The following is a 144,179-nucleotide window of genomic DNA, read 5'->3' on the forward strand; positions in this document are numbered from 1 at the left end:
GAATTAAAGTTCTCACATACAACTGGCTCTTTAAAAATGGCCGAATGCAGACCAGGCGCTGTACTGGACATGTGCGCCCATAGCAATCACATCAAAAACATCCTTTTTTTTTCCTGCGCATGCGCAAAAGGGGGGAGGGGCATTGTTTTTTCGGCGCAGACATTAGGCTCCATCCCCCGACGCTGAAGGACATGCTGCGCGTCGCCAATTTCAAAAAATAGAAAGGGGAAACTTGCTAATTTTGTTTTTGCAGTAGTCGGGACCAAAAAAAGGGCGTAACTGTGGCAATATGCCAAAAAATGGCATTGAGGAAAATTGAGCCCCATGAAACTCCCGAATTGTCGTAAAAATCCATCTGGTTCACTAATGTCCTTTAGGGAAGGAAATCTGCCGTCCTTACCCGGTCTAGCCGATATGTGACTCCAGACTCACAACAATGTGGTTGACTCTTAAATGCCCCTCTGAAATGTCCGAGCAAGTCATTCAGTTGTACAAAAATGGTGACAAATGTATTTTTGCAAGTGTATAACAAGTGCAGGCAATACACCCTCACCAGTATCTCTGAAGACTGAAACAGCCTTGTAGAGCACTTCTCCCACAGCTCTGGTTAATATTGCCCTTAACCACTTTAAAAATTGTGTTGAAAAGACCACTGTTTATAATCCTGCTGTTGAATTCTTGCCTGCTGGTTACTTGGATTAGAGGTGGGTGTTTTTCATGAAAGGTTTTATGTAATGAGTACAAGAAACATTGTGCTTGTGTAAGCATATTGTTAACATGAGGATTATATTAAAACCAGTTTGTTTCTGTTGATGCCAGTTACTGTGAAAAGGCTTTAAGAAAACAACCCAAGTGCCTTTCGGACAGCAGTTCTTGATGATAATTCTGCTTTTCCCATTTCATCATCATCATCATCATAGGCCGTCCCTCGAAATCGAGGAAGACTTGCTTCCACTCTCAAAGTGAGTTCTTAGGTGGCCGTACAGTCCAATGCAGGAATTTCAGTCTCTGTCACAGGTGGGACAGACAGTGGTTGAAGGAAAGGGTGGGTGGAGAGTCTGGTTTTCCGCACGCTCCTTCCGCTGCCTGCGCTTGGTTTCTGCATGCTCTTGGCGACGAGACTCGAGGTGCTCAGCACCCTCCCGGATGCTCTTTCTCCACTTAAGGTGGTCTTTGGCCAGAGACTCCCAGGTATCGGTGGGATGTTGTATTTTATCAAGGACGTTTTGAGGGTGTCCTTGAAACGTTTCCTCTGCCCACCTTGGGCTCGCTTGCCGTGTAGGAGTTCCGAGTAGAGCGCTTGCTTTGGGAGTCTTGTGTCTGGCATGCGAACAATGTGGCCCGCCCAGCGGAGCTGGTTGTGTGTGGTCAGTGCTTTGATGCTGGGGATGTTGGCCTGATCGAGGACACTAACGTCTTTACACCTTCTCGAGACCCAAATTCTGTTTCTTTACCTGTCCCATTAACATCTCCTTTTGCCTTGCATCATCATCCCTTTTGTCATTTAATCTCTCCTGCCTGCCACCTCATCACAGACCTTCCCTTTTGTCCTTTCCTCCCCTCCCACCCCCTTTCCCTGCCCCTGCACTTGCTTAAAACCTGTCACATCTCAAACTTCTTCCAATTCTGATGAAAGGTCATCGACCTGAATCGTTAACTCTGTTTCTCTCTCCACAGATGCTGCCCGACCTGTTTCCAGCATTTTCTGTTTTTTATGCTTTGGCTGTGTGCTGCTCCTGGGTCATATGTCAGGATTCAATCTTTAAAAATCACCAGATCTCTTCCATTTTAGCTACTTAAGGGAAAATTCAGAAGATAATAATCTTCTAAACCACAACAAATATGCTCCAGCCATTATCTATGTGATGTATATAGCACACAAATCACTGACTCCACACGGTCTGGTGTTGATCTAACTGCTGTGACCTTAGTCCTTTATTGAACAGCTCCAGAATGGCCTCCAGGTGTGGTGGGCAGCCTTTTATACTGCCTCGTGCAGGTACTTTCAGGTCTCCCACCACAGCGCCCTCTGTGATACACCATTGTACTTATCATACATTTAATGCACCAGAGCAATACACAACAATCTACTTTAACCCTTTTGAGGATGGCTTACAGATCATGACCCAACAAAACACCTGATTATAGATTTACAGTATCTTCCCGTGAGACACGTGTCTAAACCCAACGATTGCTATAACTCTGTGGACTGTTAATAAAGTGAAATTATAAAAAGAAACAATAAATCTTTTCCATGCTGAACTCCAGTCAGCAAAAGATGGGATGTTCTATTCAAGTAAGCTGGTAAAACAATTATAATTTTGATGCTGGTCACTTTATACTATAAAAGTTCTCAAAGACCCAGTTTAAACCAAAGCCGCCTGGTGGGGTTTGGGTCATGTGCCCGGTTTACACCCCGTTAAATTTAATGAAGCTGTGTATTGTCAGTGTCTCGTTGGAAATGGCTGAAAGCCAAGTGATCACCTTGGAGAGACGAAAAAACAGATAAAAACCCTGGCCCATCGGGGGTGGGGGGGAAATCAGAAAAATTCCTCTCCGTCCCCCTGTTGAAAGGAGTCTGGGAGACCAATCTGGTCCTGCCTCATGTCACACAGTACCTACCTTTTGTACGAAGTAATGTCCACCCCAGCCAGAAACAGGCCCGGCTCTTGCTTGAAGGAATTCGGAGAATCGGTGTCCACGATTGTCTGGGAAAAGAACCACCTAGCCTAGTTCTGGCCTTACATAACTTGTGTTTGTGACTCCTGGTCCTCCTGAACCAACTTAGTTGAAATAAACCGTGATCAGGTGACCTCTAAGTCTACGCTTCTCTAAAGTGCAGCATTCCAGGTCTTTGAAACTATCTTGGTAACTAAGATGTTTCAAACTGGCAATTAATCTTGTAATAAAAGTTAAACCCCATATTTTCAGGATTTTCCCAGTAGGATTTGTAGTTTGAAAGAAACCGCTGCGGTTTACCTCTGAGACACAAAGCTCCATCTAGCTCACACAGAGGAGCTTAAAGTTTTGTATCTCTAAGAGGTGAGATGAGGAGAATTTTTTTATGCAGCGAGTTGTTGTGATCTGGTATTTGTGGCCTGAAAGGGCGGTGAGAGCAGATTCAATCGTAACCTTTAAAAGGGATTTGGATAAATTGCAGGGATATGAAAGAAAGACTTACATTTATATATTGCCTTTCACGACCACTGGACGTCACCAAGACAATGAAGTACTTTTGGAATGTAGTCACTGTTGTAATGTGGGAAATGCGGCAGCCAATTTGCACACAGCAAGCTCCCACAAACAGCAATGTGATAATGACCAGATAATCTGTTTTTGTGATGTTGATTGAGGGATAAAAATTGGCCAGGACACCAGGGATAGCTCCCCTGCTCTTCTTCGAAATGGTGCCATGGGATCTTTAACATCCTGAGAGAGCAGACGGGCCTCAGTTTAAGTTCTCATCCCAAAGACGGCATCTCCGACAGTGCAGCATTCCCTCAGCACTGCCCTGGAGTGTCAGCCTAGATTTATGCGCTCGAGTCTCGGGAGTGGGAGTTGAACCCACAACCTTCGGACTCGGAGGCGAGTAAGCTACCCACTGAGCCACTGCCTAACACTCTTGTGGGGAAAAAAGCAGAGGACTGGGACTAATTGGACAGCTCTTTCAAAGAGCCGGCACGGACACGATGGGCCGAATGCCCTCCTTCTGTACTGTATCATTCTGTGATTCTCGTGGCTGAGGGCAGGGGGGAGAGTTTTTGTGGCGTTTTCTCGATTGCCTGCTGCTATGTTGGCCTTTTTGCCGTTGCTCCAGAGTTTCCGCTGATCTTCTTCCAACGTTACGGTGGGAGAGCCAGAGAACCCCTGCGGAAATTCCGGGTGATATCTTGATCCCATCTACCTCGCTGCATTTTAATCCAGGCAGTACAGGTTTGTTTAATTTGTTAAACTGTTTCGTTCTGAAAATGTTGGCGATCCTTTCAGGCTCGTCAAGATCAGAATGATGATGCTGAAGATTTAAATATTTTCTTCTGGTTTTGCATCCGCTGAAAGTATGAGTAGGTCGAGTATAAGAGCTAAATACAGAGCAAAGCTCCCTCCACTCTGCTCCAAGAAGCTGTCTTAATCCCAGCCTCAGAATGGCACCCTGCTATTTCATTTCAATGCTACAATTCTTGTGGTCTCACTGCCAATTTAGTGCCAAACTACAGGAATTTCTATGCTGTGGACTCATGCCTACTAGGAACTGGTTGAACCTCCCCAAAATATATCAGCCAACACAGAGAGAGCGAGAGACATTCCTCTTGTTAGTTTAGGGTTTAATCCAGGGTTGAAAGGGTATTGTTTAAACTCATTGTGCTACTTTTTTTTGCCAACACTGCTTTAAATAGTTTTCAAAACAATAATTTCAGGTAGCCTTCGAGCTAAAATGAACATGACCTTCAAGCTGATTACCATGTGCAGTTCCAGTCACACACTCAATAGCCTTTTACTGGTCTTTTAGGACCTAAAAATTCCGAACACCTCGAGGCTCTTCCACCAATTCCTGTTACGTGTGGAATCTGGAGTCAAAAGAGGGCAGAAATAACTGTGCATAAATTACAAGCTGTAAAACATGGCGTAAAGGTCGCACTTGTTCCGGGCAGCGAAATAGTCTTGCAAGCTGCAATCTCGCTGGATTTGCTGGCCCTAACAATCGATACAAATCATAGAACAGTACAGCACAGCAGGGGGCCATTCGGCCCATCGAAGCCTGTGCCGGCTCTTTCGAAGAGCAATTCCGTCAATCCCACTCCCCCGCTCTTTCCCCACATCCCTTGCAATTTTTTCTCCTTTAGGTATTTGTCCAATTCCCTTTTGAAGGCTGCTATTGAATCTATTTCCACCACCCTTTCACGCAGTGCATTCCAAATCCGAATCACTCGCTGCGTTAAAAAGGTTTTTTTCCTCATGTCGCCTCTGGTTCTTTTGTCAATCATGTTAAATCTGTGCCTTCTGGTTATGGATCCTTCAGCCAAAGGAAACAGTTTCTCTATCTGAACCCTTCGTGATTTTAAACAAAGATGTGACTTATATGCCAAATTCGAGGCTATTTTAAAACCTTTATATTTATAGTGTGCATCGCACTTTGCAATTTTAGCCTGTTAGCATAATCTTAAAATTATAACTGAATGCAGATGTAGGTTTGGGTCCCAAGGACTGTTACACCATCAATATCCAACTGTCCGCTGTGGCTTAGTGGGTAGCACACTCGCCTCTGAGTCAGAAGGTTGTGAATTCAATTCCAGGGACATGAGCATAAAAATCTAGGCTGACACTTCAGTACAGTGCTGAGGGAGTGCTGCATTGTTCGAGGTGACGTCTTTCAGACGTTAAACCAAGGAGCTGTCTGCGCTCTCCAGTGAATGTAAAAGATCCCATGGCACTATTTCGAAGAAGAGCAGTGGAGTTATCCCCAGTGTCCTGCGGCCAATAATTATCCCCCAATCAACATCACAGAAACAGATTATCTGGTCCTTATCACATTGCTGTTTGTGGGAGCTTGCTGTGTGCAAATTGGCTGCCACATTACAACAGTGACTACACTCCAAAAGTCATTGGCTGTAAAGCGCTTTGGGGCATCTGGTGGTTGTGAAAGGCACTATAGAAAAAATGCCAATCTCTCTTTTCTTCTTCTTTCTATTGCTAGTTTATAGCTTTTTCAGTTCTCACTTGCTGGATGTGAGGCATCTTATTTTGCTGGAGAAGGGTGCACCAGTTTCTTTCTAATTTTATACTTATTGCCATTTTATTTCCAACTTCACAATATTTTCAGACTTGTGGCCATTTAGTGAGGGTGACTTTGGTTTTGGGTGCTGGTGCAAAACGGGCGATAGGGCAGCCTGTCCCGAATGGAAAAGAAAATCAGATGGAATGTAAAACAGGTTGCCAATTTGTGATCACCATTTTGCGATACAAAGATGGGAGGAAAAGCAATGTGTGAGGAGACACAAAAAATCTGCAAAAGGACATAGACAGGCTAAGTGCATGGGAAAAAATTTAGCAGATGGAGTATAATGTTGGAAAGTGTGAGGTTATGCTCTTTGGCAGAAAAAAAATCAAAGAGCAAGTTATTATTTAAATGGAGAAAAATTGCAAAGTGCTGCAGTACAGCGGGACCTGGGGGTACTTGTGTATGAAACACAAAAGGTTAGTATGCAGGTATAGCAAGTGATCAGGAAGGCCAATGGAATCTTGGCCTTTATTACAAAGGGGATGGAGTATAAAAGCAGGGAAGTCTTGCTACAGCTATACAGGGTATTGTTGAGGCCACACCTGGAATACTGCGTGCAGTTTTGGTTTCCATATTTATGAAAGGATATACTTGCTTTGGAGGCAGTTCAGAGAAGGTTCACAAGGTTGATTCTGGAGATGAGGGGGTTGACATGAGGAAAGGTTGAGTAGGTCTACTCATTGGAATTCAGAAGAATGAGAGGTGATCTTATCAAAACGTATAAGATTATGAGGGGGCTTGACAAGGTGGGTGCAGAGAGAATGTTTTCACTGATGGGGAGACTAGAATTAGGAGGCATAATCCTAGAATAAGGGGCCGCCCATTTAAAACTGAGATGAGGAGGACTTTCTTCTCTGAGGGTTGTAAATCTGTGGAATTTGCTGCCTCAGAGAGCTGTGGAAGCTGGGACATTGAATAAATTTAAGACAGAGATAAACAGTTTCTTAAACGATAAGGGAATAAGGGGTTATGGTGAGCGGGCAGGGAAGTGGAGCTGAGTCCATGATCAGATCAGCCATGATCGTATTAAATGGCGGAGCAGGCTCGAGGGGTCGTGTGGCCTACTCCTCCTATTTCTTATGTTCTACTTCCCGAGACTAGTTTCACCCCCAGTAATTCTACCTAGTTAATGTCAATTGAAGCAAGCGAACTATATTTAAGGTCCACCCCTGTAACTGAAGTTGAAACCAGCATTTTGAACTCTTGTCTCTCAGGAGATAGGCCAATGCCCCAGTCATGTGACTTCTGAGATGCTTTCACCAACCTTCTGTACAGCCTCAAACCCAGGATAGGGAAATTGGCAAGACTATTTGATGTTTGTTTGGCTGCAATATTTATCCTTCAGCTAACACCTAAAAACTTAATCTTTTTTGTTTTAATTCATTCATGGGGTGAGGACATCGTCGGCAAGGCCAGCATTTATTGCCCATCTCTAATTCGAGAAGGTGGTGATGAGCCAGCTTCCTAAATACAACTGACTGGCTTACTAGGCCATTTCAGGGGGCAGTTGAGAGTCAACCACATTGCTGTGGGTCTGGAGTCACACATAGGCCAGACCGGGTAAGGACGGCAGATTTCCTTCCCTAAAAGACATTAGTGAACCAGACGGGTTTTTTACAACAATCCAGTAGTTTCATTGTCACCACTACTGACACTAGCTTTAATTCCAGATTTTATTTAATTATTTTGAATTTAAATTCCCCCTGATGTCGTGGTGGGATTTGAACTCATGTCTCCGGCTCATTAGTCCTGGCCTCTGGATTACCATTCCAGTAACATAGTCACTCTGCTACAGTACCTCTATCTGGTCATTATCATGTTGCTGTTTGTGGGAGCTTGCTGTGCACAAATTGGCTGCCACACTTGCTGCATTACAACAGTGACTACACTCCAAATGTACTTCATTGGCTGTAAAGCGCTTTGGGATGTCCTGAGGTCGTGAAAAGGCGCTGTATAAATGCACGTCTTTCTCGCTTTCTTGATACTGCAGTTAGAAGCACAAATTCCAGTTGTCACACTTTAATGTTGACTAATCTGCACACTCCTCATTGCCCAAAAATATCTCAATATTGCCGTAGAAGTTGGCCTCAGCAGTTTGTTTGTTTGTTTTGACATGATTTACAAATGGATAAGGTTGCAAGGCTTTACGGGGAAACCAGTGCAGAGGTTTTAAAACAAATTAATGTTTCACATATTCAGAAAAAGAAACATCAGCTTTTTCCTAATCATGTCTAGACTACAAATCCTGCTTCCAGTAACACAGCACCAAATCAACACATCACCTTAACTGCTTTGTATTCTACTTGATAATGAATTTTTATGAATACTAGCCTCCTCTGTGTCGGTCCTATTTCAGAAACCAATCTGTAATGAAAATAGCCTTATTTCCTTTGCTTTCATTTTTATTATCTCTAGCTCTGTCATTCTCCATCTCCATGATCTATGGGCCTTGAGTGAGCACGGCAACATGAGTTATGATGTTACTGTGCGAGTTTTTCCCTGTGTGTTCGGTGTAACAAAGTGATAAATCTGTTCTTGATGCACTACATCTACGGCAAAGAGGAATATTCTCCCTCACCAATATAGTCCTGCTTTATGTAGATTTTAAATATTTCTCATCTATTTGGCTTCCTTACCATTCTTCCCTGCATGTGGTCATTTATGTCTGGGGGTCGCTCCACAGTTGGGGTAGCCACATTATAAAAGTGACTACACTCCAAAAGTACCTCATTGGCTGTAAAGTGCTATGAGATGTCCGGTGGTCGTGAAAGGCGCTATATAAATCCAAGTCTTTCTTTCTTCTTTTTTTTCCCTTTCTTTTTCTTTCTTTCTTCACCCAGTTGGCCATTCTCTATTCCCGAGTGGAAAACCCTGCCTGCTTTTTACCCTCCCCAGCATGGAGACCTTGAGGCCAATCTTAGTAGCCCCTCTGCTGGCCCCATGCTGAAACTGGCTAAGTCGGCACAGGTAAGGAATTAAAGCTGGGATCTTGCTGATCTGAATGGAAAGTAGAGTTGAGGTTGGAGATCAGCCATGATCTTACTGAATGGCTGAGCAGACTGGAGAGGCCTTGTGGCCTCCTCCTGCTCCTAATTCTTATGACCACAAATTATATTTACTCAGTCATCAGAAAAGTTCTATTACACGTCATGGTAATTGTTCTATTCGTCCCTGAGCTGAGCTTCCAACCCCATATCCTCAAAGGTGGCCTATTTCCATCTCCATAACATCCTCCACCTCTGCCCCCATCTCAGCCTTTCCGCCAGACTCGACTATTATCAATGGAGATGTTTAATCCACCAGCCTCCTTAAAGTTATGCTCATCAGAAACTCATCAAATCCCACTCACACATCCTTGTTGACTTATCCTTGGGTCCTTGTTCCCCCAACTCCTCAAATTTAAAATTCTCACCCTTGTGTTTAAATCTCTATCTGTGTAACCTATTGCCTCATTGTATCTCTGTGACCTTTCCAGCACTACACAACCTCTCTGTTCCTCAGACCCCGGCCTCTTGTGCACTGCCTTCTATCTGACCTTCCATTGGCCAACCAGGTCCCATAATCTTTGAAATCCCTCCCACAATACCATCCACTTCCACCTTCTCTATTAAGACCGTCCTTCAAAGCCATCTCTTTGACCAAGCTTTTATCATCCTTCCACAAATCTCTTTATTTGGCTTGATGTCCAGTTTTTTTCTTATACCACTGTAAAGCACTGTGGGAAAATGTTCTATATTTAAGGTGCTATATGAATGCAAGTTTTTGGAACTGACAATCTCCAACGGCAATACATTTTTTTGATGCTTTACCCAGGGGCTCTGAGGAAGGGCCATTGACCTGAAACATTAACCAAACCTTTTTCCTTTCCCCACAGATGCTGCCTGACTTGCTGAGTGTTTCCAGCGTTTTCAGTTTTTAGTTAAGATTTACGGCATCTGCAGTATTCTGCTTTCTGACTTTGTGTGATTTGCAAACCAGTTTTTTTTTATGGAGACAATGAAAAAAGGATAAATATTAGCTTGAGTTTCAGCCAGCCGCCGATAAAATAGAAGTAAAAATATATTCTAACCATTACCTCTTTCAACTGACAATTCTGATGCCCAAACACACCAGGCATTTTATAAGTCAATAATATATTCCAATAACGTACTCCAATTAAATTGGGCTAGAATATGCACTAGCAGCACCACAGCATTATACAGCAGAGAACATCACATTAAAATAGAATACATTATAGGCTTTAAAGAACAGATTGATTCTCTGTCCCTTTATCGACAGTGTGCAGCAGACTAAAATATGCTTCTATTGCTGGCAATGTTTCATACAGTAAGCATTGTATCTCTTCATTTAATTAGAGTTATTAAAATCTATAATTTTAGTTGTTGCGATGGTAACCTGCTACCGCTATACCCGGTTCAGTATTCAGATTAGCTTTAGCTTCCACGATTTTGTTGTTGTCTCTTGGCCCTTCCACTTGAACTTTAGTCAGATTGGATATGCTGGGGTTGTTTGGAACAGAGGAGGCTGAGGGAAGATCTTATTAAGGTGTATAAAATTATGAGGAGCCTGGATAGAGTGGATTAGAAGGACCTGTTTTGCTTAGCAGAGGGGTCAACAACCAGGGGGCATAGATTTAAAGTAATTGGTAGGAGGTTTAGGGGATTTTTGTTCACCCAGAAGGTGCTGGAGTTCTGGAACTCACTGCCTGAAAGGGTGGTAGAGGCAGAAACCCTCACCACATTTAAAAAGTACCCGGATATGCACTTGAAGTGCCGTAACCTACAGGGTTACAGACCAAGAGCTTGAAAGTGGGATTAGGCTGGGTAGCTCATTGTAGGCCGGTGCGGACACGATGGGCCGAAATGGCCTCCTTCCGTGCTGTAAATTTCTGAGATTCAATGGGAATCACAGGCCGATACAGGCTGCAGTTACACTGGCTCTTTTGCATTGCTGTGAAGCGACTTCGATATCAGGTTCGTGATCGTCAAGAGGCTGGTTCATCCAGTTGCACATTTGGTTAGAAATGAAACGCCTGCCGGCCCAGGATTTCAAAGCTGAGGTTCAGGCCTCGGGCTGTAGTACAAGTCTGATTGCCCGTCGGTAGGTCACACCGAAGGATGTGTGTTGAGTGTGATGACTTGGGACTGCTAGAAGCATCGCCCAGTAAGGTACAGCTGGTTGTTTTCCCCTCACATGTCAATTGTAGGCACACACATCTTGGGGCTCAAAAATAACTCAGCATCTCGAGAAAGAAAATTAGAGTCAGCAGAGCGGCGGTATAACTCCAGTCCATGCAACACCCGTGCACTCAAAAACAATCTCACATAGTTATATACAGTATAACTGCACCAGTAAAGAACCTTCCTGTGCTAGGGGATGTACAGATTATAATATACTGGAACCCAACTTCTGCAACAGAACTTTTTGAAACAGCATCTTCTTACTTATGAACTTGTCGAACAACAAGGACAACACTGGCCTATTGAGGACTCATTTTTAGAGTGGAAGCAAGTCTTCCTCGATTCCGAGATACTGCCGATGATGATGATGATGATTGGGGTAATCCACATTCTTCATATCCTTAACAACAAAAACAACTTGCCTTTATATAGCACTTTAAATTCTCTACCCCAGAGGGCCGTGGAAGTTCAGTCTGTGACTATGTTCAAGACAGAGATCAATAGATTTTTGGATATTAAGTGAATCAAGGGATACAGGGATGGTGCAGGAAAGTAGAGTTGAGGCAGATCAGCCATGATCTTATTGAATGGCGGAGCAGGCTCGAGGGGCCAAATGGCCTGCTCCTGCTCCTAATTCTTATGTTTTTAAAGCAGTAAAATGTTTCAAGGCACCTCACAGGAGTGTTGTCAAACAAAAGTTTGACACCTAGACACATAAGGAGATATTAGGACAGATGACCAAAAAGAGAGAGGTTTTAAGGAACGTCTTGAAAGAGAGGTGGAGAGGTTTAGGGAGGGTATTCCAGAACTTAGGGCCCAGGCGTCAATGGTGGAGTGATGCAAGATGTCATGAGGATCCTATCATAATAAAACCGGGCAATTATTTAGACAGATGACTGAGCATTTCTGCATATTTAATTTGGTTTTATATGTGAAATTACAGTATGGTATTCAACAGAAAGTAAGCGTAAATGCGATTCAGCTCACCATTGTTTTGTAATGTGCACATTCACATTTTATAATCAGCTTTAGCGTGCAAGTGATACTGTATTTAGCCACTAGAGTGCGGTATAAGGTAGTAATATTGTGGAAAAGAGCCACTTTAGGCCCGAGGCTTTCAAACATTTCTAAGTGGGGGAATACGTTGAAAATAGTGATACACTCTCAGGGACTGCAGATTGAAAACCGATACCGTACATTATCGGTGTCAGAAAAAGAGTTCAACTCCACAAATGCCAATATAGGAAAAAAATTAAATTAAATGAATTCATCCTGCCAATTCTGATTGAACGTATGCCTGGAGGTTTCATCATGTGATCTCCCGCCTCCAAACCTCGCACCCCGTCAAACAGCCTTCCCACCGCCCCCCCCCACCCCCAATCACCATTATTTTTTATAGCTAATAAATGGAAGTGTTCAACGAAAATTGAAGAGCGCACCATTTATTTTAATGGCCCCAATGATTTTTCTCACAGATTGCTCGAGATTATTCTTTAATTCCTGGAGTCACCAGGCCAATCCTGGAGGTTTGGAACCCCACTGCCAACACTCATTGTCTAGGCACATGAAGAACGGCCAATTGAGAGAAGTACTGGAGGGCCGTATTCCAGCAAGGGCTCCGGCTTCAGAGAAGTGGCCCAGACCGATGGACACACCCCCAGTGCCTGGCCCAGACCGAGGGACACACCCCAAGTGCCTGGCCCAGACCGAGGGACACACCCCAAGTGCCTGGCCCAGAAAGAGGGACACACCCCCGGTGCCTGGTCCAGACCGAGAGACACACCCCCGGTGCCTGGCCCAGACCGAGGGACACACCCCCAGTGCCTGGCCCAGACCGAGGGACACACCCCCGGTGCCTGGCCCAGACCGAGGGACACACCCCGGTGCCTGGTCCAGACCGAGGGACACACCCCGGTGCCTGGCCCAGACCGAGAGACACACTCCCAGTGCCTGGCCCAGACCGAGAGACACACCCCCAGTGCTTGGCCCAGACCGAGGGACACACCCCCAGTGCCTTGCCCAGACCGAGGGACACACCCCCAGTGCCTGGCCCAGACCGAGAGACACATCCCCGGTGCCTGGCCCAGACAGAGGGACACACCCCCAGTGCCTGGCCCAGACAGAGGGACACACCCCCAGTGCCTGGCCCAGACCGAGAGACACAGCCCCCAGTGCCTGGCCCAGACTGAGAGACACACCCCCGGTGCCTGGCCCAGACTGAGAGACACACCCCCAGTGCTTGGCCCAGACCGAGGGACACACCCCCGGTGCTTGGCCCAGACCGAGAGACACACCCCCGGTGCCTGGCCCAGACCGAGAGACACACCCCCAGTGCTTGGCCCAGACCGAGGGACACACCCCCAGTGCTTGGCCCAGACCGAGGGACACACCCCCAGTGCCTGGTCCAGACTGAGGGACACAGCCCCGGTGCTTGGCCCAGACCGAGAGACACAGCCCCCAGTGCCTGGCCCAGACCGAGAGACACAGCCCCCAGTGCCTGGCCCAGACCGAGAGACACACCCCCGGTGCCTGGCCCAGACCGAGAGACACACCCCCGGTGCTTGGCCCAGACCGAGAGACACACCCCCGGTGCCTGGCCCAGACCGAGAGACACAGCCCCCAGTGCCTGGCCCAGACCGAGAGACACACCCCCAGTGCCTGGCCCAGACCGAGGGACACACCCCGGTGCCTGGCCCAGACCGAGGGACACACCCCAAGTGCCTGGCCCAGACCGAGGGACACACCCCGGTGCCTGGCCCAGACCGAGAGACACACCCCCGGTGCCTGGCCCAGACCGAGAGACACACCCCCGGTGCCTGGCCCAGACCGAGGGACACACTCCCAGTGCCAGGCTCAGACCGAGAGACACACCCCCAGTGCCTGGCTCAAACCGAGGGACACATCCCCAGTGCCTGGCCCAGACCGAGAGACACACCCCCGGTGCTTGGCCCAGACCGAGGGACACACTCCCAGTGCCTGGCCCAGACCGAGGGACACACTCCCAGTGCCAGGCTCAGACCAAGAGAGACAACACCCAGTGCCTGGCTCAAACCGAGGGACACAGCCCCCAGTGCCAGGCTCAGACCGAGCGACACAGCACCCAGTGCCTGGCCCAGACCGAGAGACACAGCCCCCAGTGCCAGGCTCAGACCGAGCGACACAGCACCCAGTGCCTGGCCCAGACCGAGGGACACAGCCCCCAGTGCCTGGCCCAGACCGAGGGACACAGCCCCCAGTGCCTGGCTCAGACCAAGGGACACATCCTGGAAAGGTTGCTGTTGCAGTCGCACTCCTGCTCCCCACTTAATCATCTTCCACATCCGATCTGACAGCCCGATCCTTAGGACTGTCGCCCAGGCTGTCACAGGATCCGCTGTCTAATTCATCACAGTGAGCAGAAGGTTATGGCAGAATGTCACTGAAGAAATAAATCTATGGTGGTTCCAATATCACGCGGTGACTGAATAAAAGGATGCAAGCAAAGTGCAAATTTAATTGGCCAGAATTTTCACAGGAAAGAACTGGTGCGGGGGGCGGGCAGTAAAAGTGCACAACCCGCCCACTTTCATCTTTCACTCAGTCGGGGGGCTGGCGGGGGCACGGGGCAGCCAATCCGCTGCCAGGAGGTGGGCTGGCAATTTAAATATTATAATGAGGCCCTGAAGCCTCTGCTTCAACCTGCTGCACCTATTTTACTGCAGGCGGCCAGGGATCCCAGGGCTCAGGTAGTTGCAACGAGGTGGCCACAGCCTCCAGGACCAATCCTTCGGGCCGGGAGGAGCAGGACTGCTTCCTCCCAGCCCCCCCACCATCAGCTTGGCCCACCCTGGGGTCGGGAATCGGACCCCTCCCCTCCCACCCCCACCATCAGCTTGGCCCACCCTGGGGTCGGGAATCGGACCCCTCCCCTCCCACCCCCACCATCAGCTTGGCCCACCTTGGGGTCGGGGATCAGACCCCACCCCCCCCCAGAGCTCACGACTCAGCCCCGGACCCCACCCCATCCCCCTGCCAGCTTGGAAACGCCCCCTCCACCCAACATCCTGGGCCCAGCACCTACCTGGTCCTACAGCCTCCTGGTTTGCGTTGCCCAGACGACTGGAAGCCAGCCCATCAATCAGGAACCCTTTCCGAGTTACCCACCCTTTTCCAGGTCCCCCCGCAACACACACTGTGCAGATGGGAAACTGGAAAATCCAGCCCATTATTTCTCAATGGTGGAAGATTCAGATTTATTGCTATTTCTATAGCGTTGCAATCAAACCACTGAATGAAGCAATCTTTTGCCAGTCTGGCATTTCGCAGACATCGCTCAAGGAGCATTTGCATAAAATTAAACACAAAAAACGTTATAAACAGCACCATATTATTTTGTGGGAATTTAATAAGCATATATTTTTTTATCATATATTTTGAGGCACTGCAGAAGTCAAATATCAGACCATCAAACGTCCAATATAATCTGTATTGATACCATGATGGATTGATCTCATGATGGATTGGAATGTATTTGGTTGTCTTATTACTTCGATACTGTTCTGTGTCCGATGGTTGACCAATCACAGCTGCCAGAACGGTCAATCACGTGGGCTACTCATGACTGCAAATTACATTCCTCATTGCTCAGTGAGTTGCAGGATGCATTGTTTTATATTGACAGGAGCATTATGCAATATAAAAGATATAGCGTTAAGGTATTAGCCATAACTCATTTGGTAATAATCTATGAGTCAGAAGGTTGTGGTTCAAGTCCCACTCCAGAGACTTGAGCGCATAAATCCAGACTGACACTCCAGTGCCGTGCTGAGGGAGCGCTGCACGGTCGGAGGTGCCGTCTTTCGGATGAGGCGTTAAACCGAGGCCCCGTCTGCCCTCGCAGGTGGACGTAAAAGATCTTTTGAAGAGCAGGGGAGTTATCCCCGGTGTCCTGGCAAATATTTATCCCTCAATCAACATCACTAAAAACAGACTATCTGGTCGTTATCACATTGCTGCTTGTGGGAGCTTGCTGTGCACAAATTGGCTGTAGCGGTTGCCGCGTTATAACAGTGACTACACTTCAAAAAGTACTTGAAAAGTGCTTTGGGATGTCCTGAAAAGTACTGTATAAATCTAAGTTCTTTCTTTTCAACACCGACCAAAATAAATTTATTCCTCCTCCTGTAACTTTCTCATTGCTTTTTCTCCCCAATTCTTTCTGTGTTGTTCTTGCTCATTTCCTGTTCCTCGTCCAACATTTTTCATTCCGTGGATTTTTCCCTTGGGGTTGTTTGCGTTTCTACATGTTCAGGGAGTAGGCGAGAAGTAGGATGAAGTGGGTAAGAGGCATGCAGAGAATGTTGTGACGATTATTTTACATGGCAAGCAGGCCAGAGGCATTGGAAGAGAGTGACTTAAGCCGGTAAAGTGCTAATGTGAAAGATAAGTCGTCGTGTGTGACGCTTTTAAATGTGACAAGCAACTTTCAACACACACATACACACACATGAAAAACATAGGCTGGCTGCAGGACAGATAGCTAGATAGATGGGCGTGTGTAACATATGCACCTGTGAGTATGCTCAGAGGTTTGTAGAGCTGTTGATCTCCCAGATCAGGGGACACTTGATTTAATGTTAATTATGTTTTACTCCAAAAGAGTTGTAGAGCTGTTGAGTTGTGATGTTCACAAGACTCAATAAAACCCCAGCCAGTTGGGTTGAGGGGATCCACGATGAGGCAGGTGCTTGTGAGCCTGGTGCATGAACTGTAATGTGTAGTGTGATTTATTAGCAAAGGTTTAACAACCAACTAGTTCTTAATATGAATTCTTCAGCAAAGAATCCATGAATCAAATACATTACAGCATGTAAAATGAACATTGCCTCAAGTTACACTGGGACCAACCCATAAAGGAAGAGTGCACCATTAAACCCATTTGTCTATTAACTTCATCTAACTCCATACTACATTCATTTGTGGCCAATGGTATAACCACAAGAAGTTATCTTACTGTTTATGTGAGATACCAGCAAACTTGTGGAATAGATTCCATAGTGTAGCCTTTGCTTATCTATTGAAGAGGAGTTGATATGTGTGGAACCCTGCATTATATGTTCAGTTTCATGTTTATACCCTGTAGCCAAAATTGACCAAACACATTTTAATATTGGGCATGATTTTACATTTCTATAAATGGTGTAGGAACTAATTAAACTTCATGAGTCACTCATTGAGCTGAGGTCTTCATAATAGATCAATGACTAACCAAGTTAATGCGAAGCATCTCCCAGCATTCCCAATCATTCACCACCTCCTCCTAAACCAATCGTAGCCAGATACCAACTCCGCTCTTTCCCATTATGGGACAGACCGATCTCATTCTTCCCATAAACAGCAGGATCTACGTTAAAATAAAAACAGAAAATGCTGCATATGCTCAGCAAGTCAGGAAGCATCTGTGGAGAGAGAAACAGAGTTAACGATTCAGGTCAATGACCTTCTGTCAGAACTAGAAAAAAGTTAAGAGGTGCAACAGGTTTTAAGTAAGGCCAGAGGAAGGGGGGGGGGGGGGGAAAGAGAAGGAAAGCACAAAAGGGAAGGTCTGTGATAGGGTGGAAGGCAGGAGAGATTAAATGACGAGAGAGATGATGGTGCAATATGAAAGGAAATGGCAATGGGACAAGTAAAGAAACAAAAGATGAGTCTAGATAGGGTAAATGGGAATGGCAGAATCAACAGCTGCCGTGTGATATAATAGGGGCAAAGGTAATGGTGTGAAATTGTTGAACTCTATGTTGAGTCCAGGAGGCTGTAAAGTGCCTAAACGAAAGATGTTCCTCGGCCTGCATTGAGCTTCGTTGGAACAGTGTAAAAGGCCAAGGACGGAGAGGTCAGAGTGGGGCAGAGAATTAAAGTGACAGGCGACCGGAAGCTCAGGGTCACACTTGTGGAGATGTTCCACAAAGCGGTCACCCAAACTGCGTTTGGTCTCCCCAATGTAGAGGATCTAAATTAAGCTCTCCAAGTTCTCCCCATTTCTCCTGTTACTTACTCTTAAGGGTAAAGATTCCACGTGATGATGGCACGCTGTGACCCAATTGTCACCATCAATAGGGTGATGAGCACGGAGACTGGCAAAGAGCAGACGAGGTCCCCAATATGAACTTATGCAGAGTAAGTCTTTCACAAAACTCATTAGGTCTCAGTAGGTTTAAAAGACATATATGTCTTTGAGAAATGTCAGTGTTGTAAAGTGGCATGCTGGTATAAGATTTTCTGTCCGTTGACTATGAATGGACAGGAAATATTGTACTTACGATACCTACTTTGCCCACTCTAGTATATTCGTTGGAGCATCACCGTCACCACCATAAGGACTACAGCGGTTCAAGAAGGTGGCTCACCACTGCATTGTCAGGGCGGCCAGCATTTACCAGGAACAAAGTGTTTTTTAAAAAGCCTCTGGTACAGGGGTACAAGAGCCTGCCCTGGGACAGTGCGGCATATGTTTGACTTCAGAAGACCCGTTTCTGACTGGTTCAGATGACTGCCTTGAGGACAGTAGACTGAGAGGGAGCTAGACAATGTTTACATCAAATAAACTACTTGAAGGAACATTGGGCCGTGTCCTCCCATTCTACGTGACTTAAGACCAGTTATAAACACTCAGCATGAGAGATGATGATTCTTAAAGTGCTGGTCTGCCTCAGATATCCAGCTGGTTGCCAGCCTTGGCTCAGTGGGTAGCACACTAGCCTCAGAATCAGAAGGTTGAGGGTTCAAATCCCACTCCAGGGACTTGAGCACTTAAATCTGAGCTGACTCTCCTAGTGCAGTGCTGCACTGACAGTGGGGGTGCCGTCTCTCAGATGAGATGTTTAAACCGAGGCCCTCTAGTGGATGTAAAAGATCCCATTGCACTCTTCAAAGAAGAGCGGGGCAGCTATCCTCAGTGTCCTGGCCAATATTTATCCCTCAATCAACATAACAAAAGCAGATTCTCTCTTCATTATCACACTGCTGTTTGTGGGAGCTTGCTGTGTGAAATTTGGCTGCTGCATTTCCCTCATTACAATAGTGACTACACTTCAAAAAAGTACTTCATTTGGCTGTAAAACGCTTGGAGACGTCTGGTAGTCGTGAAAGGCGCTATATAAATGCAAGTCTTTTCTTTTTTATTTCAAAGAATAAAACAGCCACACAGCTAGGTTCAAAATGTCTGTATTTATTATTTCAATAATTATAACACTGTTTTGGCTAAACTTACAATAGTGTTATGGTTCCAGCAGTCTGGCACAAAAGAATGTCCCAGCAAAAAGGGCCTAAATCGGCAGCTTATAATTTGTGTGAATGATTTATAAATATATCCCTTCAGTGTATGACTGCCCTAAACAAGAGATGCAATCAACAAAATACAATTATAAATATTACTGTGAAAACATCATTGTTAAGAATGTTTCTTTGAGTAGACTAGGCCTAAATATTAAGTAGACTAGGCCCATATCCTCTAGAGTTTGGAAGAATGATCGGTGATCTCATTAAAACATACAAAATTCTTACAGGGCTTGACAGGGTAGATGCAGGGAGGATGTTTCCCCTGGCTGAGGAGTCTAGACCCAGGGGTCACAGTCTCAGAATAAGAGGTTAGCCATTTAGGACTGAGATGAGGAGAAATTTCTTCACTCAGAGGGTGGTGAATCTTTGGAATTCTCTACTCCAGAGGTCTGTGGAGGCTCAGTCGTTGAGTATATTCAAGACAGAGATCGATAGGTTTTTGGATATTAAGGGAATCCAGGGATATGAGGACAGTGCAGGAAAGTGGAGTTGAGGTAGAAGATCAGCCATGATCTTACTGAATGACGGAGCAGGCTCGAGGGGCCGAATGGCCTGCTCCTATTATGTTCTTATGTTTCACTAAATATAAATATGCAGCATTCAAAAAGTGTTTGATAATATTACATGCCAAGCAGATAAATCCAGAGGAAATAAGACTACACATTGAATCCTCTAATTCTACCCTCTTGAACATCCTTGATTATAAATCGCTCAACCATTGGTGGCTCTGCTTCTGTTGCCGAGGCCCCAAGCTCTGGGATTCCCCACCTAAACCTCTCCGCCTCTCTACCTCCCTTTCCTCCTTCAAGACGCTTCTTAAAACCTACCTCTTTCACCTGTCCTAATTTCTCCTTATGTGACCCGGGGTCAAATTTTGTGTTTCATAATACTCCTGTGAAGCGCCTTGGGACGTTTCACTATGTTAAAGGTGCTATATAAATACAAGGTATTGTTGTTGTTGTCTCTTTGATATAGTGTATTTGAAAAATAATTCATGTAGTCATGTGACTGTGTTGGATAGATCCAGCAGTAATTTACAGGCATTTCCACGTTTTGAAAAAAAAAGCTTTTCCTTTCAATTGCTCTTCTAATTCTTCTCACTGTACCTCTCACATCATGTCGCACTGTTGCACAGGGAGCTGCAGTCCCTTCCGTTCTTCTTTTATTAGCCACCTTTAGCCAGCGAGTGTCAGCAGTTTAATTGGTGTTAGCTGTGGCTCAGTGGGTAGCACCCTCACCACTGAGTCAGAAGGTTGTGGGTTCAAGTCCCACTCGAGGAACTTGAGCACATTAAAAAAAAAACTAGGCTAACACCCCAGTGCAGCGCGCTGCACCGTCAGAGGTGCTGTCTTTTGGATGAGACGTTAAACCGAGGCCCCATCTGCCCCCTCAGGTGAATGTAAAAGATTCTATGTCACTATTTCGTAGAAGATCAGGGGAGTTAAGGTATCCCCGGTGTCTCTCAAACAACATAACCAAAAAACAGATTATCTGGTCGTTATCACCTTGCTGTTTGTGGGAGCTTGCTTGTGCAGTTTGGCTGCCACGTTTCCCACATTACAACAGTGACTACACTTCAAAAGTACTTCATTGGCTGTTAAGCCCTTTGAGACGTCCAGTGGTCGTGAAAGGTGTTATATAATTGCAAGTCTTTCTTCTTTCAATCTTCTCCGCCCGTTATCCACACATGAATATTTCCAGCTCAGGGTAGCTAGCTTGCACTCCGATGGGGTTACCCTGGCTGATTTCTCTCCCCACCCACCCTAACTGGGCTAAACCAACTCAACATAGACCAGAGATTAACCCTGGTCTATACACAGAGTCACTGGGGTGCTTCTGTATTCCTCTGTCTTGTACAAATTATGTTAACTCCCTTCACCCCCTTGAAAAAAAATCTACAAAAGAATGACAGTCAGAATCTCTTAAAAGGACGTAAAAGAGAAATAACTGTGGCAGAATTTTTCATTTGATTTTACGGGTACGTTATGTGGCTATTCCCACCGTGGGTTATGTTGGAAAATCTCAAGGATAGAGCAGGCAGTGTCAATCCGGGAACAGTTTGCTGACCCTTTGTCCTACAGGTCATGTGAGGTACTGCGAGGATGTGGTAGGCTCAAAAAATCAGAGTTCTGTATCAAATGAAAGTAAAACTGTACAATTTCTTCATAGTTCCTGACAGATATTCTTTCATTCACACCGTGTATCCTGAGAGAGAGAGAGAGAGAGAGAAAAAGTATAATTTAAAAAAAAAATTATTAAATTCTTGAGGAAGACTGTTCAATTTACCGTGCAAGGTCCAATCTTGTGTTATTATTAAATATTATACCACACAATGTTTTAGTGCATTGGAGCATCAGCAATTTACCACAGGCTACTTTTGAAAGGCTCAGAAATATATTTCTGGCACAATAGCTGTAAAATTGCATTCACCATTTCTCTAGGCAGTCCCTCGGAGTTGAGGATGACTTGTTTCCACACTAATACGAGTTCCAAGGTTACTACTGAGTCTGATGCGGGATTGACAGACTCGGTCACAGGTGGGACAGGTATGTGGTTAGAGAGGCAGGTGGCTGGGGTGCTTGGTTTGTCATACGTTCCTTCCGCTGTTTGAGCCTCTTCGACAGAAGCCAAATACAAAGTTTTTGGCGCCTTCCCGGATGCTTCGTCTCCACTTTGAGTGGTCTTGTGCCAGGGATTCCCAAGAGTCAGTAGCGATGTTACATTTCTTTCAAGGAGGCTTTGAGGGTGTCCTTGCAGCATGAAAGGACAAAATTCTTGTCCTTGAAGCACAAGAATTCACCATTTCATTACCCCATGATTCTCATCTCATTGACCAGAATGTCAACAGTGCTCATTAACTCAGTGGTCACCGCACGAATTGTCGATTGCCTTTATCCTATTACCAAAGGCCGAGGTCGTTACTGAGAGGGTATATCTCTGATTCACACGTCAGTTTAAAAAAAAAAGTTTTTTTCCGGGATGTGGGTGTCGTTGGCAAGGCTGGCATTTATTGCCCATCCCTAATTGCCCTCGAGAAGGTGGTGCTGAACCACCTTCTTGAACCGCTGCAGTCCGTGTGGTGAAGGTATTCCCACCCACAGTGCTGTTAGGGAGTTCCAGGATTTTGACCCAGCGACGATGAAGGAATGGCCAGTATATTTCCAAGTCAGGATGGCGTGTAGTTCTTTAGGTTCCTGATCCTTTGTAGCTCGACAGCTCGGAGCAGTGAAATCTATCCACAGCACAGGTGGGTTCTTAGAGCCCAGCGAGTCTTGCCGAATAAAGCATTTACCCAATCGGCAATTCAGACTGGTCAGTCGAGTACAGCTGTGTGAGTGTGTCACAAAAAATGACTCAACCATCAAGGTCGAGATTGCAAGAAGTGTGGGCTGGAATGGATTGTTTTATTATATCAGGGGAGGCAACTGGCAGAAGCAACACGATTGAATATGTGATTAACTCTGTCAGATAGACCATTTGACATTTTTGTTCCAACAGTTAATCCCTTCCCGGAGAACTAACAATATTGAGGTATCAGAAGAAACAGCTAGAGCACTAGGGAGATTAAGTGGATGGGACCTCACTGAAAAATGATATAAATAAGGGAAATCAAGAATAAGCCAACAAGCCAGGAAAGTTGGACCAGGGAACAGACACGGAGACTAGTTAAAGTAAATGTATATCTTTTTTACTCAAAGAGAAACAAATATTTGGAATAATTTACCATACAAGGTTAGAGAGAGAACAAAGAAACATTAGAATTATTGAAAATACAATTCGATGCCATGATGGGAAAGTTAATGCGCTGGAGAGATAGGCCAATAGTTTTTATTTTTATCCCTGATTTTTTTCCCCCCCAAGTTCTTTCCATATTCATCAAAGTGAATATTTACCAAGATCCAATTAATCTAGTGAAAGCAAATGATATCCTATTATTGGGCATGATGGGAATTATGCTTGGCATAATGCAAACCGCTTCAGTCTGTGTTGTGTGAGGGAGAGATGAGGTGGCAACATTTAATGCAATAGGTCATAATTATACTGTTTTCCTTCCGCTGCCTGGGCCATAAGTTCTGGAATTTCCTCCCTAAAACTCTCCGCCTCTCTATCTCTCTCTCTCTGTAGGCCCCGCATTGGACTCATCAGTCACCTGAGAACTCCTAATAGTGTGGAAGCAAGTCATCCTCGACTCCGAGGGCCTGCCTAAGAAGTAGTAGTATAGTTGCAGCAGGACTTCTCTGCTTTTATACTCCATCCCCCTTGCAGCAAAGGCCAACATTCCATTTGCCTTCCTGATTACTTGCTGTACCTGCATACTAACTTTGTGTGTTTCATGCACAAGGACCCCCACATCCCTCTATATCTCAGCATTTTGTAATCTCTCCCCTTTTAAATAATAATTCGTTTTTTTATTTTTGCTACCACAGTGGATAACATTTTCCCACATTATACTCCATCTGCCAAATTTTTGCCCACTCACTTAGCCTGTCTATATCCCTTTGCAGATTTTTTCCGTCTTCCTCACAATTTGCTCTCCCACCCATCTTTATCATCAGCAACTTTGGCCAAATTACACTCGGTCCCTTCATCCAAGTCATTATTATAGATTGTAAATAGTTGGGGCCCAGCACTGATCCCTGCAGCACCCCACTAGTTACTGTTTGCCAATCGGAAAATGACCCGTTTATCCCAACTCTCTGTTTTCTGTTAGTTAGCCAATCCTCTATCATTGCTAATATATTACCCCTAACCCCATGTGCTCTCATCTTGTGCCACAATGTTTAATATTAGCCCTCCTGATGATTCAGCCCCTTTAACCAGTGAGTAATGGAGCCATACAGACCATGAACATCTCCCGTCCACTCCCCAGTCTGTGCTAATTTAGCAGATCTCAGACAGTAGCACAATAGTTATGTTACTGGACTAGTAATCCAAAGACCAGAGTTCAAGTCCCACCAGGGCAGCTGGGTAATTTAAATTCAGTTAATTAATTTAAATAAATCACTAAGTATTAGGTGACCATGTTGTAAAATCCCATCTGGTTCACTAATGTCCTCCAGGTGGTTGACTCTTGACTGCCGAGCAAGTCACTCAGTTGTACCAAACTGCTACGACAAAGTCACAGTGGGAGTACCTTCACCACACGGACTGCAATGGTACACCACAATAAGGGATGGGCAATAAAAATTGACTTTGCCAGTGACGTCCACATTCCGTGAATGAATTGGCTGCAGGGGCACTATTGTCAGCCTCATGCACTTGGGTTAGGGAGGGGAAAATTAGCCAGGGCTCCTGCTCCTGATCACTATCTGGTGACCCCTGCTAGGAGTGGGTGTGGGTAAACAACGGGTGAAAATGAGGTTTCGTCTGTGATGATGCCCTACTGGTCAAATAGTCCATTGACAATTGCTCGGAGGTTCACGCACTGACTGACCCATCCGCTTGCCCAGTACCTGTGGCTTATACCTCAGAAAAGAATCAACACCTTCAGGAAGGGCAAGGGGAGGAACGTGACAAAGAGAAAAATATTTAACATTACGGAGCTCCAGAACCTAAAACTCCTTAAATTTAATCGGGGGTATTTTAACCCCCTCGCCCGGCGGGAATGGTGCAGATGGGGAGTGGAGGCAGCAGGCGAGGAGTTAAGGTGATGAGGGAGGGGGGGGGGGGGAAAAGAGAATTTCTGATCTTACTTAGCTTACCGGAGACTGCGTGGGTCCATGAATTATACCACACAATATCCGTGGTGGGATGACCCCACCTCATGAATTTTGACTTCTGTCACCTGACAGTGACGCCTTCCCCGCCAGCTTTGGACGGAAGTCGTCGTGGTGTGCAAATTACCGGGTCCTCACGCTCTTCGGAGGGGGGGGGGGGGAAAGAGAGGAGCGAGGGGAGGGAGGGAGGAGCAAGGGGAGGGAGGGAGGGAGGGAGGAGCAAGGGGAGGGAGGGAGGAGCAAGGGGAGGGAGGGAGGAATGGAGGAGCGGAGGGAGGGAGGAATGGAGGAGCGAAGGGAGGGAGGGAGGAATGGAGGAGCGAGGGGAGGGAGGGAGGAATGGAGGAGTGAGGGGAGGTGGTGGGAGGGAGGAGCGAGGGGAGGTGGTGGGAGGGAGGAGCGAGGGGAGGTGGTGGGAGGGAGGAGCGAGGGGAGGTGGTGGGAGGGAGGAGCGAGGGGAGGTGGGAGGGGAGAGGGGAGGAAGGGAGGAGCGAGGGGGGGAGGCAGGGGCGAGGGGAGGGAGCGAGGGGAGGGGGGCAGGGGCGAGGGGTTGGAGGAGCGAGGGGTTGGAGGAGCGGAGGGAGGAGGGGAGCGAGGGGAGGGAGGAGCGAGGGGAGGGAGGAGCGAGGGGAGAGAGGAGCGAGGGGAGAGAGGAGCGAGGGGAGAGAGGGATGGAGGAGCGAGGGGGGGGAGGGATGGAGGAGCGAGGGGAGGGAGGGGGGATTGCAGTGGACAATTCACCAATTCACTGCCCACTTCAGCCCTCTGCACCTCCGATTCCCGCCAGAGTTAAAATCAGGGCAGTAATATGTGATAGAACTAACATGCAGATGCAGGTTAATCAGGTTGCCAATGTTAATAACCAAAAAGACTAAGGTGACATCAAGCTGGGTTATTGAATGAACTGCTTCTGAACCCAAGGTGGAAAAAATGCATTTAGATACAAGGACCCAATTGGCAATAGTTAAGTTTGCATTAGAGACAAGAAGCGAGCAAGAATAGAAAGACAGATTGGAAGACAAGGTTTGAAACTGCGATTGCTTGGGATAAGAAGAGTTAATACTGTACAGAAAACAGCTGTTAATGCTTGGAACATAAAAGATGTTGTACATCAAATCTCCCTGTCCTGCGTTTTCTGTACAAATTTAGAAAATTAATAACTGTAGCAGTTATAATGAATCAGGATCAACTGTTCTGACGAAGGGTCACAAACCTGAAACGTTAACTCTGTTACTCTCCACAGATGCTGCCCGACCCGCTGAGATTTACAGCATTTTCTGTTTTTATTTCAGGCTCAACTGTGTATCTACTTCATAGAATCATAGAAATTTACAGCACAGAAGGAGACCATTTCGGCCCATCGAGTCTGCGCCGGCCGACCAAGAGCTACCCAGCCTAGTCCCACTTTCCAGCTCTAGGTCCGTAGCACTGCAGGTTACGGCACTTCTTAAGTACACATCCAAGTATTTTTTTAAATTGGTGAGGGTTTCTGCCTCTACCACCCTTTCAGGCAGAGAGTTCCAGACCCCCACAACCCTCTGGGTGAAGAAATTTCCCCTCATATCTCCTCTAAACCTCCCCCCAATGACTTTAAATCTATGTGCCCTGGTTGTTGACCCCTCTGCCAAGGGAAACAGGTTCTTCCTATCCACTCTATCCAGGCCCCTCATAATTTTATACACCTCAATCAGGTCTCCTCTCAGCCTCCTCTGTTACAAAGAAAACAGACCCAGCATCTCCAATCTTTTCTCATAGCCAAAATTCTCCAGTCCAGGCAACATTATTGTAAATCTCCTCTGCACCCTTTCCAGTGCAATCGCATCTTTCCTGTAATGTGGTGACCAGAACTGCACACCGTACTCCAGCTGCGGCCTAACCAATGTTTTATAAAGTTCAAGCATAACGTCCTTGCTCTTGTATTCCATGCCTCGACTTATAAAAGGCAAGTATTCCATAGGCCTTTTTAACCACCTGGCCTGCTACCTTTAGGGATCTGTGGACCTGCACTCCAAGGTCCCTTTGTTCCTCTACACTTTTCAGTGTTGTACCATTTAATGTGTATTCCCTTGCCTTGTTAGACCTCCCCAATGCATTACCACACACTTATCCGGGTTGAATTCCATTTGCCACTGTTCTGCCCACCTGACCAGTACATTGATATCTTCCTACAGTCCGCAGCTTTCTTCTTCATTATCAACCACAACCTATTTTAGTGTCATCTGTAAACTTCTTAATCATAACCCCAACATTCAATCCAAGTCATTGATATATACCACAAAAAGCAAGGGACCCAGCACTGAGCCCTGTAGAACCCCATTGGATACAGCCTTTCAGTCACAAAAACATCCATCAACCTTTACTTCCTGCCTCTGAGCCAATTTTGGATCCAACTGGCCACTTTGCCCTGGATCCGATGGGCTTTTACTTTCGTGACCAGTCTATCATGTGGGACCTGATCAAAAGCTTTGCTAAAATCTATATACACTACATCATATGCACTGCCCTCATCGATCCTCCTGGTTACCTCCTCGAAAAATTCAATCAAGTTAGTCAGACACGACCTTCCCTTAACAAATCCATGCTGACTGTCCTTGATTAATCTACATCTTTCCAAATGAAGATTTATCCTGTCCCTCAGAATTTTTTCCAATAATTTTCCCACCACTGAGGTTAGGCTGACTGTAATTACTCAGTCTATCCCTTTCTCCCTTTCTCCCTTTTTAAACGAAGGTACACCATCAGCAGTCCTCTGGCACCACACCTGTAGCCAGAGAGGATCGGAAAATGATGGTCAGAGCCTCTGCTATTTCCTCCTTTGCTTCTCTTAACAGCCTGGGATACATACTGGGCCTGGGGATTTATCCACTTTCAAAGCTGCTAAGCCCCTTAATACTTCCTCTCTCACTGTGGTTATCTTGTCTAGTATTTCACACTCCTCCTCCCTCATTGCAAAGTCTGCATCGCCCCTCTCTTTTGTGAAAACAGATGCCAAGTATTCATTAAGAATCATACCCACATCTTCTGCCTCCACACACACATGTCCTTTGTGGTCTCTAATTACCCTCTTGCTCTTGTCCCAGCTGAACAAAAACACACTCGCTAGGCAACTACATTTAAAATGCCAGCATCTCTCAACACAAGGCAATGGCCAAGAGTTACCCATGAACAGCCTACCTGGAATTGAGACTTAAAAAAAGAGAATGCTTAAAACTTCAATAATATCCTTGTGCCAACTTCTTACCGAGACAAGTCCTCTTGCTTCAATATCATTGGTGTAAACCTATAGAGTTCCCTGGTCAAGTTCTGGTAGTGTATGGTATCTGTGCTTGCAACACAGAGACCTAGAAGCAAAGAATAGGACAAGAAAGAAAATAATCATCAAGTACCAACCTATGTTGTCCTCATTTTTCTTGACCATCACTGAACTATTAATGTTGCTGCTATATTGGACAATAGTTCTAACCTGTTTTGTTAAAGGCAAATTTTGTTTTACAAATGTAAGAGACTTTTTTTTTAAAGTAGTGAACAATTGGATAGAAGAGAATGCAACAGATTTACCCCTGGAATTTCCATGGGAGTTCTCTCCATCTACTCTGTAACTTTGGTGGGAAAGAAAGAACGACTTGCATTTATATAGCGCCTTTCACGACTATTGGACGTCTCAAAGCGCTTTACAGCCAATGAAGTACTTTTTGGAATGTAGTAATGTAGGAAACGTGGCAGCCAATTTGTGCACAGCAAGCTCCCACAAGCAGCAATGTGATCATGACTAGATAATCTGTTTTTAGTGACGTTGATTGAGGGATAAATATTGGCCAGGACACCGGTGATATCTCCCCTGCTCTTCTTCGAAATAGTGCCGTGGGATCTTTTACATCCACCTGAGAGAGTAGTCGGGTTAACGGTTCATCCAAAAGACGGCACCTCCGACTGGAGAGCAATGGGTCCCATGGAAAATGGCTAAACATGCCTTTTTTGACGTTTCTCAAAGATTTCCACCAAATTCCAGTCACAGATCAGGAGAACCCTGTGGAAATCCCCACCTCCACATATAGATTTTCAGAAGGCGTTCGAATGGTTATCTCACAAGTGGCTTGTTAAAAAAATTCTGGAGTTTGTTATCAGAGGAGATGTAGTAGCATGGATAGAAAATGGTTGACAGAGGGAAAATAAAAAAGAGTTAGGGCAAATGTGTGCTGATCGAATTGGAGAAGAACTGAAAGGGATTTGTGTGTGTGTGTGTGTGTGTGTGTGTGTATATATATATATATATGTATATGGATGATCTGGACTTGGTCGTAGGGAGCACAATCTCAAAACTTCATGATGACAAAAAAGCAGTGGGAATGACTGTAAAAGATTTAAGCGAGACAATTAGGTTAGTGGAATGAGCAGACAGGTGGTGGATGCAATGTAAATAAATGTGAAGTCATATATTTTAGGAGAATAAACAAGGTAAGAATATACAAAAGCCTGCAACGATATTGTTTACTTAATGTAGAAAAATATCCCAAGGTGTTTCACAGAAGTGCAAGGGAAAAAATGAATGCCGAGACAAATAAGGAAATGGTCGGAGAGATGACCAATAGCATTGGTCAAAGAAATTAGTTTTACAGACAGTCTTAAAGAAGAGGGAGGTGGAAAGGAATTCCAGAATGTGCGGCCAACGGTGAGGCGAATGATCAAGACGCTGAAGTCCTCCGACGAACAGAGAGTACAAATGGGGGAGTTCAGGGATCTATGGACATGCACTCCATTGTATCGCTGGAGGAGTTTCTGCCAAACTTCCTCAAAGTTACCAACACACAGACACGCGCACAGAATTGCTCACTCCCGCTTCTCTGGACTGGATTGACCTTTGTGAGGTAAAACTAAGTTAGATCCGGAATCAGGAATGCCATTTTTCCCACACTTGCTGGCAATTTGTAGGTTACATTACCACAATGAGAGATAACTATGATGCACAAATCCAGGCTTCAGTCACAAATCCAAACGGCAATGTAAACATTTCTGGTTGTGAAATTTTGCAGAATTTCTATCTGTTGCCAAAGGGAACCATTCGACATTGCCAGATTGATGGAGAACCAGCGGATCAATATCTCTCGCCTTGTGAGATTCCAACCGTTACATTGTTCCAATTTCAATGCAATGGAAAGCCTCGAGTTTCGGAATCTCTCCCTTACCTGGAGTGACGACTGCTTCAGGAAATATGTTTCCAATTGTTGCTTTGATGACCTGATACCCAAATGAGGTGTCATCGTAAGAACTCATTGGAAGTGAGGGATGGTGCTCTAGAACTTCAATCTTCACTCGTTCATCAGAAATAATGTACTGAACCTGATGCAGAAGCTGGAAAGTTAAATGAAACACAATTCAGAGCGGTAACTTTCATTGGCAACTGACGGAAAACATTTTGCGCGAATCTCTCTCAGATTTGTGTGATCCTCAACCTGTTGCATCATTCTAACAGTGGGGGTGAGCGTAGTGTGCTCGGGAGGATAAAGGTGACTTTGGACCTGTAGTTCCTAAAGCTCCCTGCCATTGGGAGGTTTCCTCCCTGCATGTCTGAGTCTGTTGTAGACTCATTGTTAGAGATTGATTGCTGTGATCAGTTAAGAGCTCCATTATAGAATCATAGAAGTTAACAGCACGGAAGGAGGCCATTGCAGCCCATCATGTCCATGCCGGCCAACAAGAGGCTATCCAGCCTAATCCCACTTTCCAGCTCCCGGTCCGTAACCCTGCAGCTTACGGCACTTCAGCTGCACATCCAAGTACTTTTTAAATGTGATGAGGGTTTCTGCCTCTACCACCCTTTCAGGCAGTGAGTTCCAGGCCCCCACCACCCTCTGCATGAAGAAATTTCCCCTCAAATCCCCTCTAAACCTTCTACCAATTACTTTAAATTTATGATCACTGGTTATTGACCTCTCTGCTAAGGGAAATAGGTCCTTTCTACCCACTATATCTAAGCCCCTTATAATTTTATACACCTCAATGAGGTCTCTCCTCAGCCTCCTCTGTTCCAATGAAAATAAACCCAGTCCATCTAATCTGTCCTCATAGCTTAGATTCTCCACTCCCGACAACATCTTGTAAATCTCCTCTGTACCCTCTCCAGTGCAATCACGTCCTTCCTGTAATGCGGTGACCAGAACAGCATGCAGTACTCCAGCTGTGGCCTAACCAGTGTTTTATACAGTTCAAGCTGTATACCCGGCTCTTGTATTCTATGCCTCGGCTAATAAAGGCAAGCATTCCGTGTGCCTTCTTAACCACCTTATCTACCTGGCCTGCTACCTTCAGGGATCTGTGGACCTGCACTCCATTGTATCATGCAACTACCAAGGTAACAGAAGTTGGATGAACTTTATTCAGCTAGCAATTACTATGTTCCTATGCGTTGTGCATAGAAAGCTGCAGGTTAATGCTCTAACACAAACGTGAAGTGCTTGAGGAGAGGGTCACGAATCAATACAATCTCTTCATTGTGAGAAATGAGTTAAGGATGCTTTAGAAAATAACAGGAGAGTAGTACTAGCATTTGGTTAATTAGAGGGCAAATAAAGCAGCTATCTGAATCTCATGGGCAGTTTGCTCACTGCGAGCTGTGGTGAATCACAAGTCAGTCCAGGTAATATCAGAACTCAGAAATGCAGTATGCTAACACTGGAGGTGTGATTTCTGTTAATGGAAAACAATTATATTTTCCTTCGTAAAGTATTGATCTGCTTGCAAAAATACAGGCTCAGAAATTGCACATCTCAAAACTGCAGGCTCCTGCAATTTCATTATGGAGTCGTTAATTGCAAAATAGATGTTCTTCTGTTTTTCATTAATTGAATTCCACCCCTTGCTACTGACACATCCATTCAAGTCCATTTAGCTCATATTATTCCGTGCTGTACGTACAATATGCGGTGCATCAGAGCACTGTGCATTCGTGCATAGAGTAGATGGTACTGCCCTCACCCCCTATTCTTTTATCCTTTCCACTCTCTTTCAACTGAAGACAGAGTAGAAATTGCCCCCCGCCCGAAACGAGGCGCTCCCACCCCGTTTCGATGGTTTTTACTGCAGGTGCGGTCAGGTCACCTCTTGCGCAACATTCGGCTCTTGTTTTTTCTGGTTTTGATCCGGGAAGTTGGTCATAATAGGGGCGGTGACAACACCTGAGGGGCAAAAACACGGCGACAGCAACTGAGGGGCACGGCGGAGTCACCGCCGCGATGACATCATCACTTAAAAGGGGAGAGCCTCCGCACTTTTAAAACTTCGGCCCACTGGGCCATAGGGAGGGTTTCGGCCGGGCTAGTGGCCTGGCACCCAAGAGGGGGATATTTGTCAGGTCGACATGGCAGTCGGCCGACAAAAAAACCCCACAGGGGCAGGGGCAGGGGCAGTGCACCCTCCCCTTTAAGGGAAGCCGGACCACCGGTGCAGAAGGCCACAGCCTCACTGGACCACCGGGAAAAAGCTTGTTTTGGCACCGCCGGGCGGGCCGAAGATTTTCCATGGGGAATATCGCCGTTGGGTAGTTAGATCGGTGGTGCGCTCGGTGATGACACGCTAACCGCAATTCGGCAGCAGCGGAGCGGTAAGGGGGGGGCGGGGTCGGGGCACCGCCGGGAAAACTCGAAAGGGCAATTGGGCCACCAGCGGCCATTCCACAAAAAGTCGGCGGCCAATCCACTCCGCAGCATGGCCGCCAATTTGCGGCAGTAACAGGCTTTAAGGAGAGGGGCAATTTCGGCCCCAGAAACTTGTGTCAGGGTATGGATGTTCAAATTCCTGCAGCATTGGGGTACCTCATGCAAGTGTCTGCTTTGTGTGCAAGCCCATGTAAGGGAGGGAGCATCCCAACTCCGACTGATCTACACACATCCAATCGGGATCACTGGATATTCATCAGGAGGGGGGAAACCAATTTGTGCACAGCAAGGTCCCACAGACAGCAATGGGGTAAATGACCAGATAATCTGCTTTTTTGTTATGTTGATTGAGGGATAAATATTGGCCAGGACACCGGGGATAACTCCCCTACTCTTCTTCGAAATAGTGTCATGGGATCTTTTACGTCCACCAGAGAGCAGACGGGGCCTCGGTTTAATGTCTCATCCAAAAGATGGCACCTCCAACAGTGCAGCACTCCCTCAGCACTGCACTGGGAGTGTCAGCCTGGATTTTTGTGCTCAAGTCTCTGGAGAGGGACTTCAAACCACAACCTTCTGACTCAGGCAAGAATTCTACCCACTGAGCCATGGATGACACTTAAATAATGATATTTGAATTTCTTTGCTACTACCATACGAAAGAAGTAGTAATAACAAATCGGTAATTGTTCTGTTTGCTTGGTTGAAATAAAGGGAGCAAATCACTTTACATAGTTCCCATGTATAGTTGTGACTCAGTTAGGATTCAGGTTACCTCTTCTAGCGTGTGGACTGGATGGAGCCGGAAATTCACCGTTGCTCTTGCCGAAGGAGCAATCACGTTTGCCTGAACAGAAGAAAAAAGAAAAATAATTGAAAGAAGATGTAGACACGTTAAATCACCGACATCAACTCTTCCAGTGACCATTCACACAAGGTGTTGCAACCTGGCGACCTGCAAAACAGGATGCATTCCAAACCTGCAGCTATTCTGGATCACAATCGATGAGGCAGAGCAAGCGGCGGAAATCAACATCATCCCTGGAGTCGATGGGGGGGAAATACCGTTTGGGCAAGAATGCAAAACTGGGGGGAATTGCATCTGCGGCCAGTTACACACTCCGCCCGATTCCACTGAAGTCAAACTCCATATCCAGCGGAGCGTGTGATGGGTGACGGATACATTTTTGGGAACTAAGGGAATCAAAGGATATGGGGACAGTGCGGGAAGGTGGAGTTGAGGTAGAAGATCAGCCATGATCTTATTGAATGGCAGAGCAGGTTCGAAGGGCCGAATGGCCTACTCCTGATCCTATTTCTTAAGTTCTTATGTTGATGTGATGTGATGCCGCCCGTTTTGCCTCCCTGACCAGGTCGAGTTTCATAGAAACATAGAAACATAGAAAATAGGTGCAGGAGTAGGCCATTCGGCCCTTCTAGCCTGCATCGCCATTCAATGAGTTCATGGCTGAACATGCAACTTCAGTATCCCATTCCTGCTTTCTCGCCATACCCCTTGATCCCCCTAGTAGTAAGGACCTCATCTAACTCCTTTTTGAATATATTTAGTGAATTGGCCTCAACAACTTTCTGTGGTAGAGAATTCCACAGGTTCACCACTCTCTCGGTCCTAAATGGCTTACCCCTTATCCTTAGACTGTGACCCCTGGTTCTGGACTTCCCCAACATTGGGAACATTCTTCCTGCATCTAACCTGTCTAAACCCATCAGAATTTTAAACGTTTCTATGAGGTTCTCTCTCATTCTTCTGAACTCCAGTGAATACAAGCCCAGTTGATCCAGTCTTTCTTGATAGGTCAGTCCCGCCATCCCAGGAATCAGTCTGGTGAACCTTCGCTGCACTCCCTCAATAGCAAGAATGTCCTTCCTCAGGTTAGGAGACCAAAACTGTACACAATACTCCAGGTGTGGCCTCACCAATGCCCTGTACAACTGTAGCAACACCTCCCTGCCCCTGTACTCAAATCCCCTCGCTATGAAGGCCAACATGCCATTTGCTTTCTTAACCGCCTGCTGTACCTACATGCCAACCTTCAATGACTGATGTACCATGACACCCAGGTCTAGTTGCACCTCCCCTTTTCCTAATCTGTCACCATTCAGATAATAGTCTGTCTCTCTGTTTTTACCACCAAAGTGGATAACCACACATTTATCCACATTATACTTCATCTGCCATGCATTTGCCCACTCACCTAACCTATCCAAGTCACTCTGCAGCCTCATAGCATCCTCCTCGCAGCTCACACTGCCACCCAACTTAGTGTCATCCGCAAATTTGGAGATACTACATTTAATCCCCTCGTCTAAATCATTAATGTACAGTGTAAACAGCAGGGGCCCCAGCACAGAACCTTGCGGTACCCCACTAGTCACTGCCTGCCATTCTTAAAAGTCCCCATTTACTCCTACTCTTTGCTTCCTGTCTGACAACCAGTTCTCAATCCATGTCAGCACACTACCCCCAATCTCATGTGCTTTAACTTTGCACATTAATCTCTTGTGTGGGACCTTGTCGAAAGCCTTCTGAAAGTCCAAATATACCACATCAACTGGTTCTCCCTTGTCCACTCTACTGGAAACATTCTCAAAAAATTCCAGAAGATTTGTCAAGCATGATTTCCCTTTCACAAATCCCTGCTGACTTGGACCTATCATGTCACCTCTTTCCAAATGCGCTGCTATGACATCCTTAATAATTGATTCCATCATTTTACCCACTACCGATGTCAGGCTGACCGGTCTATAATTCCCTGTTTTCTCTCTCCCTCCTTTTTTAAAAAGTGGGGTTACATTAGCTACCCTCCACTCGATAAGAACTGATCCAGAGTCAATGGAATGTTGGAAAATGACTGTCAATGCATCTGCTATTTCCAAGGCCACCTCCTTAAGTACTCTGGGATGCAGTCCATCAGGCCCTGGGGATTTATCGGCCTTCAATCCCATCAATTTCCCCGACACAATTTCCCGACTAATACGGATTTCCCTCAGTTCCTCCTCCTTACTAGACCCTCTGACCCCTTTTATATCCGGAAGGTTGTTTGTGTCCTCCTTAGTGAATACCGAACCAAAGTACTTGTTCAATTGGTCTGCCATTTCTTTGTTCCCCGTTATGACTTCCCCTGAATCTGACTGCAGGGGACCTATGTTTGTCTTTACTAACCTTTTTCTCTTTACATATCTATAGAAACTTTTGCAATCCGTCTTAATGTTCCCTGCAAGCTTCTTCTCGTACTCCATTTTCCCTGCCCTAATCAAACCCTTTGTCCTCCTCTGCTGAGTTCTAAATTTCTCCCAGTCCCCGGGTTCGCTGCTATTTCTGGCCAATTTGTATGCCACTTCCTTGGCTTTAATACTATCCCTGATTTCCCTTGATAGCCACAGTTGAGCCACCTTCCCTTTTTTATTTTTACGTCAGACAGGAATGTACAATTGTTGTAGTTCATCCATGCGGTCTCTAAATGTCTGCCATTGCCCATCCACAGTCAACCCCTTATGTATCATTCGCCAATCTATCCTAGCCAATTCACGCCTCATACCTTCAAAGTTACCCTTCTTTAAGTTCTGGACCATGGTCTCTGAATTAACTGTTTCATTCTCCATCCTAATGCAGAATTCCACCATATTATGGTCACTCTTCCCCAAGGGGCCTCGTACAATGAGATTGCTAATTAATCCTCTCTCATTACACAACACCCAGTCTAAGATGGCCTCCCCCCTAGTTGGTTCCTCGACATATTGGTCTAGAAAATCATCCCTTATGCACTCCAGGAAATCCTCCTCCACCGTATTGCTTCCAGTTTGGTTAGCCCAATCTATGTGCATATTAAAGTCACCCATTCTAACTGCTGCACCTTTATTGCATGCACCCCTAATTTCCTGTTTGATGCCCTCCCCAACATCACTACTACTGTTTGGAGGTCTGTACACAACTCCCACTAACGTTTTTGCCCTTTGGTGTTCTGCAGCTCTACCCATATAGATTCCACATCATCCAAGCTATTGCATTAATCTCCTCCTTAACGAGCAATGCTACCCCACCTCCTTTTCCTTTTATTCTATCCTTCCTGAATGTTGAATACCCCTGGATGTTGAGTTCCCAGCCCTGATCATCCTGGAGCCACGTCTCTGTAATCCCAATCACATCATATTTGTTAACATCTATTTGCACAGTTAATTCATCCACCTTATTACAGATACTCCTTGCATTAAGACACAAAGCCTTCAGGCTTGTTTTTTTAACACCCTTTGTCCTTTTAGAATTTTGCTGTACAGTGGCCCTTTTTGTTCTTTGCCTTGGGTTTCTCTGCCCTCCACTTTTCCTCATCTCCTTTCTGTCTTTTGCTTTTGCCTCCTTTTTGTTTCCCTCTGTCTCCCTGCATTGGTTCCCATCCCCCTGCCATATTAGTTTAACTCCTCCCCAACAGCACTAGCAAACACTCTCCCGAGGACATTGGTTCCGGTCCTGCCCAGGTGCAGACCGTCCGGTTTGTACTGGTCCCACCTCCCCCAGAACCAGTTCCAATGCCCCAGGAATTTGAATCCCTCCCTGCTGCACCACTGCTCAAGTCATGTATTCATCCCTAAAGAATTTCCCCAGCACTCGAATTCGGTTTATCTACTATAATTATGTGCCAAGTTCCGAGGAGGGACAGGGAATAGGATCAAGGCTTGAAGAGCGTTTCTTTTGGGGACCAGAGTCAAAATCCAGATTGTCCGGTTCAAATTCGAGTGGCTTGGGACACGGGCTGATTTCCTTCTGTTCCCACCTCGATGCCGCTGACGGAGAAGGGTGGGGGCGGTAGCAGGGTTGTGGTGTGGGAAGGACTGGCTGCGAGGCACGAGATGGTCAACTCTCCTTTTTCCAACCCTTTGAATACCCGCGCTATGGCCGCTAGCTTCATTCCGAGCCCGTTCAAAATTCAGTGCAGGAAGATTCCGTGAGCTTCCACCCAGGAGTTGAGGACTCTCTCTGGAGATACTGCTGCGCACTCACCCTTCCTGCGCAAGTGTCCCGAACTGGAAAGATGGGTCGGGGTCATAATGAAGTCCTACCTCAGGTCCCGTACCTACCTCGGCGCAGATAAGGCAAAAGTCATCGACTTAAAGCCATTTGCAAAAGATCTAGAGGGGAGATGAGGAGCAACGTTTTCGCTCGGAGTTGTCGGGATCTGGAAAACTCTGCCTGAAAAGATGTTGGAAGCCGATTCCAGCAATAATTTCAAAAGGGAGCTGGACGGGGACTGGAGGATGAGAAACTTACAAAAAGTGGGGGTGTGGGACCAAGCAGGACTGCTCTTTCAAAGAGCCGGGGCAAGCTCAACGGGCCGTATGACCTCCTTCTGTGCTGTAGGTTTCTATGATTCTATGATATTCTAAATCCCCTCCCTAAAAGTTTCATAATCATTCAATTTGATGTTGATCAAAAGCTGCAGTACCACTATGTTCCTGTTGGCGGGGCTGCTGAGCTATTAGAAGTCACTGGGTCTTAAATTATTAGCATCTGAAACTTGTATTTATACAGCGTCTTTAGCATAGTAAAACGTCCCAAGGCGCGCCACAGATGTGTTATAAGACGGCAAGCGATCCCCAGGTGGGCAGAGGAAACGTTTCAAGGACACCCACATCGCTCCTTGATAAAGTGCAACATCCCCACTGACACCTGGGAGTCCCTGGCCAAAGACCACCCTAAGTGGAGGAAGAGCATCCGGGAGGGCGCTGAGCACCTCGAGTCTCGTCGCCGAGAGCATGCAGAAAATTTGGCTAAGATCATGCGTAACTGACCTGACAGGGGAGTAACCACCATGACCCCAAAGTGGTTCTCCCTGGATCAGGAAGGTATATGCTTGCTTTTTGGAAATAGGAGGTGGGTGGGGTGGCTTGACCCATCCACCTCCACGGAGGTGTGTGGGGGGGCCTGACCCATCCACCTCCATGGCACGAACCTGGTATTGCAGTACTTCCAGGAACGGTACTTCCAGGAACGGTGCAGTGGCTCTAGGCCTTTTGGCTAAGAGCATTGGCGCAGAGTGATCCTTGATGTGTGCAAGGTGACCTCTGGCGTTTGTGATGTGACAAAGAATTGGAACGATTGGCTACGAATTTAAAAAAAAATGCAGAAAACAAGCGCAGGCAGCGGAAAGAGTGTGCGGCAAACCAGTCCCACCCGCTCTTTCCCTCAACCACTGTCTGTCCCACCTGTGACAGAGACTGTAATTCCCGTATTGGACTGTTCAGCCACCTGAGAACGCACTTTGAGAGTGGAAGCAAGTCTTCCTAGATTTTGAGGGACTGCCTATGATGATGACTCACTTTCCTTGTGAGCACTCTCTAGTTTGGGATCCTGGCTGGTCCAGGTCCCGTTCGGAGGAGCCGCTGTGGGTGACCTTTCGCTCTTGAGCATTGCCGTGGTGGCGAGTGGGTTTGTGGGCTACGCCTTTTCCACCCGGGTGGTGGCGAGCATAGGCCCAGTTTACTGTTTCTGGCCCGTGGCGGTTCATGCCTGCGAGGTTAATCTGATCCGAGGCAGGGTATCGCTACCGGTGCCTCTGCTCTCTGGGGATCGTTTACTCTGCGGCTTGTCTACTTCTGTCAGCTGTGGGGACACTTTATGATGCATCGTTCTGGTCCCGGGGATGCAGGCTACAGCATTGGGTAGCCCGCTGGACCTGTATACGACCGTTAGGTGCTCGCCTGCTACATTGGCTGATTGCAATTTGCACCCGACATCGCGCAACACCATTTTGCTCGTTGCAGCTGGACTTTTACATTGGTTACCAATTTCAAGCAGTTCATTCAAAAATGGTGGATGGCTGGCCTCCTTTAAAATGGCCTTACTATTTTTACCCCAATCATCTTTCTTGCGTGGAACCACGTGTCGTTGCTCCATTAGCGCTGCACCTCATAGTTTGGACGCCATCTTTTCCCTGTCCATGATGTCAACTGCCGTGATCTTCTTTCCCAGGGGATTCTGCCACTAAAACTGGGAAGGTGCATTCGGGTCGTCGTGATGAGCAGTCTGTGCCTCGGGTGTTGCGCGGATCTGCCTGGTCCAACCGAAGGTGGGGGCTTGCTCTGCCCCGGAGCACGGGGAATGTCGTTTGTTGGAGGGATGAATCTTCCCCATCCATCTTCTTCCAAGTAGCATTGATCCATCACCTGAAACAATCCACAATGGTAAATTGTGCACCGCGCCATCATGGGATACACTTACATCCGCACTACCAACAACTGATATCAGTTCCTTGGTGTAGGTGCGCAGCTTTGCCGGAACCGGGACCAGCTTGGGTCGTTCATCTTGATCATTCCATAGCCTCTCAAAGGTTTCCTGGCTCATTACTGGCCCCCGCGTCCACGTCCATGAAGACTGGAACGCCATTTATCTTGACTTCCATTATCACTGGAAGACAATCTGTGGTGCAGGTAGATACTCCATACATTTCGCCCTGGGACTGAGTTGCCTCGCTAGCCATCTCCTCGTAATCCGCGCTGGATTCACAGCCATCTGCTGACTTCTCTTCCACATGGTGAGTCACAGCTCTTTTGCACATTCGCTGGGGCTGGCCCTTTGTGCTGCAGCCTTTGCACACATAGTCTCTGAACCGACACTGATGAGCCCTGTGATTACCTCTGCAACGCCAGCATGGTGCTACTCGACTTACTTTTGCACCCCTTGGCTGACTCTGAGTTAAAGGACTCGGGGGTCTGTACGCTCTGCCCTGGGCAGATTCAGGTTCAACAGTTCTGCCTGTGAAAGGCGCCATTCTATTTACAGTACTTTCCGGGTTTGAGTCCCGAGAGTGAATCATCATCTGCTTGGAGCTGCAGCTTGAGGTCATGAACGCCTGGCTGATGCTGATGGCTTTCTGCAAGGTGACGGTGGTTTCGGCAGACAGTAGCCTGTGAAGAAGGGCCTCATGACTGATGCCAATTATGAAGAAGTCCCGCAACACATTGGCGAGGGATGCACCGAATTCACATGGTCCTGCCAACCTCCTGAGGTCGGCAGCGTACATCTGGCCCTCGGGGGGGCGGTGTGTATAAAATCGATGCCTGGCCGTGAGGATGCTCTCCTTCGGTTTGAGTTGGTCCTGAATTGGCACTTTCAGCTCCTCGATTAACTTGGTCGTTGTTGTCTCTGGTGCAAGCAAGTCCCTGACGAGGCCGTAGACCGCGGGCCCACAACTTGTCAACAGGATAGCTCTGCGCTTATCTGCCAGCGTGGCCAGATCATCGCCTACCAGGTCGTTTGCTAAGAAATTTTGGTCGAGCCGCTCCGGAAAGGCTTCCCAATCTTCACCCTGAGAACTTTTCTAATGCACCAATGTTAGTCATTTTTACGTGAAAGTTTGTAATCTCGTCGCCAGTTGTTATGTCTTTAATACTATTATAAATAACTCCACGAGCTTGGTGGGCAGCCTGTTATGCTGGTCCCTGCACACCTATGCAGGTGATCCTCAAGTCTCCCACCACAGTGCCCTCTGGCGGCACATCTTATGTGACTATACAGTTAGTATACATGGTCTACATACATGACAGTGACCAACAGCTTTGTCAAAGAGTTATTTTTTAAGGAGCGTCTTGAAGGCAGAGAGAGAGGTAGAGAGGCGGAGAGGTTTAGGCAGGGAATTCCAGAGCTTGGGGCCCAGGCAGCTGAAGGCACGGCCACCAATGGTTGAGCGATTATAATCAGGGATGCTCAAGAAGGCAGAATTAGAGGAGCGCAGACATCTGGGGGGTTGTGGGGCTGGAGGAGATTATGAGATAGGGAGGGGTGAGACCATGGAAGGATTTGAAAACAAGGATGAGAATTTTGAAATTGAGGTATTGCTTAACCAGGAGCCAATGTAGGTCAGCGAGCACAGGGGTGATGGGTGAGAGGGACGGTGTGAGTTAGGATACGGGCAGCCAAGTTTTGGATCACCTCTAGTTTACGCAGGGTAGAATGTGGGAGGCCGGCCAGGAGCATGATCCATGCTCGCACACCGCCAGACCAGAGCGGCCCGAGGCCTGTCCTAAATTGGTCCTTCGGTGCGATCATCATCATTATAGCAGCAAGCTGCAGGAGCCAATCAGGCGCAGTGATGCAGCTCGCTGGTCGAGGCCTCCATTTTCACCAATTCAGGCGCCGGCTGAGGCAAACAGGTGATTCTAGGGGTGAGGCGATCAGGAGAGGGAATGGAGGGGGGTGGGGGGAGGGTTGGTGTGAGCATCGGCTGACAGCAGCCGCAGTCTTAATGTACTTATGAATGCTGTCAATGCGTTGTACTCAAACTATAGTGATCGTGGTCCTTTATTCGTAACTCCAGAGTGAGGCACAAGCATGGTGGGCAGCCTTTTATACTGGGCCCTGCACACCTATGCAGGTGACCCTCAGGTTTCCCACCGCAGTGCCCTCTGGTGGACAGCCTCTGCCACAGGGGCAGGAAACCCCGGTCTCCACCAGTTGCACCCTCTAGTGGTACCAGCATAGTATATACACAGTGTAAACCTTATTGATAGTACATCAGGTAACAAATCTCCATCTTATGCAACTATATAGTAACTTCAGAGAGAGTATATCTATAGTCTGCATGTATAACACACTCCTCTTCCTCCTCTCATTGGCTCCGCATTAAGGCAGGTTCCGCTGTGGAGCCTGAAATAATAGTCGGAGCTGTGGTAAAGCAAACTTTGCCTACTTTTAACCAATTTCATGAATGGGTCCGGAATTCGACTCGTTTCAATCTTGAAATGAGGCCTGTGCTCATTTCAGGCATCTGCTGTGGCCACCTAAAAAAAAAAAGGCCCTGCCGAATTTAGCAGTGGCCTGGGTCCTCATGAGTCTTGAGCCTTTCCAATGCTAAATTGGGAGAATTTAGGACCCGCTGTTCGCAGAGACCACTAAAAAGTGCTGCATCCTGGAGAAAATCTTCAAAATAGGCAGGCAGCTGACCCAGACAGCAGTCATTTCCTGCATATTTTCCATTCCTCGGAAATCCCTCACCACCTCCCCCGCTGATGATTTCCTGACCTGTTTCTCTCAAAAATGTTCACCCCCCCACTTGCTCCTTCCTTCCCTTCCATTGTTACTGCTTCTCATCCAGAGGTGGGTACGCCCAATTTTATTGGAGCAAAATTCAGAACCTCAAAGAAAATGATTTTACTGTTGGTTTTTGCATCAGGTTCGCTCACACGACAAGTCCATCGTTGGCAGTAAATTAATGTTACTTTCTCTGTCCCTGTGGGTTTGTGTCTGCAGTTCTCCCTCTCTGTCCTTGTGTATCGGTGGTTCTCCCTCTCTCTGTCCGGGTGTCTGTGGTTCTTTCTCGGTCCTTTTGTGTGTGTGTGTTTTCTCTCTCTCTGTTCCTGTATGTGTCCATGGTTTTCTCCATCCTAATCGGCTAGACTTTCCACTTGAGATCGCTAGGCTATCGCCCATTTATCGCCCAAAAAGGCAGGCTATTGTCCATTTCGCTTGAAAAGTGGAAGGTTGGGCCGGAACATCGGCCAAACATTGCCTGACCAACTTTCTGTAGTTTTATTTCTGTGTGTGTGTGTGTAATTTGGTTCTCTCTCTCTCTGGCCATGTGTGTATATATAAGTTCACAGTTCTCTCTCTATTACTGTTTACATCTCCCTCCACCCGCTCACGTCCCTGTCCCTTATATAGCTGTGGTTCTCCCGCCACATGCCTGTGGTTTTCTCGGCTCTGCTGTGTCAGGGGTCAATTGCCTGCCTTAAATGGCCGTAATTACCTCCTCAAAATGGGGTTGGGGCCATCCAATGGTGGCCCGAAGTGCCCGCCTGTCTCAGGTGGTAGGCCTCATTTAATATGCAAATTAAAGACCTATCGATTTCAAAGCCAAAATCGATCACTTAGTGTTTTTGTCCCTTTAATTTCAATTGCTGGCAAAGCACACAGATTGGATGAAAGTTGTCAAGTTATTTGGGGGGGGGATATCATATTTTACAGAGCTATATAAAATTGCACCACTATATCCCCGATGCATTATTGTAATCACTTGTACAAATCTGAATGGTTCTGGAATGTTTTCTTGTGAAGTCCCTATCTGATCTCATTAAAGTTACAGCAATTATAATCTTTTTGGCATTCAACTGTTGCTTCTATGTGGCAATAATCTGTGCTTACATTAAAGAAAAAACACTAGAAAAACTCAAAACACTTTAAATAAACATAACAGAGAAAGCAGAACCTATCCTACAGAAAGGAGGAGGTGGTTGTTTAGTTAACCCTGGGTAAATCTTACACATAGTGGCAAATTCAAAGCATATGAACAAAGTAAAACGGACATCAGAAGACACCAATTTGCAGAGTGTTGTCCTAACCCTTCCTGTCTGCCTCCAATCCACTCTCTTCTGGCTTCTTACCTACCCCTGACCCACTCTCCTCCGCGGGGCGAGAGCGAGAAAGGAGAGGGGGCGAGAGCGAGAGTAATGAGAGCGAGCGAGCGAGAGTAATGAGAGCGAGCGAGCGAGAGTAATGAGAGCGAGCGAGCGAGAGTAATGAGAGCGAGCGAGCGAGAGTAATGAGAGCGAGCGAGCGAGAGTAATGAGAGCGAGCGAGCGAGAGTAATGAGAGCGAGCGAGCGAGAGTAATGAGAGCGAGCGAGCGAGAGTAATGAGAGCGAGCGAGAGTAATGAGAGCGAGCGAGAGTAATGAGAGCGAGCGAGAGTAATGCGAGCGAGCGAGAGTAATGAGAGCGAGCGAGCGAGAGTAATGAGAGCGAGCGAGCGAGAGTAATGAGAGCGAGCGAGCGAGAGTAATGAGAGCGAGCGAGAGTAATGAGAGCGAGCGAGCGAGTAATGAGAGAGAGCGAGAGTAATGAGAGAGAGCGAGCGAGAGTAATGAGAGAGAGCGAGCGAGAGTAATGAGAGAGAGCGAGCGAGAGTAATGAGAGAGAGCGAGCGAGAGTAATGAGAGAGAGCGAGCGAGAGTAATGAGAGAGAGCGAGCGAGAGTAATGAGAGAGAGCGAGCGAGAGTAATGAGAGAGAGCGAGCGAGAGTAATGAGAGAGAGCGAGCGAGAGAGCGAGCGAGAGTAATGAGAGAGAGCGAGCGAGAGTAATGAGAGAGAGCGAGCGAGAGAGCGAGCGAGAGTAATGAGAGAGCGCGAGTAATGAGAGCGAGCGCGAGTAATGAGAGAGCGCGAGCGAGAGTAATGAGAGAGAGCGAGCGAGAGTAATGAGAGAGAGCGAGCGAGAGTAATGAGAGAGAGCGAGCGAGAGTAATGAGAGAGAGCGAGCGAGAGTAATGAGAGAGAGCGAGCGAGAGTAATGAGAGAGAGCGAGCGAGAGTAATGAGAGAGAGCGAGCGAGAGTAATGAGAGAGAGCGAGCGAGAGTAATGAGAGAGAGCGAGCGAGAGTAATGAGAGAGAGCGAGCGAGAGTAGTGAGAGAGAGCGAGCGAGAGTAGTGAGAGAGAGCGAGCGAGAGTAGTGAGAGAGAGCGAGCGAGAGTAGTGAGAGAGAGCGAGCGAGAGTAGTGAGAGAGAGCGAGCGAGAGTAGAGAGAGAGAGCGAGCGAGAGTAGTGAGAGAGAGCGAGCGAGAGTAGTGAGAGAGAGCGAGCGAGAGTAATGAGAGAGAGCGAGCGAGAGTAATGAGAGAGAGCGAGCGAGAGTAATGAGAGAGCGAGCGAGAGTAATGAGAGCGAGCGAGCGTAATGAGAGCGAGCGAGCGAGAGTAATGAGAGCGAGCGAGCGAGAGTAATGAGAGCGAGCGAGCGAGAGTAATGCGAGCGAGCGAGAGTAATGAGAGCGAGCGAGAGTAATGAGAGAGCGAGCGAGAGTAATGAGAGAGCGAGCGAGAGTAATGAGAGAGAGCGAGCGAGAGTAATGAGAGAGAGCGAGCGAGAGTAATGAGAGCGAGCGAGCGAGAGTAATTAGAGCGAGCGAGCGAGAGTAATGAGAGAGCGAGCGAGAGTAATGAGAGAGCGAGCGAGAGTAATGAGAGAGCGAGCGAGAGTAATGAGAGAGAGCGAGCGAGAGTAATGAGAGAGAGCGAGCGAGTGTAATGAGAGAGAGCGAGCGAGAGTAATGAGAGAGAGCGAGCGAGAGTAATGAGAGAGCGAGCGAGAGTAATGAGAGAGAGCGAGCGAGAGTAATGAGAGAGAGCGAGCGAGAGTAATGAGAGAGAGCGAGCGAGAGTAATGAGAGAGAGCGAGCGAGAGTAATGAGAGAGAGCGAGCGAGAGTAATGAGAGAGAGCGAGCGAGAGTAATGAGAGAGAGCGAGCGAGAGTAATGAGAGAGAGCGAGCGAGAGTAATGAGAGAGAGCGAGCGAGAGTAATGAGAGCGAGCGAGAGTAATGAGAGCGAGCGAGAGTAATGAGAGCGAGCGAGCGAGAGTAATGAGAGAGAGCGAGCGAGAGTAATGAGAGAGAGCGAGCGAGAGTAATGAGAGAGAGCGAGCGAGAGTAATGAGAGCGAGCGAGAGTAATGAGAGAGAGCGAGCGAGAGTAATGAGAGAGCGCGAGCGAGAGTAATGAGAGAGAGCGAGAGTAATGAGAGAGAGCGAGCGAGAGTAATGAGAGAGAGCGAGCGAGAGTAATGAGAGAGCGCGAGCGAGAGTAATGAGAGAGAGCGAGCGAGAGTAATGAGAGCGAGCGAGCGAGAGTAATGAGAGCGAGCGAGCGAGAGTAGTGAGAGAGAGCGAGCGAGAGTAGTGAGAGAGAGCGAGCGAGAGTAGTGAGAGAGAGCGAGCGAGAGTAGTGAGAGAGAGCGAGCGAGAGTAGTGAGAGAGAGCGAGCGAGAGTAGTGAGAGAGAGCGAGCGAGAGTAGTGAGAGAGCGAGCGAGAGTAGTGAGAGAGCGAGCGAGAGTAGTGAGAGAGAGCGAGCGAGAGTAATGAGAGAGAGCGAGCGAGAGTAGTGAGAGAGAGCGAGCGAGAGTAATGAGCGAGCGCGAGCGAGAGTAATGAGCGAGCGCGAGCGAGAGTAATGAGCGAGAGCGAGCGAGAGTAATGAGAGAGCGCGAGCGAGAGTAATGAGAGAGCGCGAGCGAGAGTAATGAGAGAGCGCGAGCGAGAGTAATGAGAGAGCGCGAGCGAGAGTAATGAGAGAGCGCGAGCGAGAGTAATGAGAGAGCGCGAGCGAGAGTAATGAGAGAGCGCGAGCGAGAGTAATGAGAGAGCGCGAGCGAGAGTAATGAGAGAGCGCGAGCGAGAGTAATGAGAGAGCGCGAGCGAGAGTAATGAGAGAGCGCGAGCGAGAGTAATGAGAGAGCGCGAGCGAGAGTAATGAGAGAGCGCGAGCGAGAGTAATGAGAGAGCGCGAGCGAGAGTAATGAGAGAGCGCGAGCGAGAGTAATGAGAGAGCGCGAGCGAGAGTAATGAGAGAGCGCGAGCGAGAGTAATGAGAGAGCGCGAGCGAGAGTAATGAGAGAGCGCGAGCGAGAGTAATGAGAGAGAGCGAGCGAGAGTAATGAGAGAGCGCGAGCGAGAGTAATGAGAGAGCGCGAGCGAGAGTAATGAGCGAGCGCGAGCGAGAGTAATGAGAGAGAGCGAGCGAGAGTAATGAGAGAGAGCGAGCGAGAGTAATGAGAGAGAGCGAGCGAGAGTAATGAGAGAGCGAGCGAGAGTAATGAGAGAGAGCGAGCGAGAGTAATGAGAGAGAGCGAGCGAGAGTAATGAGAGCGAGCGAGTGTAATGAGAGAGAGCGAGCGAGAGTAATGAGAGAGCGCGAGCGAGAGTAATGAGAGAGAGCGAGAGTAATGAGAGAGAGCGAGCGAGAGTAATGAGCGAGCGCGAGCGAGAGTAATGAGAGAGCGCGAGCGAGTGTAATGAGAGAGAGCGAGCGAGAGTAATGAGAGAGCGAGCGAGAGTAATGAGAGAGAGCGAGCGAGAGTAATGAGAGAGAGCGAGCGAGAGTAATGAGAGAGAGCGAGCGAGAGTAATGAGAGAGAGCGAGCGAGAGTAATGAGAGAGAGCGAGCGAGAGTAATGAGAGAGAGCGAGCGAGAGTAATGAGAGAGAGCGAGCGAGAGTAATGAGAGAGAGCGAGCGAGAGTAATGAGAGAGAGCGAGCGAGAGTAATGAGAGAGAGCGAGCGAGAGTAATGAGAGAGAGCGAGCGAGAGTAATGAGAGAGAGCGAGCGAGAGTAATGAGAGAGAGCGAGCGAGAGTAATGAGAGAGAGCGAGCGAGAGTAGTGAGAGAGAGCGAGCGAGAGTAGTGAGAGCGAGCGAGAGTAGTGAGAGAGAGCGAGCGAGAGTAGTGAGAGAGAGCGAGCGAGAGTAGTGAGAGAGAGCGAGCGAGAGTAGTGAGAGAGAGCGAGCGAGAGTAGTGAGAGAGAGCGAGCGAGAGTAGTGAGAGAGAGCGAGCGAGAGTAGTGAGAGAGAGCGAGCGAGAGTAGTGAGAGAGAGCGAGCGAGAGTAGTGAGAGAGAGCGAGCGAGAGTAGTGAGAGAGAGCGAGCGAGAGTAATGAGAGCGAGCGAGAGTAGTGAGAGAGAGCGAGCGAGAGTAGTGAGAGAGAGCGAGCGAGAGTAGTGAGAGAGAGCGAGCGAGAGTAGTGAGAGAGAGCGAGCGAGAGTAGTGAGAGAGAGCGAGCGAGAGTAATGAGAGAGAGCGAGCGAGAGTAATGAGAGAGAGCGAGCGAGAGTAGTGAGAGAGAGCGAGCGAGAGTAATGAGAGAGAGCGAGCGAGAGTAGTGAGAGAGAGCGAGCGAGAGTAGTGAGAGAGAGCGAGCGAGAGTAGTGAGAGAGAGCGAGCGAGAGTAATGAGAGAGAGCGAGCGAGAGTAATGAGAGAGAGCGAGCGAGAGTAATGAGAGAGCGAGCGAGCGAGAGTAATGAGAGAGCGAGCGAGAGTAATGAGAGAGAGCGAGCGAGAGTAATGAGAGAGAGCGAGCGAGAGTAGTGAGAGAGAGCGAGCGAGAGTAGTGAGAGAGCGAGCGAGAGTAATGAGAGCGAGCGAGAGTAATGAGAGAGCGCGAGCGAGAGTAATGAGAGAGAGCGAGCGAGAGTAGTGAGAGAGCGCGAGCGAGAGTAATGAGAGAGAGAGCGAGCGAGAGTAATGAGAGAGAGCGAGCGAGAGTAATGAGAGAGAGCGAGCGAGAGTAGTGAGAGAGAGCGAGCGAGAGTAGTGAGAGAGAGCGAGCGAGAGTAGTGAGAGAGAGCGAGCGAGAGTAATGAGAGAGCGAGCGAGAGTAATGAGAGAGAGCGAGCGAGAGTAATGAGAGAGAGCGAGCGAGAGTAATGAGAGAGAGCGAGCGAGAGTAATGAGAGAGAGCGAGCGAGAGTAATGAGAGAGAGCGAGCGAGAGTAATGAGAGAGAGCGAGCGAGAGTAATGAGAGAGAGCGAGCGAGAGTAATGAGAGAGAGCGAGCGAGAGTAATGAGAGAGAGCGAGCGAGAGTAATGAGAGAGAGCGAGCGAGAGTAATGAGAGAGAGCGAGCGAGAGTAATGAGAGAGAGCGAGCGAGAGTAATGAGAGAGAGCGAGCGAGAGTAATGAGAGAGAGCGAGCGAGAGTAATGAGAGAGAGCGAGCGAGAGTAATGAGAGAGAGCGAGCGAGAGTAATGAGAGAGAGCGAGCGAGAGTAATGAGAGAGAGCGAGCGAGAGTAATGAGAGAGAGCGAGCGAGAGTAATGAGAGAGAGCGAGCGAGAGTAATGAGAGAGAGCGAGCGAGAGTAATGAGAGAGCGCGAGCGAGAGTAATGAGAGAGAGCGAGCGAGCGAGAGTAATGAGAGAGAGCGAGCGCGAAAACGAGAGAGCATCGTGTTTAGTTTGTGTGTTGACACAAAACTGACAACGTCTGCAAGCTTGAACAAAGCCCTGTACAACACAAAAATCACAATGTGGAGTAATGGCAGTCACCTGCAACAAACTGATGCTGATCAGCCAATCTGGTTTTGTAATGAGTCAATATTTAAATACCTTGTTCACTTTCTGGTTGAGTGAGAATGGCTCAGGCATCTTAATCTGATCTTGCTGCATTGCACAACGCTTGCCTTGGCACTGGCAGATGCTTTGGATTTTGTTATGAAAACGATTCATAAATCTGCTCCTCCAATAAACAATAACCTGATGCTGACAATCCCAATGATCGGCACCACCTGCAGAAATCGAATTCTTCCCAGGTCAACGCTGAGCTTCACATTGTTTGCAAATCTTTTGAAAAATGTCCAACACAGAGCTCTCAGCTGCTCTGAACTGACGCGAGCCGTCATTTAAGGCGACTGAAAGCTTGGAAGGGGGGAATGATTTTTTGGTCCGCGTTCCTCCTCTTTTGCAGAAGTAAATGTAAACGTTTTTAAAAATTCATTCACAGGATGTGGGCGTCGTTGGCAAGCCCAACATTTATTGCCCATCCCTAACCGCTTTTCAGAAGGTGGTGGTGAGCTGCCATTTCAGAGGGTGTGGGTCTGGAGTCACATATAGGCCAGACCGGGTAAGGACGGCAGATTTCCTTCTCTAAAGGGCATTAGTCAAGCAGATGGGTTTTTAACGGCAATCCGGTAGTTTCATGGTCACCGTTACTGATACCAGCTTTTTAATTCCAGATTTATTTAATCGGACTTAAATTCCCCAGCTGCCGTGGGGGTGTTAGAACTCATAGAATCATAGAAATTTACAGCACAGAAGGAGGCCATTTTGGCCCATCGTATCCGTGCCGGCCGACAAAGAGCTATCCAGCCTAATCCCACTTTCCAGCTCTTGGTCCGTAGCCCTGTGGGCTACGGCACTTCAAGTGCACATCCAAGTACTTTTTAAATGCGATGAGGGTTTCTGCCTCTACCACCCTTTCAGTGAGTTCCAGACCCCCACCACCCTTGTGTCTCCAGATAATTAGTCTCGACCTCTGGATTACTAGTCCAGCAACATAACCACGATGCTATCCTATCCCTCGTACATTCTGATCTTAATTTCAGTTTTTAAAGAGATACTCGTTTCACTGCCGTGGGGTAGGATTTGTCCTCTGCTTCAGCTTGCTCATCCGTCAGGATTGTCCCGGTGTCCCCGGGAATTAAAGATTCATCCAAAGGCGGATGCTGGAAATCGGAAATATAAAACAGAAAGCGCTGGAATGCTGATCCGAGGACTTCCAGCAATTTAAGTTTATATCAAAGATTCAGTTCCTGGAACAATCCAGGATAACAATTTTAAAGCAATTTTTAAAGAAATATGTTTTTTTTTTCCATTTTTTGTGAACATTTTTATTAGTAATAAAAATGCCGTTGCCAGCACGGACACGATGGGCCAAATGGCCTCCTCCCGTGTCATAATTCTTTAATGATTCTATGAAAAATATTGGAAATAGGGGGAGAAAAGGCTTTGACCGTGCGGGACAGTTGGAGGCGAGTGTCACGTGACGAAACCTCCAGGGGTGCGTCTGTCTCGAGGTGACAATCCTAGCCTTGCTCGGCCTTGAGTGTCGTTGAGATAGAGGATCAGCCATGATCAGATTGAATGGCGGTGCAGGCTCGAAGGGCCGAATGGCCTACTACTGCTCCTATTTTTCTATGTTTCCCAGAAGTGGCTCCCGTGCCAATAGCTGGTGCCCGTGTCTTTAATGTCGTCTGACACAAGCTCCAGAGCTACACATTTGCCAATCAGTAGTGTGGTTTCTTGGGGTGTGGTGGGGCGGAGAGTTTGGTGTCTCGGCATCGAATCTCAGCCCGGGCCTCTCACACTCGACAACACCGGAGGAAGCCAGCAAGGAGAGAGACCGTTCTCAAAGGTCTCCACGGTAGGGTCTTTAAACAAAGAAACCGAAGGAAAGAATGTGAAATATCGGAAAAACATACATCAGCTAAACAACTGCTGGTCCGTTTAGCCTGCCTCAAAACCGACCTCTTTAGCCAAGCCTTTGGTCATCTGCCGTAATTTCTTCTTTATGTGGCTTGGTATCAAATGTATCTGTTTTGTCTCGTAAAATTTCTGTGAAGCGACTTGGGACGTTTTACGGGTGCTATATAAATAAAAGTTGTTGTTGTTGCCTTATACAACTATGATGCCTTGTATATCATGTCAAGCGACTTCTCACCACACCCCCCACCAAAGTTCCCTCGAATTTTGTTTGGCGCTGCACGGAGCATTCAAAATAGAGTGCATGTGTGGTTTCTGTATTGAAAAGCCGCCAAAAGCTGGCTGCGTGGGTTCCCTGGAGTAGCACCAGGCGCCCTGCAGTCTCCCAGAAGAAACCCAAGACCAATTAGGGGCAAAAAAAAAAAACCTGGAAAATTCCTCTCCGAACCCTCTCGCCGATCAAAACTTAGTCCGGGTTGGCACACTCGCAATAAAGTATGAAACTGAGTACTGTGTACAATGAGCAAGTGTGACCTTAGCTCCTTTAATAAGACTCCAGAGTGCAGGTACCACGTGGGTGGCCTGCTTATATACCGTGCTCCCAAGGGATGCTGGGATCCCTTGGGACTCCAACAGGTGGGCCCTCTGGTGGTCAAGTGTCATGCAGGTTACAAAGGGTTAAATACATAACATGGGAGATCACGCCAACCATGACTTAATTCATTTTAAAAAATCTACTTCTTGCATGGTGGGAGCTCCGCCCCAGCCAGGAACCGGTCCAACGCTCTCTCTCGGAGATACAGAGTGAGTCAGCGCTCACTACATGCACTGGCAACTTGTTCCGTGGAATATCAACAAGGCCGGGGCAACACCAGAACAAAAAGTATGCTCGCACGCATTCCGAAACGAGATTCATCAGAGCTGTATCCATTCTGTTCCCTGCAGGCTTTGGGCAGGGATCCAGGGCGACTAAACTCTGTGGAGGCAGCATTGAAGAGACATTGACCTCAATCTCAACTGAGCTAATGAGCAAAAAGGAAAGTCAGCCAAGGTGCTTGTGCACGGCTGTCAGGTGGGGATGGGGTGGGACTTCCATTCAATACATTTCATCGTCAGATATCAGGTCAATGGGGTGGGGGTTCCACTTGGTTTTTTGGACACTATGGGGATAGGGCACGAAAGTGGAGTTGAGGTCGAAGATCAGCCATGCTCCGTTGATGTCCAGCTGAATTCTACAAATGGAATTATCACCGGTACACTTTGATCGACACCGACACCTTGGGCCCCTGTGCTTGCAAACATCGCACCACCGCACTTACACCGCGAATACAGAGTCTGCAGAGAGTACAACCGCTACACCAGCAAAGACATGCCGATCCAGGCTGACTTGAGCAACCTACCACCAACCCGTCTCAAATCCGGTAGGCCATTTTGCACAGTGATCTCCCCTCAGCCTTGATGACCGATGGCGAAATGTTTGGAAGAACTGTTGACATACGGAATGGATTCGTTGTGGAGGACCCCACAGTGCAACCTGAAGGATCAAACCTTCCTCGCAAACAGTGGACAACCATCGACCATCTCAGAACTGGTCACGATAGATGCTGCCACCTTCTCCATAGGTGGAAGATTAAAGCTTCCCATCATGTGACTGTGGTGCTCCTAATCAGACCCTGGAACACATCACTGAGCACTGCCCTCAGAGGAAATTCACAGGCAGCCTACAAGGAATCCACGCTGTTACATCAGAAGCTTTGGCCTGGATATCTGACTTCGATATTGACATTTGATTTGCTACTAGCATAGGAAAGCAGTAGCCATAATCTTTTTGGATGGCGGAGCAGGCTCAGGGAGGCCCCGTGGCCTACTCCTGCTCCTATTTTTTAATGATCTTATTATGCTACAAGGAGCCGCCACAAACCTCAGCCAATTTTCAGGGTCAGGGCAATTTGCATTAGTTAAGCGCACTCCTCGGTCTCAGTCAGGGAGCTTGCCTGGCAGGGAGGGTGGGGGAACAGGAGGGCTTTTGGGAGACCACTATAGTTATTGCTGTATGGCCTGGGATCGACTGGCCCCAAATCCCTTTTACCCCCTCTCCTGCCCCTGCCACCCCCCCCCCCCGCCCTCCGCCAATAGGATCGCTGGATTTCAGGCATGCACAGGTGTCCAGTGCACCCAGTGTTGCAAAGGTGCAAATGTTGGAAATGATGTCATCAGACTAGATCTACACACATTAGGGTGCATTAATAAGCACCCAGCCATACTTCTGGTGGAAAAAGGTAGAAGTGGTAGTGTTGGGGGCGGAAGGGGGGGACTGGGTACCAGACAGTTTCAAGTGGAGTTATACTGTTAAAATCTGGGCTGCTAAATGGCCACTGGGGCAAAGTACAGGAGGGCAGTCAGCATCTTCGGAAACAGACTCCAGCTTGAGTAGCAGAGGGGAGCGAAGAGGTTCAAATCAAATCTTTGTGAAGACATCAATTTAAGCAAATGAAATGGTTGTGCAGATCTCACAAAAGGTTCACTCCTCGAATACTAATAACCCAGTACAGAAGAGATATTGCATCTTCTCTGCTTTTGTCCTTGGTAATTAATTGATTATATTTCATTCAAATTATTTGACCACTGAAGTTCAGAACTGTCAAATTCTTCCGACAAATGATCAAATCAAATGACTCGGGGACAAATTCGAGAGCGTCCCGTTTGAGGCGGTAATTTTTAGATGTTGGAAAAATTAGTGCCAGGCGCTAATGGTTTCGAAATTCAAAATAATGCAGCATTTGTGCTCCAGGAAGGAAGTGGAGCACTAAATCAAACACTGCACTTCCTTCCTGGAGCACGAGGCAGCAGGTGGGGCAGCAGGCACACCATCCTCAATCGAGTGTTCTCGACTCCATCCCGCAGCATGCGACCCGCCACCACCTCAGCGAAACCCCAACGTTGCACGAGGCAGGCAAAGCCATAGGACAGCTCAAGAAGAACAAGGCTGCGGGAGCGGATGGAATCCCTGCTGAGGCGCTAAAATATGGCGGAGAGGCACGGATACATGACCTCGTCTCTCTCATCTGGAGGGAGGAGAGCATGCCGGCAGATCTCAGAGATGCAGTGACCGTGACCATCTTTAAAAAAGGGGACAAGTCTGACTGCGGCAACGACAGGGGAATCTCCCTGCTATCAGCCACTGGGAAAGTTGTCGCTAGCGTTCTCCTCAACCATCTTCTCCCTGTGGCCGAGGAGCTCCTCCCGGAATCACAGTGTGGATCTCTTCCCCTACGGGGTACAACGGACATGATCTTTGCAGCGTGACAACCGCAAGAAAAATGCAGAGAGCAGCGCCAGCCCTTATACATGGCCTTTTTCGATCTTACAAAGGCCTTTGACACTGTCAACCGTGAGGGTCTATGGAGCGTCCTCCTCCGTTTCGGATGCCCCCAAAAATTTGTCAACATCCTCCGCCCGCTCCACGACGACATGCAGGCCGTGATCCTTACCAACGGATCCATTACAGACCCAATCCACATCCAGACCGGGGTCATACAGGGCTGCGTTATCGCTCCAACCCTATTCTCAATCTTCCTCGCCGCCATACTCCACCTCACAGTCAACAAGCTCCCCGCTGGAGTGGAACTAAACGACAGAATCAGTGGGAAGCTGTTTAACCTTCGCCGCCTCCAGGCCAGGTCCAAGATCACCCCAACCTCTGTCATCAAGCTACAGTACACGGACGACGCCTGCGTCCATACAGAGGCTGAACTCCAGGATATAGTCGATGTATTCACCGAGGCATACAAAAGCATGGGCCTTACGCTTAACATCCGTAAGACAAAGGTCCTCCACCAGCCTGTCCTCACCGCACAGCACTGCCCCCCAGTCATCAAGATTCACGGCGCGAACCTCGACACCGTGGACCACTTCCCATATCTAGGGAGCCTCTCATCAACAAAAGCAGACACTGATGCGGAGATTCAACATCGCCTCCACTGAAGAGTGTTCGAAGACCAGGCCCTCAAATCTACCACCAAGCTCATGGTCTATAGGGCTGTAGTAATACCTGCTCTCCTGTATGGATCAGAGGCATAGACGATGTACAGAAGACACCTCAAGTCGCTGGAGATATATCACCAACGATGTCTCCGCAAGATCCTACAAATCCCCTGGGAGGACAGATGCACCAACATCAGTGTCCTCGTCCAGGCTAACATCCCCAGCATTGAAGCATTGCATTGACCACACTCAATCAGCTTCGCTGGGCAGGCCACATAGTTCGCATGCCAGACACGAGACTCCCTAAACTAATGCTCTATTCGGAGCTCCTTCACGGCAAACGAGCCAAAGGTGGGCAGTGGAAACGTTACAAGAACACCCTCAAAGCCTCCCTGATAAAGTGTGACATCATCACTGACAACTGGGAGTCCCTTAGTGGAGAAAGTGCATCCGGGAGGGCATTGAGCTCTTCGAATCTCAACGCCGAGAGCTTGAAGCGGTCAAGCGCAGGCAGCGGAAAGAGCGTGTAGGAAACCAGTCCCACCCACCACTTCCCCCGACGAATGTTTGTCCCACCTGTGACAGAGTCTGTGGCTCTTGTATTGGACTGTTCAGCCACCAAAGAACTCACTTCAGGAGTGGAAGCAAGTCTTCCTCGATTCTGAGGGACTCCTGATGATGACGACTTGTGCAGCGGTGCCCATTGGAAGGTTCCATCCCTTCCTTAACGAGAAGGGCCATCATTGGAGGCACAGCAAAGGAACAACTTAACTCCTCCCCGACGATCCGGCCCGATGCACTGCAGCAGAGTGCCGGGGCTGACTGATCGCAGGCAGCAAACAGCTAAATAAATCGAGAAGGTCGACATTTTTTTATTATACTTAACTTGGCCACCTCGTCTTCAAGCATTGCCCCACTCGACACACTTGGCCTCCCGATGAATGCCTCCTGCAGCCGCCGGTGTTTTCGCATGGTGCTGTTGCACGGGGCGGAACAGAAGTTCGGGTCCGGGGCGCTAACGGGGCAATGCGCACGGCGATGACATCACGATTTCCGGGCGAAGGCGATCGGGACGCAACGCTGTACCGCCACCGCAAACCTCCCGCCGAATATGGCGGGTATCGATCTTCTCGCCGTGCCCGGTCGGTAAGTGCATAGCGCCCAGTTATCGCCCCCTGGAGGCGATAACAGGAAGCGCTAAGGAGGCCAACTTCTAGGCCTCAGTGTTTTGAATCAAGATTCACTGCAGCTTCAAAGAGCATGTGCAAGGTCCTATTAAATGTGACCAAAGGCCAAAACACAATTGAGAATACATTTCTTAAATACACCTTTAAAAAGGAAATCCCTGATTTGTGAAATTTAGTTGTTGGTTTTTACCTTAATTCCAGCATGAAACTCTGTCACTGCAGTAGTTGTCCTGACAAGACTGTTGGTACTTGGTTTCTTCTCCATCATCCTATTACAATGAGATATTAAAAAAAATTAAGTACCAGTTTTCTACTGTATGTGAGCTAGCTGCATCCATCTGATAGGGAAGTAAGTACTAATGTACGATCAACAGGATGCATTGCAGCACCTCATCAGAACATACGAAATAGGCGCAGGAGTAGGCCATTCGGCCCCTCGAGCCTGTTCCGCCATCCAATAAGATCATAGCTGATCTTCTACCTCAACTCCACTTTCCTGCCTGATCTCCATATCCCCGATTCCCTTAGTGCCCAAAAATCTATCAATCTCTGTCTTGAATATGCTCAATGACTGAGCCTCCACAGCCCTCTGGGGTAGAGAATTCCAAAGATTCTCCACCCTCTGAGTGAAGAAATTTCTTGACATCTCAGTCCTAAATTGCCGACCCCTTATCTTGACACTATGCCCCCTAGTTCTGGACTCTCCAGCCAGGGGAAACAGCCTCTCAAAGCATCTATCCTGTCAAGCCCTCTAAGGATGTTATACCTTTCAATGAGAGAATATAGGCACAATCTACTCCATCTCTCCTCATAGGACAACCCTCTCATCCCAAGATCTTATCTCACCAAACTTCTTTCAACAGTACCCATCTCCTCAGTGACCTTGATCACCAGAAACACCATCACCTCCCAGATCCCCATCCAAGTCGCACACAGTCTCCCGACTTAGACTTGCATCACTGTTCGTTGACCGTAATTGGGTCAACATCCTGGAATTCGCCATCCTGGGAGTACCAGCACCGAGGATTGCAGGAGTTCAAGGTGGTGGCTCATCACAACCTTCTCAGGGCCCTTGGGGATGGGCAATAAATGCCTGCCTTGCCAGCGACGCCCAACAGCGAATTAAAAAATAAATTCTAATTGGCGAAGCTCATGCCTGATTTCTTAACCTACTCCTACCACATTCCATCTGCATTATTGCGCAGGCTTTAACCTATTTAAAAATAAAATGTAAAAATGCTGTACCCAGAAATGCAGCAATCATTTGAACATGAACTTTGCTGATCAGAATTTCTGCTGCAAGATCGTGATTACGGCGACAAATGCTGTTGTTTGGTTAGCCCATCCACAAAGAATAAATAAATGGAAACAAAGTTGAAAAGCATAAGAAGAAATACCAGTTCCGCAACTTTGTAAAATCCAAAATCCTCGATTTTCATCGCTCCACCATTGGTGGCCGTGCCTTCAGCTGCCGAGGCCCCAAGCTCTGGAACTCCCTCCCGAAACCTCTCATTGGGCCCAACTTTGCCCATGACTTGCTTCAATTTTTTTTTTGGAGTAAGTTGTTTTTTTCTGGCGCAAGTTTAAAAAAAGCCATTTCCCCCCAAAAAATTTGCTTCAGAGTAAGTCATTTCGGTACAATTTTTTTTAGGTCAGTTTTTTTTTCCAAAAGGGGGTGTTCCCAGATACTTACGCCAGTTTTGGCCATTTATGCCACTTTGGCCAGCAAACACTTACTCCAAATCGACTTATGTCAGCGTATGTGGCCAGCTCTGAAAAACCTTGCGGGCAGTGAAGAAAAAGCAGCACACATTCGGCAGACATTAGGGCAGGGAAGGGAACTGGAGAGGACCTCAACAACCAAGCACCAAACATTGCAAGGAAAAGCTCAAACAATTAAAATACTAATAAAAATGAAGTAAATTCTACCGCGACGTCACGGGGCGGCGGGGACGCTACGCAGAGCGACCGGAGAAATGCGAGCTGGTGGCCACGATCCGCGATGTCACAGGGAGGGGGGGTAGCTCGAGAAATATATATATGCTGGTATACAAAACACTTTTTCTCTCCCCCCCGCCCCCCCCAACACAATCTTTCTCTCCCTCCCCCCAATACATTCTTTCTCTCCCTCTCCCCAACACTCTTTCTTCCCCCCCCCCACACACTCTTACATAGAAACATAGAAAATAGGTGCAGGAGTAGACCATTCGGCCCTTCTAGCCTGCACCGCCATTCAATGAGTTCATGGCTGAACATTCAACTTCAGTACCCCATTCCTGCTTTCTCGCCATACCCCTTGATCCCCCTAGTAGTAAGGACCTCATCTAACTCCTTTTTGAATATATTTAGTGAATTGGCCTCAACAACTTGCTGTGGTAGAGAATTCCACAGGTTCACCACTCTCTGGGTGAAGAAGTTCCTCCGCATCTCGGTCCTAAATGGCTTACCCCTTATCCTTAGACTGTGACCTCTGGTTCTGGAATTCCCCAACATTGGGAACATTCTTCCTGCATCTAACCTGTCTAACCCCCAAAAACTCCTCCTCCCCCCTGCCAATACACTCTTTCTCTCCCCTCCTCCAAAACTCTCCTCCTCCCCCCCCAATCAAAACTCTCAAGCACAACCAATAAATAAAAAATAAAACCGAAGTCCTATCTCGCCCGGGAACTTAGCGGGCGGGCCGGCCGGCCGGTGCGGGAGGCCACTCGGCCAGGGATAGGATGCGGCGAGATCGGGGCGTCCCTTCGGCCTGGGATAGGGGCTGCGAGCATCGGGTCCTGCTCACAGCCCACAGGACGCGCTGGGAGGGCAGGAGCATGCGCGCGGCCCTCACTGAGCATGCTCGCAGGTGCCGGCACTGTTTTCGGCGCTGGCCAGTTGCTCCGCCCCTCACTTCAGAATGCACGCCACGCTGGGACTCTGGGGACTTGGAAGAGCGGCCAGGATGGGGCTCTTTCTTCTGGCGCGCAAAGTCGCTGCACTTAAGCTAAGTGTGCCGAAAAAAGGGGTTGGGCAAAGTTGGGCCCTATGTCTCTTTCCTCCTTTAAGACTCTCCTTAAAACCTACCTCTTTGACCAAGTTTCTAGTCACCTGTCTTAATATCTCATGGTGTGGCTTGGGGTCACATTTTGCTTGTAACGCTTCCGTGAAGCGCCTTGGGACGTTATACAATGTTAAAGGCGCTATATAAATGCAAGTTGTTGTTGTCGTAGGGTGGCACAAGGGTTCAAGTGCACTATTTCCCTGGCCTTTGACTGCAGCCCAGCCTAATGGACTGAGAACCCTGTGTGAAAGGAGTGTGGCCAATGTCAGGCCAGACCCTGGTGGACCAGGCTTTCAGCAGGAAACGCTCCCCAATTGGCCCTAAAGGGGAAATGTTCCACTTTGGTGCCCTCTGCGTGTGTCCGGACCCCAAAGCGGGAAATCGTGCAGCCTGCGATTTTCTGTCCTTTAATTGCTATAAACATAAAAATGTCTAAAAGAAAAACGAGTTCGCGCATAGTGAATAGATTAAAAATACAAATGTAACTGCATTTTTTGGTGCCCAGCTGAGAGGGCAGACAGAGCCTCGAGTTAATGTCTCATCAAAAAGATTGGACCTCCGACAGTGCCGCACTCCCTCAGAACTGCACAGGAGCGTCAGGCTAGACTCTGGAGTGGGACGTGAATCCACAACCTTCTGACTCAGACCCTTTAGTGCTGCCCACTGAGCCATGCTGACACCTAGTAGGATGACTGTCTCAGAGGAGAGGCTCAATGGTAGTACAGGGCCTACAACAGGGCAACATGGAGTGGCTGGAACTAGCTCGACCCAATGGCCACACTCTAATTTTTGCCTATTCGCTCCCAGGTCATTGCTTGCCAGGTCAACAGCTCCTGGACCTTTTGCTGAACTTCAATCAGATTAATATATGGAGAGGTTCGAGTTGCTTTTTGGCCATTACCTACCTGCTGACAAGAGGAGCAAACAGCCACAGGTTGGCCATGACTACGTTCAGAGGGAATCGAAGCTGGAAAAGAGAGAGAGAGAGATATTTACTTACAGTGTACTGACCGAAACACAAAGATGACAAACATACACCGCTTCAGTAGACTGGTTCGCTTCATCGGTCTTAGTGTGTTCATTCACGCACTCAAAAGGCACCTCGCCATTTCTTTCTCCCTTGCACAACAACAAATTGCATTTGTATAGCGACTTAAAAGTAGCAAAACGTCCCAAGGTGCTTGCACAATGTTTTACTGTTTGAGGTTTTTGGTGATCAATATGTCCATCATTAAAATAAAATGGGTTTGGGTTCATCGAGCTACACCCCGCGCTCTCCGCCTCCCTCTTCTCCTTTAAGAACCTCCTTAAAGCCCATCTAATATCTCCTTCTTTGGATCGGCACGCCTTATGCCTCTCTGAAGTACTTTGGGAGGTTTTTCTATGCTAACTACGCTGTATAAATGCAAGTTGTAATAGCAGTAAATAAAAACTCGTGAATTCAATTTCTAATCAGAACTGTAGACCTACCTGCTAAAGGCAGCACAATATATGTGACACTAGCATGCTGGATTATTAATAAGGAGCCCGAGGTGTCATGATCTTTTCAAACTGAAATGGCTCCAATATCATCTTCCAAAAAAAGAGTTGCATTTATATGGTGCCTTTCATACCCATTGGATGTCCCAAAGTGCTTTACAGCCAATGAAATACTTTTGAAGTGTAGCCATTATTGTAATGTAGGAAATGCAGCAGCCAATTTGCACACAGCAAGCTCCCACAAACAGCAATGTGATAACGACCAGATAATCTGCTTTAGTGATGTTGATTGAGGGATAAATATTGGCCAGCATACCATCTTCTTCGGGATCTTTTAAGTCCACCTGAGAGAGCAGACGGGATCTCGGTTTAACATCTCATCTGAAAGACGGCACCTCCGACAGTGCAGCACTCTCTCAGTACTGCACTGGAGTGTCAGCCTAGAGTTTTGTGCTCAAGAGGCTTGTGAGTTACCAATTGAACCACTGGTCGACACTCTGACCACCCAAGTCAGCTCACAGGTTGCAGAATTCAATGCAACCAATCAACTTCCTGATAGCACTGTGCAGAACTGAAGATAGACTAGATTCGGGGGTGGTATGTCTCAAAAAGCATTGCAGCATATTTGATGTTGCACAATGCATCTTGGTGGAATCGGAGCCAGAATTACAGAAAACTTTACCGGTGTAAGCAGAAAGCAATCAGGTCTGTCCTGGATTCTGAGCACCAGAATTATTATATATATATTTTTTAAAAAGAACGTCATACCCGTGCGTAAAAATTAAACGACAGAGGATATTAGAGACAGCCCACTTCTTCCCCGAATATGTAGATGAAAGTGAAGGAAAAGACAAAAAAACCCGTCTAAGTTGATCCGACCCATGCTGCTTTCCATTGCATCAGCTGCCTGCTGAAATATTTCCTCAGTGATTGGAATTGCATGAAAGGTTTAGCAAACGGGTGGACTAAATGGAGGAGCTGAGCTGTTAGACACGAGTAGGCCATCTCTGTGTTGCAACATTCGAGGACTCTATGCTGTAAAATGGAGATGAAGTGTCAGCATAAGAAGGAAGTGGTGTTGGGAGCCTGTGTGGTAACCAGCTGACTTGATCTTGTCACTCGGACGGCTGAAAAACCATTGTGGTTATCACAGTCTTAATCTTTACACTGATAATGTTATTGATTGCAGTCCCTGCACAACATAAAATACACACATTTCCAGGATGCAAAATTCTCCTCTGAGAACAAAGATGCAGCAAATCATTCACACATCCCCAAACTAAAACTTAACAAGAGACAGTTGTAAAGTCAACTTAGCTCAGAATGCATCAAGTGCTTTTACCATTAGTACCACACAATGTAAAGCAATAGTCAGGCAATGACCATTTCCAACAAGGTAGAGCATAACCATCTCTCCTGAAATTCAACGGCATTACCATGGCCGAGTCTCCCACCATTAACGTCCTGGGGGGGTCACCATTGACCAGAAACTGAACCAGAGCAACCACATTAATACTGTGGCTACAAGAGCGGGTCAGAGGCTGGGTGACTCACCTCCCGACTCCCCAAAGCCTTTCCACCATCTACAAGGCACAAGGCAGGAGTGTGATGAAATACTCTGCACTTGCCTGGATGAGTGCAACTCCAACAACACTCAAGTAGCTCAACACCATCCAGGACAAAGCAGCCCGCTTGATCGGCTCCCCATCCATCACCTTCAACATTCACTCCCTCCACCACCGGCGCACCGTGGCTGCAGTGTGTACCATCTACAAGATGCGCTGCAACAACTGGCCAAGGCTTCTTCGGCAGCACCTCCAAAACCCGCGACCTCTACCACCTAGAAGGACAAGGGCAGCAGGCGCATGGCAACAGCACCACCTCCACGTTCCCCTCCAAGTCACACACCATCCTGACTTGGAAATATATCACTGTTCCTTCATCATCGCTGGGTCAAAATACTGGAACTCCCTCCCTAACAGCACTGTGGGAGTACCTTCACCACACGGACTGCAGCGGTTCAAGGCGGCGTCTCACCACCACCTTCTCGAAGGCAATTAGGGATGGGCAATAAATGCTGGCCTCGCCAGCGACACCCACATCCCGAGAATGAACAAAAAAAAAAATGAATGGTTTAAAGGCCACGGCTCATGCTTGCACAAGCTTGGTGGAATTTAGCAGCTCGCGAAGTGACTTCACATGAAGTGCAATGGGCTGTCAACACCTCATACACTGGTTCGCAGCTTTCAGACCGGTACTGCATGGTGTATCTGCATAAAAAGTTTAAGTGGCAGCGACAACATCATGCGATACGAGGCTCTTCCCCCACACCCCCCCACAACCAACCCTGAGGTGTCCCAAATTGCAGCCGGATTGAATGCCCACAGTTCTGATCTGAGCCAAAGATGAAATGCCCCGAACCTGGATTCTACCCCAACCAAAGCATTTCTGCCAGGTTGTTGCCTGCCTCTCACAGCAAAACTCCAGAATGTCTCCAGAACCTCACATCCCTGTCCAACTGAACCCACTGTGTTTCATGGGTGAGAACCAATTGTAAGTCAGAGATAGAAAGATCTCCACCAAGAAAATAACAATATGAAGAAAATTTCTTTCGATGTTTCAGCGATAACCTCAGGTTTATTCCCGGCATGGAGATTGTTAAATCCAGTCTCTCTTGCTGCTATGCCTCGATGGTGACATCACCATCAGACAGCAACTCAGATTGGCTCCATGGTAACCAGTGTCAGCCGTGGCTCAGTAGGTAGCACACTCAACTCGGAGTCAGAAGGTTGTGGGTTCAAGTCCCACTCCAGAGACTTCAGCACATAAATCTAGGCTGACACTCCAGTGCAATACTCAGAGAGCACCGCACTGTCGGAGGTGCCGTCTTTCAGTTGAGATGTTAAACTGTGGCCCCGTCTGCGCTCTCAGGTGGATGTAAAAGATTCCACGGCACTATTTCTAGTGCCATATGCCTGGCCAATATTTACCCCTCAATCAACAGAACAAACAGTGGTCATTATCACATTGCTATTTGTGGGAGCTTGCTGTGCGCAAATTGGCTGCTGCGTTCCCCACATTACAATAGTGACTACACTCCAAAAAAAGTACTTCATTGGCTGTAAAAGCACTTTGAGGCTTCTGGTGGTTGTGAAAGGCGCTATATAAATGCAAGTCTTTCTTTATTTTAAAATGAGCAGGTGGCTCATAGTAAAAGCTTTTACTGATATATAAAACGGAAAAGAGTGACTAAAGTAAATGTTGGTCCCTTAGAAGATGAGAAGGGGGATTTAATAATGGGAAATGTGGAAATGGCTGAGACCGTAAACAATTATTTTGCTTCGGTCTTCACAGTGGAAGACACAAAAACCATGCCAAAAATTGCTGGTCATGGGAATGTGGGAAGGGAGGACCTTGAGATAATCACTATCACTAGTGAGGTAGTGCTGGACAGGCTAATGGGACTCAAGATAGACAAGTCCCCTGGTCCTGAAGAAATGCATCCCAGGGTATTAAAAGAGATGGCGGAAGTTATAGCAGATGCATTCGTTATAATCTACCAAAATTCTCTGGACTCTGGGGAGGTACCAACGGATTGGAAAGCAGCTAATGTAACGCCTCTGTTTAAAAAAGGGGGCAGACAAAAGGCAGGTAACTATAGGCCGGTTAGTTTAACATCTGTAGTGGGGAAAATGTTTGAAGCTATCATTAAGGAAGAAATAGCAGGACATCGAGATAAGAATAGTGCAATCAAGCAGACGCAACATGGATTCGTGAAGGGGAAATCATGTTTAACTAATTTACTGGAATTCTTTGAGGATATAACGAGCATGGTGGATAGAGGTGTACCGATGGATGTGGTGTATTTAGATTTCCAAAAGGCATTCGACAAGGTGCAACACAAAAGGTTACTGCAGAAGATAAAGGTACGCGGAGTCAGAGGAAATGTACTAGCATGGATCGAGAATTGGCTGGCTAACAGAAAGCAGAGAGTCGGGATAAATGGGTCCTTTTCGGGTTGCAAATCGGTGGTTAGTGGTGTGCCACAGGGATTGGTGCTGGGACCACAACTGTTTACAATATACATAGATGACCTGGAAGAGGGGACAGAGTGTAGTGTAACAAAATTTGCAGATGATTAGTGGGAAAGCGGGTTGTGTAGAGGACACAGAGAGGCTGCAAAGAGATTTAGATAGGTTAAGCGAATGGGCTAAGGTTTGGCAGATGGAACACAATGTCGGAAAATGTGAGGTCATCCACCTTGGAAAAAAAAACAGTAAAAGGGAATATTTTGAATGGGGAGAAAGTACAACATGCTGCAGTGCAGAGGGACCTGGGGGTCCTTGTGCATGAATCCCAAAAAGTTAGTTTGCGAATGGAATGTTGGCCTTCGTTGCGAGAGGGATGGAGTACAAAAGCAGGGAGGTCCTGCTGCAACTGTATAGGGTATTGGTGAGGCCACACCTGGAGTACTGCGTGCAGTTTTGGTCACCTTACTTAAGGAAGGATATACTAGCTTTGGAGGGGGGTACAGAGATGATTCACTAGGCTGATTCCGGAGATGAGGGGGTTACCTTATGATGATAGATTGAGTAGACTGGGTCTTTACTCGGAGTTCAGAAGGATGAGGGGTGATCTTATAGAAACATTTAAAATAATGAAAGGGATAGACAACATAGAGGCAGAGAGGTTGTTTCCACTGGTCGGGGAGACTAGAACTAGGGGGCACAGCCTCAAAATACAGGGGAGCCAATTTAAAACCGAATTGAGAAGGAATTTCTTCTCCCAGAGGATTGTGAATCTGTGGAATTCTCTGCCCAAGGAAGCAGTTGAGGCTAGCTCATTGAATGTATTCAAATCACAGATAGATTTTTAACTAATAAGGGAATTAAGGGTTACGGGGAGCGGGCGGGTAAGTGGAGCCGAGTCCACGGCCAGATCAGCCATGATCTTGTTGAATGGCGGAGCAGGCTCGAGGAGCTAGATGGCCTACTCCTGTTCCTAATACTTATGTTCTTATGTTCTGACGGAACCTCAAGTTGGGTCTCCCGTGCTTTTGGACCACTCCAGCGATATCATCAACAGGGAGGGACTGGAGTGACCCCACACAAGACAGCAGGGACCACGACCTCAAACCATGCCAAGAACCGTTTTTGATGCTGTCGAACCCCAAGGAACCATGCCACAGGCTGAACAATGCATCCCTGCCCAACAGATCAGGAGGGGTTCCTTAGGCTGGGTACCTCGAGTGGTTCTCAACGGGTCTGAAGTCATGGCCCCTTTTTTTGGTTTTGGAATCACCCTGGACTCTCGTAGATGAGAGTCTCCTAGATGAATGTCACTGGAGCAATCCATCATCAGGAGGGGAGCGGATGCGAGATTTTCTGTTATGCCGTTAATTATTAATTAACATTTCAACATTGCAAAAAATTCTGCTCCATCTATTATGGGGGTGGTAATCTACATGTTCTGGCTGGGACTGACGTGTGTGAGTAATGAAAAATGTAACCAGGAGGCGTAGAAGGGCAAAATAGTATAAAGATTTTAAAGATCTTGTAACATAACTTACTAAGATCAAAATATATTGAAGTTTTTTTTTTAAATACTCTTATTACTACAAATCACCTACTGTGTGACACAACGCTGAATAAATCTGTGATTGGCAAGGTGTGACTTCCTTAAGAGATCACTGACATTTACAGACAGTATATTGGGTTTGCCTACAGGAAAACATTTCCCACGAAAGTTAAAAGCATACCTTGTGTACCAAACCGAATATAGAATAGATTAAAAGAGTAAGGCTCAGCTCAAGGTCTCATCCAAAACGTGGCACCTCAGACAGTGCAGCACTTACTCAGCACGGAGAATGTCAGCCCAGATTATGCGCTGAAAGCTTGGACCCACAAAACCCTCTGACTCAGACTCAGAATAGTCATGATGAGCCAAACGCACCCCTGACATTTCATATTTCCCTCATGTATATCTGTACCTTTCATTCCCAGGCCTACTTTATCCTGAGTGTAAGGCCTGTACAGTAATGGGGCTGGATTTTCCGGTCCAATGCGCCCTGGCGCGGTGTGAAAGGCGGCGGGGAGATCCCCGCCGCGATCCTCGGCTCGGGTTTTGCGGCGGTGGCGCTGTGCTGCCAGGAGGAGCTGCGCCCGGGTGTGCAACGCCCCTGGTTGCGACACCGGCACGAGTTTTAACTCTCACCCGGTCCGTCCGCCCGCAATAACCGCCTGGGAAATCGGAGCGGTCCAGTCATGCTGGCGGCACCGAGGAAGGTAAAGTGCTGTAAAGGTAAGTGCGAGAGTCTTTTGTGTGAGTTGCAGTGCGGTGGCGTGGGCAACGTTTTAGGAATGTTTTGCTGTTTTTTTTTTTTTAAACCCCCCCCCCCGCATCTCTCGGAGCGCACACGGCCTGGCTCGTTAGCTCGGGAGTTTCCTATCCTTGCGCCATGAGAGATGTACAACGCTTCCCTTAGCGCTGCGCCCCAGACGCAGGGCCCACATGACCAAAGCGCAAACTAGTCCCAGCCGCTAACTTTCCCATTCAGTTTTCATCCCGAAAACAGAAAAACCCAAAATCCAGCCCACTGTCTTAAAGCCATGACAGATTCTTGAAAAACCATTGCCAAGGGATCGCTTTGCCAAACAGCTTAAACAGCCATTTCATATCCCTATTTATTTGTTGTCCAACAGAGAATTGCAGTTTGCCAAGATAAACGCACCACCAGCTTGGAATATTAAAATGTGATGAGTGAAGTTATGACCGGAGGAACAGAAGTATTGTTTATGATCTTGATGTAACTCAGTTCATAAACATTTGGAGCATAACTGCAAAATGAAAGAAATTTTTTTAATTTATAGAAATTTGCAATATATGAGTTTTCAGTAAACAGATAAAAAATGTGGATCAATGCTAAGAATATTCAGCAACTTGATCCCGAGACATTTCATTGAATTAATCTGGTGGCCAGTTATTCGGATTCAAATTTGGCTCGTTGCAAATTCCCAACGCAGTTTCACATTGCAACGAGCCAAATTTCGCTACAAAGTGGGCCTGTGTTTACTTCTTACTACTTCACAGCTTCGAGTGCATACAATGCGAGTAAACTATGAAATCCAATGATGCCGATCAGGCAAGTCAATGCAAAAATAAAATAGATAGAAAGACTTGCATTTATATAGCACCTTTCACGACCAAACCTCAGGATGTCCCAAAGCCCTTTACAACCAATGAAGTACTTTTGAAGTGTAGTCACTGTTGTAATGTCAGAAACGCAGCAGCCAATTTGTGCACAGCAAGCTCCCACAAACGGCAATGTGATAATGACCAGATCATGTGTCTGAGTGATGTCGATTGAGGGGTAAATAAGAACATAAGAAATAGGAACAGGAGTAGGCCATATGGCCCCCTCGAGCCTGCTCCGCCATTCAATACGATCATGGCTGAACCGATCATGGACTCAGGTCCACTTCCCTTCCGGTTCCCATAACCCTTTAATCGCTTATCGGTTAAGAAACTCTCTATCTCTGTCTTAAATTTATTCAATGTCCTGCCTTCCACAGCTTTCTGAGGCAGCGAATTCCACAGATTTACAACCCTCCTAGAGAAGAAATTTCTCCTCATCTCAGTTTTAAATGGTTCTAAAATCATGCCCTCTAGTTCTAGTCTCTCTCATCAGTGGAAACATCCTCTCTGCATCCACCTTGTCAAGCCCCCTCATAATCTTATACATTTCAATAAGATCACCTCTCATTCTTTTGAATTCCAATGAGTAGAGGCCCAACCTCCTCAACCTTTCCTCATAAGTCAACCCCCTCATCTCTGGAATCAACCTAGTGAACCTTCTCTGAACTGCCTCCAAAGCAAGTATATACTTTCGTAAATATAGAAACCAAAATGACACGCAGTATTCCAGGTGTGGCCTCACCAATACCCTGTATAACTGTAGCAAGACTTCCCTTCTTTCATACTCCATCCCCTTTGCCATATTGGCCAAGACACTGAGGATAACTCCCCTGCTCCTTTTCGAAATAGTGCTGTGGGATCTTTTACATCCACCCGAGAGAGTTGACGGGCCTCAGTTTAACGTCTCATCCGAAAGACGACACCTCCGGCAGTGCAGCACTCCCAGAGTACTACACGGGAGTGACCGCCTAGATTTTTGTCTCTGGAGTGAGACTTGAACCCACAACCTTCTGACTCTGAGGCGAGTGTGCTACCCACTGACTGACACACAGATTGAAGGAAAAGTAAACCCGTTATAGGAAAACATGGAATTTCTGTTGTTATTTTTATATGTTCATTGTAACTTCGATGGAAGATCGGCGGAAACATTGGGAAAATGATGCAATTGTCTGTTTATGCTGCTTTTCTGGGTTTCTAAGTTGTGGCGGGAGATTGTACAAACTCCGTGGAAATTCTATCTCCATGGTGTTTAAGCAGGACTCGAATTTATTTTTTCCTTCAGTTTTCTCTTTCACGTCTCCCTATGTCACAAGCAATCACCTAACAAGTGATGGGGGGAAAGGTAGCATAGTGGTTATGTTACTGGACGAGTAATCCAGAGGTCTAGACTAATTATCCAGAGATGAGAGTTCAAATCCCACCACGGTGGTTCAGTTAATTAAATAATTCTGTAATGGTGACCATGAAACTATTGGATCGTTGTTAAAAACCCATCCGGTTCACTAATGTCCTTCGGGAATGGAAATCTGCCGTCCTTACCCGGTCTGGCCCATATGTGACTCCAGACCCGCAGCAAAGTGGTTGACTCTTAAATGCCCTCAGTCGAGGGCAATTAGGGGGGGCAATAAATGCTGGCCTTGCCACCGACACCCACATCCTGTGAAGAACATTTTTTTTTAAAGTTAGTGGGGAGGTGACATGCTCCCAAGCTTGTGGGAACTGGCCATTTGCTTATTGTTCATCAATCACTCTGGGAAATGCCCCACCGCTGTGACAGCATGACTGAGATCAGGAGCGCATCCTGTGAGGAAGTTGCAAAGATAAAATCTGCTTCTGAGTACTGAGAATGTTGTTGCAATTCTGACAGTCTCTGAACTGCCATAAAGCAATTTCCTTAAGCACATCCCTATAAACTAAAATGTGACGTGACAGAATGTGAATAGGACAACCTGCCACAGATATAATGGCTAACTTGTTCCCAAGGTAATTTGCACCGGAGACTATTGGGCAGCCCCCTGCCTTCATCATCAAATGATTGCTGGTATCACCTAGTCACACGATTATTCAGGCTACAAGTAATTCATTTACGAGTTAGCTAGTTACAAGAAACGAAAGACACACAAGTAACTATTATGATATTTGATTTTCACAATAATTCAATTGTATAAAAACCAATATTGGTCAAAATTGTAATCAGGAGGCGGGTCGGAGTGGTGGGGGGGGGGGTGGGTGGACAACAGGGTTGGGCCCTGCCGAATTTAACGGCAGGGCGTGATTAGCATTTCAAACGGTTTCCCACCCGCAGGCTCCCTGTGGCACTAGGGCGCAGAGAGGAGGGAGGGAAGGATTGCGCGGGGAGGGGGTTAGACAGAGGGTGGTTGGGACCCGGAGAAGCACCGAGGTCTGGAGGATCATCGGGGGTTGAGGTGTGGCCGGTAAGGCGATCGGGGAGAGAGAGGGGGGAGAAAGAGAATGGAGGCCTCATGGGTGGGGGGGGGGGGGGGGGGGAAATCGGTGGCCTTGGGGGTAGGAGGGGGGCCAATTGCGGGGGGGAGGGGGGGGGGGGAAATGAGACAGGGGTGCTGGATCCAACAGGCACTTACCTCCTGGATCCAGCAGTCCTTGCCTTCATTTAGCTGGCGGGTTTCCCGAGGCCCAGGAAACCCGACCAGCCAGAGTTAAATGTGTAATGGTGGATCACCGTGAGGCACGCCAGCCTCATTATAATATTTAAATGGACGACCCACCTCCTGAGAGTGGGTGTGCTGCCCACCCCTGTCCTGCCTCTGTTAAACCCAGGAGGGGACTTGTCGGGGTCCCCCAACCCACCCATTTTTGCGGGTTAAAATCCCCCCCCCCCCCCCTCCCCCAATAGCGTCAAACATCTTTTAACTGCATCTCCAGATGAAATGCTACATGGCCAACACCACCACTGACGCCACTTGCTGCCTTATAGCAGTCACTGGCAATCAGAGCAGGCACTGGAGAGATAGGGAAACCCCAGACACAGAATATAGAGCACAGAAACAGGTTTTCGGCCTCACTAGCCTGAGCCAATGTTTGCACTGAGCTGCACGTGGTCTGGAGCACCTGCGCAGACGGCTCACCGGCTTTCAAAGGCAAAAACCGCACATTAAAGGGGTCGCGCGACCCCAAAAAGAACTCGGAGGGCAAGTTAGTCTGTGCTGGTGTTTACACTCCACACGAGTCTCCTTCCACATCATCTACCTCAACTTAGCCTTTCAGCAGATCCAAGCAGACAAGACATTCGAATGAGAAATCTAACGCACAACATATGGTCTCATGTGCGTCAAGGCCTAAGATAAGGCAAACTGGAATTTTGACAAGAGTGCACTGACGTTTCCACCATGAAAATTAATTATTGCCTTTCATCATCTCTTTGCTTCAGGCCAACTGGCCTACATCTGTGCGGTCAACTTCAAAGGTTCTATCTGTCCTTATCTGCAAGCATCAAGGGCAAGTGGTAATTTCTGATTCAGTTAGTTTATGAATAAGGCAATGCCGTCATTGCAGAGAACCAACTTGGCCAACTACATGGAAATGTTATCTGCAAACAATTTTACATATTGCTTTTCTTCTTCCAAGGTTAAAAAAAATCCTCTTATGGATTCAATTACTCCAAAACTATTTTGAAATCATGCTGGTCTATCTATCTAAAATGTGTAAAAGAATAACATTAATATAGCGACTACACTCCAAAAGTACTTCATTGACTGTAAAGCGCTTTGAGACATCTGGTGGTCGTGAAAGGCGCTATAGAAATCCAAGTCTTTCTTAAAAAGTATAATACAGCAACGTTCCCGTTTGAGGCATGATGGAACTCAGCTTTACATTGCACACCTGATTAACACTTTCTGTAGACACAATCATACCTGAGAACTCAGGTGTTCAAACAATCCACGCTCAGGTCCCTGTCCAAACATTCTGGGCATTGGGTTTTTCTCCAATCTAGAGAAAAAAAGAGAAACAATCAGTTTTGGTCATTATTACAAAGTGCCTTTATAAATGTTTGTGAACCGTTTTTGTCGTAGAATTAGAAATCTCTCGCCCTGTAATTCCAACGGTGCAGAAGGTAACATAAGTCGTTTTAAAAAAAATCAATAGTCAAGGTATCTAAGTGGGCCTACATTTACCACTAATTATATTATTGTGTAGTTCGATCTAATCTTTCAAGGACAGGGCTGTAGTAATACCTGCCCTCCTGTATGGCTCAGAGACATGGACCATGTACAGTAGACACCTCAAGTTGCTGGAGAAATATCACCAACGATGTCTCTGCAAATCCCCTGGGAGGACAGGCGCACCAACATTAGCGTCCTCATTCTGGCTAACATCCCCAGTGTTGAAGCACTGACCACACTCGATCAGCTCCGCTGGGCAGGCCACATAGTCCGCATGCCAGACACGAGACTCCCAAAGCAAGTGCTCTACTCGGAGCTCCCTCATGGCAAATGAGCCAAAGGTGGGCAGCTCTCAAGGACACCCTCAAAGCCTCCCTGATAAAGTGTAACATCCCCACTGACACCTGGGAGTCCCTGGCCCAAGACCGCCCTAAGTGGAGGAAGTGCATCTGAGAGGACGCTGAGCACCTCGAGTCTCAACGCTGAGAGCATGCAGAAATCAAGCGCAGACAGCAGAAAGAGCGTGCAGCAAACCAGTCCCACCCACCCCTTCCCTCAACGACTGTCTGTCCTATCTGTGACTCTCGTATTGGACTGTTCAGCCACCAAAGGACTCACTTCCGGAGTGGAAGCAAGTCTTCCTTGATTCTGAGGGACTGCCTATGATGATGATGATGATGATGACTGGGGAAAATGCAATCTTGGATTAGCTGTATGCATTGAATGGGCTTTTATATTCAAATAGTGGGTGGTTTGCTTTCCTGATTAACTTATTTTCATAATAAATCCAAAATAAGTTAAAGAGTATGGAAAAGGTGCCAAATTATCTCTTCACATTACCACCCACAGCGGCCCAAGGGGCAGGTAATGTTCCTGTTGCAACGTAGCTCTGCCAAGACCACAAAGTGGTTGAATGGGAGACAAAGCTTCAAAGGTAGCCAATTTCTTTCTGCGTTCAATACACCGATCTAATGAGCGATGACAGTTTGGCTTTTGTAGTTTCAAAGCAGTTCTGAGCCAATCTGGAAGTGGCAGACAATATCTGAAAGCAGCAATTTTTCTCCACACAGAGGAGAGCGAGAGAGAAACAAACCGGCGGGCCAGAGGACGTACAGCGGGAGGAACGCGGGTGACCTCCACCGAGGATCTCAGAGAGGCATCTGGGGACAGTGGGAGGTCACCTTGTGCACATGGCACGGGCGGGCACGTCCAACACCAGCCGATGGCGCCCTGAACGATGTTCCCGTTAATCTGCGTGGCTGCACTGCGCTCTGGAGCTCCCGCGCACCAGCTTTTAAATGGGAAAATACCGTGCATGCACGGCATTTTGAAGGGGCCTAGCAGCCCCTTAAAGGGACCGCGCACCCAAAAGAAATTAAAGGGCAAGTCGGCCCCCCCCCCCCCCACCCCAAAAGGTACCACAGTGAACGCTTGATCAGCTTCATTGTAGGCCGATCTGGAAAGACGCGGGGAAGGATTTCTGGGATCTTCCGGACTGGTACTGAGGCCCATCCACTGAGCTCCCGGCCCACTCACACCCATCCAAACTGGGGGCCCTTATATTTGGTGGAACTCAGAAGGCCCGATCTTAACCCAACAGCACCCAGGCAGGCTAGCAGTTAAAAATCGAAGCAGCGACTTACCACCATTGGTTCCGCTACGGTATGTAACTTTAACCGGCTGTTTTCAGCAGATACGCAGGACTCCCGCTGGAAAGGAAGGGGGTACGCGTGGTCCAGGGGGGGGGGGGGGGGGGGGGGAAGGGGGGAGGGTGCCCTGCTTGAAATATGCAGATCAGGCTCTGAGTCACCAGGCGATTTTAATCTCAGGCCTGAGTGGGGAGGCCATTGTGTCGTCCTCGTCAGGCCAATCTGGCAGCAAATGGATCAGGACCAGAAGAGGCCCAGAAAAGTAAGTGATTTTAAAAATGTTTCCCCCCCCCCACAGGGAACCCTTGGGGCTCCCCTGCCTGAGCTTTCTTCTATCACCACCTGCTCTCTTCCCCCCTCCCCCACCGGCCATGATGCCCTACTGACCCGCCTCCCCTTCTCCCCCCCCACCCTCCGATCCATTTACACGACTGCCAGGGGACCATTACTTTGGACTGGCTGCTGCTCAAAGTCCTGTTCCTGCCCATCGGCCAGCTAAGGAACCCTGCCCGGTTTGGTGCAGCAGATGAGGACCAGACATTAAAATCGACAGGGCCCCATGCTGTGGGAAGGAAGCGGGCGGTTTTCCATCCAGCTCAGCCCCTGTCGGCCTCATCCATGGGCCTGCGTTAAAATCAGGGCTTCGGTAATTTAGCCTACTTTTTAATCCCTGTTTTTGACTGGAGATGGTAAACCGAGGCACCGTTTGCTCTCTTAGGTGGATGTAAAAGATCCCATGGCACTATTTCGAAGAAGAGCAGGGCAGTTATCCCCGGTGCCCTGGCCAATATTTATCCCGCAATCAACATAACAAAGAGTTTATCTGGTCATTATCACATTGCTGTTTGTGGGAGCTTGCTGTGCTCAAGTTGGCTGCCACGTTTCCCACATTACAACAGTGACTATACTCCAAAAGTACTTCATTGGCTGTAAAGCGCTTTGAGACGTCCGGTGGTCATGAAAGGCGCTATATAAATGCAAGTCTTTCTTTCTTGTAAAGCAAACACTGTAATAGCAAACCAACTTAGAACTGAACACTTTCAATGAGCACTACTAGGGGAATAGTGAATGCAGATCTCAGACCCTGCAATCATTCTTTTCATTCCATGGCTGGTTATTAACTTCCTTATCGTACTTTGATCCTTTACTGTGGTTTTCCCCACTGAGTTATGGCCATCTGTTCATTTTCAAGCCTGTCGTGTGGACGCAAGCTAGCGGGGCTGAAGGTCTGTGAGATCACAACTATAATACAAACTTACAAACGCCAGCAAGGTTGGCAGTATGGGATTGAGTTAACCGGGTAAAGGGGTCAACGGCCTTGGGGACATTTGTGACGCTGCCAGGAAGCCCGTCTAAAACGCCACAAGTGTTAAAATCACGGAAACTTGCTTCCGTCTCAGTCAGCGAGGCAGGGCAGTGCAGCTTGCAGACATCTCCACTTGTGTCTTGGCTGCTTGCCAGGCCATGCACTTTGGTGGAGCACGAAGGGATCCTACCCTCCCCTCGTCAGTTTTCCTAATCTTCCTCGGCCTATCCAACAAACAGGAACAAAGTCCGTCTCCACCCTGCTCAGGAGGGACTGAGCACAAATCTCAGCCAAGACAATGGGCCAAAAATCGCGGCCTCTATGGGCACGTACGATGTGTGCACGCGTCCGTACAGGGCCCGCAAGTGCCAGTTCTCAGCGGCGATGCGTATGCACCGAAATCCAGCACTTGTGAACGGTCAATATATCTTTCGACAGTTCCAGCACATTCCCAGGAGAAGGGCCTTCACGGGCAGAGATTTGGGCTTTTTGTCCAACTCTTGCCCCAGTGAGTGTCCTTCAAACTCTTACCTAGTAAAAGCAGCGGAAGAGTTTTAAAAGATCGAACAATAAAATGTTATCCATAATTTTTATATTAAAAGCCCTGTCTATTAAGGCAAGTTTATTTTTACCCTTATGAAAACATAAAAAAACATTTCAAAAAAATACATTTTGGTCCAAAACATTCAATTTCAAATTAATTTTAAATATGTGGTGTGTTTCTTATTTATTTTAAATGTGTGTGTTTTTGGGAGGTATCCCCGTTCATAGAAATGGTGATCTCCGTACATAGATCGCCATTACTGTGAATAGGGATACGCCATGTTCATTGGTTAGTCCGGCCCATGTGATCCCGGGCTGCACACACGCTCCTGGAATACATGGGCCTCTGCACTGGGCTGCCCATCAAGGCCTCGTAGCGCAGGTGTTCACAAATATTTTTGAAGAAGCCTCCGACCGCAATTTCTGGGCCAATGTACTTGACAAAAGTCTCATTGCAACGAGACTCCATTGTCAAACCGCTGCAGATAAGGGGCTCGTTCTCTTTTTGTTGCCTACATTTGGTTCATTTAGATTTAGCTCACCACCCGTATTGATGGGGCCATGGCTGCAAACATTGCCGCTGTTTGCAACGGCAATGTGCACCGGGGATTCAAATGCAGCAGCTCTGTTACGTGTGCCCGTGACCTCCCGAGCCTTGCCTTAGGAGATTTAGTGAGTTAACTAGAGTCTGCAGTAGGGCAGATCACACACGTTCAGTGGAAATAATGGAATCTTTTTTTCATTCTGTGCTTAATGTTCTGATGGTGAGTTTCTTTGAATGGGTTGAGTGACGCAGAGCAAAGGTTGGCACTTCCCCACAAGGATGGAAAACAAATTTGAGAGAGAAAGAGAGAGATGGACACCCAGCTGAAGGTGATCTTGTGCACCTCCAAGTTACAAAGGAGAACATAAGAATTAGGAGCAGGACTCGGCCATATGGGCCCTTGAACCTGCTCCGCCATTCAATAAGATCACGGCTGATCTTAGACTTCAACTCCACTTTCCCGCCCAATCCCCATAATCCCTTGTTTCCCCTAGTGCCCAAAAATCTATCGATCTCAGCCTTGAATATAATCAAAGACTACATATATATATTCCGAGATTCCCAGTATACAAATACCATCAGAAACACATCACACACACACAGATCGTAGAAAAGCTTTCGAAAGAGAAGTGGTTTCGCCCCATGCACAGTCTCTCACTCACTTGGACACTGCAGTTGCCAAGATTCCAATGCTGGACTCCATCGGAGGCATTGAGGAATGGCCAGTGCCCGTGGTCACACTCAGGCTAATGGTAGCATATCCCTTCTCGGACGTAGCTATGCTGGAGAGAATTAAAACAAGTGACATTTTTCAACTTAAAATTTAGTTGATTGCATCCATATTCAACCAAAAGCAAAGAAAAACAACGCAACAATAACTTGTATTTATATATTTGCATTTAACATAGTAAACACCACAAGGCACTTCGCAGGCGCATTATCAAACAAAATTTGACACTGAGACACATAAGGAGATATTAGGACATTTGATCAAAAGCTTGGTCAAATAGGTAGGTGTAATGTATTTGCTTCATGGGTTCTTTGCTTAAGAACTAGTCGGTTTATTAACAAAGGTTTAACAATCACACTATTAATAAAGGTTTAACATTACCAGTTCATCCACTAAGCTCAACTGCATACCTCATCGTGGATGACCTAGACTCAACTGACTGGAGTCTTGTGAACATCACGTGATTGGCTAAGCCACTCACAATTGCCCTCACTACACACCTCAATCCCAGGAGCTGTGCTCCCTGCCAAAGCCCAAAACTGGAGGTTGCTGGATAGCCATCATCGCATCAGGCAATAGTAATCACATTGAGGGGTTCAGATTACATAATAGAACAAATTTCCATTATAGAATACGTTTCATATCCTCAGGAAGTATTCAGTTGACTGAAAAGTTCTCTTGAAGTCAATGTTCTAAAATAGGCAAAAACAGCAGCTAATTTGCATGCATCAAAGTACACCTAATTGCAATGACCAGATAATTTAGGGGTATCATAGTACAGTGGTTATGTTACTGGACTTGTAATCCAGAGGCCTGGACTACTGATACAGAGACGTGACTTCAAATCCCACCATGGCACCTGGGGAATTTAAATTCAGTTAATTAAATAAATCTGGAATAAAAAGCTAGTGTCAATTAATGGTGACCATGAAACTACTGGATTTTTGTAAAAACCCATCTTATCCTTTAGAGAGGGAAATCTGCTGCCCTTACCCGGTCTGGCCTATATGTGTCTCCAGACCCACAGCAATGTGGTTGACTCTTAACCGCCCTCTGAAATGGCAGCTCACCGCTGCCTTCTCGAGGGCAATTAGGAATGGGCAATAAATGCTGGCCTTGCCAGTGATGTCCACATCCCATGAACAAATTAAAAAAAAATTGCTTTAGTGATGTTGGTTGTGGGAGAAATGTTGGCCAATTCATCAGGAGAACTTCCTAACTCGTCTTCAAATAGTAGCCTGGGATCTTTTGCACCCACCTCGAGTAGGCAAGTGGGGCCTCGGTACTGTACTGAGGTTTCAGCCTAAGATTCTGACGTGGGGCTCGAACCCAACTGGTGCACTGAAGTCCTTTAGGGAAGGAGTCCCGCCATCCTGGGGGACTCTTCGGAGGCCTGCAAATGAGGCAAGGTAGAGGGATGTTCCTGGCCTTCCACCTCATTTCCCAGTTCGTCCACTTGCTGGGCGCTTCAGGCTGGGGGGGCACCCGAGGAATATTACACTGTGGTGCGCGCCAGGGCTCCCGCTAACCAGAGAGTCTCTGGGGGTCTCTAAGCAGGCTCAAGACTTGCAGGATATCCCATTTTTGGGAGGTTCATCAGCTGGCATTCAGACCACCACGAGCCACTAGAAGGTCCCAGTGTCTGAGACCCGAGATGTAGTTATAAGCCCGAGATCTCCAGCTGTGCCTCATTTTCCCGACTTTTCCACCAGCGCTAGATCCCATCGGGGGCTGAGCTACACCTGGGGTGCTACAAAATCAACGATGCTGTCCGCTGCAGGTTGGAAATACAGAACAATGGTACAACCACACAGCATTCACCCTTGTACAAACCTACCAGCAAGTGCCTTCGAAAATTCTATTCTAAGAAACGGTTTAGCATAATGTGTTGAACATCTGACCCACTGCCTGACTGCGGCAATGGTGAACGCAAGCTTCGAGAACATAAATATGTAACTAGCACAATTCCCAGCTTTATGCTATCTGAAACTACTCAAAGCCACATTTACACTGTTCCCTGCAGCAGAGCTCAGCCTTGTATCAGCACAGGACATCCCTCCTCTCCCATCATAGAGAGAGAACACTGCTACAGTTTCAACCATAGCCAAGTGATGAGGTGAGCCCCACTCTCGCTGGAGTGGAAGCAAGTCTTCTTCGATTTTGAGGGACTGTCTATGATGATGATGATGATGATGATGAAACCCCCAGTCACCTGAAATGTCCATGGGGGTTTCTCCAGCGAGAGATTGGGGGAACCCTGGAGAATTTTGGCCGTTTCACCAGCGTTTGCGCTGAAGTTGTGGTGGTGGATCTGAGGGTTCCCCGTGGAGTTTCAGGGCACACAGCCGAGGTCTGGAGTGTCTTTCCTGCAATGCAGGTGCGACATACGGCTGGAGAACCGAAGGCGGAGGTCGAGGGGCTCGCCACATCACTTGGCTATGGTTGAAACTGTAGCAGTGTTCTCTCTGTATGATGGGAGAGGAGGAATGTCTTGTGCTGTTACAAGGCTGAGCTATGCTGCAGGGAACAGTGTAAATGTGGCTTTGAGTAGTTTCAGATGGCATGAAGCTGGGAATTGTGCTAGTTACATATTTACGTTCTTTACTCTGTATCCCATCACACATAAGGTCAAAGCACTGCATCAGAATCTTTCAAGCGTTGTAGCCAGTTAAACCTTCATCCTGGAGGGCTGGCATTTTAATTAGACACATAATACAGTTTTATGAAACTTTAAATTTTACACCAAAGTACAAACATTTAGCCACACTGAAGTGGGATAGCAACTGTGGCTTGGTCACGACAGAGCGAGTTCCTCCAACATGATTCTGTGCATAAAGTTGGTAGTTGCCACAGAACTTTGTGGATTCTGTGTATTTGAATACTTGCCAGTTTTAATCAACCCTGCATAGTTGCAGTGCTCGGACTGGCTCAAAGCCAACGGTGGAGATGGCAGAATCGATTATCTGTCCGTTAGCTACCCAGTCCTGAAGTTCAAAAGCTAAGACCACAATCTATTATTCTGCGCATTCGACAACAACAACGCACGCTTATAGAGCGCCTTTAATGCAGTAAAGACAATCCCCAGACACCCATCGCTGGGATTTGAGGTTGTGGCTTAAAGCAGAGTCAAGCCTGATGAATGGGGAGTAATGACTTATTGAAAACATAACCACTGCACATACATAACGGATGAGGAATTGGCTGTAGTTAAAGTCTGCACCACAGCAGGAAGATTGTCCTTAAGCCTGTGATTTTAAAGCTTTTTTTTGGGGGGTGTACAGGGATTCCTTTGTTTTCTCAACTCATTATCCAGCTCCCACAACTTACACTACTATTTATACTTGGGCTCTGCTTTAAGAAAACAAAACAAGACATCAATTCGAGGTGCCAGCTGGTTATTGAGTTGCTGTGTGCACAGTGGTGGGACAGTTCTAGCTTGGCTCTGCTGTTTCTTTGCCCCAAAGGGTACTTCCAGTGATGGTTGGGAGGCCCCTTCTTGCATCATGTTCTAAAGAATTTCCTCATCATACTTTTCCTTAGGATTTCAGCTAAGCTAACGCACCAGGTTTATGGATTGAAGCTATGGTTGCTAGCACTTCCTTCGTCTTGGAGCCCGAGGCATGTGGGCACAGAAAATATTCAATTATGGGTAAGAGCTGGTAAAAGCGAATGGTTGCGTAAATGCCACGGCCATTAAAAGGGGCATAATGCCCAGAGATAAATTCCATTTGGCTTTGTTTCAGGCTTGAACCAGTAAGCAGCCCATTTGCCAGCTGGAAGGAAGAGTGTGAGAAAACTTCCACTTTCCTACTATGTGAGTGATTGGAATAACTAAAGTCGATTTCAAATATGTCCCCCTAATTTTTTTGTTGGGTGCGCGGTTCCGTTAACGGGCAGCCTGGCCCGCTCACAATTTCGGCGATGTGCAAAAACCTCCCGTAGAAAAGCGGGTCAAGCGACCTGCGCGCGACCTCCAGACAGCGGCAAGGTGGTGCGGCCTGGCAGGAACGTCGGTGATTACCATCGTGTTGAACTCCGCCTTCGCTGCGTAAGTTGATTTTTCCTTGTAACTGCGGCTGTGTCCCTGCCGAACTGATTCTACCGGTTTAATCAGCTCTGCTGGCTGCTCGCGAGCAGCTGCCGATCTACCGCTTTTCAATTTTGCTGGCAGTGGTTTTACGCCGATCCCCCGCCATCCACAAACTTATGTCACCACCATCTTACTGCACCGCTACCGACTCTCCTTCCTGCAGCACATCCTCAAACTCTCTATATTTCAAACAGCTTCTGGACTTCCCTCGCCTGCTTTGGACGACGGTTCGTTGATGCTCCGTGCTGACCCCACCCTGTTCATGTCGGCATTGGCCTTCCATGGGACCTCTGACTTTGACCCTGGTCTCCCTACTATTGTGTCCCATTAACCCACACATTTAAAGAGGCCTATGTAACCTGAGCTTTTCCTGTGTCCATTCACACGCACACTTTGGCTGCAGCTCCAGACCCAAGCCATTGAATACTTTCCACTTTTTAACCCCTCTTTCCTTTTCTCTTAATCTCTCTCTGACCGTTCTCTTCTGTCGTCATGCGTCTTTTCATCTCTCCTCTCTCAGATACTCTGGCCTCCCAAATCCCTGCCCCAATCCTTCATTACTCATCGCCCTTCCTACTCTCCTGCCGCCGTCGCAGGCTGGACTCCCTCAGATAAGGCTACAGCTTCACTCTAAGTGTCTCTTGGCACCCTATGAAGGGCCCATCGAGGCACGCTTCGCTGCCTCCTTACGAGCAGCAAACCCCACTGTCCCATCCTACTGTCTCACCGACCTTCTCACCCAGCGCGCCCTCTGGGGTCGAATCTTGCCAATCTCCCCCCCCGTCCGACTCACATCCCCAGCGCTGACCCGATGGATTAGCCATCACCGCCCTCTCCGCATCTCCCTCCAGAACGTCCATTCGCTAATGAACAAGGCCCTTTCCATTCATGAGCTTATCGTCGATGATGGCATCAACATGATGGCCCTGACGGAAACTTGGTTGAGGGGCGATGACACCTGACCCTTAATTGAAGCCTCCACGCCTGGCTCTACCTTCCACCACTTTCTCAGACCACCGTGGTGGCGGTGTGGCTCTCATCACCAAATCACACCTTGGTCTGTCTCTCTACTCCTCCGGCACCTTCTCCTCCTTTGAGCATCTCGCCTTATTCCACCCCACTCACCTCATTTAAAATTCTCGTTCTCTACCGCCCACCCAAGTATGATAAAAATATTACCGATATTTCTTCACTATTTTCCTCCCTTTGCCGATGCACCGAGCGACTCCTCATCCTCTGTGATTTCAACCTCCATCTCAATTCATCATGCTCTCTCTCCTCCGAATTCACTAGCCTCCTGTCCTCTCTTAATCTCTCGCTACATGTAAACTCCCCAACCCATATTCACAGCCACCCTCTCGACCTTGCCATCTCTCCTGGCCTCGTTACTCCTATCCTATTGCTGGAATTCTTTGAGGATGTAATGAACAGGGTGGATAAAGGGGAACCAGTGGATGTAGTGTATTTGGACTTCCAGAAGGCATTTGACAAGGTGCTACACAAAAGGGTACTGCATAAGATAAAAATTCACAGGGTTGGGGGTAATATATTAGCATGGATAGAAGATTGGCTGACAAACAGAAAATAGAGAGTCGGGATAAATAGTTCATTCTCTGGTTGGCAAACAGTAACGAGTGGGGTGCCGCAGGGATCAGTGCTGGGACCCCAAGATTTACAATCTATATTAACGACTTGGAAGAGGGGACTGAGTGAAACATAGCCAAGTTTGCTGACAATACAAAGATGGGAGGAAGGGCAATGTGTGAGGATTATTAAATGAGTGGGCAAGAATTTGGCAGATGGAGTATAATGTTGGAAAGTGTGAGGTCATGCACTTTGGCAGAACTAAAAAATCAAAAGAGCAAGTTATTATTTAAATGGAGAAAGATTGCAAAGTGCCGCAGTACAGTGGGACCTGGGGGTACTTGTGCATGAAACACAAAAGGATAGTATGCAGGTACAGCAAGTGATCAGGAAGGCCAATGGTATCTTGGCCTTTATTGCAAAGGGGATGGAGTATAAAAGCAGGGAAGTCTTGTTGCAGCTGTACAGAGTATTGGTGAGGCCACACCTGGAATACTGCGTGCAGTTTTGGTTTCCATATTTAAGAAAGGATATACTTGCTGTGGAGGCAGTTCAGAGAAGTTTCACTAGGTTGATCCCGGGGATGAGGGGTTGACTTATGAGGAAAGATTGAGTAGGTTGGGCCTCTACTCATTGGAATTCAGAAGAATGAGAGGTGATCTTATAGAAACGTATAAGATGATGAGGGGGTTTGACAAGGTGGATGCAGAGAGGATGTTTTCACTGATGGGGGAGACTAGAACTAGAGGGCACGATCTTAGAATAAATGGCCTCCCATTTAAAACAGAGATGAGGAGAAATTTCTTCTCTCAGTGAATCTGTGGGATTTGCTGCCTCAGAGAGCTGTGGAAGCTGAGACATTGAATAAATTTAAGACAGAAAGAGACAGTTTCTTGAACAATTAAGGGAATAAGGGGTCATGGGGAGCGGGCAGGGAAGTGGAGCTGGGACTAAGATCAGATCGGCCATGATCTTATTGAATGGCGGAGCAGGCTCGAGGGGCCGTATGGCTGCTCCTATTTCTTATTCCTAATATGTTCTTATTATGTGTCAATCGCAGAGAAGACCATCTCTGATCACTTCCTCAGATCACTTTCCACCCACATCCCCCTTCCGCTCCCCGCCCCCCAACCCTACCTCCTCTGTGTCCACCCCTGAAAAAATCTCCCTCTCGACTCTGACAACTGCACATGAACTCCCAACTGTCCAGTCTTTGGCCCTCCGTTCACCATGACATGTCTGCAGCTACCGATCTGCTCAATCTCACCACCACCTCTGATCTCCTATTCCCTGTTTAAACAATTATTCTCTCTCACTCTGGTCATTCCCCCTGTTACTGCCCTGATCTTTGTTCCCTTAAGTTCAAGACCCAGACTTATACAGAAATGGCGGACAATTGGTTTAGCCATTCAACGCCAGATCTGGATGGACCACAAAGCATTATCGGGTCCTGCTCTCCTCTACCAAAATTGCTCACTATTCCAGAATCATTCTGGAATGTAAAGATAAACCCCAGCTTCTCTTCTCCACTGCTAACCATCTTTTTAAAGCCCTCTCTCAGGTCTCCACCCTCATCTCCGACAATAGGTGCAAGGAGCTTCTTTGTATTTAAGATTGAGACCATGCGTTGGACGACCTTTGCCTCGTCCCTGCCTTCTTACCCCTCGCCCACTGGACCAAACTTCCTGCCAGGATATCCCCTGCCCTAGCCCTGACCTCTCATTTTCTCTCTGATCTCCCCTCATGACCTTTCCAAGCTCATCCTGTCCATGAGACCCCCCGCCCTACCCCCAACCCAGAGATGTCCTCTAATTCTGCCCTCTTAAGCATCCTTGATTATAATCACTCAACCATTGGTGGCCGTGCCTTCTGTTGCCTGGGCCCCAAGCTCTGGAACTCCCTGACTAAACCTCTCCTTCCTCCTTCAAGACGCTCCTTAAAACCTACCTCTTTGACCAAGCTTTTGGTTACCTGCCCTAATTTCTCCACAGCTTGGTGTCAAATTTTGTATCTCCTAATACTCCTGTGAAATAGTTTGGGACGTTTTACTACGTTAAAGGTGCTATATAAATACAAGTTGCTTTTATTGAAAAAGGATGCGTGACTAATACATTTGCCTACTGTGAGGAGTTTAGGTCGAAGGTGGAAGAAGCTGCCTGGATTATTTGCTGCTAGCTATTGTGCGAGGTCACTCATCTCCACCTTGAATTCCATGTCACGAAGGTGAGCTGGAGCTCCGGGGTGCTGGAACGCTCATGTTACATTGATGTTTGACTCATTTCACAGGTTCTGTGAATCTGAACACTTGGCATTTCAATTCTGATCTTAAGTATCAATGAGAGTTAGCTGTCTACCAATAGATTTGAATTGCTTTGGTATAATGCTGGACCAGCAATCCTGAGATTATAATCTTAAAACGCACAAAGCAATTGTATGAAATAAATCTGATCATTTGTGGGCTGGCTTCAGGGATAATGACCATGAAAACTGTCAGATGGTGTTGAAACCCAATCAGTTTACTAACGCCCTTTAAGGAAGAGAATCTGCCAATCATATCTGATCTGGCTATATGTAACTCCAGTTCATACTATTTGATTAATTCTTAAAATCCTCTGAAATGGCTTAGTAAGCTATTCAGTTGTACATCAGGGCAACTAGGGATGGGCAATAAATGTGACAATGCCAGCTCCTTTTCATGACAGGAACAAACAATTTATTACTTCTGTACAAACTTATGCCTTGCACAAAAATTACATTTGTACAATTTAGCCTGGAAAAACTATTTAGTCCATCATGTGTTCTGGATATTTCCTCTCTTGGCCACAGCCGGACTACTGTATGCAGTTCTGGTCACAACATTACAGGAAATAGGTGATTGCACTAGAGAGGGTACAGAGAAGATTTACGAGGATGTTGCCTGGACTGGAGAATTTTAGCTATGAGGAAAGCTTGGCTAGGTTGGGTTTGTTTTCTTTGGAACAGAGGAGGCTGAAGGGAGACCTTACTGAGGTGTACAAAAATATGAGGGGCCTGGATAGAATGGATAGGAAGGACCTATTTCCCTTGGCCAGAGGGGTCAACAACCAGGGGGCATAGATGTAAAATCATTGGTAGGAAGTTTAGAGGGGATTGGAGGAGAAATTTCTTCACACAGAGTGTGGTGGGGATCTGGAACTCTGCCTGAAAGGGTGGTAGAGGCAGAAGCCCTCAGCACATTTAGAAAATGCTTGGACGTGCACTCGAAGTGCCGTAACCTACAGGGCTACGGACTAAGAACTGGAAAGTGGGATTAGGCTGGATAGCTCTTTGCTAGCCGACGCGGACACAATAGGCCGAAATGGCCTCCTTCCGTGCCGTAAATTTCTATGAGTCTTTTGAGAAATAATCAGCAGTTAATTACATACCAAGGAATTCTACATCTTGTGTTGATGTAGGCATCGCCTCCTCATGCAAAGGATTTTCCTCTGGCAATCAACAGAACATGCTCGATGTAACCAGCTGAAGATTTTGTTGGAACCTGGGGGCGGAGGTACTTACACTGCAGCCTGTTTCTCCAATCCTGGTATGATTCCGTCAAGTATAGCCGAGCCCTCATCCAGGAGGAAGGAGAGCTTCACTCCTCTGGACTGCAGAACTGTGGCTATGTTTCGAGCGCCATGGTTTCCTCCAACCTGTGGAACAGAAAGAAAGAAAACCTTGCATTTCTCTAGCGCCTTGCACAACCTCAGGATGCCCCAACGCATTTTACAGCCAATGAAGCACTTTTTGAAATGTAGCAAACGCACCAGACAATTTGCACACAGCAAAGATCTCACAAACAGCACCGTGACAATCTGCTCTTTTAGTGATGTTGGTTGGGGGATAAATATGAGGGCCATGACACCAGGGAGAATGCCCCTGTCCTTCTTCGGAAAATGCCATGGGATCTTTTACATTCGCCCGAGAGATCAGCCTGAGCCCCTGTTTAATGTCTCATCTGAAAGACGGCACCTCCAACAACGCAGCACTGTGCTGGAGTGTCAGTCTCGATTTTTGTGCCCAAGTCTCTCGAGTGAAACTTGAACCCACAACCTTCTGACACAGAGGCGAGAGTGCTACCCACTGAGCCACAGCCGACATCTAAAGTCCAAAGACACTTCCTCTCTTCTGCATCTAAACATGTCTTGGGACTGATGCGGGTTTCGTAGCGAGGTCTCAAGCAAGATCTTTTTGCACTAACTGGGTGCACATTACACTCTCAAAAAGTTTCCCTACGTTTGCTGTGTTTGGTCACTTCATGGTGATAGCAGTTAGAGACACACAACTAAATATGCACACCAGTTCCATTGGGATACAACAACCTATTTGCATTTTTATACAGTGCCTTATCATGTCCTCCTGACATCCCAAAGTGCTTTGCAACCAACGAACTAATTTTGAAGTGTAGTCACTTTTATTATGTAGGCAAGTGGGGCAACCAATTTTCACACAGAAAGGTCCCACAACTGAACAACAAAATAGTCTGTTGAGCAGTGGTGCAGCAGGGAGTGATTCAAATTCCTGGGGCATTGGAACCGGTTCTGGGGGGGAGGTGGGACCAGTACAAACCGGACGGTCTGCACCTGGGCAGGACCGGAACCAATGTCCTAGGAGGAGTGTTTGCTAGTGCTGTTGGGGAGGAGTTAAACTAATATTGCAGGGGGATGGGAACCTATGCAGGGAGACAGAGGGAGACAAAAATGAGGCAAAAGCAAAAGACAGAAAGGAGATGAGGAAAAGTGGAGGGCAGAGAAACCCAAGGCAAAGAACAAAAAGGGCCACTGTACAGCAAAATTCTAAAAGGACAAAGGGTGTTAAAAAAGCAAGCCTGAAGGCTTTGTGTCTTAATGCAAGGAGTATCCGCAATAAGGTGGATGAATTAACTGTGCAAATAGATGTTAACAAATATGATGTGATTGGGATTACGGAGACGTGGCTCCAGGATGATCAGGGCTGGGAACTCAACATCCAGGGGTATTCAACATTCAGGAAGGATAGAATAAAAGGAAAAGGAGGTGGGGTAGCATTGCTGGTTAAAGAGGAGATTAATGCAATAGTTAGGAAAGATATTAGCTTGGATGATGTGGAATCTATATGGGTAGAGCTGCAGAACACTTAAGGGCAAAAAACGTTAGTGGGAGTTGGGTACAGACCTCCAAACAGTAGTAGTGATTTTGGGGAGGGCATCAAACAGGAAATTAGGAGTGCATGCAATAAAGGTGCAGCAGTTAGAATGGATGACTAATATGCACATAGATTGGGCTAGCCAAACTGGAAGCAATACGGTGGAGGAGGATTTCCTGGAGTGCATAAGGGATGGTTTTCTAGACCAATATGTCGAGGAACCAACTAGGGGGGAGGCCATCTTAGACTGGGTGTTGTGTAATGAGAGAGGATTAATTAACAATCTCATTGTACGAGGCCCCTTGGGGAAGAGTGACCATAATATGGTGGAATTCTGCATTAGGATGGAGAATGAAACAGTTAATTCAGAGACCATGGTCCAGAACTTAAAGAAGGTATGAGGCGTGAATTGGCTAAGATAGATTGGCGAATGATACTTAAGGGGTTGACTGTGGATGGACAATGGCAGACATTTAGAGACCGCATGGATGAATTACAACAATTGTACATTCCTGTCTGGCGTAAAAATAAAAAAGGGAAGGTGGCTCAACCGTGACTATCAAGGGAAATCAGGGATAGTATTAAAGCCAAGGAAGTGGCATACAAATTGGCCAGAAATAGCAGCGAACCTGGGGACTGGGAGAAATTTAGAACTCAGCAGAGGAGGACAAAGGGTTTGATTAGGGCAGGGAAAATGGAATACGAGAAGAAGCTTGCAGGGAACATTAAGGCGGATTGCAAAAGTTTCTATCGGTATGTAAAGAGAAAAAGGTTAGTAAAGACAAACGTTGGTCTCCTGCAGTCAGAATCAGGGGAAGTCATAACGGGGAACAAAGAAATGGCAGACCAATTGAACAAGTACTTTGGTTCAGTATTCACTAAGGAGGACACAAACAACCTTCCGGATATAAAAGGGGTCAGAGGGTCTAGTAAGGAGGAGGAACTGAGGGAAATCCTTATTAGTCGGGAAATTGTGTTGGGGAAATTGATGGGATTGAAGGCCGATAAATCCCCAGGGCCTGATGGACTGCATCCCAGAGTACTTAAGGAGGTGGCCTTGGAAATAGCGGATGTATTGACAGTCATTTTCCAACATTCCATTGACTCTGGATCAGTTCCTATCGAGTGGAGGGTAGCCAATGTAACCCCACTTTTTAAAAAAGGAGGGAGAGAGAAAGCAGGGAATTATAGACCGGTCAGCCTGACCTCAGTAGTGGGTAAAATGATGGAATCAATTATTAAGGATGTCATAGCAGCGCATTTGGAAAATGGTGACATGATAGGTCCAAGTCAGCATGGAGGGAGATCATGCTTGACAAATCTTCTGGAATTTTTTGAGGATGTTTCCAGTAAAGTGGACAAAGGAGAACCAGTTGATGTGGTATATTTGGACTTTCAGAAGGCTTTCGACAAGGTCCCACACAAGAGATTAATGTGCAAAGTTAAAGCACATGGGATTGGGGGTAGTGTGCTGACGTGGATTGAGAACTGGTTGTCAGACAGGAAGCAAAGAGTAGGAGTAAATGGGTACTTTTCAGAATGGCAGGCAGTGACTAGTGGGGTACCGCAAGATTCTGTGCTGGGGCCCCAGCTGTTTACATTGTACATTAATGATTTAGACGAGGGGATTAAATGTAGTATCTCCAAATTTGCGGATGACACTAAGTTGGGTGGCAGTGTGAGCTGCGAGGAGGATGCTATGAGGCTGCAGAGTGACTTGGATAGGTTAGGTGAGTGGGCAAATGCGTGGCAGATGAAGTATAATGTGGATAAATGTGAGGTTATCCACTTTGGTGGTAAAAACAGAGAGACAGACTATTATCTGAATGGTGACAGATTAGGAAAAGGGGAGGTGCAACGAGACCTGAGTGTCATGGTACATCAGTCATTGAAGGTTGGCATGCAGGTACAGCAGGCGGTTAAGAAAGCAAATGGCATGTTGGCCTTCATAGCGAGGGGATTTGAGTACAGGGGCAGGGAGGTGTTGCTACAGTTGTACAGGGCCTTGGTGAGGCCACACCTGGAGTATTGTGTACAGTTTTGGTCTCCTAACTTAAGGAAGGACATTCTTGCTATTGAGGGAGTGCAGCGAAGATTCACCAGACGGATTCCCGGGATGGTGGGACTGACCTATCAAGAAAGACTGGATCAACTGGGCTTGTATTCACTGGAGTTCAGAAGAGTGAGAGGGGATCTCATAGAAACGTTTAAAATTCTGACGAGTTTGGACAGGTTGGATGCAGGAAGAATGTTCCCAATGTTGGGGAAGTCCAGAACCAGGGGTCACAGTCTAAGGATAAGGGGTAAGCCATTTAGGACCGAGATGAGGAGAAACTTCTTCACCCAGAGAGTGGTGAACCTGTGGAATTCTCTACCACAGAAAGTAGTTGAGGCCAATTCACTAAATATATTCAAAAGGGAGTTAGATGAAGTCCTTACTACTTGGGGGATCAAGGGGTATGGCGTGAAAGCAGGAAGTGGGTACTGAAGTTTCATGTTCAGCCATGAACTCATTGAATGGCGGTGCAGGCTAGAAGGGCTGAATGGCCTGCTCCTGCACCTATTTTCTATGTTTTCTATATGGTTTGTTGGTTTGGGAGGGGATGTTGGCCAGGGCACTGAGCGAACTCTCTTCTTCTTCTTCAAAAAGTCCCATTGGAATTTCTAAGTCTAGCCGAACAGGCTCAATCTAACATCTCATCCAAAACACGGCACCTCCGATAGTGCAGCTCTCCCTCAGTACTGCACTGAAGCGACAGCCTAGATTGTGTGTTCAAATCTGTAGTGGCACGTGAACCCACAACGTCCTGACTTAAGAGGCGAGAGTGCTATCACAGAGCCAAGCTGACACATGCTTACCTTCACAACCTTGTGAGCCTTTTCATTGCCTCGCGGACATGATCTATTTATATCATCCACTGGTTTTCACCTCATTTTGGCTTCTTTTATAAACGCCTGCCACTCAGCTGTGACTGGACTCCTCAGTCTTGGAACTTTCCCCTTTTGTGTGCCCCCCACCTTTGTCTTGTTCAGTTCCATAGAAGAGCTTTCTTATCTCTCAGTTCTGATGAAAGGGCTACACCCGAATCATTAACCTGTCCTTTCTCTATTTAGATACTGACGGGGAGGGAGTGAGAAAGAGAGAACACGAGAGGGAGAGAGAACACGAGAGAAAAAGGAGAGAGAGAGAAAGAAAAAGATTTCTTTACAGTTGATGATGAAGTACTTTTTGAAGTGTAGTCACTGTTGTAATGCAGGAAACACGGCAGCTAATTTGTGCACAGCAAGCTCCCACAAACAGCAATGTGATAATGACCAGATAATCTGGTTTAGTGATGTTGATTGAGTGATTAAGTACCCTCAAAGGGCTTGTTACAGCCACAAAATGAATAAAAGGACGGTTTTGATAACCCAGCCATCCACAAGCTGTGCACTTGGCTTTGAGTTACCTCTTCATCATGTCCAAGTCCGATGTAGAATGACCGACCAGGTTTGTAGCCTCTTTCCAAAAGGAATTCCAGGCCTTGGAGAATTCCCTGGGGAAAAAACATGCAAGTTTTAGCATGGGGTTTGTCACGAAAGAGTTTCCGACCTACATGTAAGGTATGAATATTAACCTGGGTCACGTTACAGTGGGCATGTTTCTCTCATCATATCATAGAATGTTACATCACATCAACAGGCCACGTGTCAATGTTGTAGTTTCAACCGAGCCATCTACTTTGAGCCGGATAGTCTTTAACATTCCTCTTTTTCGAGCAAGTATCAATACCTCTTAAAAGGATTTATGGGCATTGCTTCAATGGTACTTGGCAGATAATTCCACATTCTAACCAACCTCTCTCCGTTTGCCAAACTCCTCGGATTCTTCGTGATTATCTTAAATGAATGTCCTCTCGTTACTACCTTGCTGACCAGTGCATACAGTCTATCACTATTTACCCCAACATTGCTGCTCCGAATTCTGTACACCAGGTCACCCCTTAACTTTCTCACCCCTCGTGAACAAAGTCCCTTAAATTTCTGAAATCTCTTGTCTAATATCATCCCACTTGAAGGTGACAGTGCAGTACCAATGTGTGATGCCACTGCTGTAGGCTTGATCATCTGCCCCTTGTGGCACTGGCCCCGACCATTGCTACCCTGCTGTGGGGAGGCCCAGCACCTTCACATAAGGGGAAGCAGCGGGGAAAAGTCAGAATGAGAGGAGATTTGACAGGTGTGTTCAAAATCATGAGGGGTCTGGACAGAGAGTGGAGAGAGAGAAAGAAACTGTTCCCAGTGGCAGAAGGGTCGAGAAGCGGAGGACACGGATTTATGGTGACTGGCAGAAGATCCAAAGGCGATCTGAGGATAAACCTTTTTACGCAGCGAGTGGTTGGGATCTGGAATGAGTTGCCAGAAAGGATGGGGGAGGCAGACTCAATTGTGGTTTTCAAAAGGGAATTGGATAAGTGCCTGAAGGTAAAAGATTTGCAGGGTTACGGGGAAAGGGCGGGGGTGTGGGACTAGCTGAGGTGCTCTTGCAGAGAGCCGGCAGGGGTTCGACGGGCCGAATGGCCTCCTTCCGTGCTGTAACCATTCTGTGATTCGACATAGGATGCAGTGTCGTGCATATTGGCAGCTGACTCAAAATTCCGGGCTCAATTTTCACCAATGATTTATGCCGTTTTTTTTGTCGCGTGTCACTTTTTCTGGCCCAAGTTAAAAAATACAAGTTTCCCCAAGCAATGTGCGCCAGCGTTAGTCAATTAGCTACAATTTTTTTTAGGTTTGTTTTTTTTGTGTCACGGGTAAGCTGCCACCCGCACCAATTCTGGCCATTTAAGCAAGTTTGGCCAGCTCCGATTTACTCCAATTCTGCTTCGGACGGCGGATGTGGCCTCTGTGGAAAAATCTACTGGTGAGTTAAGAAAATTGGCGCAGATAAGTAAATCAGTGCAGCAGATGCAGGTCCAGAGCCCAGACAGCAGCAGCAGAGAGGTGAGAGAGGGTGGGAGAGGGGAGGGGTGGGAAGCCTTTCGAGCACAGTTCGGAGTGGGGACCGGGAGGGAGGAGGCCATTTGGCCAGGGATAGGTGCGGGGACCGGCACCGGCATCGGGAGAAGGGGGCGGGGAGATAGACTTTTGTCATTACACTTTAATCATTTAATGGCGCTAAGTTGCTGCAATGAGTAATGCGCTTGTGCAGGTTGCTGTATGTTTCACTTTCCAGCTTCAGCCCGCATTGTGTCCCTGGTTACCATGGCAATCTGACCTTTCTGGCGCAGACCTTGGGCTCCACCCCCAAAACTAAATGACAGGCTAGGCGGCGCCAAAATGAAGAATTCAAAGGGGGGAAACTTGGCTGATTTTTTTTTTTGCCGTACTTGGACCCCAAAAGAACAGGTGTAACTCTTCGAGTACACCAAAAAACTGCTTTGGGGAAAATTGAGCCGGGAAATTTGGGAACAAATACGTCATCCACCCACCCTCCCAGTTGAATGCTATACAATGTGAAAGTTGGAAGAATGTAGTAAAATCAGGCTGATGGGGCCCTGGTGATCAATAGCTCATTGATATGCTGGTGTACAAACTACGACATGGGATGGGCAGTGACTTTGTTGCTACATTTTCCAGCATTGGGATATTCTGATCTTAATCACAATGTCTTGGGGGTGATGATGAACTCTGTACCACAGCATAGGCTTGGTTGCTGGGCAGATCATTGCAATGACCTTCAGTGAAAGGATGCTGAATTATTGCTGCAGTAGTAAAACCGGAACACTTCATTGTTTGCAACATCCCCACAATAAAACCCAGTCCGTTGTGTACTGGTAAGTAATGAGTACAGTGTGTGTTTGCTTTAACTGGGCAGCCCGTGCAGCTATATTTTTTCTGCCATAAAGAATGACGTGGAGTTCTCCAGTTTTCTACACTGGAAAATTCTACGGACTGACAGCAGATTTCCAATGGAAAGTACTGTATTCCTCAGAGTTGAGTGTGCTTTAAACCAGATGACATCGAGACAAAAATGAGCTGTACAAAAAGCTACTGGAAACAATACCATAACGGATAATTTGTCGTCTAATGTTCCCCGTCCATATAAATAGCCATTGTGCTCCTCTGCGGAAAACGGTGGCACCTCCCATTCTTCTTCCAACACAGGAACCACATCCAAGTGGGCAATTAGTATGTACGGCTGGAGACTGCCATTTGACCCACGCACAGTAAACAGGTGACTGTAGTTAGCGATAATCTCATGACGCACAAGGTTCGAGGCGAACACTGCGGGAAAAACTGTGAAGAAACAAGAAATGGATCATGCAATCGGATTATTACGGGATGCTTGCTTCTGAGTCAGAGTTGTGCCAGGTTATTACAGACCTCCCTGTAAAAGGAATGCTTCCCCTTATACTGGGTAAAGCTCATTGACGAACTCCAACGTTTATCAAAAGAAAAGACTTGCATTTATATAGCGCCCTTCATGACATCCCAAAATGCTTTACAGCCAATGAAGTACTTCTGAAGTATCATCAATGTTGTAATGGGGGAAACGCGGCAGCCAATTTGCGCACGGCAAGCTCCCACAAACAACAATGTGATAATGACCAGATAATCTCTTTTAGCGATGTTGATTGAGAGATAACTATTGGCCACGGCACAGGGATAACTCCCCTGCTCTTTTCAAAATAGTGCCATGGGATCGTTTACAGCCACTTGAGAGAGCAGACGGGGCCTCGGTTTAACGTCTCATCCGAAAGACGGCACCTCTGACAGTGCAGCACTCCCTCAGTACTACACTGGAGTGTCAGCCTAGATTTTTGTGCTCTGGAGTGGGACTTGAACCCACAACCTTCTGACTCAGAGGCGAGCGTGCTACCCATTGAGGCACGGCTGATATGGCAAGAGCCACTCCTTTGCTGACTCCTTGGGGTTTGTGTTGACAATGTTCACCAGTAGGTACTTGTAGAACCTGAACAGTCTCCGATGTATCACCATGACCGTACTTACTTCACTTCGAGGCAGATATTTATGGTATCTTTAAAATGTCTTGGTGATTTCCTGCTTAAGCTAAGCCTCCCTAGTGCTGCAAAATGTCTGTACTTAACTATACGAGACCCACACAGTGCCTTTCAGAAAGTACGGAGCAATTTAATCCATAATATGCCATCACTCAAAAAAAGCGCAACATTTTCTCAATGGAATTCAACAAAAACTTTAAAATAGTCTTGGTACAGGATTGGGAAAGGAGAGCAAACTATATGAAGATTTATAATTTTCTATATAATATTTAATATATTTATTAATTTAAAGTTAATATACAAAAGGAAATTTAATTAATACTTTAAAATTAAAAATGTGCAGGGCTATGGGGAAAGAGCAGGGGGGATCGGCATTAATCAGATCGCTCTGTCAAAGAACCGGCACAGACATGAAGGGCTGAATGACGTTCTGTGCTGTATGATTCTATACTTTGAGAGACTGGGCAAGTTGCTACAGAGTACAACTTAATGGCAAGATATGGAAAGTCTTACTTTTCTTTTTGAATAGGAAAGTAATTGGATAGCTCTTACAAAATGCTGGCACAGACGCAAAGGCCAAATGGCCTTCTGTTCAACAGTAACATTCAAAAGAGAATTGGCTGAATATTTGAAGGAAAAAAAATACAGGGCTACTGGCAAAGAGCAGGGGAGTGGGACTAATTAAATAGCTCTTTGAAAGAGCTGGCACGGGCACGATGGGCCGAATGGCCTCCTTCTGCGGTGTAGGATTCAATGATTCCGTGGCGGACTACCATCTCCGAATCTGTAGCAAGTCAAGTGGGTAAGTAGAAATATTAGGGAATCTCTTACCCCAATCAGAGCGAAAGCCACCACTCCAGTCAGAAACTACAGTTTGCTGCAGAGTCGGAGAAATAAAACAACACTTAAAAACTAAAAGTCAGCCCAAGAAACCACTTCAACAGTTGGGAGATGGGCACCTGCCTTCTGAGTCGTGTATTAGTGATTAACTACTTATGTTGGAGTCTTGGGTAAATCATACAGTTTACCTGAAATGACAGGTTGGCTTCTGTGCACAATGGAGCCTGGATAATTTGTTTTTGAAACCGAAAAGGCAGTTCACTTACGAGAAAGTAAATCTCAGTCACATCAATGCAATGTTGAATAGCAATGACGTTAGTGAATACCTCAAAATTTCACCAGATGGACTAGAGGCTCGACGTGATGCATCCTCATTTGAGTGTGTCCGGTGTACGTTCTGTGTAGATTCTGGAGTATGTGGAAATGGGAAGATAAACATTGTCCCTAATATTTGAAGAGGCATTATTCATATTTCAAATTACATTATACCTCTACAATAACCCTCCCGATATTAATTTATTATAAAATATTTTTGCTAACATGCGTCATGTTGCAAAATCTTTGAAAAATTACATTACAGCACAGACACAGGCCATGCCGGTGTTTATGCACCACACATAGAAACATAGAAACATAGAAACATAGAAACATAGAAACATAGAAACATAGAAAATAGGTGCAGGAGTAGGCCATTCGGCCCTTCTAGCCTGCACCGCCATTCAATGAGTTCATGGCTGAACATGCAACTTCAGTACCCCATTCCTGCTTTTTCACCATACCCCTTGATTCCCCTAGTAGTAAGGACTTCATCTAACTCCTTTTTGAATATATTTAGTGAATTGGCCTCAACAACTTTCTGTGGTAGAGAATTCCACAGGTTCACCACTCTCTGGGTGAAGAAATTCCTCCTCATCTCAGTCCTAAATGGCTTCCCCCTTATCCTTAGACTGTGTCCCCTGGTTCTGGACTTCCCCAACATTGGGAACATTCTTCCTGCATCTAACCTGTCTAACCCCGTCAGAATTTTAAACGTTTCTATGAGGTCCCCTCTCATTCTTCTGAACTCCAGTGAATACGAGCCTGCTCCTACCCTATCAGCTCATCCTTCTATTCCTTTCTCCCTCATTTACCGTTCTAACTTCCCCTTTAATGGCCTCTATACCATTCACTTCAACTACTCCCTGTGGTAGCGAGTTCCACGAACTAAACAGTCTCTGGGTAAAGACGCTTCTCCCAAAATCTTTATTGGATTCATTAGTGGCTATCTTATATTTATGAAAAATAAAGTTTGAGAACAAAAGAAAAGAGAAAAAATGCTAGCCATTAAAAAAAAGTATATATATATATATAAAGCTTAATGCACAAGAAAGAATGGCCATGCCGACAATCGAGGAGTTATTAACTAAGTCCATCTGAATTGTACTCAGGAATTTAAACATAGAATTAACACTCACTTGTTGAACCTGGGCTGCAGGCACATGCATTCGGCCCTGGAAAATCTGTGGCTTCCTTATTGTTTCCTCCCTAGTCCATTTCCTTCCCAGTCTTGTCTCAATTTTGTAAATTGTTGGTCCTTTGTGTCTCAGCATTATTAACCCTCAGTCACGTAACCAGGAGCAACATGGTGTACCCCGGTGACGAGCAGAAAGAAAATGAAGCTCTCCCCACGAGACAGATCTAGTAACGTGAAGAGGAGGCCACATAAAATGGAAAGTCCCTTCCAGGCTTGGGCGGTGCTGTAGGAAGTAGGCACCTGCTGAATATATCTAAACTCATAGAAGTTTAAAGTGGCCACACATAAAATGGCTGCCCAGGCATGATGGGAAATCAGGTAGTCAAGCTGTGAACTATTGACTGAGGCTGACCGAGCAATAACCCTGAGAGGCCCACTGCCAGGAATGCTTTGGATACAAGATAACTATAACAAACCATTATAACTCCACACAGCAGAGCCCCGAGAAATAGAGATAAGAGGGGCCTACATCACATAACGAGGGCATGAATCAGCCCGAGCTGACAAGAACCGAATATGTAACTCTAATAAGGAGGCTACCCAATGCCAGCATCCAAGGACAGTAAGATAAGAGGCGCCCAGGCCATGTTACAAGACACATGAGTCATCCCTAGCAACACACCCCTTAGCAACACATCTCTTGGCAACACATGAGCCACTTTACGTTTAGAGACTAACGCTATTGGTCTAATGTAACTGTAGTAAACTGTTGTATGTAACTGTAGTAAATTGTTGTAAAACATATAAAGATCCATGAAACCCTTTGTTCAGTGGAGAGAAGCCTGGATACAGTCCTGAGACTTCCTCCCCGCTGAGCGTTAATAAAGGCTGCATTGGCGTTGGAGCCGACTCTGAGTGTTGAGTGTTTCTTCTGAGAAAACATTCACGCTAACAATGGCATAGCCGGCAGGATTCCCCGGAGTCGCTGGACGCCCTTGGAAAAAATCTGGGTGAGTATAAAAAAACGATTTTTAAGTATAAAGGGTGCGGAAGGTGGAAGCTGGTTGATCGACACGAGGAGACGGTCTAATATCTCAAACGCCTAGCCTGAGCCTGATTTAAGAGGACTTTTGTCCCACGTGACGGCCAGGAACCACGTAGGCGTAGGGAACACACTTAGACCGTGGGATCGTGATACCGAGAGACATCTTCCGGACCCAGTAGTGCAATTTGAAATACCCCGGGGTAGTACCAAGCGGTGTACAGCGGCTAACGGAATCCAAACCTGTGAACAGGGTCGGACCAACGGGCCGAGCGGTGGTAGGTAGTCGTTAAGGAGGCGTAGAGCACTGCGGGAAATTGCTTAAACGCGTTTTAAGAATTGTATAAGTTTGTGTAACAGCAGAACTTGTGACCTGACAGTACCTAGGAGACGGTCTACTCCAAGTTGCGCTAGGAAGGAAGCGGACCTCAGAGTAGATTCCTAACGGTACTAGTCCTACCCAGGAATGGCCATGAAAACAAGTAACCTTGAGTGGGGACCAGAAGGGTCCTTTACCCGCCACCTGGGGGAAAAACAAAAGAAGCTAATCGAAAAAATGATTAGCTCAGGGTGGAATCCTCAGGAACTACCAGCAAAGCAAAGGGAATGGTGGGAGAATAAACGGAAAGTCAAAAAGAAAAAAAGGCTGTGGTCTTGATACTGCGAGCCCATGTAAATTAACATAGGAAGCTAAGATAAAAAAAAACTGACGGTGATTGTCTTAAGTGAAGTATGGAAGAGGAATAGAGCCTGCTAAAAAAAAAGATTAATAGGAAAGAAGAGAGACTTTTGTGAACGTCTGTTTTAAATGAGAAGTGCCTGTGTGATTTTGTGACTGCGGAAGAAATTTTTATGTTGTCATGTTTCTGAAAGCCTGGTTGGAAGAGGAATGTAAGTGTCTGTTTATTTTAGCTAATCCTTTGTAGTGTTGTCCTGTATGTGGGAAGTTTTAAGACATTTTAAGTTAGAAACGCAGGTGTGGATTTATTCGGATGATAAGTTACGGAGCTAGGAAATGTACAAAGGATAGGTTTGTTGAGTAAAACATAATAAATACATGGTCCCGGTGGTTTAAAAAAAAAGAATTTACTTGTCGAAAGAAAACGTGCAATGATTGATTACATTGGATTAAAAGACATAAATTTAGTCTCGGAATGAGATAAAAAATGCCTTTTAAGAAAGCTTCTAGCTCAAAACAAAAAAAAGGTTTTAAATAAAGATTGAAGTTACAAAGTTTGAATTGGGATTTTGAGATATTCAGAGAAAGCACAGAAAATACTGAGGTGGATTCAAAAAAAAAAATTATTAAATTAAATCTGATCAGGTCAAACTCCTGGGCGAGTGGCGAGCTATCTGCGAAGGTGTAAAAGGGACTTTTGGAAAATGTTAAAAACAGCAAGCTTTAGCAACGACTTTGAAACTGGAGCATTTTGAGATAACGAAAAGCAGCCCTCAAACCCTCAAAGCTGGACTCCATTCCAGTTATGGAAAAAAGAAAAAGATAAAGAAGCCACTTTGAAAGTAAACAAATTATTTTAAATTAGCAACTTTATGGAGTTACGGGCCCTCCGTGTAAAATACAAAACCTAATTTGAAGGAAGAAAAATAAAAAATGTAACGGACTAAATAAGTGCTGAAAAAAAAATGTTTGTGATGGAAAAAAGACATAACTTACTAAATACTAGTTGATGTTTGCTGTGAAAAAATATTGGTTTAATTAGAAAAAGAGAAAAAAAAATTTGGAAGAGGTAAAAAAACACTCAACATTGATAATGATTTTAAATTATGAGAAAGTTTCAATGCAGTTTGAAAAGATTTCCAAAATGGACAGTGTTTATCAAGAAAAGTCCCGAACAGTCTAAACAAGCAGGAGGGTTTTGAAGATAATGAGGAGAAAGAGAGAAATTTAAAAAAAACAAAATTGAATTTCAGTAAACAAGATTGCTATTGTATGTGTGGTCTCGTTTTAAATCAATTTAAAAAAAAAAGATTTATTTGGCAAGTACTTGAATTAGAAGTTAGGAAAACATTGGAGTTTACTCTAATGATTTATGCTGTTTAACGGATTCCTAATTTCTAAGCCAGTTTTGAAGGCACAAAGACTTTTTTTTCAGATGATTACGTGAAGTCACGTAATGACATCAGGTCTTCTTACAAACCTGGAAAGGAGTTAACCCTTTCTATTGACAGCCGTTTTATACTGAACATTATTAATTTGGATTTCTTAATCGAAAAAAAACTCACCTAACAGAGGAAACAAAAATAAAAACAGAACTAGCTTATGTAATAATACTTGCCTGATACAATAAAGAAATAGATACTCAAACAAAACAAATTGAAGAGTTAAAAGCTAAGATAAACAGGCTGGAAGAGATAACGGGACTAGACGGATAGTGCAGTGCGCAGCCATAGCACCATCACCTATGGCAATAGAGCCAATGTACCCCACGATGGGTAGGTGTAGTCCACAAACCCAACCTAACGGTAAAGCAGACAACGATGTTCGGAGGAATAGCTTTGGCCTTGGTCATAATAGGAGTTTGGGTAATATTTAAGTGGGTAAAGACACGGGCGCACGCTCCACAGATTCAACTCGAAATGGTTCGATTATAACCTTGTGCTTCTGATTTTGCAGGGTGACAGGGATCCTGGTAGAGCAAAACCTAACCCCTTGTGATGACCAGGCCATCTGTTTAAAATTACAGATAATACCTACCAGAATGGGAATACAAACGGCACTCCTCGTAATATGGATAGCCCTGCGACAGGCACGTACCCTGGATGACACCGACGGATTGCAGCGCACTCAGGAAATAAACAACTACATGAACTATGGAGTCTTGTTTAATTTAACGGATGGAATGTGCACCCCAACAGCCAAGGACTGGAGCAAGGACAGGACTTATTTTAATGCATGGTTACAAGTGAATCCTCATAAGAATCCTAATAAGAATAAGAGTATGTGTACAGTGCTCCACGGGTATAAGGAGCAGCTGCATTAAACGGAGGGATGTCAAAGGGCCCGATGAATGTACTTTCGGCATAATTTGCGTGCCTCCGGGACAATCCCAGCAATCAGTCATCTGCAAAAAGGGAGTGGGGCTGTGTGGGTACTATGAGGAGGTGGGGGCGGCTGCAATATCATTGTATGTATGCTTCTCACCCCCTCCGACACCGCGCCCCATAAGAACCACTACATTGCCTGAGGAACTGCCTTGTCCCATAACTACTAAGGGACCAGAAAATGGGATTGCAATGTACAACGAAGGGGAATTATTGTATGATAATGTTAAACATGAAATTGTGCCTGTCCTGATCAATATTTCAGGCATTCAGATGCCGGAATACTGTACAGAACAGTCAAGGAGAATGTGCGATGTATTAAGTAAAATTGTAATGCAGCAGGCTGCCGATGCAATGGGTGCCAGAAGATTCCAGGGACAGGGGTCAGCCCCCAGGGTCAAGAGGGAAATAGTTAATGATATTGCCACCGTTTTCAATACAGGGACCTCCGTAATAAACTCGATAGACATACAAGGGTTAAATGAGAGGGTGGAACAGCTTAGAGGGGTGATGAAGGGATTATTAGAGAGGGTGGAGCAAAACCAGGAAGACCAAGCCAACCTAGGAAAGGAGGGTGCCGAAATCCAGTTGGATGGCATCTCAGGCCTGGAAGCTCACGCCAAAACCATCAATCACCTCATTGATAGAGAAAAAGAAGATACAGGAAAGCAAAGACAGGGGCAACTCTGTCACGCTTATGGTCTGTGGATGGTGGGACAGATCCGCCACAATCTCGACCAGATCCAACGCGGGCAAGTACCCGATTGGATAGACAGTTCACATCTGGCTCAGTTGGCTAACCAGAGGGGGACACTGGATAATTGTACTCTGAAGGGACTGACCCGAGTATACCCAGCAATTCCAGATTGCCAGATGGGTAGGAATACTGGGATAGGGATAGTCCTGATGATCCCTATAGCCACGCCGGACTCAGGGCCGTTCCCCCTATACCAACTAGAGAATATCGGAGTAATACGGGAAAATGTCTCCATGCGTTACTATCTGACCACCACCTCCGCCGTTCGTCGAAACAACATACTTACCAGGATTTCTCTAACAGATTGCAAGCAAAGGGGGTAGATCACAGTATGCCCTCACCCGGTAGGCCGAGGTGAGCTAGACGAGTGCGGGTTTAACCGAACTGACGGATGTGTACTAGAAATAGTGCCCGCACATAGGCACTTCGCGAGGTCAGGTTATGGAGGACAAGGAAGATACTGTGTCTCTACCACAGAGCGTTCATACCAGTATAATGACCTGCAGTGCCCGATACCACAGCCAAACTTTTGCTTTACGCCACTACGACCTGTCACGATCGGGCAAGCGCATATCACCCAGGTTAGGCGCCGGAAATCCAAAGTTATTGAGGTAACCGATCAGCTCCATGATCATTTACAGGATTATGACGAGCCAGATCAGGTCTCTATCCCACATCTAACCGAAGTATTACGAGAATTGAGGCTCAGAGTGGGTCAATCCGTAAAGCTCTACCACCAACTGCAAACTAAAATCAAAGTACTGGAAGAAGATATCGATGTAGACTTACAAAGTCAGAGTTGGTGGAGAAAGGTCTGGGACTGGGGAATAAATGTGAACATCCATCCTTGGATTCGAATAATTTCACACATACTGGTCGGGATACAATTAATCTTAGCAATAACATGGGGCATAATGGCCTGCCAGGCATGCAGGCACCAAGCACAACGAAGAGGGACCCATGACCGGTCCCCAAATACTAAACAAGCCTGTCTAATGAAGGGGCAGGAGGATTTGACCTATGTCAATTTGATTTAAGCAACCGGGACTCCTGAAACCGCGTGACTGGCCAGCACGTTGAGGCAGGGAGTACCGGGCCGTGCACAAGATCTAATAAAGGTAGGGCGGTCGGAGGGAATTGTTGTAGGAAGTAGGCACCTGCTGAATATATCTAAACTCATAAGTTTAAAGTGGCCACACATAAAATGGCTGCCCAGGCATGATGGGAAATCAGGTAGTCAAGCTGTGAACTATTGACTGAGGCTGACCGAGCAATAACCCTGTGAGGCCCACTGCCAGGAATGCTTTGGATACAAGATAACTATAACAAACCATTATAACTCCACACAGCAGAGCCCCGAGAAATAGAGATAAGAGGGGCCTACATCACATAACGAGGGCATGAATCAGCCCGAGCTGACAAGAACCGAAATATGTAACTCTAATAAGGAGGCTACCCAATGCCAGCATCCAAGGACAGTAAGATAAGAGAGGCCCAGGCCATGTTATAAGACACATGAATCATCCCTAGCAACACACCCCTTAGCAACACATCTCTTGGCAACACATGAGCCACTTTACGTTTATAGAGACTAACGCTATTGGTCTAATGTAACTGTAGTAAACTGTTGTATGTAACTGTAGTAAACTGTTGTAAAACATATAAAGATCCATGAAACCCTTTGTTCAGTGGAGAGAAGCCTGGATACAGTCCTGAGACTTCCTCCCCGCTGAGCGTTAATAAAGGCCGCATTGGCGTTGGAACCGACTCTGAGTGTTGAGTGATTCTTCTGAGAAAACATTCATGCTAACAGGCGGTAATCAAATGTCAAACACAAAACTCCGATTCGTGCTTTCATGCAGCTCCTCATGGGATTCATTGTGCTCCAAGTAAAATGCAATCTACGGGGATTTAGTGCCATTCCGAGCCTGTTGCCCTGATGCATATCTACACACAATGCCAGAAAGTGCAGAGATTCTGGATCGCTGAAATAATGAATGCACACATATCTCCATCTTCCACAGTTACTATATTGGGAGATCCATCATAAAAGTACCGTTCCCAAATGAATCGGATACTGATATCAATTAATGATTTAAAAAAAAATGATTTCCGTCGTTGTAAAGCTGCACTGTTTCCCCAGAAGCACAAAGAATGTGGACATGGCCAACTAGAATAGCCAAAAAGGGTTTTGTCTTCAGAAATCAAAGCAAAGAACCACTTTCATGCTTCTGTCTGTTAAGGTACCTTGAATATCATGCCATTCTCGATTTCACAATGAACCCGTAGCAATTCTCAAGTGACAGGATGGCACAAATAATGGTGAACCTTGTCACTTGTCATAGATCTCATTTTACTTGCTATAAATTGTATGCTTTCAAATTGAGTTGATAAAAACATGAGTGAAATAGTTACTTCATGTTACTGCAATGGAAGCATTTAATAGTAATAAAAACAGAAAATGCTGGAAATCTCAGCGGGTCAGGCAGCATCTGTGGAGAGAAAGAGAGTTAATGTTTCAGGTCGATGACCTTTCATCATAAGCATTTAATAGCGTTGCTTTGGTTAGATATAAAGATTGTGCTGTAAAAACGACAAAAAGATTACAATTCTGTTCAGACATGAGATTCCAGAAACAAAGAGAGATGGGCTGCTTTTTTTAGGTTATTGCATTACAGCTGTGAATTGTATAGCACAATAGATCCCACATTCTGCTATTTTACTACGCCTTATCCCAAGAGGCTCTGTATATCCGTGTGCATTGTGTGGTCTGAGAAGAGGAGGAATTCAAACCACCTTCCCAGGTTCAGTCACAATCAAGTGAATCTCACATTGAACACACAGATGCATTGAAACCCATAAGAGAAAAAAAAAACAACTCACTGTCTTGATTGAGTTGCCATGTAGGTGAAAGGTTGTTGTGAAATTGCTACCCACTGTAGCAATACGCTTTCATTCATTTCAGAAAAAATACTTATGGGGATTACTGTTTGCCTTGAAGTTGAAAAGGTGACAAATTTGCAGTGGCGTTTAAAAAAAAAGAAGTGCCACACTTAGTTCAGTTGCAGGAAATCATTGGTCTCAGGAACAGAATCTTTTTGCAAATTCTAAGTAACTTTGGCAACAAGCGAAGTGTTAACATGACCCTAAAGATTGAAGATCTGACTCAGTGTTTCAATCAATATTAAGGCGGCAGAATTTGGACAGTTTATTGTAACTAAACTTCCTCCTCCTCACTTTCGTCAACCAATGATACTTAGGAGAGACAATAAGCTTAGGACAGCGCTTTCAAGATGCCCCACCTACTAATATTCCCCGGGTTGCAATTTAAATTTTCTTTGCTCTCCTTGTTTTCGGTCCCCGCCACAAACTCTGTTCCCTAGCCACTGACTCCATCCCTCTCCCCAACTTCTGTCTGAGGCTGAACCAGACTGTTCGCAACCCTGGTGTCATATTTGACCCTGAAATGAGCTTTCGACCACATATACGCAGCATAACTAAGACTGCCTAATTCCACCTTCGTAACATCGCCTGTCTCCACCTCTGCCTCAGCTCATCCGCTGCTGAAGCCCTCATCCATGCCTGTGATACCTCTAGAACTTGACTATTCCGGCTGCCTGTGTCCTAACTCGCACCAATTCCCAGTCACCCATCATCCCTATTCTCGCTGACCTACATTGGTTCCCTGTTAAGCAACGCCTCGATTTCAAAATTCTCATCCTTGTTTACAAATCCTTCAATGAACTCGCCTCTGCCTATCTCTGTAATCTCCTCCTGCCCCACAACACCCCCCAGAGATATCTGCGCCCCTCTAATTCTGCCCTCTTGAGCATCCCCGATTATAATCGCTCAACCATCGGTGGCCGTGCCTTTTGTTGCCCGAGCCCCCAAGCTCTGGAATTCCCTCCCTAAACCTCTCCACCTCTCTTTCCTCCTTCAAGACGCTTCTTAAAATCTACTTCTTTGACCAAACTTTTGGTCACCTGCCCTAATTTCACGTTGAGGCTCGGTGTCAATTTTTTAAATCTCATAATACTCCTGTGAAGAGCCTTGGGATGTTTCACTACGTTAAAGGCGCTATATAAATACAAGTCTTTTTTCTCTTTTTACTTTCCTCGCCACCCCCCCCCCCACCCCGCTTTACCCCCACCCCCAATAAAAATGACTGATGACCTCAGGCAGCTTATAGCCCTGCACTGCCTGCTGTTGTCCAAAACTCAGGCTCCTGGCCCAGTGCCGCTGGAGTAATGCAACAAAACCACCAGAAAAACATTTAAATGAGCCAACTTTGCATTACTGGACGAGGAGAGGTCATTTGTTTGCAGGGGCATTACCAACATTCAAAAGGTTTGTTTGAGCAGGTTTTCCTCCCAAATTGCGTGTGTCTTTAAATTTACAGATTTTCTTTGTTCCGATATTGAGTTTTTATTTAAAGAACGTAATATACATAGGATATACGACACCAAAACAGGCCATTCGGCCCAACCAATCCGTGCAGGCCAGTGACTTCCAACAGCTACTAATCCTTCACAACGACCCTATTGATACGCATATCGTTAACTGAACATTCGGTGCCCTTTCTGAAAGTACATTGTAGCAATTATACTCCAAGATCTCTCATATTGTTTTTGTTATTTTTTGACAGGAGGCTCTAGAAGGTAGCAGGCCAGGTGGATAAGGTGGTTAAGGAGGCATACAGACGGCTTGCCTTTATTAGCCGAGGCATAGAATACAAGAGCAAGGAGGTTACGCTTGAACTGTATAAAACACTAGTTTGGCCACAGCTAGGATACTGCGTGCAGTTCTGGTCACCACATTACAGGAAAGATGGTACAGAGGAGATTTAAGAGGATGTTGCCTGGACTGGAGAATTTTAGCTATGAGGAAAGATTGGAGATGCTGGGTTTGTTTTCTTTGGAACAGAGAAGACTGAGGTGAGATCTTACGGAGGTGTATAAAATTATGAGGGGCCTAGATAGAGTGGATAGGGAGGACCTATTTCCCTTAGCAGAGAGGTCAACAAGCAGGGGGCATAGATTTAAAGTAATTGAGGGGAGGTTTAGAGGAGATTTGAAGGAAAATGTTTTCACCCAGAGGGTGGTGGGGTTCTGGAACTCACTGCCTTAAAGGGTGGTAAAGGTATAGAAACTCTCATCACATTTAAAAAGTACTTAGATGTGCACTTGAAGTGCTGTAACCTACAGGACTACGAACCAAGTGCTGGAAAGTGGGATTAGGCTGGATAGCTCTTGGTCGGCCGGCACGGACACGATGGGCCGAAATGGCCTCCTTCCGTGCTGTAAATTTCTATGAGACTATGATAGGGCCTGGGAATAAAAGCAGCTAGTCATTATCCCACCAATTTGGGCACCATCGGAGCAGGCCGGGGAGCGGAAGGAGCAGTGTGGCGGCGTACCACTCCAGGGAGCAGCACGTGCTGGAGCAGGAGAGCAACGGCAGCGAAGAGGGCTTCTGGATTGGACATCACAAAGATCCAGGTCGCTGATTGGAGCGTGGGCAGGTACAGCAGGAGCGGTGAGGTCAGGGCGAAGGAGCGGCGAGGTCGGGGCAAAAGATTGCAGAGGAACGTGATCGGGGTCCAGAAGAGGCGAGAGCCCAGGGGCAACACGGGCCAGCCCACACTGCGATGTGTGTGTGCACTAGGTCTGTGCAGCAGAGCTGGTCTCCAGTCGTCTTGGATAATCCTTGCCACTGGACCAAGACCTGTTATGTTCAGAATAACTCCACAAGACTGTATGCTGCAAGCTCAAACTGTTGTGACCTTGGTCTCTTTAATGTAACTCCAGAGTGAGGAAGCAGCATGATAGACTGCTTTTTATACCTGCTTGCCCGGGGTGTGCAGGTGACCCTTGGGTTTCCCACAAGTACGCCCCCTGGTGGCAAGTCTTACACAATAGTAAAGTTTACATACATGGTCCAGAACTTAAAGAAAGGTAACTTTGAAGGTATGAGGCATGAATTGGCTAGGATAGATTTGTGAATGATACTTAAGGGGTTGACAGTGGATGGGCAATGGCAGTCATTTAGAGACTGCATGGATGAACTACAACAATTGTACATCCCTGTCTGGCGTAAAAATAAAAAAGGGAAGGTGGCTCAACCGTGGCTATCAAGGGAAATCAGGGATAGTATTCAAGCCAAGGAAGTGGCATACAAATTGGCCAGAAATAGCAATGAACCCGAGGACTGGGAGAAATTTAGAACTCAGCAGAGGAGGACAAAGGGTTTGATTAGGGCAGGGAAAATAGAGTACAAGAGGAAGCTTGCAGGGAACATTAAAACAGACTGCAAAAGCTTCTACAGATATGTAAAGAGAAAAAGGTTAGTAAAGACAAATGTAGGTCCCCTGCAGTCAGAATCAGGGGAAGTCATAACGGGGAACAAAGAAATGGCAGACCAATTGAACAAGTACTTTGGTTCGGTATTCATTAAGGAGGACACAAACAACGTTCTGGATATAAAAGGGGTCAAAGGGTCTAGTAAGAAGGAGGAACTGAGGGAAATCCTTATTAGTCGGGAAATTGTGTTGGGGAGATTGATGGGATTGAAGGCCGATGCATCCCAGAGTACTTAAGGAGGTGGCCTTGGAAATAGCAGATGCATTGACAGTCATTTTCCAACATTCCATAGACTCTGAATCAGTTCCTATGGAGTGGAGGATAGCCAATGTAACCCCACTTTTTAAAAAAGGAGGGAAAGAGAAAACAGGGAACAGAGAAATCAGCCTGACATCAGTAGTGGGTAAAATGATGGAATCAATTATTAAGGATGTCATAGCAGCGCATTTGGAAAGAGGTGACATGATAGGTCCAAGTCAGCAGGGATTTGTGAAAGGGAAATCATGCTTGACAAATCTTCTGGAATTTTTTGAGGATGTTTCCAGTAGAGTGGACAAGGGAGAACCAGTTGATGTGGTGTATTTGGACTTTCAGAAGGCTTTCGACAAGGTCCCACACAAGAGATTAATGTGCAAAGTTAAAGCACATGGGATTGGGGGTAGTGTGCTGACGTGGACTGAGAACTGGTTGGCAGACAGGAAGCAAAGAGTAGGAGTAAATGGGGACTTTTCAGAATGGCAGGCAGTGACTATTGGGGTACCACAAGGTTCTGTGCTGAGGCCCCAGCTGTTTACATTGTACATTAATGATTTAGACGAGGAGATTAAATGTAGTATCTCCAAATTTGCAGATGACACTAAGTTGGGTGGCAGTGTGAGCTGCGAGGAGGATGCTATGAGGCTGCAGAGTGACTTGGATAGGTTAGGTGAGTGGGCAAATGCATGGCAGATGAAGTATAATGTGGATAAATGAGAGGTTATCCACTTTGGTGGTAAAAACAGAGAGACAGACTATTATCTGAATGGTGACAGATTAGGAAAAGGGGAGGTGCAATGAGACCTGGGTGTCATAGTACATCAGTCATTGAAGGTTGGCATGCAGTTACAGCAGGCGGTTAAGAAAGCAAATGGCATGTTGGCCTTCATAGCGAGGGGATTGGAGTACAGGGACAGGGAGGTGTTACTACAGTTGTACAGGGCCTTGGTGAGGCCACACCTGGAGTATTGTGTACAGTTTTGGTCTCCTAACTTGAGGAACGACATTCTTGCTATTGAGGGAGTGCAGCGAAGGTTCACCAGACTGATTCCCGGGATGGCAAGACTGACATATCAAGAAAGACTGGATCAACTGGGCTTGTATTCACTGAAGTTCAGAAGAATGAGAAGGGATCTCATAGAAACGTTTAAAATTCTGACAGGTTAGATGCAGGAAGAATGTTCCCAATGTTGGGGAAGTCCAGAACCAGGGGTCACAGTCTAAGGATAAGGCGTAAGCCACTTAGCACCGAGATGTGGAGAAACTTCTTCACCCAGAGAGTGGTGAACCTATGGAATTCTCTACCACAAAAATTTGTTGAGGCCAATTCACTAAATATATTCAAAAAGGAGTTAGATGTAGTCCTTACTACTCGGAGGATCAAGGGGTATGGCGTGAAAGCAGGAATGGGGTACTGAAGTTGCATGTTCAGCCATGAACTCATTGAATGGCGGTGCAGGCTCGAAGGACCGAATGGCCTACTCCTGCACCTATTTTCTATGTTTCTATGTTTCTATAACAAGACCTAGCTCTGTCAAGCCCGTGTGGTGGCTGGTGTGCAACAGCCACCACACGTTAAAAAAATCCACGCACAGGCACCTTCCACCCTTCAAGATTTAATTCGGGACCTGGAGTATTAGGTCGTTCATTGAAACAACCGTGAACTTTTTGGCGTGGAAGCAAGTCATCCTCGATTCAAGGGACTGCCTATGATGATGAATTTGAGTGTATATTCAGACAGAACAACCTTCAATCTCCAGAGAGTATGATTTCCTTGGCTGTGTCTTTTTAAAAATTGTAATCTCCTTTAGATAGCACGAGGCTCCAGAATCAAAATATTCAGAGTGAATTGAATTATTTCTTTGTAATATTAACAAAATATAGACTATAAAAGATCCCAACTAAAATAAGCAAGCATAAACCCACTGCTTCTCGTCAGAAGATCGGAAGATAATCGTAAGTTGGAGAAAGCCTTAGCCCATCGTAATACTACCAGAGAGATCCAAACACCTCCCATCGTAGCATCCAATTGTCTCTTAAATCATTGCAATTTTTTACCGTTCGCTAGTCGGGACCCGAGCAAAGGCAGAGCTCCAATGAGGAGCTGGCCCACGAGTGGGTTCTGCTAGGTGGGAAGGCAAATGTGGGTGGGGGTGGGTTTGGGGAAATATATTTGTGGAGCCAACATGAGCGCTCTTGCTCCTCCTGGCTCCAGTGTGACACAAATGTAAGTTTAAAAATGTTTTGTGGCTATTTCTTGACCCGTCCCCAGTGCTCCCCTGAAGGATCGCTGGTCAAACTGCTCAAGACCTGGTAAGTTAGGCGGAGCTCGAGTGGCATCCTACAACTGGTGTTGTGACTCTGATATGTATATGCAAGATACCCAATACCTGCTTCCAAGTCACTTGCAGGTTCTCTTCTCTTCTGAGGCTGTCCCCGGTGTCGAGGATGACTTGCTTCCACACTAAAAAGGAGTTCTAAGATGACTGATGCCAGGTCCCGAGCTTCATTTTAAAGGGTGGAAGATGCCTGTGCGTAAATTCTTTTAACGTGGGGTGGCCGTTGCACATCAGCTACCAATGGGCTTGACAGAGCTCAGTCTTGATCCAGTGGCAAAGGTATCCAAGACGATTGGAGACCAGGTTCTGCTGCATGGGCCTAGCGCACACACACACACGCACAAACATATTCCCACTGACCCCCTCCCTCAGGTCCTCTCTCCCTGGTTTTCACCTTTAATAATATGTTAAAGGGAAAAACCTGAATTTTTGTCCATCATCATCATCATCATCATACATTCACTGTGGATCATCCATGCTTGGAATCGGGGATGAGAAGTTGCGATCTGAAATTTGTTGTTTTACGCCCAAAAAAGGCACGAGACAAATTTGAATTTCCTGCCCCAGTTTCTCCAGTCCTTCCTCGTCACTCAGGCAGCAGACCCTGGGGATCAACCTTGGGGCCCTCCCCTGCCTCCAAACCCTCGAATATTGCTCTTATCTCATACAAACAGAAACTTGCGTAGTATGCAAGGTGCAGTCCAACCAGAGCTATAAAGCTTGATCTTTACCTCTTCTGACTTATATTCTACTGTTTGATTATGCAATTCAGCTATTTGGAACTTCAGTCAGGTGGATGACATTTGATTAAAACCTGGAAATAAATGTGTGATCAGAATGCTAAGTCAAATACTTTGCACAATTTTTTAATCTGCGTCTTAAAAATTTTAAGTGCACAACAAGAGAACTTGGCTGAAATGAAATGTCTCATCCTTTGGGCCTGTGGGATTTAATAGGGGAGATGTAATCTGCCAAACTTCCCCATACTTGATAGCTTCTAAAGTTAGCAAATGTTTCAAAGAAGCTGATTACTCCTCGGCAGCCCTGCATTTGGCATAACACGTGACAACAGATAGTTTTACTGAAAGTGTAATACATGGACGTGGCCTTGTACCTTAAGCTCCAAGTTTACCCAATATCCAGTTATATATTGGAGTCCCTTTATGGAATGGGATGAGAGGGGGAAAAGAATTGAAGTACATGAAACCAATTTTTTTTGCATTTTCTTTTGCCATTTGACTTCCTTCATGTCAAAAACTTCTTTCTCTCCATCTCTTCTCTGAAACAGCTCTCGTTACCAACAATCATTGTGCCTTTTGTACACTAAAAAAGTCATGACTAATTTGATGACGTTGCAGTGGAAGCAAAATTCAGCTAAATTTTTGCTTAAACATTACCAGTGGCACGATGCAAGGTCTCCCCATCAATGGCAGGGTTAAAGCTTTTTACAGCTCTTTTAACTGCAACAGATAGGCCCTTCAAGGCTCAGCTGAGTGACTGGCAATTCCTGGGACTGTGTCACTGAATAACGTACGTGCAGAGAATTCAACCATAGTGCCTCGTGAGGTGATCTCAGGAATTTAAATCAGCAGGACTCTTACAAATAAATGCAAACAAGCAAGCTCTGGGCTCAAAATGATGTCCGTGTAAAATGAGGATGATTTAAGAACACAAGAACATAAGAAATAGGAGGAGTAGGCCATTTGGCCCCTCTGCCATTCAATATCATAGCTGATCTTCTACCTCAACTCCATTTGCCCGCACTATCCGCATATCCCTTGATTCCCTTAATATCCAAAAATCCATTGATCTCTGTCTTGAATATACTCAATGATTGAGCCTTTGGGGTAGGGAATACCAAAGATTTACTACCCACAGAGTGAAGCATTTTCTAAATGGCTGACCCCTTATTCTGAGACTGTGACCCTGTGTTCTAGATTCCCCAGCCATGGGAAACATTTTCTCAGCATTAACCCTGTCAAGCCTCTTAAGAATGTTATATGTTTCAATGCTTGCCCTTCATTGAGAGAAGAGGGAACTTAGCAAAAATGGTTATCCCAAGTTCCCAGTGCTATGAAACCACTTTATAATGGTATAGGTAGGTGCATATAAAGAAAGACAAAATAAGACTTTCATTTATATAGCGCCTTTCACCACCTCAGGACGACCCAAAGCGCGATACAGCCAATGAAGTACTTTTGAAGTGTAGTCACTGTTGTAGTGCAGGAAATATATTTAAATGCCTCTCATTCTTCTAAACTCTAGAGAACATAGGTCTCATCTACTCAATTTGCATGATTGCATTTGTTAAATTGGCTTTAGAACTGTAATAAAATGATTTTAGACATAGCATGGTGCTCATACGTAGGCATAGTCATTAAGGTTCTCTCAAAGTTACCATTTGTAAGTAACTTCTCCTCCTTTAAGATTGTTCATATAGTCCTTCCTTTTCTTTCACAGTTCTAAAAGGAATTCTTCCTTGATTGGCCATTCCTGGCTCCTACACAATACTGCTGCTTTTCCTCGATGGAACAGACTCCACTGGCAGCAAATAAGGTGGGAGCTGGGAGTAGCAGTGAAGGTTAATCAGAGAATGGAGCAAAGCCCTTTCAGCAGGGAAAAGGAGTGTGGCGTTGAGGATTAATTGGAAATTGAACCAGAACCATTTACGTGTTGGGGCTGGGGGGGGGGGGGGGGGGGGGGGCGAGGTGGGGGAGGAGCCAAGAGTTTCACTTAGAAGAACTGAGCTGAGTGGCTCCTTGCGATACCATGGGCAGCACTGATAGTAAAACTCAACAGGGATTAAACTAACAAACACAAACAAATGGACACTGGATCTGAAAAAGAGGACTCCACATAAACCATGGAGGGTTGACATTTAGGCTGTCCAAGTGTCCCTAACTGAAAAATTTTATCTTCAGTTTTACTGGTGTCATTCTGCCATTCCTAGCTACTTCGTTGAACAGCTGATTAGAAATATCCTTGAAAGTCAGTGTCAGAATCTCCTCTGATTTGATAACTTTATATTTTAATTTATGATGTTCCTCTTTCTGATTGGTTAGGTACACGTAGTGTCTGTTCTTACACAGTCATTATTTTCTTCTTTCTAATTAGTTTTCATAGCAAACACATTCACCAGCCACAGTCTACCGTAAAAAGAATTTCCTTCCTGAATGACCCGTCATGTCTACGGAAAACAAGGCACAGTCACCGTGATAGCTCCCCACTGATCTGAACCTTGCCCTCGGTCTCCTACTTGCAGAACACAGCATAGCCACCATCTTGTCCCCAGCTTTGTGTTTTCTCACAGGCCACGTACTGATGACCACTATTCATGGGGCAGAAGCGAAGAGCCTGGTCCATACCATCCAAGAGCAATGCCACGGGAGTTGTACTAAAATTGAACAGCACCATGGATAGGAATAGATGAAAATAGCACTCTGTACTGGAGTGGAACACCATAAGCAGAGAGAGTTCTATACAAAATGTTTATTCTCCAAGTGCATCTACCTAGGACTTTGAAAGCATTAGACTTGGCAACTCAGGATGATTGAGAAACTCCAGTAATTTCCATTTACAGCACTTAGAAATTTAGAGGCAGGGATTGGTTGTGATACCATCGACAGTTGGATAGTCCATTGAGACTCACTTTGCAGGGCTGGGCGAGCTATCAGAAGACGGGCAACACCCCTGGAACCAAACCCAGTATGAGAGCCAACAGGTCAGAAACAAACCAACAACAGGGAGGAATATTACTTCAAATGAAGTGGCCTTTTATATAAATAAAGAATCATTCTCAACTGACGTTGCATAAAATAACCAGACTGGGCTCTGTCTACGCCCAACAATTGCACTTGCAAATCTAAACATTTACACCTGCATTCGGAACCCAGCCATGTATCCTCCAGGTCAATCACATTTTCCTAACAAATTAAATATTTAAAATATATGATGTTATAAACGGAATGCATTAAAATATGTGCAGAATGCAATTTCTATCCCATTTTAAATACTGGCCCTAACTTATTCATGAGTTCTAACATTTAGAAATGATTCAAGGAGCCCCACTTACTGAATACAAGATGCATCCCTATTCTCTTCACCAAAATAGCTTCCACTTACTGTTATAATATGTCAGCTGTGGTTCAGTGGGTAACACACTGGGAAAGTTGTGGGTTCAAGTCCCACTCCAGCGCAGCGCTGAGGGAGCGCTGCACTGTCGGAGGTGTCGGCTTTTGGATGAGACGTTAAACCAAGGCTCCGTCTGCTCTCTCAGGTGGACGTAAAATCCCATGGCACTATTTCGAAGAACAACAAGGGAGTCATCCCTGGTGTCCTGGCCAATATTTATCCCTCAATCAACGTAACAAAAAAACAGATTATCTGGTCATTATCACATTGCTGTTTGTGGGAGATTGCTGTGCACAAGTTAGTACAATAGTGACTACACTTCAAAAAGTACTTCGTCTGGCTGTAAAGCACATTGAGATGTCCGGTGGACATGAACAGTGCTGTATAAATGCAAGTCTTTCTATAACTATAGACTATGGTGGGCGGACGCTGAGAAACATCTGTAAATAACGTGTAGATAAAGGCAATTGACTGCAGAGCTAGCCCTTTAATTAAAGCCACATTATAATCTTGTCAGTAAAATACATTCATTTGGGGCATTTCAACTCCCTCCCCCCAAAGAAAAACAATTTCAATGATTCCTTGAGATAAAAATCATTGCTGAAATTCCTAATTAACCCCCCCCCAAAAAAAAAAGTTGGAAGAAACACATAGTTGGACTTTCACAGTGGCCATTTCAATCCAGGCAGGGCTCAGCTATTTTGCTATCAAATAAAGAACGCTACCTTTAGGCAGGTAATCTCGAAACTCCTCCAGAGCCGAGCTGTTGAAGTCAGTGGCGTTGCGGGAGACGGTGGCGATGCGGAGCGCCCCTTTGAACGCGCGGAGCAGTTGTCCTCTCTCGGCCAGGCTGAAGTTTGCACTGAAGGTTATCCCCTGGCTGGTAGCGGAGCTCGCCGCCGGCTTCCCAGCCGGGTTAAACGTGTATGTCCTGATCAGCAGAGCGGCCACAAAGATCAGAAACGCCGACCCGAGGGCAAGCATGGTGATCGCGGCGATTCGAACTTTGCTCTTGGTCGCTTTCATCTCCTCGGCCAAATAAAGCGAGCACCTCCTGAGACTGCGAGGCGGCGCTACCTCTTTGGCAAACCACGCCGCAACTGCAGTGCGCCGAGGCGTGGTTCCTACAACAGTGTTCAGAACAAAAACTTGCATTTATGTAGCGCCTTTAACGTAGTCATACATCCCAAGGCGCTTCATAGGAGTGTTGGGAGACAAAACATTTGACACCGAGCCACATAAGGAGAAATTAGAATAATATAAAGCAAAATACTGCGGATGCTGGAATCTGAAGTAAAATAGAAAACGCTGGAAATACGCAGCGGGTCAGGCAGCATATGTGGAGAGAGAAACAGAGTTAACGTTTCAGGATGTTGCCTTTGGAAAGTTTTTTAATGCACACTTTAAATGTGTTTCTTATAATCTATATGCTCAATTTTACCAAAATCAAGTGGAAAAAATGTTATTCAAATGTAATGTAATATTATAGTCAGTGTTCGACCCGAAACGTTAACTCTGTTTCTCGCTCCACAGATGCTGCTTAACCCGCTGAGATTTCCAGCTTTTTCTGCTTTTATTAAGGAGAAATTAGGGCAGGTAACCAAAAGCTTGGTCACAGATGTAGGTTTTAAGGAGCGTCTTGAAGCAGGAGAGGTAGAGAGGCGGAGAGGTTTAGAGAGGGAATTCCAGAGCTTGGGGCCCAGACAACAGAAGGCATGGCCACCAATAGTTGAGCGATTATAATCAGGGATGCTCAAGAGGGCAGAATTAGAGATATCTCGGGGAGTTGTGGGACTGGAGATTAGAGATAGGGAGGGGCGAGGCCTTGAAGGGATTTAAAAACATTGATGAGAATTTTGAAATCGGGGCGTTGCTTAATCGGGAGCCAATGTAGGTCAGCGAGCACATGGGGTGATGGGTGAGCGGGACTTGGTGCGAGTTAGGACACAGGCAGCCGAGTTTTGGATCACCTCTAGTTTACATAGGGTAGAATGTGGGAGGCCGGCCAGTAATGCGTTGGAATAGAAGATCACAAGATTTATTACGAAGGAAGGCCATTCGACCCATCTTAAATCATCTCTCCATTACAGCATCCAATTATTTTCTTCAATGATTCCAGGGTTCACTATTCTGTTAGTTTAGAAATATAGAAATCCAGGAGTAGTGGTTGACCATTCAATCCCTCCAGCTTGTTCTGCCATTCAATTAGATCCCCGTTACCCGCTTTGGCTCCATATCCCTTGGTGTAGAATCGGATACAGGCAGCAGAGTTTTGCAAGATCGTTAAGGATATGGAAAAACATAATGCAGAATATTAATTTAAACTGGTGGAATAAAATTAGAGAATACAGGGTCAAACAGGTCTTGGGACTTATTCAACAAAAATCTATTGATCTCAGTCTTGAAAGCTCGAATTGTCCAACTATTAGCCTTTTGGGCACAGAATTCCACATTTCTACGACATGTTGCTCACTGTTTTAAAATGAGTTCCTGATATCAGTCTCAAGGCCTGTTTGACCCTGTATCCTCTAGTTCTATTCTGCCAGTTTAAATTAATATTCTGCATTAAGGTTATGGAAAAAAATTAACAATCTTATAAACTTGAGCTCATCCAAAACTCTGCTATCTGTATCCTATCCTGCACCAAGTCCCGCTCACACATCACCGTAGTGCTTGCTGACCTATATCACCTCCCAGTCCACCAACACGTCAATTGTAACATTTTCATCCTCATGTTCAAATCCCACCATGGCCTCCTCTCTTCCTATCTCTGTGACCTCCTCCAGCCCGCAAGCCTCTGAGAACTGTGCATTCCTCTAACTCTGGCCTCTTGAGCATCCACTACTGTCTTCGCCCCACCACTGGTGGCCATGCCTTCAGCTGTCTAGAACCTACGCTTTGGAATTCCCTCCCTAAACCTCCCCACCTCCTTTTAAGATACCTAAACCTTTGATCAAGCTTTTAGTCACCCATCTTAACAGCTCCTTCTTTGGCTGGTGTCAGGTTTTGTTCAATTATGCTGCTGCGAAGCACCTTGGGACGTTTTACTATGTTGCAGGCGCTATATAAATCCAAGCTGCTACGCTGGCCCCGCCCAATTCCCATCGCCTGCCCGACGTGCTCTACAAAAGACAATCAGTCCCGTTATATTTGATTCTCACCATCATCGTGTCGACCGTCGCTCAGTGGGTCGCACCCCTGCCTCCGAGTCAGATGGTTGCGGGTTCAAGTCCCACTTCAGAGACTTGAGCACCAAAGTCTAGGTCGACACGACTGAGGGAGTGCTGCACTGTTGGAAGTGCCAACTTTCGGATGAGACGTTAAACTGAGGGCCCATCTGCTCTGAGTTGGCTGTACAGTGGGACCTGGGGGTACTGTGCATGAAACACAATTGAAGCCCATGGTATTGGGGGCAATGTATTGACATGGATAGAGAACTGGTTGGCAGACAGGAAGCAAAGAGTAGGAATAATTGGGTCCTTTTCAGAATGATAGGCAGTGACTAGTGGGGTACCGCAAGGTTCAGTGCTGGGACCCCAGCTATTTACAATATACATTAATGATTTAGACAAAGGAATTGAATGTAATATCGTCAAGTTTGCAGGTGACACTAAGCTGGGTGGCAGTCTGAGCTGTGAGGAGGATGCTAAGAGGCTGCAGGGTGACTTGGACAGGTTAGGTGAGATGGCAGATGCAGTATAATGTAGATAAATGTGGGGTTATCCACTTTGGTGGCAAAAACAGGAAGGCAGAATATTATCTGAATGGTGACAGATTAGGAAAAGGGGAGGTGCAGCGAAACCTGGGTGTCATGGTACATCAGTCATTGAAAGTTGGCAGGCGGTGAAGAAGGCAAATGGCATGTTGGCCTTCATAGCGAGAGGATTTGAGTATAGGAGCAGGGAGGTCTTACTGTAGTTGTACAGGGCCTTGGTGAGGCTATACCTTGAATATTGTGTACAGTTTTGGTCTCCTAATCTGAGGAAGGACATTTTTGCTGTTGAGGGAGTGCAGCGAAGGTTCACCAGACTGATTCCCGGGATGGCAGGGCTGACATATGAGGAGAGACTGGATCAATTGGGCCTTTATACACTGGAGTTTAGAAGGATGAGAGGGGATCACATAGAAACGTATAAGATTCTGACGGGACGGGACAGGTTAGATGCGGGAAGAATGTTCCCGATGTTGGGGAAGTCCAGAACCAGGGGACACAGTCTTAGGATAAGGGGTAGGCTATTTAGGACTGAGATGAGGAGAAACTTCTTTACTCAGAGTTGTTAACCTGTGGAATTCCCTGCCGCAGAGAATTGTTGATGCCAGTTCATTAGATATATTCAAGAGGGAGTTAGATATGGCCCTTACGGCTAAAGGGATCAAGGGGTATGGAGAGTGTAATGTCTGTAAACTTGTAATGCTTGTAGCTCCACACTGTAGATGTGGACGTATTGTGTACTGCAGCTGCATAGTTAATCATTAAACAACAGGCAGCTTTCCGGAGAGTTCAGAGAGAGCAGCCTGCATGTTAGGAAGCTGTGTGTGCTGTGTTCTGTGAAGATATCACATTTTGGTGACCGAGGATGAGATTTTTCAGATGTTTAAAGCTTAAATTTTGTTGGTGAAGGCTTCAGCCAGCCGACAAAAGACTTTGGAAGTTTCTGTCTTTGGAAAAAAGCTACAAAATCTGAGGTAAAAAAATAGCACACGGTGTGAACAGCTAGAGATTAAAAATGGCAGGTGTAATCGGATATTTGGGTGAATATAGACCCGACCAGGAACGTTTTAAAGCATAGTTGGATCGGCTAGAAATGTATTTCACTGTAAATAACATAATCGAAGTTCCAGACAATGCAGTCCAGAACCAGGCTGTGTTGGAACTTAAGAAAGCGATCTTTTTATCAGTGGCAGGTCCGGCATTATACGAAACCCTTGTAAATCTGCTTGTGCCTGATGAGCCAAAGGACACAACGCTTAAAGAGATTTTAACGAAGCTGGAGCAGCACTATAAACCCAAACCGTTAGAAATTACTGAAAGCTATCGTTTCGGGATTCGGAATCAAAAGACAGATGAAAGTATCGCTGATTACATCATAGCATTAAAAAAGCTATCGATGCACTGTAATTTTGGAAACTTTCAAAACCGAGCATTACGGGATTGTTTTGTTTGTGGGGTGAAAAATGATGCGATCAGAAGGAAGTTATTGACGACAGATGACTTAACTTTTGAGATTGCTCGTCAGACAGCGAGGTCGATGAGCATGGCTGAACAATATTCCCGAGAATTAAATAATGATTACAGTTGTCAGTCAACCGAGGTAAATCACCTGCAGGTTCAAAGTAAAAGACGGCCATGGCCGAAAGTCTCAGAACTGGAAATTCTACCACAGCGTCGAAGTCGTGCTATCGGTGCATGGGACAACACATTGCTCAAAGTTGTCCATAAGTGAAGGCAGAGTGTTTCTTCTGCAGAAAGACTGGGCATCTTGCGAAGGCATGCCGACTGAAGGGTAAACCAGTTTTTAAAGCTATGAGTCGAAATCCAAAGAGACTTCATAGCATGGAAGAACAACAACAGGATGAAGAGATGTTAGAGTTACACGTCATCAGGAGCAGCAGGTTAACGGACAGTGATTCGGAAAGCATCAAAATCCACATAGATGTTGCGGGATTCAAGATACCAATGGAAATTGACACGGGTGCCTCCATGAGTGTAGTACCAGAGTCACTGTACCGCGACAAATTGCGTGATTTCCAACTGGAGAAATCCAAGATAGAGCTGTGAGGCTACTCGGGAGAGAAAATTCCTGTAGTAGGCCATATCACCGTACCGGTGAAATATAAAAATCAATTTCAGAACTTGCCTCTAATAGTAGTGAAAGGAGACAAGTCTGCCTTACTCGGGAGAAATTGGTTGAGCTCACTGAAGCTGGATTGGAGTAAGATTTTCTGTGTGGAAGCGAGATTTTCGTCAACGGAAGAGGTTATCAAGAAGTATCCGAAGGTGTTCTGCAAAACTCCTAGTCCGATCCAAGGCTTCAAGGCGCATGTCAGGGTACAGAAGGACGCTAGATCGGTTTACTACAAGTCACGTTCTGTACCATATGCACTCAAGGAGAAAGTTGGGCAAGAACTCAAAAGACTAGAGACTGAGAACATTATTTGTAAGATAGATTAATGTAATTGGGCTACACCCATTGTTATTGTACCTAAGTCTGATGGTAAAGTAAGATTGTGTGGTGATTATAAGGTAACCGTAAACCAGGTTCTAGAGGGTAATGTCCCCAATGCATTGCCGAATATAGAAGATTTGTTCACAACACTGACAGGTGGTCAGATCTTCTCAAAACTGGATCTGACGAATGCCTACTTACAGCTTGAACTAGATGAGGAGTCCAAGTCACGTTTGACTATAAATACTCATCTAGGCCTATATCAATTTAATAGGCTACCGTTTGGAGTGTCTTCCGCCCCTGCCATATTCCAAGGGGTGATGAACCAGATTTTGCAAGGTATTGAAGGGGTAGTACGTTATTTGGATGACATACTAATTTCAGCACCAAATAATAACATTTTGAATGAAGTCCTCAAATGGCTAGAGAAGCACAGAGTATGAGTGTCTGCTCATAAGTGTGAGTTATTTAAAAATTCAGTGGAGTACTTAGAGTATAGAGTAGACAAAGATGGTTTACAAATTGGATGCATTTAGAAATGCACCCACTCCCAGGAATGTCACTGAATTTCATTCATTCTTGGGTCTTTTGAACTATTATGGGAAGTGCCTACCAAATTTGGCTACAGTATTACATCCACTGAATGAACTTTTGAAAAAACAGGTCCAGTGGAAGTGGTCAAAAGAATGCGAAACAGCATTCAAGGAGTGTAAAAACAAATTGGTAGAGAGCACCATGTTAGTTCATTATGACATATCTAAGGAGATTAAACTAGCATGTGATGCCTCTCCGTATGGAGTTGGAGCAGTAATCTCTCATGTATTAATTAGTGGGGAGGAGAGACCAATTGCTTTTGCTTCACACACTCTCTGTGCCAGTGAGAAAAATTATGTCCAAATTGAAAAGTAAGCTTTGGAATTAATTTTTGGGGTCAAGAAGTTTCACAAATACTTGAATGGTCATAAATTTACCATCGTTACGGACCATAAGCCCCCAACAGCAATCCTCCATCCAAAGTCCTGAGTTCCAACATTAGCTGCAGCCCGAATGCAGAGATGTGCTTTGATTTTGTCAGCATATACATGTGATATTGAATACAGACGATCAGCTGATCACAGTAATGCTGATGCAATGTCTAGAATGTCCCGATAGGGAAGAAGTGTTTTGTTTTTCATACATTGATGAACTGCCAGTCACAGCTGAAGAGATTGGTAGAGCAACCAAACGTGACCCAGTGATGTCAAAGATATATGAGTATATTGCAAATGGATGGACAAATCCAGGAGAGAATCAGAATGAAAGTCTGAGTCCGAGTCAGGAAAACAAAGAGCCTGAAGTTAGAGTGAGTGCAAATGAAAATCAAGGAAATTCCATGGAGGAAAATGTTCCTCAGGATGAGCCTCAAATGAATGTGAAATTAACACCATGTTTGGAAGGTTCTGTTCGAGAGCGAAGGTATCCTCTTTGAAACAGAAAACAAGTGGTAAAGTTAAATTTGCAAATATGTATAAAAATGAAAGTTATTTATGATGTTTGCTATGATGGCTTTTTCATTAAGGAGGGAGAAGTGTAATGTCTGTAAGCTTGTAATGCTTGTAGCTTCACACTGTGGATGTGGACGTATTGTGTACTGCAGCTGCATAGTTAATCATTAAACAACAGGCAGCTTTCCGGAGAGTTCCGAGAGAGCAGCGTGCCATCTTAGGAAGAGCTGTGTGTGCTGTGCTCTGTGTAGCTATCACAGAGAGAAAGCAGGAAAGGGGTACTGAGGTGAATGATCAGCCATGATCTTATTGAATGGTGGTGCAGGCTCGAAGGGCTGAATGGCCTACTCCTGCATCTATTTTCTATGTTTCTATGAGATGAGGAGAAACTTCTTCACTCAGAGAATTGTGAACCTATGGAATTCTCTACCACAGAAAGTTGTTGAGGCCAGTTCGTTAGGTATATTCAAAAGGGAGTTAGATGTGGCCCTTACGGCTAAAGGGATCACGGGGTATGGAAAGAAAGCAGGAATGGGGTACTGAAGATGCACGATCATATTGAATGGTGGTGCAGGCTCGAAGGGCCGAATAACCTACTCCTGCATCTATTTTCTATGTTTCTATGTTTTTATTTAGTATGCTGGAATCTTGGCCTTTATTGCAAAGGGGATGGACTATAAAAGCAAGGAAGTCTTGCTACAGTTATACAGGGTATTGGTGAGGCCACACCTGGAATACTGCATAGAGTTTTGGTTTCTATATTTATGAAAGGATATACTTGCTTTGGAGGCAGTTCAGAGAAGGTTCACTAGGTTGATTCCGGAGATGAGAGGGTTGACTTATGAGGAAAGGTTGAGTAGGTTGGGCCTCTGCTCAATGGAATTCAGAAGAATGAGAGGTGATCTTATCGAAAGGTATAAGATTATGAGGGGGCTTGACAAGGTGGATGCAGAGAGGATGTTTCCACTGATGCGGGAACTAGGGGGCTTGATCTTAGAATAAGGGGCCGCCCATTTAAAACTGAAATGAGGAGGAATTTCTTCTCTCAGAGGGTTGTAAATCTGTGAAATTCGCTGCCTCAGAGATCTGTGGAAGCTGGGACATTGATAGAGATAGACTGTTTCTTAACTGATAAGGGATTAAGGGATTATGGGGAGCAGGCGGGGAAGTGGACCTGAGTCCGTGATCGGATCAGCCATGATCATATTAAGTGGCAGAGCAGGCTCGAGGGGCCGTATGGCCTACTCCTGCTCCTATTTCTTGTGTGTTATGTTTTTATGTTCTTATAAAAGATCCCATGGCTCTATTTCGATGAAGAGTAGGGGAGTTATCCCTGGTATCCTGGCCAATATTTATCCCTCAATCAACATCACTTAAAAACAGATTATCTGGTCATTATAACGTTGCTGTTTGAGGGAACTTGCTGTGCACATATTGGTTGCTGTGTTTCCTACACTTCAAAAAGAACTTCATTGGCTGCAAAGTGCTTTGAGACGTCCGGTGGTTGTGAAAGATGCTATGAAAATGCAACTTTTTTAGATTATGCACGGCATCTCCCGGATCTCAAGACATGCAAGGCACCTCATGAAATGGCAGCCTCCCCAAGTCATATGCTTAGGCATAGCGCTCCACACTGAAAAAAAATTCTGACTGTTTGGGTTCCAAACATGTTGTTTAAATATCTCTATATAAGCATCACCATGCAGAATTATACTTAAAAGGGATTACATTGCTCTATTTAACATAATGAAACATTCTGCCACATATTTTTGCAAGATACAAACCCTTTTTCCGAGAGTTACCAATGTAAACACTGCATCATAGCAACACTATGATTAAATCTATATTTATCTCCATTTGTCATTTAAGTTAACCTGTCTTATTGTTGTTTTTGTTTAATCTCTTTGGTTACAGTCTCCCTATATTTTCCAGAGACAAACTGAAGCCAAAGCAGATAAATTTGTCATCCACAGAATAAAATTGTTTCTATTCATTAGCTGTGAGCAACACTGACTCATTGATATTTGAGGCTTTTATTTTTGTAAATACTGATTTTTGCTTCTTCGTATCCATTATAAAACAGAATTTGCTTGTGAATGAGGATTTGACACTTGATCCTACTTTTAATTATTTTGTAGAATTTGTAGTTTGTAGAGGGATGTGATCGGGGCCCAGGAGAGGCACGAGTTCGGGGCCAGGAGAGGCGAGGGCCCAGGGGCAGCACGGGCCAAGCCCACACTGCAATACGTTTGCGCACTCGGTCCATGCAGCAGTGCAGGTCTCCAGTCGTCTTGGTTAATCCTTGCCACCGGACCAATACCTAATTCTGTCAAGCCCATGTGATGGCTGGTGTCAAGCCCGTGTGATACGGTCACCACATGTTAAAAAAAATCCACGCACAGGCATCTTCCACCCTTTAAGATTTAGTTCGGGACCTGGAATTTTAGGCCCTTCATTGAAGCACCTGTGAACTTTTTGACGTGGAAGCAAGTCATCCTCGACTCGAGGGACTGCCTATGATGATGATGAATTATTAGTTTAGGTTTATTATTACAAGCTGCACTGCCTTCCTGTGCAACAGAGAATCTATTTCTGCCTCCTCGATAAATTCTCCCCTGGCCTTTGCTCTCATGACCTGCTCCAGATCCTATAATTCTACATACACTAGCCTATGTCTCATTCCTTGCTTCCTGTGCTGAAACATTAGTGGCTGCTCCTTCTGCTACCACACCCTACCCTCTGGAATCCCATCCCTACTTTCAAAAATCTCCCCAAATCCCTCCCCTTTGCACGCGCCCATTCTCTTTCTCTCTCTCCTGCTTGTTGTGCACTCACTAGCCACGATTAATGAACCGCTATAGAAATATTAACCTTCTGTTATAAATGAAAGACTTGCATTTATATAGCGCCGTTCATGACCACCAGACATCTCAAAGCGCTTTACAGCCAATTAAGTACTTTTGGTGTGTAGTCACTGTTGTAATGTAGGAAACGCGGCAGCCAATTTGTGCACAGCAAGCTCCCACAAACAGCAATGTGATAATGACCAGATATTCTGATTTTTTTTTTTTTAGTGATGTTGATTGAGGGATAAATATTGGCCAGGACACCAGGGATAATTCCCCTGCTCTTTTTCGAAATTGTGCCATGGATCTTTCACGTCCACCCGAGAGGACAGACGGGGACCTCGGTTTAACGTCTCATCCGAAAGACGGCACCTCTGACAGTGCGACCCTCCCTCAGCACTGCACCGGAATGTCAGCTTGAATATTTGTGCTCATGTCATTTTGAACCCACAACCTTCTGTAATAATCATGGGATAAAGATTGCTGGCCGGGAATTTCCTCAGAGCTGCTCCTGCTCTGCTGCCATAACTTCATCGCAAGCTCCAGATGTCCACGTAAACAGAGTTTTCACTGCACTTCCAGGGAAATTCCAACGGCAGAGCCTCAACAGCTCCGAGGGAATTCCGGCCATTTTCTTTTTCCTGATAAGGAAACAAATATTGGAAGGGAAAGAGCATGTGGAATGTTTTTGATTGAATACTTTTGTGGCTTGTACTGGATGAATTCAGGACTTGCTTGGGTATTCAAGAGTGACATCGATGGAATCATACAGCACAGAGAAGGAAGCCATTCTGCTTGTGCCAGCAGTTAGTAAGAGCTCTCCAATTATTCCCACTCCCGTGCCCTTTCCTCATTGACCTTCAAATGTTTCCCCTTCAAGTATTTAACCAGTTGCCTTTTGAAAGCTATTATTGAATTCCACCACCCTTTCAGACAGTGCATTCCAGATCACAACAACTCCCTGCATAAAATATTCATCTCCCCTCTGGTTCGTTTGCCAATTCGCTTAAAACATCCTTCCTTTTCCACTTAATAGCCAACATTTTTTGGGGGTGGGTAAAAAGGAAGGAGTTATTTATGTATCAAGAGGCCCCTGAAAATTAACCGGATTAGTAATTCAAAGTTAGTCTTATTATTGAATGTGCTTTGCTGAAATACCTTTAGGCAGCATCAAAGAGCCCCCAATTAAGTGTGTGTAATTTTGTGGTGGAATAGATCTTGTAATTATAGGAAAGTGGTGGGCAGTCTAAACAGGATGAATAAAATGCCAAAGAAATATTTGTTGTTATTGCAAAGCTGGAATTGGCAAACTGAACTGAACCTGCTCCCCAGAAAAGTAGTCAAAATAGAATTCCAGTTAATGCAAGCGTGAACTTTAAAAAAGGGTCGATTTTCAATTTGACGCCCTGTTTTAACTCTGGCATCGTGGGTCGCCCGCCCGCTGTAGAAATTTCTACGGATTTAAATGGAAATGAGAACTGAGCGGTTTCTGGAACGAGTGGTTGATCCACAATGCTAGTTTTACTCCAATAAATTATTTGCATTAAAATAGTAGTTACAGATATTGACTTGGGTTTTTATTCTTCTTAGAAATTAAATTCATTCACGGGATGGGAGGGTCGCTGGTAATGCCAGCATTGATGGCCCATCCCTACTGTTGTGTACTCTTCTTGTTTGTTCAGCTAGAAGGAACACAAACGCATCCCTCTAAAGTTGGAAGAAAACATTGATGGGCTTGGGTTTCACACCAGTTTCAGAGACAAAATCCGGGAACAAAGTTGCACAGAGCAAAGTGCACCCTCCCCCTCTTGGATGCCTTTCCAATCTGTCATTTCACTAAGCGGAGGCTGTTCTACCAAGGCTATCAGCCGCTGCCAGACCTACAGATTAATAGAATCAAACTGGGTAAATGTCTGACCATCACAAATGTTAATGAATACTGGTGGGAAGTGCCATAGGCTGCTGGAGGAACGCAAGCGGTCAACTTTAACACTGTTTCAGGGAATAGCAATACTGAGAGGTCTTTTCAAAATCCAGAATTGGATTGTGAACAGTTGAATCAGTCAGCCGGACAGGAAGAAATTCGTGAACTACAAGCCAATGTTTTAAACTCAGCCTATTTTTTAAAGATGAATTGTTAGTGGGTGAAAGCACCACCAGGTATAGAATTAATCAACTATAGAACTAAACCCTGGATTTGATTCCTGGTCTGTGCTGACTTAGTTGATCTGAGTCGGTACAGGTGTGGCCCTACAATTAGTCACACCAACTCCCCAGGTGAGTACGGAAACCAAAACATTAGCTGGAGTTCCCACACTTGGTGACAATTCAGCAACTTCGGAGAAAGTGCACCTCCTTGGGTATTGAGTGAGAATGGAATTGGTATCCGTGGTCAAACAGCCCAACATTGACCAGGATTGGATATAGGGAATGGCCAATTGGGTGGGGTATCAACGGACTGTCAGCACCCACAGAAACGTAGTGCAGCAAGAGATAGCACCAATAACAAAGCAATGTAGAAAATAAATTCTTAAATATCGATACCATTAACTGAACTGAGTAGATAAAACTCTGGGATTGGAGACGTTCCCCAATCTGGTGAACCCACGTCCCACTCCAGGGACTTGAGCACAAAAATCTAGGCTGACACTCCAGTGCAGTGCTGAGGGAGTACTGCACTGTCGGAGGTGCCGACTTTCGGATGAGACGTTAAACCGAGGCCCCGTCTGTTCTCTCAGGTGGATGTAAAAGAGCCCATGGCACTATTTCGAAGAAGAGCAGGGGAGTTAACCTCAGTCAACATAACAAAAGCAGTTTATCTGGTCATTATCACAGTGCTGTTTGTGGCAGCTTGCTGTGCGTAAATTGGTTGCAGCGTTTCCCACATTGCAATAGTGACTACACTCCAAAAGTACGTTATTGGCTGTAAAGCACTTCAAGACATCCGGTGGTCATGAAAGGCGCTATATAAATGTAAATTTTTCTTTTTTTTCCTCCTCTACCCCGCGACATGAACTGCCAGCCCAGTTGATAACACTGAATTGACTCATCACGCAAGCATTGGCATTTTGCTTCCTTTCATCTCATAAGTCGAGTTCTTTGTGAGCAGGTGGATCCCACAAGGAATTACATGTTACAACCAAATTTGAGATTAATGGCACATCCCACTTCAGCAGGCATTCTCTGTGCTGAATCTGCTCACATTGCAAACGTTTGGACTGTGTTATTACAATGCTGCCAGTGGAAGTGTCACATTCCACCTACTGGTAGCGAAAAAGCTTGGCTGCCACAGCCTTTGAATCTTGCTCTTGACCTCTAGTTCCTGAATCTTGCTCGGTTTCCGAGTGGCAAGGGAGCTGCAAATGGAACTCCGGCAAAGTGCCGAAACTGGGACAGTCAGCGCACTGTGCCGCCTTTTATTTGGCACCATCACTGTAACGTACGCACCTGTGAGTATGCTCAAAGGTTTGTTGAGCTGTTGAGAGGAGTCTGGGGGTCCCCAATGGAGTGCTCTCTACGCGGGAGTCCTCTCTTTATTTATTGGGAACTTGGCCTGGAGGGTGTTGCATGGAGCAGTCCCGTGCAATAAGTTTTTAAGTTGGTTCACGGGCTTCCAGGCCGCCTATAATTTCTGCGGTCTAGAGCAGTCCGTGTTCCATATTTATGTTGCATGTGTGAGGTTGCAGCCCCTCTTCCAATATTTGAAGGGGCTGCTCCTCAAATTCTGGTTGCACTTCAGTCCTACACTCCTGATCTTTGGGCACCCTATTATGTATTTATGCTTGGGGTCACCACACACCAGGGGGCGCCACTGTCGGAGGTCATCGTGTGCACGGTCACTGATATATAAGCGCGGATACCATGTCACGCGGGATTTTTTTGGCACGAATAAAGTTGGATCAGGCTTACACCTGAGGTAGTTTACAGTAACAAGTCTTTTGAGTCATTACATTTCTTACATTTGGCGACGAGGTAACTTAAGAACCTTCGCATGTGCAATGGGCACTATTGGAATTCTGGAGAGATTCGCGGAGGGCGAGGATTGGGCAGATTTTATCGACCGCCTGGATCAGTATTTTGTGGCCAACAAAATGGAGGGAGGGGCTGACGCAGTGCGGTGCAGGGAGGTTTTCCTCACTGTTTGTGGTCCAAAAATTTATGGCCTCATGAAGAATCTTCTCTCGCCTTTACATCCAACAGACAAAGAATATGGGGATTTGTGTGCTTTGGTGCGTGACCAGCTTAAGCCAAAAGAGGGGATCATCATCGCATGCTATCGCTTCTACATGCATGTTCGTGCTGAGAGCCAGGATGCGTCGGGATTCATCGCCGACCTGCGACGTCTTGCTGAGCCGTGTAAGTTTGGGAACCTGTTGGAAGACATGCTGCGAGATTTCTTCGTGATAGGCATCAACCATGATGTGATTCTTCGGAAGTTATTGGCCGAAGAGAAGCTGGATTTGAGCAAGGCCATCGCGACTGCCCAGGCATGCATGACGATTGATGATAATTTGAGGCAGATATCATCGAAGAGTCGGAGCTCCACGGCAAGTACTGTAAACAAGATTGTGTCATCGTCTGGCAGAACTGCTTATGGCAGGGCCTATCGAATGCTTATGCGAAACCTGTAGCTGCTCAAAGTCTGCCAACTGGTATGAATCTGATTTCACCCTGTTGGCGTTGTGGGGGCAATCATCGGCCTCATAAGTATCGGTTTAAACAGTACTCCTGTAATGGCTGTTCGAAAGTGGGGCACCTTCAGTGAATGTGCCCACAACTGAGCAAGCGCGCTGCCGCTCATCACATTGCTGATGAAGACCAGTCCAGTGCTGGCCCGGATACACAAGCCCCAGAGGAAGTGTATGGTCTGTATTCATTCTTGGGAAGGAGCCAGCCGGTAATCATTAATGTGAAGCTGAATGGCGTGCCGGTATCAATGGAGCTGGATACGGGTGTGAGTCAGTTGATAATGAGCCAAAGGACATTCGACAAGCTGTGGGACACTGAGGCTGTGAAGCCCAAGTTGAGTCCAGTCAATGCCAGGTTGCGTACTTACACTAAAGAACTCATGCTGGTGATTGGCAGTGCAGTAAATCAAGGTGTCATATGATGGTGTGGTTCATGATCTACTGTTATGGAGCGTCCCAGGTAATGGTCCAACGCTGTTCGGCAGGAATTGGCTCGAGAAAATCAAGTGGAATTGGAATGATATCAAAGCGTTGTCATCGGTGGATGACACTTTGTGTGCTCAAGTGTTGAAGAAGTTTCCTTCTTTGTTTGAACCGGACATTGGTAATTTTATTGGAGCCAAGGTGCAGATTCACCTGGATTCTGATGCAAGGCCTGTCTATCATAAAGCTCGGTCTGTTCCCTACATGATGAGGGAGAAGGCTGAAATTGAGCTCGACAGACTCCGTACACACCCAGTACACACTCCGTACACATCACCGGTCAAGCTTAATGAGTGGGCCAGTCCTATTGTTTCTGTGTTGAAGAGTGATGGCATTATCAGGACTTGTGGAGACTACAAGGTTACGATTAACCGATTTTTGAAACAAGATCAGTACCTGTTACTGAAGGCTGATGACCTGTTCGCCATACTAGCTGGTGGAAAGTCATTCACTAAACTGGATCTGACGTCGGTCTATATGACACAGGAGCTTGTCGACACTTTGACGAAACTCACCTGCATCAACACCCATAAAGGACTGTTTGTCTACAACAGGTGTCCTTTTGGAATTCGTTCGGCTGTAGCCATATTTCAGAGGAATATGGAGAGTCTACTGAAGTCCATTCCTAGAACTGTTGTGTTTCAAGATGACATTCTGGTCACAGGTCGCGACACTGCTGAACATCTGAACAATCTTGAAGAAGTCCTACATCATCTGGACAAAGTGGGACTCGGGCTGAAACGTTCGAAGTGTGACTTCATGGCACCTGAAGTTGAATTCCTGGGGAGGAAGATTGCTGCTGATGACATCAGGCCTACTGATTCGAAAACCAAGGCCATCAAAAATGCACCCAGGCCTCAGAATGTGACGGAGCTGCATTCATTCCTTGGGCTACTCAACTTCTTTGGTAATTTCTTACCCAGATTGAGTACTTTGTTAGAGCCACGGCATTTGCTACTCAGAAAAGGCGACAACTGGGTCTGGGGTGTGTCTCAAGATAGAGCCTTTGAGAAAGCTAAGAATCTGCTCTGTTCAAACAAGTTGCTTGTTCATTATGATCCGTGTAAGTGTCTTGTATTGGCCTGTGATGCTTCATCATATGGGGTTGGACTGTGTACTCCAACAGGCAAATGAGTAGGGTAAGCTACAACCTGTAGTGTATGCTTCGAGAATTTTGTCAAAGACAGCATGGTAGAAAAAGAAGCTTTGGCCTGTGTATGGGGTCAAAAAAATGCATCAGTAACTGTTTAGAATTCAGAGTTCAAAACGAAGACCATAGATATGTGAACAGAAAAAGATTAGTGAAGACAAACATAGGCCCCTTGCAGTCAGATTCAGGTGAATTTATAATGGGGAACAAAGAAATGGCGGACCAGTTAAACAAATACTTTGGTTCTGTCTTTACAAAGGAAGACACAAATAACCTTCCGGAAATACTAGGAGACCGAGGGTCTAGTGAGAAGGAGGAACTGAAGGAAATCCTTATTAGGCGGGAAATTGTGTTGGGGAAATTGATGGAATTGAAGGCCGATAAATCCCCGGGCCTGATAGTCTGCATCCCAGAGTACTTAAGGAAGTGGCCCTAGAAATAGTGGATGCATTGGTGATCATTTTCCAACAGTCTATCAACTCTGGATCAGTTCCTATGGCCTGGAGGGTAGCTAATGTAACACCACTTTTTAAGAAAGGAAGGAGAGAGAAAACGGGTAATTATAGACTGGTTAGCCTGACATCAGTAGTGGGGGAAATGTTGGAATCAATTATTAAAGATGAAATAGCAGCTCATTTGGAAAGCAGTGACTGGATTGGTCCAAGTCAGCATGGGTTTATGAAAGGGAAATCAGGCTTGACAAATCTTCTAGAATTTTTTGAGGATGTAACTAGTAGAGTGGACAAGGGAGAACCAGTGGATGTGGTGTATTTGGACTTTCAAAAGGGTTTTGACAAGGTCCCACAAAAGAGATGTGTGTGCAAAATTAAAGCACATGGTATTGTGGGTAATTTACTGACATGGATAGAGAATTGGTTGGCAGACAGGAAGCAGAGAGTCTGGATAAACGGGTCCTTTTCAGAATGGCAGACAGTGACTAGTGGGGTGCCGCAGGGCTCAGTGCTGGGACCCCAGCTATTTGCAATACACATTAATGATTTAGATGAAGGAATTGAGTGTAATATCTCCAAGTTTGCAGATGACACTAAACTGGGTGGCGGTGTGAGCTATGAGGAGGATGCCAAGAGGCTGCAGGGTGACTTGGACAGGTTCGGTGAGTGGGCAAATGCATGGCAGATGCAGTATAATGTGGATAAATGTGAGGTTATCCACTTTGGTGGCAAAAACACAAAGGCAGATTATTATCTGAATGGCGGTAGATTAGGAAAAGGGGAGGTGCAACGAGACCTGGGTGTCATGGTTCATCAGTCATTGAAAGTTGGCATGCAGGTACAGCAGGCGAAGGAGGCAAATGGTATGTTGGCCTTCATAGCTAGGGGATTTGAGTATAGGAGCAGGGAGGTCTTACTGCAGTTGTACAGGGCCTTAAGTGAGGCCTCACCTGGAATATTGTGTTCAGTTTTGGTCTCCTAATCTGAGGAAGGACGTTCTTGCTATTGAGGGAGTGCAGCGAAGATTCACCAGACTGATTCCTGGGCAGGACTGACATATGAGGAGAGACTGGATCGACTGGGCCTGTATTCACTGGAGTTTAGAAGGCTGAGCGGGGATCTCATAGAAACATATAAAATTCTGACGGGACTGGACAGGTTAGATGCAGGAAGAATGTTCCCGATGTTGGGGAAGTCCAGAACCAGGAGACATAGTCTAAGGATAAGAGGTAAGCCATTTAGGACTGAGATGAGGAGAAACTTCTTCACTCAGAGAGTTGCTAACCTGTGGAATTCCCTACCGCAGCGAGTTGTTGATGCCAGTTCATTGGATATATTCAAGAGGGAGTTAGATATGGCCCTTATGGCTAAAAGGATCAAGGGGTATGGAGAGAGAGCAAGAAAGGGGTACTGAGGTGAATAATCAGCCATGATCTTATTGAATGGTGGTGCAGGCTCGAAGGGCCAAATGGCCTACTCCTGCACCTATTTTCTATGTTTCTATGAAACGGATCACGAGCCACTCATTTCATTGTTTTCGGAAAACAAAGGTATCAATACCAATGCATCGTCCTGTATCCAGAGGTGGGCTTTGACATTGTCTGCCTATGATGATGTCATTCGTCATAGACCTTGCACTGATAATTGTGCCAATGGACTGAGTCATCTGCCGTTGCCCACACCTGAGGTGGAGATGCCTCAACCTGCAGATCTACGATTAGTAATGGATGCTTTTGAGAGTGAAGGAACTCGTCACTGCTCAATAAGTTAGGATCTGGACTAGCCATGACCCTATTTTATCGGTTGTGAAACATTGTGTCCTCAGTGGTGATTGATCTGCAATACCTATGGAAATGTGTGATGAGACTAAACCTTACAACCGTCGCAAAGATGAACTGTCCATTCAGTCAGATTGTTTATTGTGGGGTAATCGTGTTGTTTTGCCTAAGAAAGGTAGAGAAAAATTTGTACGTGAACTACATAGCCCTCATCCTGATATTGTCATGATGAAAGCCATTGCTCGGGCTCAGGTATGGTGGCCTGGAATTGACTCTGATCTGGAATCATGTGTGCATCAGTGCAATACTTGCATGCAGCTAAGTAAAGTACCAGCGGAATCTCCGCTGAATCTTTGGTCGTGGCCATCTAGACCATGGTCGAGGATCCACATCGATTTTGTGGGCCCTTTCCTGGAAAAGATGTTTTTTGTTGTGGTGGATGCATATTCAAAGTGGATAGATTGTATTATGATGTCATCCATTACGTCTACAGCTACTATTGAGAGCTTTCATGTCATGTTTGCTACTCATGATTTGTCTGACATTGTTTTGAGCGACTACGGATCTTGCTTCACAAGTCTGGAGTTTCAAGAGTTCATGAAACTCAATGATATTAAACATGTGAGGTCATTCAAACCTGCTTCTAATGGTCAAGTAGAGCGCGTGCTGTTCAAACGATCAAGCAGAGTATGAAACATGTAACTCAGGGTTCACTGCAGACTCGCTTGTCCTGTATACTGCTCAGTTACAGGACCAGACCTCATACGCTTACTGGGGTCTCCCCTGCTGAACTACTGATGGAAGAATTCTCAAGACCAAGCTCTCTCTTGTTCATCCCGATTTGAATGATCGTGTTGAAAACAGATGTCAAAGTCAGCAAGGGTATCATGATCGTGCTGCTGTGTCATGTGACATCTCTGTCAACGATCCAGTTTATGTCCTGAACAATGGTCAAGGTCCAAAGTGGATTGTCGGTGCTGTTGCATCGCAGTCAAGGCCAGCTACGGTCCAAACACCCAAGGCCACACCCCGCTGCTGGCCAAGAATGGGGAAACACTCATCAAAGGACACCGAGGCAGTCAGGGCCCACTAGAAAGAGCACTTCGAAGATCTCCTCAATCAAGACTCTGCCTTTGACTCGAGTGTTCTCGACTCCATTCCACAGCATGCTACCCGCCACCTCCTCAGTGAGACCCCAACACTGCATGAGGTAGAAAAAGCCATAAGACAGTTGAGGCACTGAAGTATGGCGGAGAGGCACTGCTGGCGCAAATACACAACCTCATCTCTCTCATCTGGAGGGAGGAGAGCATGCCGGGAGATCTTCGAGATGCAATGATCATGACCATCTTTAAAAAAGGGTATAAGTCCGACTGCGGCAACTATAGAGGAATCTCCCTGCTATCAGCCACTAGGAAAGTTGTTGCTAGAGTCCTCCTCAACCGTCTTCTCCCTGTGGCCGAGGAGCTCCTCCCGAAGTCGCAGTGTGGATCTCGTCCCCTACGGGGCACAATGGACATGATTTTTGCAGCGCGACAGCTGCAGGAAAACTGCAGGGAACAACGCCAGCCCTTATACATGGCCTTCTTCAATCTTACAAGGCCTTTGACACTGTCAACCGCGAGGGTCTATGCAGCGTCCTCCTCCGTTTCGGATGCCCCCAAAAGTACGTCATCATCCTCTGCCTGCTCCACGACGTCATGCAGGTCGTGATCCTTACCAACGGATGCAAGACAGACGCTGGAATGGAACTAAACTACAGAACCAGTGGGAAGCTGTTCAACCTTCGCCGTCTCCAGGCCAGGTCCAAGACCACGCCAACTTCTGTCGTCAAGCTACAGAACGCGGACGATGCCTGCATCTGTGCACACAAAGAGGGTGAACTCCAGGACAAAGTCAACGTATTTACTGAGGCGTATGAAAGCATAGGCCTTACGCTAAACATCAGTAAGACAAAGGTTCTCCATCAGCCTGTTCTCGCCGCACAGCACTGTCACCCCCCAATGTTTCCCCCCCTCCCCCCAACATCAAGATCCATGGCGCGACCCTGGACAACGTGGACCACTTCCCTTAAGAGCAGGCATTGACGACGAGATCCAACACTGCCTCCAGTGCGCCAGTGCAGCCTTCGGCCGCCTGAGGAAAATAGTGTTTGAAGACCAGGCCCTCAAAACTGTCACCAAGTACATGGTCTACAAGGCTGTAGGGATACCCTAAATCCTGTATGGCTCAGAGACATGGACCATGTACAGTAGACACCTCAAGTCGCTGGAGAAATATCACCAACGATGTCTCCGCAAGATCCTGCAAATCCCCTGGGAGGACAGATGCACCAACATTAGTGTGCTCATCCAGGCCAACATCCCCAGCATTGAAGCACTGACCATACCTGATCAGCTCCGCTGGGCAGGCCACATAGTTTGCATGCCAGACACGAGACTCTCAAAGCAAGGGTTCTACTCGGAACTCGTTCACGGCAAACGAGCCAAAGGTGGGCAGAGGAAATGTTACAAGGACATCCTCAAAGCCTTCCTGATAAAGTGCGACATCTCCACTGACACCTGGGAGTCCCTGGCCAAAGACCGCCCTAAGTGGAAGAAGTGCATCCGGGAGGGCGCTGAGATCCTCGAGTATCGTCGCCGAGAGAATGCAGAAATCAAGCGCAGGCAGTGGAAGTAGCGTGCGGCAAACCGGGCTCCCCGCCCACCCCTTCCCTTCAACCACTGTCTGTCCCACCTGTGACAGAGACTGTGGTTCTTGTATTGGACTGTACAGCCACCTAAGAACTCATGCTAAGAGTGGAAACAAGTCTTCCTCGATTCCGAGGGACTGCCTATGATGATGATGACAGCCAAGGAGGGTAACAGGGTGTTTATTGTTGCTGAAGAATGGGCAAACATGCAGGAAACATGGTCAGATAAAACTGCGGCACACGGATGAACTGGAACCACTTGAGGAAAATGCAGTCAGTGACCAACCAACCAATGTTCATTCATCAGAGGACTTTGCTGTCATTATTGAAACTGGGCCTCCAGTCTCTGATGTGATCATTACCACTCCCATCAGATCGGTTATCAGCCTTCACTCACAACTGACTCAGAATTCTCGCCTAGAACTGAAGTTGAACTGAGACGATCAACTCGTGAGCGGAAAGTTCCAGACCATCTTAATTTGTAAAAAGACTGCTATTAAAATATTAAAAGGGGATGTTGTTATGTATTTATGCTTGGGATCATCAGACACCAGGGGGCGCCACTGTCGGAGATCAGCGGGCTGTACGCGCACGTGTGCGGTCACTGGTATATAAGTGCGGGTACCATGTCACGCGGGTTACTTTGGGCGCGAATAAAGTTGGATCAGGTTTACACCTGAGGCAGTTTACAGTAACAAGCCTTTTGAGTCATTACATTCATTACGCACCCTGTGCGGAGGGGAGCAGGCAGGTCAGAAGGCTTCCTCGTAGGACTGCTTCCGGGCCTGAAAAAGGTGGCCATTAACTGGTCCAGGCAGCAGGCGGTCGGTGGGGGTGGGGGGGGGGTTCGTTCAGCCCAACTGCCTGCCTCTCTTCCGCGGTTACATCTGAGCCAGAGTGTCCCTGGAGATGGAGCACGCAGTGTCCACCGGGACGCTCGCGGCCTTCCACGAGAGGAGGCACCGGAGGGACTGGAGTGCATCATCACCCCCGGTAACCAAATTTTGATTTGAATTAAGCTTACTGCCAAAAGTTAATTTGTTTATTGTGTCGGTTTTAGTGCCCACCCTTTAATCAGGGGGCACGTGTATTAAAGTTTGCAATCTAATTTACCCCTTTAATAAGGGGGCATTTGATTTACAGGTGTAACCAAAATAGTTGTTGAGCTGTTGAGTTGGGAATGCCTTAGCCAATCACGTGATGTTCACAAGTCTCAATAAAACCCCAGCCAGTTGGGTTCAGGGGATCCAAGTGGTTGTGAGCCTGGTGGATAAACTGGTAATGTGTAGTGTGATTATTAAACCTTTGCTAATAAACCAACTAGTTCTTAATAGCAATGTGTTGCTATGAATTCTTAAGAAAAGAACTCATGATGCAAATACATTACAATCACCTGTGGAGGTCAGGTCAGATAGGTGCTCATCTGTCCTCGAGCTTTGCTTCCTGAATCTATTTAAATGCTCAGCACATCCTGTGGGAGGAAAAGACTCCAGTCCATAGTTTTTCAAACGTTCAAAGTGCCTGATTAACACTGGCGGATTTGCCATTTGTCTTGATCCTTTAGCTGAAGTAAATGGCTTTATAGAGATCAAAGTTCTTTCTGATACTGGAGAGGGGGCAGGGGGAGGGGACAATATGCATTTCATGCAGAAGGGGTTGTATAAAATTAACACTAGATGCTTAAAAATAAGGTTTTAAACACAATTAAAAACTATATTTTTTAAAAAAGTGATAGATTTCACAATATGATTAAGTTTATCCATTGAATTTTTGTGTGTCCTTTAATAACTTCATTAAAATTTTACTTGAAGGTTCCCACCTCTCCCAAAAGCCTTGGTTTGGACTTTATTGGGTCCATTTTAACCCATCTCTCCTGGCGGGAACAGAATGATGAGACGGTTAAAATCGATCAATTTGACTTACTGACCCATCCTCGCTGTAATCGTGCTGGCCGCCATTTTAACTGCTCTCTTTATTTAAGTGGTTGAGGTGGAACAGTTAAACCCTTTGGACTCCCTCATGACTCCGAAGATCAAAGTATGGAACTTGTGTGCAGCTGCAATGTGCACATTAACAGTGTGCAGAATAGAGCACACAAAAACTGCATTCACCGTGGACCCAAATATATGGGTTTCATTTTTAAGACTTTGTAGAAATGGAATGCCTGAATGCAGTTCTGGGTCCTGGATGTAAGCATGAATTTAACTGGGTGGGGCTTCGCCAAAGCGCTGAGTAAAACCCCATGGGATTGACTTCCAATACTGATTTACTGACTGGAATTACTTCATAAAGGGGCATTCAGCTGTAGGCACTTGGGTCATAGCACACATGGCTGATGACACCCCATGAACAGCTCAGGTTCAACAACAGCCAGGGGACGACCTAGGACATCACCAAGCACACTATCGGGCTCTTAAAACAAAGTTTTAGGTGTCTGAATACATCTGGGGGCTCGCTGCAGTACGTCCATATTGCACAACTTGGCAATACAGAGGATTGCAGTTGGAGGAGGCAGAGCAACCGGAAGAGTCACCGTTTGATGAGGAAGACTTGTGTGAAGGTGAGGGAGATGCAGAAGGAGGGCAAACACAGCACATTGCAGCCAGAGGGATCAGCTGAGTGCCCCGCTCATTCCCCATCTCTGAATAGTTACACAGAGCCCCTCTGCTTTAACCGTCCTTGTTAATCCCATTCACCACTCCCTTAATCCTGCATCGAAGAACATTGAAACCTTCAGCTAACCTTTATATCAATGACCTGCTGACAAAGCAGACCCAAACGCTGCTGTAAAACGGCATTGCAGACCAAAATGACAACTGTCATAAAGGTGATTAATTTAACGCCAAACACAATAAATTGCCTTCCATTCATTTCTCACCCAGTGATCAACCCATAGCGCTTTTATTAAAAGACGGTTTGCTAACTACTACCCTGACCGGATGCTCCCTTAACAGCCTCAGCAAAGCTGGTGGAAGGTAGTCATTCCTCATGTTGGGATGCTGGAGATGCTCCTGGGAGTCGAGCCGGTGAGGGTCTGGCTGCATTTGGGCTGCAGCCAGGGCAGTTTGGTCCAGCTGGTACCATAGCGGGTACTGGTTGAAGGGGTGGCGAGAGCGCAGACAGGCAGCCATCCTGAGAGAGGATGCCGGTCCCTTTGCCAGTCCCATGGGAGAACAGACTGCAAAAAAATAAATGGTGCCTTAAAAGCCCCGATTCATTCGGTCCGCCACTCTCTTCAAGGTGGAGCCCAGAGTCTGGATGAGCTTCCACCAAAGCTGCATAGCCTGGTGACATGGCCTCCTGTTGGGAGGGCCGGGCCGCACCTGGAAGTGGCCACAGACTCCAAGGTAGCCTGCAGAGTGGTGCTGCCCTGCGAGGTGACACGACAGAAGCGAAGTCCTCCATACTTTCAGCCATAGAGATGGTGGGCTTTCCAATACCTCGTGTAACTGCTTGTGAGAGGCAAACACTTTTCTTTTCATAGCCAAGTCCCTTAGGTCTGCCTCCCGATTCTGCGCAGTGGAGCGAGCAGGCACCCTCAACCTGCGACGGGCCGGCTTCCGAGCGGTTACTGCCACCACTACCCGCTCCCTCGTGCTGGGTGTGTCATGCGTGTCCCGTGTGGGGGTACATTCCCTACGGTGTTGCTTAGGAGGGCTGGAGCACATGACGGTGCCTCCTCCAAGGTGTATTCTTCAGGGTCTTGCAGCGGTGAAGGACCCAGCGGAAAGAAGGACGAGTTAGTCTGGCACTGACGGGCTGGTCCAGAGGCAGATGGAAGGTTTCAGAGTGCAGCTAGAAGCTGGCTGAATGTATGTTCCCCCCCCCCCCCCACCACCCCGAGGTGTACGAAGGGGCAGACGTCATAGTAAGAGGTCCGGTTCAGGTCAGAGCTCGGCCTCGGAATCTCCGATTCGCTGATTTCCAGAGCCAATATAATGTTCCCTTCCCTTGCCCTGGAGGGGTAAGCTCTGGAACGCATTGCTCCTCTCCCTGGTGTTGTGTGCCACCTTCTCCTGCACAAAGAAAGTGAGTGAATGTCGACTGAAAAGCAGAGTGCAGATGTGTGGGGTCTCTGCTGGTAGTACATGCGGGGAGAGAGAGAGAGAGAGGAAACAAAATGCAAGTAGGATGGGGAAGCTGTTGACTGGAAAACAAGTGGGTGGAGTGTACATTGAGGAACGAGTCACGAGAGACAGTGCCCTCATCACTTTCAACAGAATCTCCAGGGAGGACTCAGCGAAAGTGGGGATTTGCTTCTGACTCATTTCTGGATAACATCTTCTGGCAGCAATCTGCCACAACGGAATGCAAACGCCCTTTGAGCTTTAAATAGACCTTTGGAGGCCCGCCAGAAAATCAAAGTAACTATTTGTATTGAACTTTTTTGACAGACAGCCGCCTGTCCAGACACGCCCCCCACTGCGCTTTTTTTTGACTGGCAGGTGACAAGCACCCCCCCGGGTGCCCCCCCCCCCCCCAACGCAGTGCCGAGAAACAGGACCCGAGGCCTGAGACTCCGCTGAGGCTCCGACTTTCTTCTGCTGATGATTCCCCGAGGACTGCCTTCGCTAGCCCCGACTCTCTTTCTCCCCCCCCCCTTCCCTTCCAGGACTTGCCGAGGACTCGCTAATAGCGGCGGGCCGAGGCTCGATAGTGATAAAGAGTCGGGGGGGGGGCGGAGGGAAGAGAGGAGAGAGAGAGAGGGGCTGGGGAGGGGGTGAAAGAGAGAGACACATGGGTGGGTGGAGGGGAGATGGATCACATTCTTCCAATTCCCGACAAGGGACATCGTTGGAGTGGATGTGATCCAGAAGCCACAACACTGTCACTGTTCATTTCATACCCAATAAACTTGTTAACAATCCGTACGCAATGCCACATCTATGGTGGTTGGCGGAGGAGGGGTAGGGGTGGTGAAGACATGCACTTGGACTGGGGTAAGGCACTTTGGTTGGCATTTGCTGCCTTCTGGGGAGCTCTGTCCTCTGTCACTTCAGGAAGTCAAAGTGGATCGAGTTACAATTTGCAAAGTCAGTGAGACTTTGGGATGGGTGGTCCAGTTACACATTCCAGTGAAACTTCAGGGTATGGCTTATTCTCCACGGGGACCAATCAAAGACAAAAGGTGGAGCATAGCGGCCATTTTCACAGTACAAATAAGCGCATCCCCAGAAAATACATGTGCGAAAATGGGCGGGCTTCCCCTTCACGATGTAACTGGGTGGGAAACCTGTCATTCAAATTTAAACTGAGACTCGGGAATTAACATACCCCAGGCCTGCATTCACTCGCTCTCCCCCCGGAACGTCTTTGCTTCATGGATTTTTTGCTTAAGAATTCATAGCAACACATCGGTATTAAAAACTAACTGGTTTATGAACAAAGGTTTAACACTCACACTACACATTACCAGTTCATCCACTAGGACCACAACCGCAAATCTCATCGTGGATGCCCAAGACCCAACTGACTGGGGTTTTATTGAGTCTTTATTGCATACACGACACTCCCACCCACCCGAAACCCAATCTGGATTCTAACTCACCACCATATCAAATTGATCAAAAAAGACAAATGTACAATAATACCTAGAAGGGAGATCAATGATAGAAGACAATCTCGAGTATAGGTGGGGTTAATTTAAAGCAATGTTTGTAGTACCTACATTGGCTCCCGGTTAAACAACGCCTAGATTTCAAAATTCTCAACCATGCTTTCAAATCCCTTCATGGCCTCGCCCCACCCTATCTCTGTAATCTCCTCCAGCCCCACAACCCTCCAAGATACCTGCGCTCCTCTAATTCTGGCCTCTTGAGCATCCTGATTATAATTGCTCAACCATTGGTGGTCGTTCCTTCAGCTGCCTAGGCCCCAAGCTCCGGTATTTCCTCCTTAAACATCTCCGCCCCTCTAACCTCCTTCAAGATCCTCCTTAAAATTGACCGCTTTGGCCAAGCCTGCCCTAATTTCTCCTTATGTGGCTCGGTGTCAAGCCACAAGACTCCTGCTATATAAATACAAGTTGTTGTTGTCATCAATTTACACTACACCCAAAGTTTCAGGAGTTCAAAACCGTTTATTTTGCCCCACTATTTTTAAGAAGAGCTTGCATTATCGAAAATCATTGTTCCAAACTTTGCTGAGAGCGCTTATACAGTTCTGCATCAGAGAACTCAAATTTTTAGAATCTGTGGTACATAAATTAGCAAAAAAAAAAATCAGATATACCGGAGGCCTAAAGTCGTTCTCCTTAATGCTGCCCCTCGGCGAAATCAGCTGAAGGCACAACATTCCTCATGTACGCTGACAACACCCAGCTCTACCTCACCACCACTTTGCTCGACTCCTCCACGGTCTCCGATTGGTCACGCTGTTTGTCTGACATCCTGTACTGGGATGAGCAGAAATTTCCTCCAACTAAATATTGGGAAGAGCAAAGCCATTGTCTTCGGTCCCTGCCACAAACTCCGTTCCCAACCCACTGACTCCATCCCTCTCCCTGGTCACTGTCTGAGGCTGAACCATCTCGTTTGCAACCTTGGCAAGCTAACTGATCCCGAGATGAGCTTCCGAGCACAAATCTCCACGTTCCCCCAATTCCGGCCTCTTGCGCACCCACGATTTTAATCGCTGTCAGCTGCCTGGGCTCTGGAATTCCCTCCATAAGCCTTTTCGTCTGTCCTCTATTAAGATGCTCCTTTAGTTTTTGGTCAGCAGCCCTAATAGCTCCTTACATGGCTGGGTGTCAAATTGATTGATAATGCTCATGAGAAGCGCCTTTGGACGTTTTACTACATTAAAGACGCTATATAAATGTGAGTTGTTGTTGTAAGCCCAGTGTGAAGCTGTATACCATGATGCAATCATGAGAACCACTGAATCCTAACTCCAATTGGACACTCGTATGTCTCATTAAACAGGCCTCTCCTGTAAGCTCACTCTGCATTTACTGTACAGATAGGGTTACCCACTGTGAGCTATTTCGAATCCGACACCGAAGATGGTTGCAACTAATTTGTTTATTGTGCGCCGACAAGTCTGAACGTTGGCGTTAGTATACACACAATGTTGGAGCAACAAATGAAAAAAATCTGGCATGGGCTGAATGGCCTTCTTGTGTGCTGGAACCACGTGCCAGAGAGAGAAAAAAACGACAATTGCCCCATTCTTCCCTCAGGT

General features: G+C 46.4%; 1 protein-coding gene across 1 annotated transcript; it reads right to left on the bottom strand.

Moving 5' to 3' along the window:
• Window positions 1–19,142: 19,142 nt before the first annotated feature.
• LOC139227933 (N-fatty-acyl-amino acid synthase/hydrolase PM20D1.2-like) lies at window positions 19,143–116,328 on the bottom strand. The gene is made up of 12 exons (XM_070859087.1): window positions 115,983–116,328; window positions 94,061–94,293; window positions 91,464–91,550; window positions 86,410–86,543; window positions 77,131–77,250; window positions 72,178–72,253; window positions 60,517–60,578; window positions 56,759–56,837; window positions 33,417–33,488; window positions 30,173–30,338; window positions 28,231–28,330; window positions 19,143–21,477 (listed from the first exon to the last, which is right to left on the bottom strand). The coding sequence occupies exons 1-12, from the start codon at window positions 116,281–116,283 to the stop codon at window positions 21,348–21,350; spliced, it is 1,560 nt and encodes a 519-aa protein (XP_070715188.1). The 5' UTR covers window positions 116,284–116,328; the 3' UTR covers window positions 19,143–21,347.
• Window positions 116,329–144,179: the final 27,851 nt, after the last annotated feature.

Source organism: Pristiophorus japonicus, chromosome 17 (assembly GCF_044704955.1).
Source record: "Pristiophorus japonicus isolate sPriJap1 chromosome 17, sPriJap1.hap1, whole genome shotgun sequence".
NCBI lineage: Eukaryota > Metazoa > Chordata > Chondrichthyes > Pristiophoridae > Pristiophorus > Pristiophorus japonicus.

Coding starts and splice junctions, on each gene's coding strand:
- LOC139227933 (XM_070859087.1), bottom strand. CDS start 116,283: ATGAAAGCGACCAAGAGCAAAGTTCGAATCGCCGCGATCACCATGCTT. Junction 77,251..86,409: donor TTGGAGAAACAGGCTGCAGT/GTAAGTACCTCC, acceptor AATTCTCTCCAG/CATAGCTACGTCCGAGAAGG. Junction 56,838..60,516: donor TTTGCTCCTCTTGTCAGCAG/GTAGGTAATGGC, acceptor TCATTGTAATAG/GATGATGGAGAAGAAACCAA.